Genomic DNA, 109,139 nt, shown 5'->3' on the forward strand with positions numbered 1-109,139 from the left:
CATGCTCAAGAGTATGCCAAACGTGCTCAATAACATGCCATGCCAAAATCTCATAATGATATGCAAGTGCTCAGGTATAATCATATCAATATCATGCAATCTGGCAGCCGGAGTCACCTAACGTGACCTGTACGGCTGCATCTAGAGCTCAAATCTCAAAATCAATAACTGAACCTGCCCACGAGTCGGAACCACCTAAAGTGGTCTGTACGACAGGCCTGGGTGTAACATATATATACGCTCTAGTGCTACGATCACGTGAAGACTGTGCGAATAATCGCGGGTCACCTACGAGTCGGAACCACCTAATGTGGTCTGTACAACAGGACTGTGCACCTAACTTGGATCCAAGCTGAGCGTGTGGTGCGGGAGGTGAACATCACGTGAAGGACTGTGCCCTACTTTGGGCGGGAGCACTAACACCGAGGGTGCAGGTTATGAGCTCTCTAAGCATCTCAAACTGCTACTGAATATAAACTTGAATACCACTTACCTGGCACTTACCTGTGCGTCCACAGCACTATATATGCATATGTATAAATATATGCAACTACTAACGTAACCAACGATGCACGAATAACGATAATGTAATGCATGGCATAACCAATAAACATTTAATTCAATTTCTGGGAAAATATAGTATATAGGTATATACGGAAAACCAAAAACCCACTCACTGGTATGTGGAAGGGTCGTAACCCCCCTGCCTCGAGTGCGCACGCTCGTCCTCGGGGTACGTGTCACCTATATGCGAAAAAACTATAAAAACGTTAACTTTAAAGCACCTAACCAACTTCTCGTAATAACTTCTCATACATTGCTCAAAATGGACAATTGAATATACCAACATGACCTACACAACCTCAGGATCACAACCATATTTTTAGAAAAATTTTCCACCGCCGCACGCGCCGGCCAAGGCACGGCCACACGCGCCGGCCACGCGCAAGCACGTGCCTGGCACGCTGACGGCGTCAACTGACGCCGTTAGGAATATTCCGTCAGTTTTGAAAAATTCCGTTAACGGCGTCAGGAATATTCCGTCAGACTTGACGGAATATTCCGTCATCTTCTCCGGCGAGGCTCCGGCGCCGTCGCCGGCACCGGAAAACTGGGAAAACTTCCAATCGTGTTTTCTCACTCGTTTTTCAACCATTTTTCACGATTTTTGCACCAAATTGAAGCCCTAGACTAGTAGAACAACAATATACCACTTTTAAAGCCTAAAATTCACGAGATCATACCTGTCTCAAAACTAAAAAAAACCGGCCAACTTCGAATATCCCGATTCTGACGTCCAAACTCATCCAACGAACCACTCCAATGCTCCTTGGGACCTCACTAAGACATCTATGAGCTTCAAAATCCCAAAAACGAGCTAGATTAATGTTTGCATGAATAGTGCTCAAAACGAACATCGTCGAATCGACGTGAAAACGACGGAGTTCTTACCTGAAAATGGTACGAATGGACTCCCACGAGCCTCACGAACTTGAAGGTGTACTTGGTTCCCTCGATCTGCAAGTGTTTAGGGTGTTTGTGGGTTTGTCCGTACGTGAACAGTGAAAGGGGAAGGGAAATGGGAACACGGGAGAGACAGGGAGGAAGGCAGAAAGAGAGAGAAGGAGAGTGACAGTGTGTGTGTGTGTGTGTGCAACACATGCCAACACCACACAACCAACCAAACAACATAACAAAACGAACTAGGGGTAAAATGGTCATTTCACACACACGTTTTAATAATCTCGGGACGGGATGTCACAGATAATTGGGAAGAAATTTGATTTTTATAATAAATCTTATCATTGAACAGATAATTATTGATAATTAAATAATTAAATATAACAAATTGGACTTATTTTAATAAACTGGACTATTCCTACTATTGGCTCAAAAAATTGGACTTATATCAAGTTTCCCCTTTCGTAATTTATAATCAATCATAATCAGTGGTGGATTTAACATTTGAACTTTGAGAGATTTTTGTGTTAAAGTACAAGTTTTTAATTGAAATAGAGCGCGAAGTGAGCAAAAAAAATTCAGTTTATTCATTAAGGCATTTCGTCAAACACTTGGTGAGTTTGTTGTCGCCAGCCAAATCATGTTGCACACATGTCAACATATACATAATAATGCCGAAGCAATCTGATGAGTGATATCGAAAGAATTTATCGAATGCAATTAAGGCAACCTACCGATATATGTCTAATAAACATTACATCAAATACCTGGTAGATAGAAAAAATCAGTACCAAATATTCTAAAGGTTCTTTAAAATACTTTAAAATGCATATTTTCGAGACTCAAGTTGTTCCGGACCACAATATACATCTGCCACTAATCACAATAACATATGTATAAAACAATAACTTTCAAATATATATTAAAAACTAAAAAGAAAAATAAAAAAATAAAAAACTATTTGCATGCAACTTGCAATTAGCCATCCAGTGTTGCTTCCAGCTATCAACATGCGTCATATGCTCCCCCACCTGCACAATTTGTTACCATTAAACATCTCCTCGTCTTCCAAAAATAATGAATATTGTACAATTATACTAGTCTAGTTGGGTCACCACTTCAATAATTCACAGCATAGAGATCCTTTCTCGATCTGTTTTACTAAGATCATCGAATTAAGTGATTCGAACTTTTAAAATTTCATTCAACAGTTCACCTTTTTTTACTTTTTAAAAATTATAATAATTTTTTATCATTAGATAAAATTTTAAAAGTTCAGATCACTTGATTCGGTGATCTTGGTGGAAGAGATAATATTTTTCCCCTTTATTTGGACCCCAAAATACAAAATCATGATTTTTTTTTAATTATGTAACCCACGTGATGACGTGACAATAGTGGCCACGTCAGCATGTTCCTACCATATTGTTCTTCTATAAAAACCAAGGCAAGGCCATAAGCAATTCTAATATCGTACCCTCTTGGCCAAGCAACAAACACATACACTACCTACAAAAATGAAGACCCAAAACATCTGTGGGGAGAGTTCTCTGTGTGAAGAACCGACGAGGGGTTTCCGGCAGACGCTCCGCCAGGCTTATCAGGCCGCCGTGGTGGTTATGTATAGGCATGGAGCTCAGAATAATGGTAGGGGTCTCTTGGTTCCCAAAACAATTGAGAGAAGGTGGAGCTACCCTGCAGAAGACCCCATTAGAACTCTCATATTCTTGGGGTCTTGGGGCCACACCTAGACTTTGAATACTTGTTATAAACCATGTCAAATATGATGTAGAATTTGGGGTGTGGATCAAAATTTCTTGAAATTTGAAAACATGTATGATATACTATTAGTGAAGTATAATTTACGTGTGATTAAATAATGATCATATGGATTTGACTCTTCTGCTTCAATAACACTTGTATAAAAATAAAAATAAAATTAAACTCGAAACTTCTCACAAGGTAAAAAAAACCAAAAATCACTAAACTAAAGCTCGATGGCACTAGATGACAAAAACAGTTGGATAAGATAAGAGAGGAGATGTGGATGGGCAACCAAAGGTCATGTGGTGCTATAAGGCCCTCGAATAAGGATCTGTGAGGATCCTGAAGATCTTCAAATCATGTATGTTCATCGTACATTGTACGATCAGTTTTCGTCAGGTACTGTTTATGTTTAATTTTAAATAAAAATATTTAAAATGATTTATGATTGCACGATGTACGATGAACGAACATGATTTGTTGATCTTCAGGATCCTCACAAATAGGATCCGGAGAGGATCCTCATTCTAAGGCCCTCCACTAGCGTATCAAGTGTGTTGTAGGTATTTGTGTAGAATGGTCATCTCCCCTTTAGGGAGGGCAGTTGCCTTGCACGTAATTATCACCGAAGAGTAAATCTCGTCTAATCATTTTTTATTTGAAAAAAAAAAAAAAAAATCATATTTAAGTTACCTAATTTCTATCGATAAGTATGACACGAAATTAAACTACTCTGTAAAATCAAAGAGTCAATTCACACTGAGCAGTAATGTGTCTTAGTTCGATAGCTCCCCATCAAAGTTTTGCTCATTTCGAATCTAAGTTTGTTAAAAAATGTATTCAGATTTGAAAGGGGCATATCTTTCAAATTCTTTGCACAATATAACTAGTTGAGGAGCATGTAACTCAAGTAGTTAAGCGTATTTATTCTTGAACCCGAGATTCTAAGTTTAACTCCCCTCCCAAACATCCGTTGTATGAAAAAACATAAGAATTGAACTCAAAACGGTTCTAACAAAACAGTGACCGAATATCACTAAATTAGGTCATGAAATGCCCCTCCCCTTCCCACTCATTTCTTTCCACCATTTCATCTTGTGAGTTGGAAGTGAACATACCAGCTATAAGTGGAATATCTTAACACAGTGAGTAAAGCATCTTCAGGTTGATAGCTTCCCATCAACATTTTGCTCCCTTTGATTTGAAACCTTTGGAATCTACGTATTCGGATGTGAAAGGGGCATCTTACAAATTTTTAGCACAACATAAGTTGGAATTCTATACGATATTCATTCAGTTTCTTTCACCGAAATCACTTGGTTTCTTACACGTACAGAGTTATTTTTATAGACAAATTACATTTAAACAAGTGTGCAAATATTGTTTTCGTAATTTATAGTCAATTAGACTATAACTTACAAATATAAAGAAAACTTCTTACATCCAGTGTTTAAAATATTTATGAAATTTTTGATATTTCGGTCCAAATATTTGAAAAATTAAGGATCGATATGGAAAGGAAGGAGGTGAAATATAAACTTCATCCTATATCGACAAGATATAAGAAGATCAATGAATATCGACGATATTTATCGATTCACTACAGAAATTTTGCTGCAACCATGTTGCAGATTTCAAACTTTTGAACTTTTTAAAGAATCTTTCTCTAATTTTGACTACATTTGAATGAGTTGACATATTCATCCCATTGTAAATTTCCATATTTCCGTTGAAGACAACAACCAATATCGATATCGGTATTTTCACCTATATCAATACTTTAAACATTGCGTACATGTAAGTAGCCAACTTTATTCGGTTCCAACTATCAACTAAGTAGCCAACCAACTATCAACATTGGCATACGACAAAAGCACAATGAGCACACATTCCTCTAGAACATGGCATTGGATTCAACACATGTCATATGATATGAGATCGAGATTCACTTTGAATTTATGTGTCTAAAGTTATGAACTGAGAGACATGAATCACTTAATTTCAACCATATGGCCTCCATTAGCCTATTTCATTAACCCACTTCACAAAAATTCAAAAACTAAAAAAACTAAGATCTCTCTCTCAAACGGTTTGAATCTCTTAATCCGGAGACTCAGAGACACAAAGATTTCGGAGTGGATTTCATGCCTATGATATGACCCCATGATCCACACCAGCACAATTTGTTCCTATTAAACATTTCCTCATGTCTTCAAAAAGAATCAATATTGTACAATTATACTGGTCTAGTTGGGTCACCACTTCAATAATTCACAGCATCTTTTATTTTCACCTCAAAAAGGAAAATCATCATTTTTTTAATTACCTAACCCCTTTGACAATAGTGGCCACGTCAGCATGTTCCTACCATTTTGTTCTTCTATAAAAACCAAGGCAAGGCCATAAGCAGTTCTAATATCCAACCCTCGTGGCCAAACAACAAACACAGAGACTACCTTCAAGAATGAAGCCCCAAAAAACCTGTGGGGAGAGTTCTCTGTGTGAAGAACCGACGAGGGGTTTCCGAGAGATGTTCTGGCAGGCTTATCAGGCCGCCGCGGTGGTCGTGGCCAAGCAAGGAGATCAAAGAAATGGTAGGGCTCTTTTTGTTTCCAAACCAGTTGAGAGGAGGAGGTGGAGCTGCTCTGCAGAAGACCCCATTAGAACTTTCATATTTTTGGGGTCTTGGAGCCACACCTAGGCTTTGAGTACCTGTTATAAACTATGTCAAATGCGATGTGGAATTTGGGAGATGGATCAAAATTCTTGAAATTTGAAAACATGTATGATAGATTATTGGTGAATTATAATTTATGTTTAATTAAATAACTATTATATGGAAGGTGAACATTCGGGCACCGGAAAAGTACATTTGTGATAGAAATGTCACATGTTCGAGTCGTGAAAACAATTTCTTTGCAAAGTAAGGGTAAAGATGCGTACGAAAGACGTTTTCTCGGACTCTTATAAAACGAAAGTTTTGTTGGCTTATAGTCGTCCTTTTTAAATAATTACCAAGATATCAACAACTGTCATGGTCATATGTGATATGTTTTGTATTTGACAAATAAATTATGACAATGGATTGAGTTAAGAGCCCTATGCTTTGTTTCAGTTTCATCGATTTTCTAAGAAGAACTCTAATGAAATATGTTAAGATAATTAATTTTTCAAAAATATTATAATTGGTACTGTTTGACTCCTTATATATAAGATATATTTATCTTATTTAGAGGATTGCATGCTTCTACTGCTATACGTTTTCAAGAATTGTAAACCGCTATATATTATGAATTCATATTTTCTTATGTCATTTTTGAAAATGCTATTAAAATAATTGAAAGTGTTTTTGATGGAATTGATTTTGGATTTCAAAAACATTTAAGTGTTTTTAGAAAGAAATATCATATATGTATTTCTCGTAAGAATCACTTAAAGTGCGAGAAGTGTTTTCAGTTATTTTAAATAACTTCGAAACGAATCCTTATTATAATTGGAAGAAGTGATTTTCAAACTTTTTTTCCTTCCTTACACGTAACAACACGTTTATTTATGACATTTGAATTAAATGAATCGTGAAATAATAAAAAAACACAAGTACACATACGTGTGCAAAGAAATAAATGAACGCGCGGAAATCGTTTCTAATAATTTATTAATTTGAACGAGGGTGAGAGTTTCTAGCAAGGTAGCCAACCCCTTTCCCCAAGTTTTTGGATTTTTGAGCAAGAAATGCAATTGGCCAACATTGATAAAAAAAACCAAAACCTACTTGCATAGATAATAGGGTGTATTCCACAAACTTATCTCAATTTTTATCCGTCAAATCGTATAAATTAAAGAAAATCAAATAAAAAAATTGACAAGAGGTATGTGAGCGATGTGTTAATAGTTCCAGATGATATTGCAATCCAGCCCACACAACCTTAAATTAGAAACTCAAGCAGAAAAACAAGACAAGCAAAACATCCAAGATCCAAACTTCTATTTGCTATAACTTCAATTAATTCTAAAAATAAAAAGAAAAATATATAACTTAATTTAATTATCTTCAGTTACTGTCCTCCTTCTTAGTTGCCTTGTTCATAAACTTGGCCATCTGAATTCGCACAGAACCAGCTGCAGAACCCTCATGGGAACTTCCCTGTCCAGAATCAGAAGCATCGTTTTCATTCGCAGCCTGCATTGCCTTCTTCTTCTTCACCTTCTGCGCCCAACCCACAAGCCCCACCTGCACATGGTCGTCGAAAATCGCCTTCTTGAAATGAGTCCCCATCTGCGTAACAATGGCGTAAAGCGGCAGCGTGCTGTAACTGCAGAGCACCTGTATGAACACCCCGATGATCAGCCTCGGCACAATGTACTTCACTTGCCCCATGATGCAGGAATCGAACCCGTACTGAAGCCAAATCCAGAAAAAGAAGGCGATTTCGAAAGCGTTCTGGAACAGTATAAAATGGATCAAGAACAGAACAATTCTGGGTTTTCCGAACCAGAAATGATCGTCTGACGGCTGCACAACGAGGTCCCCTTCGACTGCTATATGTTTCTCTGCAACTTCGTGTGCCAATTGGGTGATGATGTGCTCGAGCTTCGTCCCCACGGCGAGCAGAAGCAAGAAGGGGACGAAGGCGATCCAGAAGTAAGTGTGCCAGCCGTTGATGTTCATCAGCAGGAAGATCACCACAAAGATCCACAGATACCAACTGATGCCAACAACTTTCTTGAAATCGTCCTCCAAAGACCGCATCATGTACTTGTGGAAATTGAATTTGGGGTTTCCGCGGCAATGCGTGTTGATGAATCCGAGCCGAAGCGTGATGTAATCGGATTTAGTCACGGATGCGTAAAACTGCTTGATGAACGAATGAAACCAACCGAGAAAGACCGAATTTTTACCCATGCCCAGAAAATGGTCACGGATAAACGCGTGCTGGTGGACATGGGTAACTTTTGTAACTTTTTTCTTCTTGAGAAGTTGCTCCGCGTCGTAATTCTCCTTCGCGATCGCATCCTCCCACACTTTCCATCGGCGAATCTGAATCCCTCCGAAAACCACAGTCAAAACGCAGAAAGTGACGTGGACGATGGCGAGGACGAAGATGAAGATGTGCAGATGGTGCAGAGCTTCGAGCGACAGCAACGGCACCTTATGTTTTTTGGCGCAGTACCCGATCTGCGACGACTCCTCCTCAGCGAAGAGCCGCCGCATTCCGCCCAAATGGGATGTGGGTTCTGCCTTCTCAGCCTCGCCGGGGAGTTTGCACGGCAAGAGATGCGCCATCACGTCCTCCGAGACGCAGAACTTGGAGATGAGGTTCTGGAAGACGGTGAGGAGCAGAGAGATGAACCCCATAAGCATAAGCTCCTCCTTGATTTTCTGCAAGGCTTCGTAGAGCGACGTCTGGTTCTTCCTCTTCAGGTACTTGCCACCGTAGTGGAGGAAGCGCTCGGCGGCAAGAGAAAGGGCAACGATCACCGTGCACACCGCCGCGACCACCCATGTCGGCGTGAACTCTAGCGTCTTCCCCTCTTCACTTTCACCACCACTCATCTTTCTATCTTTTTGTCTTCAGTTCTGTGCCTCTTGATTTATTCAGTTCCCACTAAAATATGCAATCACTGTGCTTACTTTAATCGTAGTGCCCACAGAAATTGTTGACTAAATTGAAAAAGTTGCGCTACTTTTTTCTCACCAAAAGAAAATTAGGAAGAAAATGAGTTGATTTTTTGGAGTTTTTTATGCATTACTATTAGGGTGAAGATGAAGAAACAACGGTTACAATTTTGCCATATATATTTATCTTAATAATTTAATTCGTGATGGATCCGTCTATCAATTTTTTACATAATTTGTAAGAGTAAACTTTGTAATATATTCTAATAATTCGAATAGTTCATCTGTTAAAATTTTATATATAGATTATTCTTATAAAAAATTAAATAAATTTAAAATTATTAAAATATTTATTTGTAGTGAAAAAAATTAAGGAATACGATTTTACAAAGAAATCCTAAATTCTTAATTCAATCGTCATATAATTTTAAAATTAGGTGATTTTTAGTAGACATAATCTTAGACAGAAGATTTAAAAAATAAACAACTCGAATTGTTAAAATATATTATGAAATAGACTTCACAAAATATTTGTAAATAAATTATATAAAAAAGTAATGCTACTAATCCATCGGTTTAATTTTGGTTATTTATTTATCAGGTTTTTTATTATATATTTAAGTGTCGGTCCAAAGGACAACTCATAGCTTATCACTGTTAGCCCTTTGGGACCAGGGTTACTATTCAAAATATAAAAATAAAATTAAAAATTAAAAAACAATGTGGGGGCGAAAGTAAGGGCCAATTAAAAAATAAAAAATATGGGGGCCGAAGGTATGGGCCGGATTTATTACGACCAAACGGGACTCAACCGTTGCAAGTTGAGCGTCTTTTTCCAACGAGGATGCAAGGTGGGACATTTTGTTGAGAGTTGTCCTATATCAGCAAGGGACAATGTTTGTTATGTATTTATAAGGTTTTTGGATTACTTCTTATATAGTTAATTAGTTTTATGATAAAATTTTAATTTCATCATCGTATTAAAGCGCGTTGTTCTTGTGTAAAGCCAAACAGCCACACACGTTCCAGCTCACCCAATTGTGGTCCACGTGTAGGCTTGAAAATCCTCCATCACACGTGTGAGGGCATGTTGAGGGGAGGGACAAGGTTTGATATGTGTTTGTATGGTCTTGGGCTACTCTTCGTATAGTTAATTGATTTTATGATCAAACCTCAATTTCAACCCATTTTAGTCGCAAAATCTATATACCAGCCCAAAATTACTGTTCGATTCAGGTCATAGGCGAACCGCGAGGGAGGGAGTTGGTCGCTTTTTGGACATTGAACCAACCTGTCTTGTGTCGAACCGTGGATAAGGACTTGAAAACCGTCAACCAAACCGAACTAACCCGATCACCATAAAGTCTTCAATTACACGTTTAGTAATTGAAGTGAGCGCAGAACCTTACCAACTAACAACTATCCATCAGAATGATTCACGTGGCAGGCTAATGCAGAAGCTGACGTGGACGATGGCGAGGACGAAGATGAAGATGTGCAGATGGTGCAGAGCTTCGAGCGACAGCAATGGCACCTTGTGTTTTTTGGCGCAGTACCCGATCTGCGACGACCCCTCCTCCGCGAAGAGCCGCCGCATTCCGCCCAAATGGGAGGTGGGTTCTGCCTCCTCAGCCTCGCCGGGGAGTTTGCACGGCAAGAGATGCGCCATCACGTCCTCCGAGACGCAGAACTTGGAGATGAGGTTCTGGAAGACGGTGAGGAGCAGAGAGATGAACCCCATAAGCATAAGCTCGTCCTTGATTTTCTGCAACGCTTCGTAGAGCGACGTCTGGTTCTTCCTCTTCAGGAACTTGCCACCGTAGTGGAGGAAGCGCTCGGCGGCAAGAGAAAGGGCGACGATCACCATGCACACCGCCGCGACCCACCATGTCGGCGTGAACTCTAGCGTCTTCCCCTCTTCGCTTTCACCAGCACTCATCTTTCTCTCTGTTTGTCTTCAGTTCTGTGCCTCTTGATTTATCCAGTTCCCATTAAAATATGCAATCACTGTACTTACTTTAATCGTAGTGCCAACAAAAATTGTTGACTAAATTGAAAAAAGTTCCTGACCGAAAGAAAATTAGGAAGAAAATGAGTGGATTTTTTGGAGTTTTTTATGCATTACAAGATGAAGAAGCAACGGTTACAATTTTTCCATATATGTTTATCTTAATAATTTAATTCGTGATGGATCCGCGTATCAATTTCTTACATAATTTGTGAAAGCATATTTCGTAACATAGTTTAATATTTTGAATAGTTCATTTCTTTTAATTTTATTTATAAATGATTTTTACAAAAAATTAGACAAATTTAATATTATTAAAATATTCATTTGTAGTGAAGAAAATTGAGGAATATGATTTTACAAAGAAATCTTAAATTCTTAATTCAATCATCATATAGTTTCAAAATTAGGTGATTTTTTATGGACATAATCTTAGACGAAATTTAAAAAATAAATAGCTTGAATTGTTAAAACACATTATGAAATAGACTTCCCAAAATATTTGTAAAAAAATTATATAAAAAAGTAATGCTATGAATTCATCTGTTTAATTTTGGTTATTTATTTATCGGAATTTTGATTATATATTTAAGCGTCGGTCTAAAGGACAACTCATAGCTTATCACTGTCAACCATTTGGGACCAACATACGTGGGGGTTACTATTCAAAATATAAAAAAATTAAAAAAATTAAAAAACAATGAGGGGCGAAAGTAAGGTCCAATTAAAAGAAAAAAAAATATGGGGCCGAAGGTGAATTTTTTACGATGTTGAATCGTTTAATTGATACCAAACGGGACTCAACCGCTGCAAGTTAAGCGTCTTTTTCCAACAAGGATGTAGGGTAGGACATTTTAATCGCAAACTCAATATACCAGCCCAAAATTACTGTTCGATTCAGGTTATAGGTGAATTCATAAGGGAGGGAGTTGGTCGGTTTTTGGACATTTAACCAACCTATGTTGAGTCGAAGGTGGATAAGGACTTGAAAACCGTCAACCAAACTAAACTAACCCAATCACCATAAAGTCTTGTTTAGGCCCAAAATAATATTTTTGGGCCGAGCTTAGAGTCAATCTCGGCTCAGTAACATTCATTTAGAATTTTGTTATGGGCTATCCAGTCAAGGTCAGCTGAATCCTGTTGCGAGGAGGATTGGTTTAAGATAAGGGTGAGGTGGTCGAACCCTAGTGCAACAAGGAGTCTTAAAGCTGAAGATGCTTAGAATTAGGGAATGAATCTGGTTCGTTAAAGAGCTTGGTTCAAAGTTCTATAGGGTTAGGATTGGCTGAAACCTGATTAGATTGGGATGAAGAGTTCTAATCTAAGTGCATCTTTAGTTCAACCATGAGGGGGGTTCGATGCTATAAATAGAGAAGGGAGTGTATCATTCAAGCCCCCTTCAAATCAACACACAAAGTGCTCTGCGCCTCTCCCCATTTCTTCCTGCCAACACATCTTTAGTTTGGATAAATATCATTGTGAAGGCAACCGACGACATCTTCAGTTTGGATAGACAACACTGGAGCTGTAGAATTAGCCGACTGATGAGCACCTTCAGTTTGGATAGACAACACTGCTTCAAGACTGACTGGTTATTTATCTAAGTCTCGGTCAATAAGGATTTGCGAGTCCTTATTGGTAGAGGTCATCTTATCATCTTGCTCGACGAAGTAAGGTGTTACAGGTTACTAGGCTCGGCACATTGAACGCCGAGTTTTATTTTATGATTGGATATTCACAAGTACATTTTAGAGTTCGACATTCCGACGGTCGAACCACATTTACCATCAAGACATTTATCGATTTCGAGTATTTGTGTCCATATAGTTTGATATCAGTTTGGCGTACTTATACTCTCACAAATATAATTACCAAGACTGAACCTGGTGCCGACGATTTGTGAGCTTTGTAGAACTAGCAGTCTTGTCTTCAGGTTCTAGAACCCGAAGGCCGAGACATGTTCCTTCCTCGGCCACAGTCGTAAGATTGAGAAGTCAACAGTGCGCCCAACACAATTTCAACATATTTTACTCCCTGGGTGAACTCGACTGACTAGTTGGCACGCTTCGCACACAACCAAATGATGTAGTTAGCTTATTAATTACTCGGCATGCGCGTCACGTAGACTTGGTAGTTTTTAGGGTCAACAAGTCTTCAATTATACATTTAGTAATTGAATTGTGTTCAATTTTGCGATCCGAATCCAACACGTTTAGGTAACTGAAACATTCAATAGTCGTATCTCTTCCTATGGGTCCGATTCTCATGCGATGTTCAATTAGTTGGCGAAGTGAGTGCGTAATCTTACCAACTAACAACAGCTATCTATCATAATAATTCAAGTGGCAGGCTACTAGTGTGCATTCAGCTTGGAAAGATCACGTGTAAGAGCACGTTTAGTTGTTATAGCCTTTGGTTACTAACACCAAGGGTACAATGGAATGAATAAAAAGGTGAATCCTACATGAATTTCGATCTGAAATACTTAAATTCATGTAGAACCCAAAAGCTGAGACATGTTCCTTTCTCGATCGCAATCGCAAAATCGAGAAGTCAGCAGTGAATCCTACATGAATTTCGGTATGAAATACCTAAAAATTAAGGGTATCTCCTTAACATCCATACATACCATGCAGTAGTAGGGGTGCAAATTGAATTGGAAAGTTCCAATCCGAATCGAAAATTTCCATTCCGAATCCGAAAATTTTCGATCCTGAAAATTTTCCGAAAGTTTCCGTTCCTAAAGCCTAAAATGTACATAAAGTCCGTAAGCTACACAAAGCCCATAAAATGTTCGGGCTTTATGTTCCGTAAAATAAGGTTCATGGGACGACCCATATTTTTGTGGGCTTTATGAATTGATGTTCGGGCTTTGGGCTACGGAGTCCAACAATATAAGACAATTCTTTCTATTTTTTATATATATATTTATTTTTTTATCTATTCTTAGTACGACTCTCTGGTTAAAGAACAAGATAAAACTTCCAACAAAATAAATATTTATATAAACAATTTGACAAGAACATAGTAGTTAAAGGATTTTGCTAATTGGTTAATTTTTTTTAAATTTAATGAAAACAACAAAATATTATTTCCTATAGTCTTCGAAATCGCTTTTGTTGGGAAGCATTATGCTGGTTTTTGTAAGAAGTGATTACACCAAAAGCATGTCGAATTTTTTATTCAAAATTCAAGTGATTTTTCTAAAGGGCACTTATACTTGTTGGATTTTGTTTTTAAATAACTAAAAAGTAATTTAAATAGTGTTGAGAGAGGAGAAGAGGAAGACTCTAAATAACATGCAATGATAGACAATCTCCCACTTGTTTCTACTTGCGTTTCAAGACTAATAAAATTTTCAGCAAGTCATACGAAAATTGACCTTAATCATTAAAAAAAAAAAAATTTTAGCTATTTTAAAAGCAGTTTGAAAAAGACTCGTAAAAAAATAAATGTAGACATTATTATTAGAGTAATGCTAATAAGGTCATCTATTGAAACCATATTTTATAAATTATATGACGTAATTGTAAATTAAACTGTTACTTAAGTATTAAGTAACGTGACAAGTGCTGAAAAGGTGTTGAGGCTTTGCATGACGGGGTGAGTTCAAATCATGTTGGTGGTTAATCTAACCTCTAATCTAATCAAATATATCGTTTGACAAAAAAATAAAAAATTGAGTAATGTACTTATATCGTCTCGATGATGACTGACGCATTATTTAATTTACAAATATAGTCTTAAAAATTCCTACTATTTTCCCCAGAGCCTATTTTAGAATTTGGCTAACTATTTTCGTCCTGGCATTTTTTCTATATAAAAATGAAGAAAAGCCTGATTTCCGATCAGTCTCCTTCTCTCGTCCTCGTCCTCCCACTATTTTCCTCTCCGCGATTTCCAGGGATTGGATTTGTGGATTTTCCCTAGCTCTCCCCGCTCTCCGTCCGACGCCCTCTCTCTCTCTCTCTCTGCGATTTGGGTTTCCCGTCGTTTCGAATTCTTTGCGAAGGTACAATATTTCTTCCTCCGCAACTTCTTCCCATTGTTTCGAATATTGTAAGCCCGTACGCAGCGGCAGTCCTGTTGTTCTTCGTCTGCTTCGATTCTACGGTTTCCTTGTTGTTCTTCGCTGTGTAATATTGCTTTCGTGCTTGTTTGTGGTATAGGATTATGGGTTTTGTTTCTATTTTTTTTCAGCGATCTGTTTGTTCTTAGGGGTTTATTTGGTTGGCATTGTTTATATGTTCTGTGCGGGATAATGATTCCCAATTTTTGTTTGTTTATTATCTATCTAGGGGTTTCCCGTGTCATCACTTGTTCATCATCTATTTAGTGTTGTTTGTTAATGATTTAATCTGGGGTTGTTCTCCATGACTTTAATGGCATTGCTATACTGCTTTGGTTACCATGGTTTGTTCGTCGTTACTTATTGGCGCCATACATTTTTCGGTTGATGTTATGGAATATATGGTTGTTATATATTTGCCAATCATTTGGCATGACTATTGGGGGTTACTCTGTAATCATTTCCAAATTATAACACGAATGTACTTGCACATAAACAGTATGTGTGCTCAAATGTACAAGTGGGCTATATGGTTAACCTTTTGTTGTGTTTTTTTTTTTGCTTTCTATGTTGATAGAATTGTAGTGGGAGGGTAACGAACTTTTGTTTCAAACAAATGGAGCGCAAAGTTATTGAGTTGGATCAAGGATGGGACTATATGCAGAAAGGGATCTGGAAGCTGAAGATGATCCTAGAGGGGTTACCGGAGCCTCAGTTCAACTCAGAAGAATATATGATGCTTTACACGTATCCTTTGGTTGTTTTGTATATATTTTTTAAACGATTTGTGTTTCTTTTATTTGCTCCTTATTGGTGCGTTCTCCGAGGTGAACCTTTCCTTAACTTTAAGTACAGAACCATCTATAACATGTGTACTCAAAAGCCCCCCAATGATTACTCTCAGCAGCTATATGACAAATATCGGGAGGCATTTGAGGAATACATTACTTCAACGGTGAGGGTCGAGAAACATCCTGAGATGTTTGCTTATGGTTTCTTTCTCCTGATCATTAACTAAAGCGACATTCTTTCATTATTTTCTGAACGTCATATTCTTATTTGGTTGTTCATCTATTAGGTGCTGCCTGCTCTTAGAGAGAAGCATGATGAGTTTATGCTGCGGGAGCTTGTTAAAAGATGGGCAAACCATAAACTAATGGTTAGGTGGCTATCACGCTTCTTTCACTACCTTGATCGTTACTTCATTGCAAGAAGGTCACTTCCTGCACTAAAGGAAGTTGGACTAACCTGCTTTCGTGATTTGGTTAGTTATTGGATCATTTATATGTTTATACATACTTTATGCAAAAATACCTACTCGCCTTTATATGCTTTGTTGTTTTTCGAAAGGGGATTCAGTAATCTCAAATGTATTTAATATGTAACCTCAGGTTTATCGGGAGGTCAATGCTAATGCCAGAATTGCTGTTATTGGTCTTGTAAGTTTATTGCTTCTTGATCAAGTCTATGTTTATGTATATGTATCCTGGCCATGATGAATGTTGTATGACCAATCAGATTGATAAAGAACGTGAGGGAGAGCAGATTGATAGAGCACTATTGAAGAATGTGGTAGATATATTTGTTGAAATTGGAATGGGTCAAATGGAGTCTTATGAAGAGGACTTTGAAGCACACTTTCTAGTAGATAGTGGTGAATACTATTCTCGTAAAGCAGCAAATTGGATTTTGACAGATACTTGTCCGGAGTACATGTTGAAGGCAAGTTTTCATGTGTTCAAACAGCGTGTGGATTTTCAGTGTAGTTTTTGTCTAACCACTCTTGTGGAATTATACAGGCAGAGGAATGCTTGAAAAGGGAGAAAGAGAGAGTTAATAACTACCTTCATTCAAGCAGTGAACAAAAGCTTGTGGAGGTTAGTTAATGTGTAATACTACATTTTGTGAATCAAGTTAGTAAATAGTATGTGTGTATATTGGTAGCTGTGATATAGAAAGGGTTTGTGTGCGTTACTATTTGTGTGCCCCTGTATATTATAGGATCTTGCATGAATGTTGGAAATAAGTGAATTTTTCAGAGGAATCTTATGAAACCCGTGGGCCAATTGTTGATATTTGAATCATTTAGAGGTGTGTTAGCATTAATGCATTAGGAGTTTATAGGATGTACCATTCTAGAAAATCTATCAACATTGTGCAACATGGAATGTGGCAAGGAACATACTGATGCATTACATAATGCATAAAAGGTTTAAAAACAACCTGATACATTGGACGTGGTATGATTTGCCTAATGTTGTGACCCTGCTTCTATAATTGAAAAGGTGGTGTAAACAGTTTTGGTTTGATAATTTGTATTATTTTTAATCTCATTTGTCTTGTATCATGATGTTTTTTTCTTTCAAGTTCTTCTAAATTATAGTTGCACTCTTGCCTGTAGAAAGTGCAACATGAGTTGTTGGTGGTTTATGCAACTCAACTGCTTGAGAAGGAGGGTTCTGGATGTCGTGCTTTGCTGAGATTGGATAAGGTATCTTGTTGCCTGGCAGTTTATGATCCTGTTTGCAATCTATCTTCTATTGTATGTCTAAGACTATGTTTGCTTGTCTGTGTCTAGGCGGACGGTCTTTCTAGGATATTTAGACTTTACAACAAAATACCTAAAGGCTTGGACCCTGTTAGTCTTGTATTTAAACAGGTTAGTTTGTTTTTTGTTCGTGTTCTTCCTATCTCTTTCAGATGCTCATTTATTACAACAGTACCAACATACTTGATGGTTTGCAGCATATTACTGCTGAAGGTACAGCTTTGGTTCAACAGGCTGAAGATGCTGCTGCTAACCAGGTTCAGTATCTTCTTGTGTTTGGGGTTTGCTGCAAAAAAGTATCTCGTTGTGTTTATGCTTAAAGTGACGTATCACTAGTGTCTTGGTGTTATTGCTGCCATATATTTATCCTGAAAGATATATTGAACTTAAGTATAGGTGTAATTGCTGGATATGTTTTGTATTCTGTTTTGGATCTATTTACATTTATTCTGCTTACCGTTCTATGTATGCATTGCATGCTGGAGTGTAATTGCCAATCACTAAAATTCCTGCGTGTTGCCTCTATTTGATGCTTCTCGTAGATGTCTTTGAAGTCATTGGCCCCATATCTTGGCTACTTCAAAAAATTAGGTTGCAAGTGTGATGTGTAAACAATAACTAGGTGTTTGCATAGTATATGTATTTTATTACAGTCAAGGGTCCTAATTAAAAGTGATGTGGAGGCTTTTAATCAATAAATGACATGAATGGTGACGTAGATTATGATTAATAGTAAAACACTAATCTAAAAATTTTTATAAAATAAGACTGAAAATAAATGTGAAATCTGGAAGAGGGAATAATGTGAGAGGGAGGCACATAGGCTTGTTTCTCTGCATTTTTTAATTAGTACCCTTGGATGTTATAAATCTAAAGATTGAAAAAAGTGTAAAAATACTGGTCGAAATGTTTGTCCCTTGATCCTAACCCACATACAAACACATATATGAAACTTGCTCTTGTACTGACATGTTTTTTCATTGTATAATTACAACTTATGATTTGAGTAAGTGATGTTTGAATTGATGTTATTGCATGGTTGCTTGATGCACATTTAATTACTCATCTTGGAGCTTTGACTCAAATGCTTATTAAGTTCAAATGGATCATGGCATTATATGTGCTAAATCTATTGAGGCAGAAGAGAGTAAAATGTTGCAGGAATGGGATGATTGTTTTAAGTCGACTTTTTCTTTTTTGGGCTAGAAACTTAATGTCCTGACAGTAAGCTGTCCTTTCTTGAATGCTTGTTGACTATGTTGTGCCAAGGGCTCTTTATCAGTAGTATTATTTGATTCTGTATTATGTGTACATTGGTGAATCCAATTAAGCATCCGGGGAGTGAACTAAATACGTGTTCATCCTGCTTTTTATGACTATGGTGTTAATTTGTATCGAAATTGCTTCTGCAGGCTTCAGGTGGAGCTGGTACACAGGAACAGGTAACTAATTTAATCTCTATTATTTGATAATTTTGGCAGTGATTGGCAGTCCGTGGTTGACGTATCTTTTGTGGTTTTCAGGCTCTTATAAAAAACATAATTGAGCTGCATGACAAGTACATGAAATATGTTGATGAAAGCTTTCAGAACCACACACTCTTTCACAAGGTTAGTGTTGCAGAATTCGTGTTATTTACATTTGTCCTGTTACATTATCTAAAAGGCCCCTTTCTATTGTTTGTTTAATAGGCGTTGAAAGAGGCTTTTGAGGTATTTTGCAATAAATCCGTTTCTGGGAGTTCAAGTGCCGAATTACTTGCTGGATTCTGTGATAATATCCTCAAGAAGGGTGGCAGTGATAAATTGAGTGATGAGGCTATAGAAGAAACGCTTGAGAAGGTATTATTTTATGGAGGGTTTTTCATATTATGAATTTTCATTTATTGTTGGTGATGTGTTTGGTAATTCTTATTGAATTCATTTGGTCTTTTGATTAATTTTAAGATTGTCTTTTAACTTTCTTCAGGTTGTTAAGCTGCTTGCTTATATCAGTGACAAAGACCTTTATGCAGAATTCTACAGGTAAATCTATTATTTTCCCTCTCAGTTTATACCATATGTGGTTTTGTGTGTCTTACAATTTAAGTTCTTGTCAGATACTTTCCAGTTAGTGTTTTAACAAGGCATTTACCAGTTACTATGTGAAAACCCAATGGTTAGTAGTACAAAGTCTTGGGTCATATAAGTGATACGAGATCTTTTAGCCAGTGGGTCAGCAGACAACATGGTAAATGATCATGAAGAGCTAACAGTGTCTTTGTACTTCAACATATATGTGTGTGCGTGTCGGCTCAGTAGACAATAAGTAATTGCTTTCAATACACAGGAAAAAACTAGCCCGTCGGTTACTTTTTGATCGCAGTGCCAACGAGGACCACGAAAGAAGTATTCTGACAAAGCTGAAGCAGCAATGTGGTGGACAGTTTACGTCAAAAATGGAGGGAATGGTGAGTGGGCCTGTTTTCTTCACTGGGAATGTTTCTGACTGTTACTTCACCATTAATAGAGATAGCTCCCTACCTTTTTTTTTTTTTTTCCTGTCAAACTATGGTTAATTTCGTATGGAAATGTTTATATCTCGAGCAAGAGAGTTAAAAACCCAATTGGGGAACAACCGTTTCCAGTGTCTACAAAGTAAGCTACCGGTTACCGGGTCACTTCATTACAATTACGTGCAACATAAGAAAACATGATATACTCCAATTATCTAGCCATCTGATGCACATCCTGCAAGTACTCTCATTATCTTCCTCCGTTTCCAGAGATATTTGTCCTTGAGATCACAGGGTATTTTTAATACTAGGATTGACATAAGTTGGATCGGAAAATTATTTTTATTGATCATAGTTGAAGTAGAAAATTGTTTCTATTGACCTATGCTGAAATATGAACTTATCTATTGACCTAAATTAAATTTCCTAAATTATCTTTCAGGTCACAGATTTGACAATAGCTCGAGACAACCAGAAAGGGTTTGAGGAATATCTTCAAAGTAACCCTGCTGTAAATCCTGGGATGGACTTGACAGTCACTGTACTTACAACTGGCTACTGGCCAAGTTATAAATCGTTTGATCTTAACCTTCCTGAAGAGATGGTAATATTTAGTTTGTTGAAGATTAGCACATGTTCCCAATTGCGGAATACCTGATGCCCATATGTTTGTTATATATTTGTGTTCCAGGTTAAGTGTGTTGAAGTTTTCAAGTCATTCTATGAAACAAAAACAAAACACCGGAAACTTACATGGATTTACTCATTGGGCACGTGCAATGTTACTGGCAAGTTTGACACCAGACCCATTGAATTGGTCGTGTCAACCTATCAGGTTATTGCACTACTTTGCTTGATTTATTTTGGCCGTTGGCAGAATGTCACCTTTTCAAGATTGTATTCGAGTACGGGGACTATATTTTGTTGCCTTTTTTTTCCTTTCACAGGCTGCTCTGTTGCTCCTCTTCAACAGTGCTGATAAATTGAGCTATTCAGAAATACTGACTCAGTTGAACCTTACTCATGACGACTTGGTTAGATTGCTTCATTCGCTCTCGTGTGCCAAGTACAAGATTCTCACCAAGCAGCCAATTACAAAGACCATCTCAACGAATGACAGCTTTGAATTCAACAAGAAGTTCACAGATAAAATGAGAAGAATTAAGGTCTGAGATCCCTGTACTTTTTTCCACTTCATTCTTGTTCTGAGAGTTGAAGATTAATCAACGTGTGCTGTTTTGTTATCCTTAGATTCCTCTCCCACCCGTGGACGAAAGGAAGAAGGTGATTGAAGATGTTGACAAAGACCGGAGATATGCTATTGATGCTGCTATTGTTAGGATCATGAAGAGTCGAAAAGTTTTGGGTCATCAACAATTAGTCGTGGAGTGCGTTGAGCAGCTGGGAAAAATGTTCAAGGTACTACATTATGTTTGTCATTGAATGCAATTTTCAATTTACGTTCGTGTTCTCGTATCCATATCTATATATATTCTGCGTTTCTCTGTTCCCGTTGAATCTGTACTGACAACGGTTATGGGCGGACTTGAAATGCGCAGCCGGACATCAAAGCGATTAAGAAGCGGATTGAAGATCTCATCACTCGGGACTACCTGGAGAGGGACAAGGAAAACCCCAACATGTTCAAGTATCTTGCCTGATTCGGTTGCGTGGGTATATACTAGGGACTAGTCGAAAACCCTAATCAGAAAGCTCGAACCATAGTTTCTTCTTCTTCTTCGGACCTGAGAGCCGAGAGATCTGCTGTAAATTGTGTGCAGCTCTTTTAGAAATGCTAGGATTTTGGAAGGAGTGGAAGATTTTTGTGCAATCCGGTACCCCTACCATTATTACTACTATTTATTAATGGCAAATATTATTAAGATTTTTGTGTTCTGGTTGCTTAACGAGCTTTCCAAGTCTAAACCAGTGTATTGACAAAAAGTTAAACATTAAATTTAATAGTGAAAATCAATACAAGCGGTCTTATGAGCTTGTTCACTTTAAATTTATTTTGATCATTTCGTGAAAAAGTTAACATTCTTGGGAAGTGGAGGGTTTGGCTTGACAAAAATACCTTTAAAAAGATGGTCGTTCATGTGACAATGTAACGAGGATATTGATAGATTTTTCACGAAATGATCAAAATGATTTACGGTGGACATGGGGATCACTTTCATCAATTTTTATTGTCAGGGACCAAAATGAGATTAGCCAATCTCAGGGGACTCTTACGGCTAAAAAGTCTTCGGTTTATGCTTCGTGAGTTTTGTTCTTTTGGTTACCTAGTGACCAAGAATAAATGACAACTCATCACTTGATTTGATATTAAAATTTGTATATTTATTCTTTGATGTCAACGGTTGAGTTTGAGACATTAAAAGCATTCGTTGGTCACCAGGTGACCAAGGGACAGGTAATTTAAGGGTGAGGTTTGTTGATCACAAAATTTGTGAACCATAACTCACAATTTTATTGACATTTTAGCTAGTTTTTGTTCCCGCTAGAATTTTTCTTAATATAAAATTGCAAGACTTTTTTCCAAATGGCGTATGTCAATCTTCCTAAAAACTCAACAATTGCCATTTTCACAAAAAAATGATTTACACACTACTTTTTGGTTTCGTTAGAGTTTTTCTATTTAAACAAAGCTCTCTCGTTTTTTTTTTTTTTTTTTTTGGTTAAAATATAGATTTGTTAGATTAGGAAGCCGAAGAGATTCAAACCCCCGCAATGATGCAATGACTACACTCATTTCCACCATTCTAGTAGAGTACTATTTGCAACACAACTCTCTATCTAAATTCCTCTCCCCCCTTAAGATTTTTTTTTTTTTTAAATTTTTAATTCATGAAAAAACAAAAAAGTAAAGATTACTTGAAATTTTTATATAATCTCTCTCTACACAACATTTAACCGTAACACCCTTCAAATGCTCATCCATCCCCGGAGCATTGCTAACGGCTCCCCGTGCAATCAAAACTGCGATATTTGGAAGTCCCATCGACGCAAAGCCTCCAAAAGAACCCGATGACTCGAATCAGATCCAAGCTGGAAAACTCGTGAAATGGCGGGCGTGGCGTGGCGGCGTTCAAGGTCAAATTGGTAACAAACGTGGTCTTTTAAGAAAACTGTTAAAATTCAAATCTGTTATAAATAATGGACAAAAATGATTGACGATGAACAAACTCTTGGACCACTTCTTGATTTTAAATCTCATATACTAAAGTGAGAAGTTATGCCAATCTCAAAGGCTTGCTGCTCCCGGCGACATTTTGAGCAGCATTCAGTAGTTGAATATTTGAAAACGGTTGTAACACAGGTATCCACTTCCAGCTTCTGCCATGAATGTCATCCCTTCAAACTCAAAGCTTTATTGACAAAACCCGGATAAATTACTATCGCTGTCGCTACGGGTAATCAACGATTGAAATAATTCTAAACGTTATTGTGTAAACCTAAACAAACGTTTAGTGACTAGATATTCAGAAACTATACACTACCCACATCCGGCAAAACTCGAAACAAGAATATCACATCGAACTCAGTTGTCTACTAGATAGAGAACCGCCCCCGCCCGCTGCTCAACCTGCAAGCAGAGACCCCGTCCGCTTAGCGAAACATTATATGCTCCTATAAATGCAAGATTTGGACTAAGGGTAGTCCTTCGACTGAACTAATCCAAGGAGAATCAAGAGAAGAGACGGAAACAAATGCAAAAGGAGAAAACGGGAATGTGAAGATCACTACCCTAGAATAATTGGGTTCAAAATCGTCTCCTCTCACTCTCATGCATGCAAAAGTAATCATAATTATCTGAAGTCTGGAGAACAGATTTAACATTACAAAAGCATTAGAACCTTACCTGTTAGATCTCAAGGACCGACCTAATAATATCCAACCGATCCCCTTCTCTTTACAGACGGAAACACGTGCAGATGCTTCAATAATTTGTATATATACATTGTCGCCACTGAAGGAGAAAGTGAAAACAGAAAGCCGGTTGGAGACGAATGAACATAGAATGAATCATCAAACTTGCACAACAATAAAACAGCTAACAAACCTTTGAGGAAAGAAACTCAGGCAAGCGCAGCAGGTTGGAGCTAACATGCATGACTGTGACAATAATTCGCTGATAATGTATTTTTTTTCTTTTTCTGATTTCGTGTCTACTAACGCAAAGAGGATATCCTAACTACAACAAAAGTGAAGACAACCTGCACATGTATCAAAATCAAATTCAGACAAAAAAGTGCAAACAACTAAAATGGTAACTGAAAAGAAAAAAAGGTTTGATGGGGAAAATAAGAGAGAATCTATTAGAAAAACAGCATACCTACGGTTTCCATCGTTTTCACCCTTTTCTACAGTGTTGATGTGGTCTCAATCTGTTGAATCAGATCAGACAGTTTGCGCACATACTGGCAGCTGCCAGAGTCTTCTCCAGACAGTTCAAGATAACGGATTATCAAGATAAGTTAACAGTCTGAACAATAAAGGATCCCCAAAGCTTTAAGTTCTGGTTTTGAGAGTCAAAACAAATCCCCTATTGATTTTAGAACTCGTTTTCTTGTCCTTATATACAACTATAATATATCTCCTCCCATTCTTGATGAAGTAAATCCACCTTCAGAAGCTGCTCAGAACCTTTTCAGCAGAGCTGTACTTGACGATGGGTTCACAATACCTCAAAATAAATAATTGAGATCTGAATGACCTGTTTGGTCTCCGACAGCGCTTGCAAGCAGATTCAGGACCACAAAATAAAATGACGAGGAGTCGTCTACTTGAAACAAGAAGAGAAACAACCAGTTCCTCAACAGAAGTTCCAAGCAGTTCAGCAGAAGTATCAAGGACAGCCTCTTTTTCCTCCCTTCTTAAGGCATGAGACCAAGGATTCACCAATAAATAAACCTTCCTAGGGTTGAATCATCCCACAACGACTTGCCTCTTTTACCGGCTGATAGCATCCATTGCGAGCCGTACCAAATGTAGCAATCCCTCTACGTCTTGGAAGTGAAAGTCAAGAGCCCTTTTAATGGCAGAAATACCTTCTGAACGCTTAGCATCTCCAGTGTTTGTATTAGCAGCTGCAAATGCAAGCTGCGATTTCCTCGACGCTTCCATTGCAAAATTTACATCCTGAGTCTGCAAGTAATCATATTTACAAAATGTTCATTCGTTGTCCACACTTCTCTATTGTGAAAGGAGATTACCCATTCTTAAATAAATTGATAGTCCATTCTTGTTCATGCCCTTCTCTGACCACGTTATATGTACTAAATATCTAAAATAAATTAATTGTGATGAAAATTTGTGCAACAGTACAAGAGTAACAAATTGAAGTTTCAATATAGGATCTATATAAACTTACAAAATTGAGTATCCGGAGGAAATTGGGACGGTTTCGGGCAGCAATAACATGGCTTCCAGCAACTTGGGGAGAGCTAACACCCTTGGGTAAGGCAACCTTGTCAACCGTTGAGGGGTTGTTTAGGTTATCAACATCAGAGGCAGAGGAAGAAGGAGATTCACCTGATAGAAAAGCAGCAAGGATATCAAATTAGCAACAATTCAAAACAAGGCTATTAGAGCCTTGCATCTCCTCTAGAACCAAGTAACAGCTCACTTAGACACTGGTCAATTTACCAGGAGGAACCAATTGTAAAACTGTTTGCAACTCAAGACGATCTCTGCTTGCACTGGCATGCGAGCAGTATACCGCCCTCATATAAGCCACCTCCATGCATTTGTAGGCCAAAGCAGCAGCAGCCATATCCTTGGGTTTCTCATATTCATGAGCACAAAACCTACAGATAATTTAAATTAATAAGGAAAAGCAGAACAGGCATGAAAGCTCCAGAACCCATAAATATAAAAGCCTGCAAAGAACGCTTAAAAAAATGGGATGGCTCCTCCACGTGCTAGTACAGTACATGCCAATAACTATTCTAATGACCAAAGATGACAAAATCAATCATGAGAAGATAACCCCTACATCTTAAGAGCTAATGCTATGCAAAAGTACACTGTCTCTGTGACCCCTCCCAACCCAATCCAAAAAGGCTTTAGATGCAAGTCCAAATACATGAGGGTAAAAACCACAAAAATATAGTTGAAAGTACTACCTAAAATTGCGTACAACCATATTATGGGTCCCAACTCACACATGCAGGGTTCCGCGAAGGGTAGACAAGGACTCACAGCAAGGTTGCAAAAGTCAACACGACTCACCCAAAACCAGTGCATGTGCCATGAGAACAGAAGTATTAATACAGCTCAAACTTGACTTACTTGCATAGTTTTGCGGTGCTACTATACATTTGCATGCACTGAGTCATGTCATTATGCTTGGCACTATCAATATTCTCCAACAAAGATGCAGCATGAAGAAATTTGACAGCCGCTTGGAAGTAAAACCCCGTACTTTCGGAAGTTGACCCGGAGTTCTGCAAGGATTAGTATTACACATAATTATCGCAGAAAGGAGAACAGAAATATCTAATCATGAAAATATGATAGGTTAAAACCTTGACGCGATCAGCAAGATGTTTCAGATCTTTAGCTTCTTTCAGAGCACTAGTAACAGCCTGGCTGCCGGAGTCCCTTCTAACTGGACTAGGGGCATCAATATCCCTGGCCCTGTGCCCATTCTGTAAAAGATGCCTTGAACTGATATGCTGAGTTCCATTCTGATTATCAACCTTTCTGGTTTGTATTTGCTTCAGAGCATCATTACCTTCAGAGGCATCAACTTGTGAGCTATCTGCTCCATTACCTTTTTGAGAACCCACAGCTGGTCGGGGACAACGGGTTGTGGTCTCATTTTGAGCTCCACCAGAAGTTGGCAAGGGTAGTGACTTTCCCCTAACCGAGCCTGCATCCACTCGTTCAGTTTTTCCGGAAGGAATCTTTGATAACCTTTCACCATCACAATCTTGCAGTGAATTCTGCTTGGGCGTAGAAATTGCATCTTTTTTGCAAATGATTTCTGGCTTAACATCTGGGCCATCATGCCCCCCGAAATTCGACTGACCTTCCCTTTTACTGCTCTCAATGGAAGATTTCCCAGTAACATCTTTCTTGCTGACATATTTGTTCTCAGTTTGACCAGATTTAGACCCACACTTGTTTTTACCATCCCCGGGTTTTATTCCGTGGGAGGGTGAATGATCTTTCTGTTCACTGACAACTTTAGAATTCTTGGCCTCACCAATGTCCAAATCAGATTCAAAGCTCCCGTTCTTGTCCTTTAACCATGAAGAAGAGTATCCCTTCCCTGACTTTCTTGGGTGAGATCCATTAGAGTGATAATGCTTTCCATTCTCTCTGTATTCACCACCAAATTGATTAGAAGCCAATTGTTTAGGACACCCAGTATCTTGACCTGAATTACCCAAAGCACCATTCATAGAAAGACCATTCGTGATATCGGGCGATGGGGCGACCTGCCCTCTAACTTTACCACCAGATATGTGATTAGAATCTCTGTCCTGGAAATCAAGCACAGAAGACTCATGAGACCCATGATAAGCCACAGTGGAAACTTTGTCCTTCCTCGCTGTTGCAGATCGATCACTCCCACCATCATCTTCGCCATCTGAGCATCTTCTTGGGCTACCTATGGCAAAATGACCAGCATTTTGTGACTCATCCTTTCCAATGAGGTCCCTGCGTACTGATGTAAGCTTATCGGGATTCAAGATTCTCATAGGTGAAGATGAGACGGATTCTACGGGTGAACCTTTAACTTCCTGAAAACTGGATTTGGTTTTCTGGGAACCAGAGATTTTGGAGGAGCTTGAAGTTGCAGCCATAGGAACCTGTACAAATCCCAAATCCTTTTTCAAGGAATCCATACCATTCCTACTCCGGTGAGTTAAACTGCTACCTATATCTTTTCTATGTTGTTGGTTCTTTGTATGGCTGCTCTTTTTGTCTGTTCTACCACTTCCTTTGCTTGCACTAGACTCTTTTCCGTCAGATTTAGAAGTCCTTGCCTTCTTTTCTTTCCTGCGGTCATTCTCACTAAACTCCTCCTTCACAGTAACTGAATGATCCTCAACATAACACCCTGTAGCTGGAAGGGAACCCATGTCGGAGGATTCCTTCACTTTTCTCTTTTTTGATCTACCTTTAGAATCACAGTTTCCCACATCTAAGGATCGACTTTTTAAGAAAGCTTCATCCTTTGTTTTTGTAATAGAAGCAGCCTGTGACCTATTCTTAATTTGATCTTTCCCTACTGCAGCACCACTTGAGCTAGGACCTACCTCCCCAACTGCCCAATTGTAGTCTGATGTCCATCCTTCATCATTAATATGTTTAACTTCAGTCTTGATTTTCTTGGAAGCTCGAGAAGAATCTGGAACGGAGTCTCTTCTGCTCTTTATCTTTAAATTCTTGATGTCACCTGTTTGACATGCTTTATTAGTAAGTAAATAGCATTCAACATGATTAAGGATGGCTTAAAAAGCACAAAGAAAAAACACTGCTTCATATGCCATACCTCCCCCAGTAGAGGGCTCTAAATCTCTATGCTTCTCCCTGTACTTGTGTTTCCGTTTCTCCACTGCCATGTCACTGGACTTGCTTAGCTGCTGCAAATCAGGTTCACTTGGCAGTGGAGACTGATTCACATCATTCAAGCTTCTACTCTTCACTGATGCCTGCATGGTTTTCTTCATGGAGTTTGGAAACTGAATGGAACCATCTTTATTAGTTGCATTTGGCAATTCTTTTGCTCCATTTTTTTTCTTTGCACTACTAGGCATGCCAGGCAAACCAAAATTTTCAAGGTTTTGGTCAGGGTTCAGAGGCTTAGGCAATGCCACTCCTTCCATTAAACCAGGATTTCTGGGCAGATAACTTTGACTCTCAGGGGCAGAAACTTGGTACTGTGCAATTAGAGCTTTCGTCTTTTCTGTTGTTTCCTCCTCGTTTACATTACACCGATTCATCCCAGGCCTAAATTTGAATCAAGAGATCAAGCTTCAGAGAGAAAGAGAGAACAGAGAGGCAGAGATTGGAATGAACAGTCATTACACATTATAAAATGGCATATCAGGTTTTGTGGATATAGCGATATACCATGTAATATAATGAACGTAGTGATTGGTTAGAAAATGCCACTAGAAAGGAACTTACAGCCAATTAAGCATGCTACACAGCCACTTTTCAGGTAGGCTCTCCGGGTTTGTACCATATGGAAGAAGCCGCCATTTCTGACACTTGTCACAACACACCCAACTATCTTCTATCAGTGCAGGAGCCCCTGTAGCAGGAGGCCCAGCAGACATGGGCCCATTTCCAGAACGTGGGAGTATATTTGAAGCCGTCATAGGATGTGAGTCTGCAATTGATGACGGTTTATCAAATTTATTGCCATTTTGTCTCTCCCTTGATGTACTGTTAACTGCAGGTGTGCTTTTTGCAACAGCATCAGTGTCCTTAAGCTTCTCTTCAAAGGGAAGTTCAAATAAATTAATTTGGTTATTTTCATCTATATCCCCAAACAGATCTCTATATGTATCCCTACTTTGATCAGTATTAGAACTGTTCGCATGCGTGCCCTTCATCTTGGGCACTGAAGAAGAACAAACCCTTGAGCTTTCTTTTGGCATCTCAGCAACTGGGGTCCTCTGACTTTCCTTCGGTTTCTTTTTTTCCCCGGGTAGCGGATACTCCTTCCCAGAATATAGTCTTGTATCATCCAACTCATGCAATCCAGCCTTCTGATTGACTTTCTGCTTTGAATGGTCCATTATTTCAGTATTTAAAGCTTTCCTCCCCTTGGAAACATTTAAGTCACCTTTTACCAATTCATAAGTTTTCTCTCCCCTGCAACAGCCCTCTTTCTTTGGATGAGCCAAAACATCATCGCTTAAATTTACTTTTCTATCTTCCTGAACCTTTCCAGCCAAATTGGCTTTTCGCTTTTCAACCCAGCCATCCTCTTGGTTGGACATTCGCTCCATTGGTTCGTCTTCTGCAGGGAAGACCTTGTCCCTCACTAAACTTTTCTTATCAATTTCATTGCTCTTGATCACGTCATTGACAGTAGAAAATGAATTAGATAGAAGCGGGAGCTTCAAGGTTTTAGAAACAAACTCCTCACAAACAAACATGTCAATGTCGTGTTCCTTCTTTGACAGAAGCCCAGTTCCATCTTTATTTCTCCCACTTTTTGATTCTACTGACAAATCATTTCTTTCGACCGATTTTGTTTTCCTTGCTCTTGATACTTTCCCACCACCCTCCATGGTATGAGTTCCATTCGCTGTACCCTCTTTTAGGAGCTTTTCCTTTGCAATTAAGTAAATGAGGTCGTCATGAAGAGGTGACATCATATCCTCATGCACCGGAAAGGATGTCATAATCTGCTCCAGAGCGGTGCCAAAATAAATGTTTCAGTTTAAGCACACTATTTCTAAAGCAGAAAACATCTGAATATTAAAGGGAGATGATTCACCTGAAGAATACTGGTGGGAGATTCAAATGGGGCATCTCGAGGCTCATGAGATATCCCTTCACTCTCTGAAGGGCTATCATCTAGTGAGGAAGACGGTGTGGTATCAAGGCCAAGCCCACTGTAGATAGCATTTTTTCGTGTCGACAAGTTATCTGATCCCACTTTAATTCGCACCTTCAATGTTTTCTGGTCTGATGAATTGATAGCTTTCTTGTTTGCAGATTCATGCCGAGGAGCGTACTGGTCAGGTTGAACTAATGAGGGTGCCTTTGGTACAACAAGTGAAGTGGAACCGGTAGAAGCAGTTCCTACTCCCACTGACTGAGGTGTATTATAACAAACTGCATTGTTACGTTGACCAGACTGTGCGGAAAAATAATGAAAGATGCTCAAGTAAACTGAGAATTGTCAAAGAAACCAATAGAGACAAAGATTTATCTGTACAGAACTAGATATAAGTCGGAAATTATATGCTGATAAAGTTGACACCTCAAGTTTCAAATTGTTGGGAGATTTCAGTAAGCTGTAGTTGTGAACTTTTTGTGGAGTCTTCGGATGAGACCACACTGGAGACCGCTGATAGGAAGGTAAAAAAGAGCCATACCCACCCCACTTTGCCCCTGTTTCAATGTATTGATTGCCAACTCATTACTTAAAGAGAAGGAACTCCAAATTAATGCATCTCTCAAGCACAAGAGATAACGTAATTCCCTTCTATTGACTTACCCAAATTCTCTGCAGATACCTCACCTTCAAATTCTTTCTGGAAGTGTCCCAAAACATCCTGAATTCTATCATCCTAATACCAGAGAGAGCAATATGAATCATTGAAACGCAAAGCTCGACAAAGAGACGTAAAGTAATAGTAAGAGCTAGAAACAAGGCGGTTATACTTCAATAACACTTTTCATAGGATTCGGGCATCTTTAAGATTTAAGATACTACAATGTCGAGCTACCAAATATTAATTACCTAAAGCAATCACACTTCATGACCCTATAAAAATACTTAAAACAAATATCAAAACTGGGGTTTTGAGATTCTGAAGGTCACCCATTGCATTTGAAGTTAACATAGATAAATTCCACAAAACTTGATTTCTAACATTCAGATTTTACTATCCCGCATAAATCATAACTACACAGTAGACCAATATGGATCCAGAGACTCCAAAACTGAATCGTATGCAAGGGAAATTCTATGGCACATTAAACCGTTATCATAACCAGTAAGTTCAGCGCAAATACCAATTATCACATGGTCCAACCTCTCAAAACAGCATTTTCATGCCCGTCCATAAGTCAAAGAGGGATACATACTCACATTACAAAGTGGATGAATAAGATATGTTAGCAACGCAATTACATGACAAGAACATGAGCCAAGTAACGAAGTTCTAAACTTCCGCTCCCTCAAAGCAAATATAAAGCCTTTTAAACTTCTTAAACTCAAGTAAGAGATTTCTACACCAATTTAATTCAATAAAAAGTTCTCATTCCATTACGTGCCCTTCTTAACACAACCAAAGTAAAATTCAAATTCAATCAAACTCCATTAGCTCGGATCTAGCAAACCGATACAAGTCAACCCGAAAAGTTTCTAGCAATTCAAAACCAATAAGCAGCAAAAACACATGTACATACAAATCTACATGTATATATACATATATGTGTTTATTTATGTGCATACGCTTACGATGTAAGAGAGAGCATCGATGTTGGGATCGTATTCATTGATGTGGGAAGAGCAAGCTTCGCCTTCTTCAAGCTCAGTATCCTCCATCTCTCTCCGACCACCAAACCCTAATTCTACCCCCTTCCTTGCATCCCTAGTCCCCACAGAAATCATCCACAAATCTCTCCCTCTCTCTCAAAATCTACAACTACTAATCAAACCACGACCCATTCAACACAACCCAAAATCCCAAATCAATCAAATTCTCACCGATCACACAACCACCCTCAGAAATCAATAACCCTAAATCCCAAAATTCAAAATCTTCCAAATTTCCCAAATTAAAAACGAATTTACAAAATTAAACAAACCCAATTGGGTTTCTGAAAGCTTCGATTTCGCCAACAGCAACAATCTTATGCTTTTCAGAGACGCTTTCTGCGTGTAAATTCTATTCAGCTGAAAATTTGATCAGCAGCACTCTCTCTCTCTCTCTCTCTCTCTCTCTCTCTCTCTCTGGTTTTTGGTGTTTACAGCAACCGGTTTCTTAATTTCTGATTTTTCGTTTTTATAATTATTTTTATTTCTTTCTACCGGATGCAAAAAAAAAAAAAAAATCACTTATTTTATATATTTATTTTGGGAAATAATTTTATTTGTTTTATACTTTTGGGCGCCATGTGGAAAAAAAAAATTTAATCACTTATTTTACATATTTCCTTTTATTTGCGTTTTGGCCCCTCTATTTCCTGTTTTTTATGTAATGGCTCTGTCGTGAAAACCCGAGGATTTATAGTTTGAGATACAAGCATATGCGCGTGCAAGCACGCTTCCTCTTGTTTGGCCCTTGAGAAAAACAAGAAATTACCTTTATTAGGCGTCGATAAAATATATTTTATAGAAATTTATCTATATGGATTATTTTTCACATTGGAGTTTAGATCGACATTTTATAATTACTTGAACGAGAATTGTTAATGAAATCTTAAACCTAACGTTAATGAGTAAGAGCGTTACAAAGTTATTTAAAAAAAAAAAATTTATATTGTCTAAAATAGTACCTCATCAAGATTGTTAATTAGACAAATTTGTGGATAGCGTTTCGAGAAGAGTATATTCACTTTTTAATTAAAGGAAAACATATTATAAGTTTTTATTATTTTATTAGTAAAATCTTGTAAAAATTACTTCTTCTTTTTTTTTTTTTTGTCAAACTGTAAACACTGATCATTTATAGTAGAATCTCTTTTGTAAATTTAGATTATTAATTTATCAACTAAAATCTTGTAATTGGGACATTAATTAGGTAAACTAGATGTGAAAATTTGGCATGTAATACTAAATAATAGAATATTACAAACAACTAGTCGGCAAATTATGTCGACAAATTGTAATTTTAACAATTGATTTGATGATCTTTTTTAAACTATAAGACATATTGTGTTATTAAATTATATATTAAAATTATGTATAAACAAATTATTATATTCAACTTTCTAGCGTGTTATGTTGCAATACTGTAATTTTGACCTGCTAATATTTTTCCGCCGTCCTAGAATTCTGTTATGCAGCAACTTTATCATATGCACACTTGGAAGGTGTGTCTCAAGACCATTCGAAGGCGCGTGGGGGAAAACTCTCTAGCTATGAGCCACTTGTCACCTGGCGACTCCAGCATGTTCTTTTATATCTATCCCAACAGGTATTTTCCATACTGTAAAACAGTTGGAAGGTAAAAAGAACGACTTAAAAGAGGTAAAAAAGAAATTATTTTAAAAAAGCAAAAGAAACAAAATAAGAAAATACAAATTGGAATTTAAATAAAAACATTAATTATTTAAGGCTCGTCTAGAAGTTCTTCAAAGAAAAAATATTTTTAAAACCAATTATTAATAAATATGCTAAGTAAATCCTTAAGAGCACTTGAAATCCAAACATTTGTTTCCAAAAGTATTTTTAATCATTTTAAAAATAATTTTAAACAAACTTTTAATTACTGTTTCAAAAAAAATAAAAAAAAATAAATAAGGAGACTGAGGGGCACGGTTTGCTGAAAACAGCAAACATCAAATGGTTGACCATTTTATGCTTAAAATATGTGTTGGGACAAAAATGTCCCTCCCTGAATGTGGTTGTCATGTGTGGAGTTTTTATTTATTTTTTTTTAATTTCAATTTAGTTGTTGAAAACAATAATTAAGGCCACTCATGTGTGACAAATTGTCAGTTACTACAATATTGTTTATGGGTTTTGTATAATAACCGTTGGTTGAAATTATTACAAGATTATTGAAATTTTCAGGGACAAAATGGAAATTTGAGTTATGAGGATATTACATAGATTGAAATTTGTTCATCATATGATATGCTAGTCGATCAATCATTTTAATATGCATCCAATTAAAAAAAAAATATTTGAACAATCGATATAATACACTAAGAAGAGAGAGTAGGTTTAGCTTCACAACGAGCTAGCAATAATGTGGTTTAAATTTGTTTTTAGTGAAAATCGAACTTAAGACCTCTCATTTACAAAGGAAGATGAATACCACCAGACCGTAATATAAAGTGGCAATTAAAACTTATTATTTGTAACAGCCCGTTCCGAAAATTTTAAAACGTAAGCGTGAAAAGACGATTTTGCCCCTAGTGCGATTTCTTTACGTTTTGTGGTTGTTTTTGGGTTTTTGTTGGCATGTTTTGGGCCACACACACTCTCCCACACCCCACACCCTTTTCCCCTGCCCTGCACCCTGTCCCGAGTTCCCTTTCCCTCTCATTTCCATCCAAACGTACGGACACACACCCAAAACCATTCAAATCTTCACAGATCGAAGAAACAAAGTACATATCCATGCTCGTGAGGTCCATTGGAGTCTAACCATACCCATTTCAGGTAAGGATACCTTCGTTTTCACGTCGAACTCGGGATACCCGATTTTGGGTACTGTTCATGCACACGTAATTTCTTATGTTTTTGGAAATTTCAAGCTTGTAGGAAGCTTGGTGAGGTCCTTAGGAGGCTCGGGGTGGTTCGTTTGAAGGTTTTGGACGTCGGGATCACGAGTTTCGAGGTTGGCCGGAGTTGGGGGTATTTTCCAGGCGAGATTTCGTGGATTTTAGCACTTGAAAGTGGTATGATCTTGTTCCTCTTGTTGTAAGCTTCATTTTGTTACCAATTTTGTGAAATTTGGTTGAAAAACGAAGAAGATATCGCGATTTAAAGATTTCCCGATTTTCCAGCGCCGGCGACGGCGCCGGAGTCTCACTGGAGAAGACGATGGAATATTCCGTCAGTTTGGACGGAATATTCCTAACGCCGTTGACGGAATCCGTTAAAGATAACGGAATATTCCTGACGGCGTTAACTGACGCCGTCAGCGTGCCAGGCACGTGCCTGCGCGTGGGGGCGCGTGCGACGGTGAAAAATTATTTTAAAAATATAGGGATGTTCCTGAGGTTGAGTAGATCACGTTGGTGTATTCATACACCCCATTTGAGCATTGTATGAGAAGTTATTTCTTAAGTTTGGTTATGTGCTTTAAAATTTACGTTTTTATAGTTGTTTTGCATATAGGTGAATCCTATCCCGAGGACGAGCGTGGTCACTCGAGGTAGGGGGTTACGACCCTTCCACGTACCAGTGAGTGGGCTTTTGGTTTTCCGTATATACCTATATACCTATATTTTTCCCAGAAAGTGATTTAAAACGTTTATTCGTTACATGCCATATTTATATTGCCGGTTGTTATGCATGATTAGTTGCATTGTTAATTGTTTATATATATGTATGTTTGGTGTTGCGGACGCACAGGTAAGTGCCAGGTGAGTTGTGATTTATGTTTACATTCAGTAGTGATTTGAGATGCATAAAAAGCTCATAACCTGCACCCCCGGTGTTAGTGCTCCCGCCCAGAGTTGGGCACAGTCCTTCACGTGATGTTCACCTCCCCCACCACACGCTCAGCTTGGATCCAAGTTAGGTGCACAGTCCTGTCATACAGACCACTTTAGGTGGTTCTGACTCGTAGGTGACCCGTGATTATTCGCACAGCCTTCACGTGATCGTAGCACTTGAGCGTATACATATGTTACACCCAGGCCTGTCGTACAGACCACTTTAGGTGGTTCCGACTCGTGTGCAGGTCTAGTTAGTGAGATTGAGATTTGAGCTCTAGATTCAGCCGTACAGGTCACGTTAGGTGACTCCCGCTGACAGTTATATGATATTGATGTGATATTACCTGAGCACTTGCATTATATTTTGAGGTTTTGGCATAGCATATTCTTGAGCATGATTTATATATATACTCTATTTTCTGGGAAGTATACAGGTTTTACGGCGAAGGGTTAGAATTTATTTATTAAATGGTTTTCGAAAAGCTTTGTTTTTGCCCACTCACGCCTTTGTTTTGCGCCCCTCCAGGTTCTAGTTGGCTAGCACGTTTGGTGGTTTCCCTGAGGATTTTCCCGGCATATCTGACAGACGATCACCAGCGTAGGATCACCTTCGGGTGTACTTTTGTTGCGTCGTTTTCTCCTGGATTGCTTTAGGCTTTATGCTCTGAACTTAGCGTCGCACGTACGCTTGCACTTGTTGTTATTACTTTATGTAAAACTAGCTTTTATTTATTCGTATTATTATTTCTATTATTATTTTATTAGCTTCCGCACTGTGCACATAGTTACGTCACTCCCACGTGACGGCCAGCATGCCCTGATCTCGATCGGGGTGTGTCATTATTAGTTTTTAAATATAAGTGAAGGGTAGATACACGTAATTTGTAAATATAATTAGTGCAAAAAAAAAGTTAGAGAGTTGTTAGATCCCATCCCAGTGTCCTATTTTTCAACCCACATTATAATCTCAACAACCATAAAATGTTAAAAATTAAAATGCTATTGTCATTCGGTACTCTGGTCTAGTAGTATTCCTCTTCACTTAAAAATGAGAGGTCTTAGGTTCGAATCTCGTAGATGGCAAACTCGATACTAAATTAGGCTGCCCATTGTGTGGCTTAGCCGAACTCTCCCTTCTCTTAGTGTAAAAAAATGTCGATGTACTAAAAAAAAAAAAAATTATCATTTAAAACCTTTAATATGATATTCCCCACATGCTATTGTTCCTAAAAAATTAAAACACCAACTATTATTCATAAAGTTGGCTTTGCATAAGCGTGCAACAAGTAATTAAATTAAATTGTGAAAAAGAAAAACCAATGGGGATATGAAGTTAGAATGACATTAAAAGATATTTCTCTCTTGTTCTTAGTGTAAATATATCGTTATATAATATAAAACCATGCCACAAATATGAAAGGACCCACATAATGGGTTGGGAACATTTACATAAATTATCCACAAAATACCATCTTATGGTCTTCTTGTTATTTTCGTTATCACAAACGCAAGTTTTTTTTTATTCATACTTATGCATAGTGCTTGCTTTTAAAGTGAAGTTTTTAAATTTTATATATATAAAAAGCCATTATTTTAATTAGTTAACCTCATTGCTATAGGGAAAGCCCCATACACTATATATCAATTATCATTTTTTCACAAAAGCACTTCTAGCTGCGAGAAAGATTTAGATTAAACATGTTCACCGCTTTCATAAGCTCCTGAACTATTAATACAAAATGATGTGTAAATCATTTTTTGTATGAGTTTATATTAATGACGTGAAACGTCACAGTAAATAGAATTCTTTTTTAAAAGTCTTTCACTCAATAAATATTATTTTATTATTATTGAACAATATTTAAATAATAACGCTATTCTTAGCACATTATTATACCCCCCATCTTGTACCACCTTATATAAGAGAGACTTTTGACTCCTTTAAGTTTAATCTGATAGAAAACTTGTTTCTTTTGTGCCAAGAATTAGCACTAGACACGATAACTTGAATTTACAAGAGAATTTTTCATCCACGTAGCAAATTATGACACGTTATCACTTAACCAAAAATTTGACAGAAAACTTAACGGAAATATTAAAGTGTTAGAAAATTAAAATTTAGGTATAAAAATGAAACGAGAAAAATTAAAAGTAACAAAGTGCGAATTCACGATACTTAAAAATAATAAAATGAGAATTATTATAATAATAAAAAAATCAATTACTCATATCTAAAACCCAAGGTAGAAAACTCTCCAACAGGATCCTCTCTGGATTCTTTTTATGAGAATCTTGGAGATCTATAAATCGTATCTGTTCATCGTATATCGTATGGTTATTTTTTGTCAGCTACTGTTTGTATTTAATTTTTAATAAAAATATTTAAAATCATTTCTGATCACATAATGTACGATAAATGAATATAATTCATAAATTTTCGAAATACTCACAAATGGAATCCAGCGAAGATTCGGATTCAAAAACTCCACTGTGAAGAATGAAAGTCACGAAATACAGGAGGCAGTAGGCGTGAAGGGCCCACACTAAAGCAGCAGGCGTTCTTTTCTTCCTAGAGAATTTTGGTTCGACTTATCCAATTACCCGATGATTGCACTTTCAGTTTCAGATCACCAAAAACTCATCATCGTGTTTGGCATAAAAAAAAAAAAAAGAAAAAAAAAAGAAAAAAAGAAAAGAAAAGAAGAAAAAAAAAGCTAGAAGTGCTTCTAGATTGAACAAAACACTTGTATTTTTATTAAAAATTTCGATGTGATTTTAATAAAGTGCTTCTAAGCAAAAATACTTTTGAAGAAGCTGTAGTTTGATTGATCTGCATACAAGCTATTCTTTTTGTGATTCTATCATGTTGTTTTTGAAGATGTATCAAATTGTCATTTGCAAATATTGATACATGACTAGTTGCATGTAAAGAGTTGGATAATCTTACGTAACGTAAAGTAGTGGAGTTTAATGATAATAATCCAGTTCGAAACAAATATCAGCCAAAAGAAAACTACTAATTAACAGAAAATCCAAACGGAAATCAGTAAGCAGCAAGGGCATGTGATTTTGCAGATATTTTCGTCACAGTAACAGAATATTTGTGAGAATAAAGACTTGAGCTCCAGGACAATTTTTAGGGGCCCTTCAAGCTGTAGATATCCATATTATTTTTAACAGGTAATGAGATAAAGACCAGACTCATTAATAGATTGTGTTGTTTCATGTTGATCAATGAGTCATGCAAGAAATTACCATGCTTAATCTTTAGACTTGACAAACAAGTTATGTTCGTGTTATTTACGTGTCATACTCGTTATCTCACGGATAACCCGATAATAATCCGATTCGTTAACATGTTAACTCGCAGGTTGTGCAAGAAATTGTCAAGCCTCCTGCTAATGAGAAGCATGTCTTTCTCTTTCTTTTTTTGAACAAACGATATTATCTATATCAAGAGGAATGAGTGGGCTTAGCCTCATAATGGACTAGCAATAATGTGGTTCAAATTCATCTTTGGCGAGAGTTGAATCTAAAACCTCTCACTTACAAGTGAAGAAAAATATCACTAGACTGTAGTACTAGTGGCTTGAATCCCTTCTTAATCAACCTAGTTTTTTCTCTACTTCGATTTGTATGTCCAAATCAACCTCATTTTATGTAGACCTTATAATATCTTATGCTTGAAGACGACCTGAGGTTAACCAAGTTGGCTAGCCAGTATACTCGAATCCTTTTCTCTTCGTCTGGATTAATTTAGGATAGACTCCCGTTTTGTTTTGTTTTATTCAATACAACAATATTGTGGAGCAGAGACCTAAGTAAGCCACATAACTTACCAATTATAATTAGATATCGAACTTGTCATATATGAGTTGAACCTAAAATCTCTCTACAAAAATTACATGATCCAATGAAGAAAGTAGTCCTAAAGGTGACCAATTTGGTCCAGGCGAAAAATCTTCAGTGTGCGAGAATACAACCCAAGTGTCATAATATAAGTGGTTGAAAATTTTTATTTTCAAGTATCAACCACTTGTATTATGACATTTAGTCTACCAAACCGTATTTCCGGCACACTGAAAAATCTCTCGGTTCAGTTTCTACATATTTTTTTAATTAATGGTACATGCAGTGGTTTATTTCCTGTATGTACACACTGATATCATATACATTTGATTATATAACAAGAGAATAAAAATCTAAATTCCCCACAGATCATTTTAACCTGATGGGAACTCACTTGGGAGCTCCTTCGAACTGATCACGCAACAACTCGTCCTTCCTGAGCTCGGCCATGGAGAGGGACGGAGAAAGCTCCGGTAAGACCTAAGGCGGTAGGAGAAGGCGGTCAGGCAATAATTCAGAAACGGGCTTTAGAGCAGCACTTTGTTTAGTAAAACACAGAACTATTCACATTTCCCTCAATCACTGTGAAGAGCAATTGCCATACCTTGATAAAATCATCATATTCGACAATAACAGAGTCCGACTGGTCACCTGTGCAAGAAGAATCTGAATCCGAACTCAAAGCCTGCACGAAACATAATGTCAGCACCAGAAAGAAAGCATGAAATACCATCAATACAGGAGCATTCCTTTATCTAGCTAAGTTTATTGTCATAAAAGTTTACACCTGTATCGAGTGTCGATAAAAAATGTCCAAGATGTTTTTGACAATACAAGGTCCTACATCGAGCACTCGAAGCTTTTCTATCTTAGTATATGAAATCATGGGTCTCTCAACTCGTCTGTTAACTGGTTTGTGGGTGGATTCCAAATTTAACGGAAATGAAGCATAAACGCACTTGCGCTCTTAATTACCATTCAACACCCCAAATATCAGATAGCATTAACTTGTAGCAAGAATTTCAGTTTATCAGAACTAAATATCCAACGTTTGGTGCTGACTTGACTAACCTTGTGCTTTGCTGCATTAAACCAAGCATCTGCACACAAGGCATACATATCTGCACCAGTGAAGTTCAGGGGACATCTCTTTGCTATGGAGTAAAGTTGTACATCTTGTAACTTAAACTATCGGGTAAGTGCTTTGAGGACCCTAGAAGAGATGCCGTTAAGAAATGTGAAAAAAAAAAAAGCTTCAGCAACCCAAATGACATGCGCAATTTGATTATTCTCTTAAACGGAGTATGCATTATGAAGGCATGAAACCAAAATTGTAAGAATACTAACCGCTCTCTGTAAGATGCTTCAGAGTTTACTCCAACATAAAGCAGTTTATCAAATCGTCCAGGCCGTAGAAGTGCTGGATCAATCAAATCTGGTCTGTTGCTTGCTCCAATAATAAAAAGTCCTAAGACAAACCAAAAGAAGCATGAGGTATGGTTTCATTCTGATTATAAGAAAAGAAGATACCAGGGCAATAACCTGTGTTGAATCGTTTAGGCCGTCAATCTCTACAAGCATCTAGAAAATCAAAAAACTTATCACATCAGAAAATACCAACGGAACCACAGAAAAGATTCTACAGACGTCATAGGAAAAAAGGAGACCTCACCTGAGAAACCACTCTGTCCATAACATCCCCAGAATCCCCAGAGGCACCTTGGGGTGGAGCAAGAGAATCAAGTTCATCACAAAATATAACACACGGGCGTGCTGATCTGGCCTGCAAAGTATGTGCAATATCACTTAATTGTGAGTGGAAATGGATGTTCTGACCATAAGATTCTTTCACTGAAGGGATACTGATCATAGTGGTATTCTTTACCTTTTGGAAAATGTCTCTAACATTCTTTTCTGACTCTCCTATGTACATATTGGTTAGTTCAGGTCCTTTTACACTGAGAAAGTTCAGGGAACACTCAGTTGCAACGGCTTTTGCCAGTAGAGTCTGAGGTTTGAATAACAAAAATAAAGGTGGTCAAACAAATTGCTTAATGTGAGGAAGAGGGCAAATTGATAAGTCCTCAAAACAGTTAGAGAGAAACTTACCTTCCCAGTTCCGGGTGGACCATTTAGAAGAACACCAGACCGCTTTCGTAAACCAGATGAAAACAAGTCCTTGTGCAGAAGAGGTAGCTACAAATACAACAAAAGTGACTTGAGTACAGTGAAAGATTTTCCAATTTCTTAATACTATAATCTTGCTAATGAAGATACTAAGGCTTAGCGATACATAGAGGACCTGAGGACCTACCTTAACAGTATCCAGAATCGATTTCTTCACATCCTCAAGACCACCAACATTTTCCCATTTCACGTTAGGGACCTATAGGAAAATGATTTAAAACTTCCTTGATTACTACTTCACTGCTTGCTGATTCTAGCAGTAAAGCTCTTTATTACCTCCCACATAAAGGAGAAAACTCTAAGAAAGGATAAAATATTGAACCGAAGTTAGTCTTGTCGCTAAATTACCTTTGGTGTACCCAGGGCTGATGCATTCCTTTTCTTTGAACGCTCCAATGCCTTCGTCAAGTTTTCTTTCCCCAGAACCTGAGGTGCAACTTCAGAGGACTTACGATCAGATTCCACATAAGATCTGAGAGATCCATCTGATTCCTCCGACTTAACAGTGTTAATCGGAACATTACCTCCGGAAATCAAGTTAGCACCAACATCAGCAATCAAAGCACGAATATCTCTAGGCATGAAACCAGACGTCTGCGCAACTATATCCTTTATAAACTCCTCTGAACCAGTCTGCAAAACAACAATCCAATCCATCAAAGCCACCACTTATGATCCGGAAAAAAACTACAATCAATACCATGTGGGGTATCCTTATGTAGCAGATCTTATAACAACTTCCACAAAACCAAGATTACATCATAGTTATAACATACAAAATACTTGTTCAGCCACATCCTAGTGGCTTAAGTTTTCCGGAATAGCTTATGCTTAGTTATGTTTCTATAAATGAAACCACACACAAAAGGTACATAAACAACGCATTTGCTCACATACATTAGAAAAGAGTTCAGAAGCCTTCTGCAGAGACTGTGACACCATTTTCACCCTTTGTTCTTCAGTCAAAGGACCCATACTTATTTCATGGCTAAAGCAACATCTAATAGTTGGTGGTAGACCTTCGGAACTGTCAGCAGCTGCAATTAACAGCACCCGACGCCTTCCTATCTTCCAAGCTTCCTGCACATGCCCCAATATGATTAGGTTACTAAGATTAAAATAGATCAATGGACACGCACACAAAATAAATATCTAAAGAGTACTACATGTTCATTCTTCAACCACTGATCATTTGTGTAATCAATATTACTAGGTTTCTATAAGTATCCCTAAACCAAGATAAGTGGAACTACAATATTTGCATCTTACAATATCACCATTATGTTTTCCTTCGGAATCCATGTCTCCATCATCAGAAATTGGCTCAGTGAATTCCTTGATAAGTGAAGCCACTTCAGAAGTTATTCCAACTTGATCACTTGGCGAACCTTCTTGAGAGCCCAAATTCCCGAAAACATAAAAATGCCGGAGGATAAGTATTGCTGGCGAGTATCTGATAGCATAATTGGCATAAGTGGGGGAAAAAAAGAGGGTACAACAATATAAAGAAGGAAATAATCTACAATAACATTGATACACTGCTGACAAACAAGGAAAGAATAGCATGGACTGGTTTCTCATAAAAGTTTTAGTGAGACAGCAATTAACAATAACACTGGTAATATAGACATTTAAAAAGAATGGATATGACTGCCTGCCTTGCCTTGTCAAGTATATGTGACAGTAATAAAGCTAAGTAACTGGCAAATATTACGAGATCTAAACACTTTGCTACCTCACCCTTGAGCTGTATTCAAGGTTTGAGCTAGTGAAACAGACATCCTTTTTTCAGATGATGCCATTAGATTGTGACAGCTATATTCAACTACATGCAGGCCCAATCGACGAGCAATGTATCTAACAACTGTTCTCTTACCGCATCCTGCAGCAAGTGAATCAGTACTCAATAACTCAATAACACTACACTACTCAACGGTTAGTATCGGATACCTGTACCCCCATGATACATTCCGATACGTATTGGATACTCCATTTGGAGTATTGTTGACTTTAGGATACTTCTCAGATACTCCGAGAATACGGTCAAGATACTCCGAGAATACGGTCAAGTTAGGAATTTGGGTTGTTCTTGTGAGGTTGGTAAACTCACTAGGACATTTGGAGATGGATGTAGAGCCATTAGACAAGGATAATCATTTCGGTCCTGGGAGAGGCGGGAACCATTCTCCAGAACGAAAAAGACCGAGCAGTGTTTTATTTTGTTAGATACCTATCAACTCCAAAGTAGTTATGTAGTGCCAAATCTATCAGTTCTTGACGATCTTCGTATTCAACGAATGAATTGCCTTTAATAGAGTCAAGTGTTCCACATTACGGTATCTTCACGAAAGCAGCTCTCAAACGTGAAGTATATCTCGGCAACTGAGCCTGAGGCTCCAACTGTAGTCCAACTACAGAAGCCTCAACGTCCTTCCCACTCACTTCATCATCCACTTTCTCTCCAAAATAAGATGCCAGAATCTCTTCCCCTCTATGAACGAGTGATTTGAAGCACAATGTGTGCAAGTCAAGGTTAAATGCTAATAGAGGTGATACATAGGCAACTTCGCGCTTCAACGACATTCGATCATTTTCAGGAAATGCACAACAAGGCAAAACAAGCATTGCGTGAGAAAACTCGGACAAGGATTGTTCAATCTTTGCAGCGAAGTCACGGTTGTTCGGAGGATCCAGAACAATGGCCTGAGCTGTTCTTTGTATGTTTGTCTCCACATTTTTCACAATCACCTTGTGTATTCAAAAGCCAGCCAAACCAGAAAACAACAAGGAATACTGCTATAAATTACTAGCTCAAAAGAAATTTCTAGTATAATCTTAAACCCGAAAAATCTAACTATGAATTTCAATTCTTTCCAAAATCGAAGTTCGATAACTTTAGTTTTATCCGTGCAATTTAATTGGATTCAACATTCTATAAAATCACATTATGTATTCAAAATCAATAAATTTCTATTATAATTCATTCGAAAATCAAAATTTCGATAACTGCAGTCTTCAGCTGTGCAATTTGAGCTCGCATTCAAGTGTAAATTCTTGTACTTTCATCAATTTTCTCGCCAGCCAAACAGAAAGCAGCAAAATTTATATAAATCAACATTGAAATAATTACCAGCGAGCCGGAGGTGATGGAGAGCCGTTTGAGGGCAGGAGTGGAAAGCCCGACCAAAGCAGAGTCGTCTAGAGAGGCCAATTTCGGGCTGTCCTTGGACAGCCGGAGAATCCCCGGCGGCAACTGAAAGCTCGTCGACGCGTCACCATCGCCGCTGCCGTCGACGCGGTGGCCTTCACTCAGTACGGAATTGATGAGATTTTTGGTGGAAGTCAGCACCAGTGGGTTCCTCCTCCTCCTCCTCTCCACCATTGGAATGGAGCCTATAGATACGCATATAGATACATTCCAGGTGCAGACTGTATATAATTATATACAGAAATAGCGCGAAATCGATGAAGCTCTTCAGCTGCTTCTGCTCTGCGTCTTCGTTTGGTGACTTAGTAGTATAACCGTTTTAACGTCAGCTGTTTTTTTTTTTTTTTTTTTGGAACTGGAATTTGAATGGGCTTTGTTGCTAATTGGGCTTGTACCAAATTTTCAAAGCGCGATTTCGGTTTACGGATTAGGAAATAATAAACACACATCTTTTTAGATTTTAATATATCTATGTTTTATTTTGACCGTTGATTTTATTTGATTTATTCAATCTAATTATCATAAATAAAAAGTAATATGTAAGAAGTTAAAAAGAGTGTAAAAATCACTTCCCTTACAGAATTGACGAGTTGGTCAGGGCAAGTGTCAGTTTGCTTTGCAAAAGAGTGCGACATAACTGAATTTGGAAGAAGCAAGATGCCAGATATTTGATATGTTACACTTTTTCTTTTATAAGTGATACTGTGAAGGGAGTTTCAAATACATAATCTCGGTACATGAATAAACGCTCTTAACCATTTGAACTGATAGTTCGTTTAAAATTTGATTACTACTTTAACTCCATCTGCTGATGCTGAAGCAGGAATGAGAATAGATGCATATATAGTTAGAGTAGATGCATATATATGGTTAGAGTAGAATGTGTGTGTAACCACATCGGAAAAGCATGTACAAGCTTCATGCTTTATATAGCCAAATTTATGGGGGTTAGATTGCCGAGCTTAGTAATGCAAGCTTACAATCCAATGCGGAGGCAATAAAGGTGGGATGTGGAAGTTGTTAAGGCGGCCTAAGAAAAGAGGTGCAACCATAAGTACGACTAGTTTCCGTTTAGAACACATTAAAATTGTGGCTTACTATTTAAACTGAATATTTTACAATTTTTTTAGACTCATTTACAAGCAATGCATGAGTTCGTAATTATGACCATGTGTCCCATGTCGACGAAACTTATACAAGTTGCATACTTGATATATAAAATTGTTAGAAGTTGGTCCGCTGAGCTTAGTAATGTGAGCTTGTGACCCAATGCGGCGGTAATAAGTTGGAATTTGGAACGGCAATTGGCTTGTATCTCTGCTCAGGAGAGTTGGATCGCTTCAGAGCAAGCGCGTATAGCCTTCAAACAGTTTGCACTATTATGATTATGAACCCAAGTTTTAGGAGTACTTTGTCTTTTTTGAAAAAGAGACTAACTGGTGAGTCAACTATGATAGTCCCTTATTTTGAGGGTCGGAAGAACTCATAGAGGCATTTTAGTTTCCTTCTTACCATCATCGTGTGATTCATCAATACCAATAATAAAAGTACTTATATCCTTCTTGTTCTAAAAAATAAGTCCCACATCGACTAAGCATAGACATCAAGGTGGAACTTGGAACAGTGGTTGAGTCGCATAACCCATGGCTCGTGCTTGGTGGCTAGAGATGGTTGAGTTTGGGTTCAATAGGCCCTTTATGTTCGGCTCAGTCATTTTTAAAGCTCCATCAAACAAATCCAGAATTAAGTATCAAACTCACTATCTATAACATGATTCAAGTGGCAATAATTAATCTATCGTATAAACAAATTGCTTTAGTGAATTTCAATTAACTAATTTAAGCAATTTCGAAATTATCCTTATAACACAAAACACAATGATCAAATTGACAAAATTTAAAACCAAAACGATAAAGTTGAAATTGAAGAAAACCACCAAAATGAATTTTGTTTTCTTCATTCATCATTGAATCATGATACAAATTTCAATAAAAATCAACAAATCAATAAATCTTGGAAGTCCACTTTTCCTTGGTACACACGCAACAACTGAGGCACTTGCTCAACATATCTACCCACAAACCTCTCCAAGAACTGCTTCTCCGCCGGAAAAATCACACTCGCCAAGCTCAAATTCTCTTTTACCAACCCCTTCCCCGCCAGCACTTTGAAAACCGAACGCTCCAAACTCAGTCACATAACCGTCGCGCATTTCGTAATGGCGGCCGAGGACCACCCCATCTTGTTCACCAAAAAATCAATCGTCTCCGTTATCTTCTTCTCCGATTTCGTCATGCACAAGGGATTGGACTTGAAAGCAGAGATGATCTCATCCTCCGACCAACCACATTTCCTGTAGGCCTCTTGGTTTCATTCCAAGATCGACTTTTTACCGGACCTCATCCGCGCCTCCGGCACAAATCGCGGGCTCGAATCCGAAATCTTTCACCTCAGCAACAATCCCACTGAACGATTCTGGCTTTTTTTTAATCAAAATGTTGGGGTAATGCGCAAGCAACAGAGCAATGGAAGATTCCGGCATCCCAATATCTCTCAAAAGATCGATATTTGGCAGATTCCGGCATCCCAATATCTCTCAAAAGATCGATATTTGGCACCACATTTTTCGAGGAAGATCCACGGCTTCGTGTCACGGCTGCTCCACTCCGCCGCCATCCCATCAACCGAACTACGCTGCCTTCCCGCGCGCGAAGCGAATGGGTGCTGTGCTGTGCGTCAGTTTCGAGGCGGGAGGCAAATAGAAACCAGAAGAATGATTCATTTGGATTGACGAGCTTTTTCAGCGCCAAAACTAAGAATCAATAGAATGTCCATAACTTTTAATTTGGTTATTTCCTTTAATTTCGTTCGCGGAATTAATTTAATATTTTCACCGTCTTTTGATTGAGGAAGAGATTTTTGTTTCATGAAAGAAACAAGAAACAATGTATATATTTGTAGAACACAAATCAGCACAACTATTTCCCCAAAACTTTTATTCGTAACACACTATCGTCATATCGAACACGTCCGACATATATTCTATGTACTTTGCTTTTTGCACAACATATTTTCCAGACCATAAATACCTATTAGTCTCCAGCACGTACGACTCCATGTCTCTGCTGCATGCTCTACCCTGGACCGTTGCAAACGGGACGAATGTTGTACTCAATACATTGTTTCCTCCGTTGAAATTGTACTCCGTTTACAGTCACGCAGAAGGGGAGGGGGATGATCTTCTGGAGAGCAACGCCTCGAGGGATCCGGGGTCCGTCACAGGAGCACTGCAAGTGAAGTTTTGGCAGACAAGAGCGACCACTTTGTCCGCAGCAAAATGATCCTTTGCCATCAGAGCAATGTTGCTATTGTTGCTTTCCCAAAATTGCATTTCTTCTGAATTTGCTGGATCGACGTGAATAACCTGCCATTTCGGATATCACATAAGACTTGGGTCCAAAGCGGAAGGAAATGACGAAGCTGTGAACTCGAAATAAAAACCCCAAACTCACTGTTTTGTTTGTGTCGTATGATGCATGCGTGGCGGCAAGCATGTTTTCAAACTCTACAGAATGCTTCCGGCCAACCAAGACAACTTGCTTTCTGGAAGGAACAGTGAGCATGTCTGCTGCACAACACATCAAAGGTACCGCCATCGCCATGTCTTTTAATCTTGTCTCGAAAACAGCCTGTTGAAAAAGAGAACAAGAAAATTAGCAGTAGTTGAGACACACTCCGCAGATAAGATGTAAAAGCACATTTTGGGTTAAGAAACTCGTACAAGAACATGATCGGCATCCCTCCTGTAATGATCAGACTTGTTTCCAGCTATCATGGATGCCAATCTTACAAGATTGATCGCAGAAACCGAGTTTCCAGATGGCTCAGCCCCATCGTGATCTTCCTTCACACGAAGTAGAATATTGGGGTCTTCCCCTGGTGTATTAAAATAGCCGCCTCCCTCTCTATCAAGAAATAATTCATCCTGGAAAATCGCCAGTAAACTAGCATCAATACACAGAAGAAAGAGAATAGCTACTAAACGTCAAAATTCCATATATGAATTCTTGCCTGGGTGTCTTGCAGTTCAGTTGCCCAAATTAGCCAGGTGGTTTGACCACCAAATTCGTAAAGATCCAACAACCCCGATATGAGAAAAGCATAATCATCTAAAAATCCAGGTGCTTTAGATGGACCATTCCTAAAGCAGTGCTGTAGTCGATGAGTTTGCTCATCGTAAAGCTTTCTCCTGATAAAAGTTGCAGCCCTCTCTGCAACCTGCATGTACTCCTTTGGCTGATATTTTTGGAATGTAATAAAACATAATAGTCAGTAAAATGTGAGTAAGGAGAACAAAATTTATAAATTGTACAAATAAATAGATAGATAAATTATCAGTAAAATATAAGTTATGGGAAAAAAAAAAAATAATTTAACAAATTCTAAGCTACTGGTACCCACAGATGAACTCAAAGATGGTATAAACTTACATCAGAGCCGACCACGGGAAAGTTAAATTTGATCCCATCGGGTTCATTCTTGAGAATTTTAGAAGCCCTCGCAAAAGCTGAGATAGCCAGTCCATTCCATGACACAATTACCTACAAGGCACCTGATCTATCAATTTGTGCTCGAAAATATACGCCAAAACTTATTAGGTGGGTTCTACCGCAATTTTATGCATTGGGTTAAGAGCGAACACCTTATCATCTAAATGTGGTCTTGGTCGAGTAGATCGTGTTTCAAAAAGCTTTTTCCTGCTCTGGCCCAGAATATCAAGGTATTTCTCAACAGGCATGGCAAATTTTGGTGCCAATTCAGAAGGGCTTTTTCTCTCAATCAGCACATTCGTTCCCTTGAATTCATTGTGAGGATCACTCATTCTAGAAAGGTCACAGTTTCCCGAAGGTTTTATATAATAATGGTTCTTAAAAAGAGTAGCATCCTCTCCAAGTATGTCTTCAACCTAAATAGAAACAAAACATTAACTTTTGGAGGGAAAAAGAATATTGTAATCAATGAATACAAAAATGGTGTCGGATATCTTATATGAAATCGTAAGTTAGAATCAACAAATCTAAAGAGTAAACTTAAGGCTGAGACAATGAGTGAGAGACCTCTTTTTTAGTCCAAACATAGAAGGCTCCTTCCTTTTTTCTTGAAGCACCTTCAGATTCAGCACTGTCAGCATCTTCTGCTGAATAGATTTCGCCTTCCGGTCCAATCATTTCTCTCCTCAGATAATCAAGAACATCCCGTGCAACACATGAATAGAAGACATCTTTGGTAATAGAAAAAGCATCTAAATAGACATTGGCAATCTGCCCTTGATCATATAACATCTTCTCAAAGTGCGGGACTGCAATAAACAGAACTGGTTCAACAATCTGTTGCAGAAATAATCAATATATAGAAAGAACAGAGGAGTTGGGGGCAAAGCATGGTGACTATAAAGAACGGTATGAGACAGGCATTTGATTGAACATATAGTTCAGTATCTGAGCATGCCATAACAGTTAAGATACATGAATATCGATGGAAATGATTTCTTAAGAAAAACTGACCATGCCAGCACTCATCCACGCTATATCTGTGGAAGCCACCTCCAATATGATCATGGACGCCCCCTTTTGCCATGCATTGCAAGGTGAAGAAAACCATTTTCAGATTTTTATTTGCCTCACCCAACTTCCCAGTTTCCTCCAACTTCTTTGAGTAATAAAGCATGAGCTGAACCTCAACTGGTCTAGGAAACTTTGGGGCGGATCCAAACCCACCATACTTTTCATCATAGCTTCCGGAAAGCTATAAACAGATTAAACAAGAGGATGAGGAAAAAGAAGGAAATATTGTCCTGCCTTCTGATAAGTTTAATGAAAATCGATCATATCTATTTATGCACAGATATGTAATGAACTTGTTCTTCTTTTCTGAAATACCATTGCACAAAATAAAAAAGGGAAGGGAGGCCAAGTTTTCAGCAGATGGTATACTTGCAAATCCAAAACTCATAAACACAAAAAAGTTCTTAATGTAAACTGTAAAGACACCTACTTGCTCAGCACATAGACGCAATGCAATTTGTGGAAGCCCATCTGGCAATTTATTAGAACTCGCACTTGACGACAATGCTTCTGACAATTGTTCAATCGCAAATGCTCCACTTTTAACAAGCACATCCCTCTTACTATCCCAAGCATCTTTCACCTTTCTGAGACAAAAAAGGCATACACAATAAATGAGCAAGGGAAGCCAAAATAAAAAATAACAATAAGCATTCAGGTAATGTGCAGCGTTCAGCTCAACAAGCACTTGTAACTTCAAGTGTTTTCTCCAACCAAGAGAATCATTGGAATAGACAGGGTGAGAAGGCCGAAGGGGGATGGTGATAAGTTAATGTCTCAGAGATCACCGTCTCCTCACCTAAGTATAGTCTTAAATCCTGGTCTTCCAAACTTATCGTCTGGGGGAAAGTAAGTTCCACCCATCAAAGGTTTCAAATCAGGTGAAAGGAAGACACTCAGTGGCCAACCTCCACCACCATACATAGCCTGTACATAGGTCATGTATACCTGTAAAAGTGAAAAAAAAAAATCATCAGCACATCATGATGCCAAAATAACCAGTGGAAAATTGTTATTATTATTTTCTTAAAGTACATCCTTGCAGACTAGAACCATTTGGGCTGAAAATGTGAGCACTGGATTTAGAATTCAAATATATTTCCTTTTTTCTTTAGATTTGGGCTAGGAAGATCTCGACCTATAACAAAGTCTAAGCCTGAATGTTATCCGCCTTAAGAAAACGTACCCTTCCCCTGTAAATATATATAGAATTCAGAAGCACATTAAGATACTCAACCTCATGCCAGTAGCAACCTCTAATGTAGTTGAAAATAGAATAACTTGAGACGCACTGACGTGCGAAAGTAAAAAAGCATTCCAGACACATATTATAAAGCTTCAGTAACTTCACAGGTGTTTTACAATGTAAGGCTCACCTTATCAACATCTGGTCTTTCCTCCCGATCCACCTGCAGTAATGAATGATATGTTAGAAAAAATGGAACACAGCGAAAATACTTTAAAAAAGTAGAAAACAAGAAAGTTCTCTCATAAAATTTATGTAATTAGTCAATTTGGAAATGAGCAAACAAATTAGACTCACCTTGATACTAACAAACCAATCGTTCAGCAATTTCGCAACGCCTTCATCCTCGAAAGACTCGACCTCCATAACATGACACCTTATTCACAGTCCAACACAAACTAATTAGTCCTCATTCACTAGAACATTAAAATTAAACTTCCGAAAAATCGAACAAGAAATCTCACCAATGACACGTGCTGTATCCGACTTGAATACAAAACCAACGCAGTTGCAACGATCAAATGAATCACATATCAGCTGACTGCCAAATTCCGATACTTGCAAAGAGAAAACAAAACATGGGTAGAATAAAATTACTTGATAAGAAGATGGGAACGTCCCTCTTTCGAGCTTCGGCGAAAGCTTCTTCTCCCCAAGGATACCAATCCACCTGGTAAAACGCAGTCAAGTTTCAATCTTTTAGTTCGCAGAGCAATCCAAATAACAAAGAACAGAAAACCCAGTTCGGAAATTCAGACTTACCGGGTTGTGGGCGTGTTGCAGAAGGTAGGGGCTGTGCTCGGCGGCGAGGCGATTGGAGTGCTTGTGAGACGGGGCAGCCGGGTTGCTCGAAGTGTGATCGGCCATGGCGAGGAGCTTGGAGATGGAGAAGGTTCGGCGGGGAATCAGTGAGGAAAGGGCGGGAAAGTGAGTGGCGGGAGATTGGGGCGGTGGTGATGGAGGAGAGGAGAGCTGTTTGGTTGGATGAGAGAGGAAGCGGCGGAGAGAGAGGCGTTTGAGCATAGAATTGTGGAGAAGGAGAGAGGAGTGAGAGAGAGAAGAAGAGAAAAGTGCAGAAGTTGGTGCCATGTGTGGAGAGGGGGTGAAGAGGCAGGAGGAGCCATGTGGAGCTTGGGCTTGTTTGACGGCTGGAGGTTGACGGTGTGTAAACAGGTGGCCCAGTTTTGAGCTTTCAGCAAGGCTATCTACCGCCCTTCGTTTGTGGTATTTTGATTGTACGTGATTTTAAAATAACCGAAAATATTTTTAAAATAGCAGAAAATGTTTTTAAAATAACCGAAAATATTTTTAATACGTTTTGAAGTGCATATTAAAAAGGCACATCTTACAAGAAACACGTAAATTTTTCATAATTTACTTACATTTTATTTACCCTTGAGTTCGATAAGGCGGTTTCATCGCCTATTTATTTGTACTTCAAGTTCGATAAAGCAGTTTGTTCGCCTATTTATTTGTACTTGAGTACGATAAAGCAGTTAGCCTAATAGGCACCTGAGTTCGATAGGACAATGCGTCCACGTATTTGCACTCAAGTTCAATAAGGTAGCGTGCATGCAGATCCTCTCCGGATCTCTCCCACCAAATTCTAGAAATTCAGAGATCCGGACTCTCGAAATTTGATTCAACGGCTATAATTATTATAACTTTTAGAGGAGCCTAGGGCCCCTTGTTTGTAACCATTTGATCAAATTTCAAGAGTCCGGATCTCCTGATCCCTAGGATTTGGTGGGAGAGATCCGGAGAGGATCTCTTCCCCACCTTGAATTCCATACAACCTTCACATTTACTTTCGCCTTTGCTGGCATTTTTGTTGTTAAATGTGAAAAGTTAAAATATGGAGGTGTTTATGGCATCTTTTGCTGCACGATTCTCTCAACTTTACATGTATACAAAAATTACATAACTCGGCTACTTAACCTGTCGAGAACAAATTTAACAAAAAACTCATGTGCCTGTGATTGCGTCTCTACATATAACATACGAAAAGATTGCCCCGTTTTGAACAATTTGTTCCAGCAAAGGTTTCCTTACCACCTGATCCGGCTCTGTAAATCTTCGAACAAGATTGCCACAAAACAAGGCAGAAATTAGCCAGCCAGAGCTCCTACAGATTCAGCGAGTTCTTCCAGGAGTTCTTGCTGTTCTAAGGAAGCACAAGCCTGCAAGAAGAGTAGGAATATCAATTGCAAGGCATTCGTATTGGCGTATTCTTTTGACAAATATTTATTAAGAGAAAGGGAGGACATGTCTGTGGAAAAATACCTGAATTGCGTTATCTATATCACCACCAAGAAAAGAGGTGAGCTCATAGTTTGTCTTTAACCGATGGTCAGTCACTCTATTGTCCTAATTCAATAAACAAGAGAAGTGAACTTCCTGGAAACATAACCAATCGAATGAAAGAAATCTCAGAGACAAAAATGTTGAACACAAGTCCCACGTTGGTTACTGGTTAGCATAAATTCTTGTAGCTTTATATACGTATCAGGACCTCTACACCTAATAGGTATAGCTTTGGTATTGAATAGTTCAGTAAATCACTCATTACCAATACCTTAAAGTTGTATGTCCGAATCTTTTCTGCACGAGAACCAGTACCAACCTGCATTTTAAGAATACAAATGTCACATGGTTTAGTCCTGGGCCTAAAACCATAATCTAGCGTTCCCATTGCATAGCCTAATATCAAAGAACTGCATATATGTGATGGCAAACGTTTAAAACAGAGATGTTGCAATCTCACGTGCCTTGTTACTATTCTCAAAGCTAAAAGATACCTGCGATTTCCGCTGATTCCTAATCAACTCCTGCTGCTCTCTCAATTTTATCTTATACCTGTAACAATGCCATTGATCATCATGGACCAAAGAAAAAGTGTGCAAACAAGAGGTATTATGTGTGAATAGCGTTGATTACATGCATATGTCAAGCTATGTCGAAAATATTATGGAAAATCGAAAAATGTTTCATAAAAGGGAACAGTTAATGTGCCTAACAAAATAAGAATATCAGGAATTTAAAACAGTGAAATCAGTACTCACAATTTTGCTCGCAGCAACTGAAAAGCACGATGCTTGTTCTGAAGTTGAGACCTTTCTTCACTACAAAAGATGCGGATGCCCGTTGGTTTATGGACAAGATCAACAGCTGTCTCCACCTTGTTCACATTTTGCCCTGCACGATAATCATGCATTAGACTTAACTCACATAGGAAATCCTGTTCTGAAGAGTGAGACATGCAAAATAGTGTTAATTAAGAAAATAATATTCTTTGCAGATAAATACCTCCGGCTCCCCCAGACCTTGCTGTTGTCAGTTCAATATCTTTTGGGTCGATAACCACCTCAACTTCATCCGCCTATAGTAAGGCACAGAACAAGCACAATAAGTCAATGAATCAGAAATGTTTGATCATGAAGTACATAAAAGATTACAGTGACAAGTAAAATATAAGCTACCTCTGGCATGATCGCAACAGTCGCAGTGGAAGTATGCACGCGACCCTGTGTTTCTGTATGAGGAACACGTTGAACCCGATGAACACCAGATTCATATTTTAATTTGCTGTATACACGTTTTCCTTTGACTTCCATCACATAGGCCTTGTATCCTCCTCTTTCAGCCTAAAATAATGCAAGAGCTCTGTCAGTATGTCAACGGAAACAGGATATACGGCTAAAAATGTCAGTGAAGCATACCTCTGAGCTTGAGACTGTGCTGAACCTCCAATTATTCCTCTCACTGTACTTCTCATACATACGGACCTTGGTACGAAAAAATAGAAAAGCAAAAGAAAATGCAGAAGCATTAAGATATGCTTGGAAGCAACTTCAGAAGAAGGATTTCATAACACAAGAATAGTTGGTTTTGCCAATGAGGTCTATCATTGAAAAATAAAACATAAAGGAGAAGAAAGAGTACACAAGCACATCAATAACAAAGACTTTTGAAGTTTACGCTATGCACTATGTAACCTACCCCATGAATAATAGTATGAGTTTTTCTTTATTTTACGAACTTTTCTATTTATGCAAATAAAAAATAATGGTCACGTATCCTATAGATTTTAAACGACAAAAGAAACATATACCTACAAGATCACCTGCCCAAATTCCAGCTTCATCACCACCAGTACCAGCCCTTACTGCAGAAAAAGAGAATACATATGTATGAGGTACAGCTTCAGTCAAATCTGGTTTGGACATATGACGTTCCTAAAAAAGAGAGACTCAAGAGAGCATTTTACATGGTTAAACATCATATGTGGTTCTCAAGCAATCAATAGAACAGTTTATTTCAAGGGAAACTATGAGATTACCTTCAAGCATTATATTTCTTGCATCAAGAGGGTCACTAGGAAGGAGTAGCATCTGTTAATATAAAATGAAACATTATCCCAATTGATATTCGAACTATGGAAAGGAAAACATTAGAAAAAAGAAACAACAATATTCGGTTAAAGTAGTTAAGAATGCCAAATTGATCCATTGTGCATGTAATAATACCTTGAGCTTCGCTTCAAGTTCTTTGATTTGATTGGATAAAGATTCAAGTTCAAAAGATATCATCTCTGCCATATCCTCATCATTGCCAGCTTCTTTTGCTAAAGCTGAATTATCGATTATAAAGAGGGGTAAAATATCAAAATGAATGTTAGTAAATACCTCCAATTTTTCCGAAAGGATTGTTTAACACAGGCATATAGTTACATAAACCTTTAGTCTCTTCTAACTGCTTCTCGCAGTCTTTGAAATCCCTATAGATTGTCACGACCTGTCCATTGAAAACAAAGGCAAAATATTGTCAGTTAAATCTGAAATGAAATTCAAGCAGAAGTGCAGAACACACAACTAAAACCTGGCACGATAAGTAGCAAAGATAAACTGCAGCACCTCATCAAGCTCTGCCACAGACTGCGCAAGCTTCTGGTATTCACTGGGATTTGACACGACATCTGGATCAGCCAGCTTGACCTACAAAGTTCCCCTTCTTCATGAGCATACTCAAATCCAGAGAAACAACAGCAATAACTAACCACGAAACAGCACAGTACAAGAATCTATACTCTGGATAGGTAGACAACTAGATAGGCATGAAAAACAATTTAACCCAATTTACGCTGGTCTTTGAAAATCTTTCGTAATCACATGACCCAGAAATACCAAAATCATAACTACATATTAAATTCAAGGCATTCGAGAGAAAGTCCGGAGTTTTTGCCTATTGAATAAAAAATTTGTAGGATTACTTTGGTAAATTTCAATCTGTTTTCTTGTAGAATTAAAAATAATTTCGAATTCGGATAAGAGTATATGCAAGTCCAAAGTTGTATCTGAAAATAATCTCTGCAATGGGGTCTTCAATTGTAATCACAACCATCAAAATTTCAATCAAGAAAATTCTATATTCCCAATTTTCCCAAATCATTCAAATTCTATGCCATACAAAACCCTAGACCATTAAACTACACAGAAGCAGAGTACTAATCCTCAAAAACCTCACATCACATACACACACAGGGTGGGAAAATTAAAGTCATCAACCCAAACATTCAATCAGAGTATGAAGCGTACCGATAAATCCTTCCACGTCTTCTCTGCAGAATCAAGCTTTGTAATCAAATAAGGCTCCTGCAATTCCACAAAAACAACATCAGAAAATGAGAATCCCATCCCATAACAACTGTTTGTTTCTGGGGAAAACTTTTTCCTTCAAAAAATAACAAAAACCCAATTTCGAAAGCTGTAAACTTCCAATTTCAATGCTCCGAATTCGGAATTGTTATAATTTTTTGGGGTGGATGTACGAACCGCCATGCAAATGAGTCTGGGAGCTCTGGAAGGAGGTTTACTGATGACCACGGAGCGCGAAGACGAGTGGTCCCGGAAACGGCGTCGTATTGGAAATGCGAGTAACCGAGAAGGAGTGGAGCTCGTAGCGAGGCCACTCATTGCGGCCATGGAAGTTGCAGGTCGGAAGGAAAAACGCGCCTAAATGGATATGTGGCGTTCGGAAGAGATAAGGTCCCGCTTACGGGTCCTGTTTGGGAACTCAGATATCGTATACCACAACTGGAATAACCCAACCTTTTTTTTTTCTTCGAAATCTTAATGAAACACTGTTTACTTTTAACGTTTAGGACATTTTTACCTTGAATAGTCATTTTTTGTACTATTCACTTACACTTTTATTTTGTCATTTTGATTAAAACAAAAGTTTTTTAGGACTTTTCGTTAGTTTTTCTTTTTTATTTTGGTCAATAGGAATAACAAAAGGTTGCAAATGCAATGCAAGTAACTTTTGTATAAGGCACTTACGTTCATAATATTTTTGGCATTAGACTATCTTTACTTCTTGGATTAAAACTTAAAATTTGAGCAAAGTATGTGCGAAATAAAAGAAAAGAGACAAGAGTGTATTTCTTGTTATTGTTCTTTCAGGTTGTTTGTCAAGTCTTAACCTAGAGGTTTATCAAGATTATCTGTTGTACTCGTTATTGATATAGTGAGAGATTATTGTTGCTATCCCGTAAACGTAGGTACAAATAGCCGAACCACGTTAACTCTTGGTAATGTTCATGTTAATTACTTTGTTTTTCAATTTCTGAGTTTATTTTGTTTTTTTTTCTTCTCGTTTTTCAACATGATATTCACAATAACACCCATGTACAAAATGTTAGTTGACAAGGCAAATGTAATCCATTCACCACCTACCTAGCTAGAAGGAATAAAAATACGATTAGATTGAGAAATGAATTCCCTTTTATCTTCCTCTTTGTTTCCATCCACAACTTACACTTGAATACTTTTTTTTTTCGTGAACAAAAAGTTTATGGCAAGATTGGTTATTCTTATCACCAGCGTGAGAGTATACTCACAACCTCAAGCTGGAAGAACATACACATAACATCTAATTTCCAGTTGTCATCAGTATGAATTTACTTTGAAATTTATAGATCGCGCATTAACGAGAACTGCTAGCAACGGAACTCCAACCTTGATGGGGCGACACACAAAGTGAAGATCTTACCAACTGAACCAGCCATTTGAATACATTTTAATTGACAAACATATAGGGAACTTACATAGTTTCCTTGTAAGTAGCTAGTTAGCAGCAAAAGTGGGTGATGATTGCTATCACTATAAAGGCATGAACAAATATGGTAAGGTTCACTAAAGCACTAATTATATTTATCTATCAATGATGGGACCATGCCTTATTTAATTAAAGAATTAGTTCAACTTCATTTATATCAACAAACAAATTACAACATGAATGCAAAAATAATATGGTGAAATAAAATTGGTGCCGACATTTGTACCACAGCTTATAAGCACAATTAAAAGATTTTCTATTTTAATGCGACCAAATTATCTTCATTTTTGTTAACATTTAGTTTGATCATTGTAACACGCATGGTTTTAACTTAATTAAAAAAAAAAAAAAAAAACAATTGAACCGCCTGTCGACTACCTACCTACCACCACCCAGCCCTTATTCAAATTTTCTCCACATTTTTCAAAGTCGGTTTTGAGGGTGTGCAAAAGGTGTCATTGGATCCCCGATTCAAGTCCTTGTGAAACTATTTTGCTATTTTTAAGTTTTGCAAATTTATTAACTTAAAAAGTTGATAAGTTTTAGACAAAAAGCCGTATACGTATTTTGAACTAAAGACCTTTCAAGATAGGAAACACTCTTGTCCACTCAAAGTGGTGCTCTAATTTTTAGTATTTTAATTTTATGGATATAAATTGAAAAAAAAAAAACAAATAAAATACAGTATTAAAAAAAATGAAGGGTCTCCATCTAAATCTTGCACAGGCCCTAAATTCTCAGGGCCGACCTTGCACGTTCTGGCCTAAATTGTACATGTCCTTCACCATTCAATCAACATGTGCACTGCATGCACGCTCAGCCTTAATTGAGTTGATTATAAAAGTGTGTTTTTCTCTTTGCACTCTAGTTCGAGTTGATCTCTTTCGTAATGTAGATTAATTTAATGTAAATTATTTTATTGTTTATCAGTGTTCCCGATAAATTAGCCATGATTGATCGACGATCGAGTCATTAACCATCTCGACATTTTAATTTTTAGGTTACATTTCTAACACCAATTTGCCCTTTAATTTTTGGTAGCAAACGTTTAGAATATAAACTGCCCGACCACACGCCGTACATTGCACAGTGGCGTCCTTTGCGCGCGACTCCGAACATAAAGAACAAGCCAATCAGAAGCCTACTCCAAACTCCAGGGTTGCTTCGTAATTTCCAAAGTCCATCGTCGGTTGTTCCCAAACGAAACTTTCTCTTTCCATGTGCCCTTTATTTTGTCCGGTACGGAAAGAAACCTTGTCCAGGTGGCTAGTGAAATAGAAAATTTTGGATTAGCTTGTCTGACCGCGTGATATGTCCGCTCATTTAACAGTAACAAATGTATCGTCACTTTGTTGGCTATATGCATGTCATCTCTATTATTGGTCGTATTAATATTTTGATACAGCAATATGAGGATCAAATTCAATTAAATTACAAGATACGTCAGTCATAAATCATATGTAAAACTTGTTATCAATGAGTTTATAAGAGTTTAAACAAATGATGAAAGTTTAGGCAAGTTTCGTCTGACTGCATGATGTGTCCACTCATTTAATAGTAATAAATGTATCTTCGCTTTATCGACTATCTGCATGCCATCTCTATTATTGGTCGATATAACAATATGAGAATGAGAATCAACAATATGAGAATGAGAATCAACTAAGTTATATGATATGTCCATCATAATCAGACATAAAACTTGTTGTCAATGAAAGTATAAAGAAATATGAGACATCTCTCTTCAAAATGGATATAATTACCATTAATCTTACCAATACTTGAATTATACTACAATCAAGAGACTCGACTTTAAATCTGATGAAGTGACTTACATGCACCACTAAAAATATTATTTTAGCATTCCGATCTAATAATAAAATATTATGTATAAATCTTTTTTTTACAGTAAGTAACTTATAAACTATAACTCAATTAGTTAATAACATTTATTCATGTCTTCGAAGTTCCGTGTTCTAAAAGCACTTCCAACGTGCTCTTTTGCCCTGTGGACAGACTCCATTTGCAATCCAATCCTCTCCCAAAGTGGTGCCAGCCCATTCGGGCAATTGGGCTGAGGGGGAGCCCGTGGGAGAGCTCAGGCACAAGTCCAAAGCCTGAGCTCATGAGGGGGAGTGATGTAAGGCTAACGTTAACCACGTTATAAATTTTTTTTGCGTCAAGTGCGTGCATAACAAGTTCGCGTGGGGGCCGTGTTACTGACAAGATTTCAGGCGGTGGGACCCGTGTTGCAGCCCACTAAGTAGCAGTTGAATCTAGACAATTTGATTTCCAGATCAACGGTCCAGATTTTTCCGTTATAAAAATAAAAAAATAGAAATGTTTTGGGGGGACACGTGTCACAATATGAACTGTTGGATTTCAATTTTTTTTTGTAATCCGATGGTTCAGCTTAATTAAGTTATTAAAAAATTAATACCTTATCATTTTCTTCCACCTTACATCACATTTCAATATTTTCAACAATTCTAAACATGGAAGGACATGTCACACGACATAATTGGTTAAAAATCTTATCAAAATCTACCCACGAAAATTGTACTTTCAGATAATGACGTATGGACGTGACGAGATTGATTAAAAATCATATCTGAATTTAAAAATAAAATTATTTTTTATTATTTTAGAACATAAAAAGTATTAATATTTTATTACTTATTGCCATGACTATTCAGTTTAAAGATGAAAATGTAAAAAACAATTACTGTTACAGTAATTATTCACCGGAGGAGATTGAATTGCCTATTGCTAAGGGCAGCCTTTACACAGTGAAAGTGCTTTAATCCATCTCTCCATATTTGTGGTCCTTCCCCAAACAGACCCAAGATTTTTCCATAAATGAACCAAAAGAAAGAGAGAGAAAATGAGGAGAGAGAAAGAAAGAGTGTTTCAAACTTTCAGTGAGTGTGAAGCCAAAAAGGCCGATACCAGCAGACAGTACGAATACGTTCTCTTTAAGACGGGAAATAAGAGAGGCAGCAATAAAGCTTCTCCATCACTGTGAAGCAACCGTCTCCGTTCCTCTCTCTCTCTCTCCTCTTTCTCTCACACTCTCTTCCGCTCGATCGAGCTTCTCCGATCCTTCAAGGCCTCTCTAGAAGGGTGGTGGGAATCCTGTACAGCTCTCCCTTTCCCCCTTACTCTGCTCATCATAGTTGCTGCAGGTGTACAGCAAACCCAACACGCCGCCGTTTTTGTGATGGAGTTGTACGGACGAAGCCCCGCCAGAAACGGGTCGAACCAGGAATGGAGCCCCACAGCCGGAGAGACCGGCCTCGAAGGTACTCCTTTACTCGCTCGGCGTTTTAATTTCGCTTCGTTTGAGCTCGATTTGGGCTCATTTCGTTATCTGGGGTTTCTAGGGTTTTGTGTTTGGTTTGGTAATGTGGGGTTGTGATTGGGGTTTTGTTCTGGTTTGGGGGTGAATTGTAGAGCAAATGTGGCAATTGGGGCTGACGAGCAGCGAATCGTACCCGGAGAGACCCGGCGTGCCCAACTGTGTCTACTACATGCGAACCGGGTTCTGTGGATACGGTGGTCGGTGCCGGTACAGCCATCCTCGAGATCGTGCTGCGGTAAGTCCTTGTTCGTTGTAAGCTTGCTTTGCAATCAGTTAATGAGCTTTTTCGATACTGCTTAATTGCGGGTTTTGATATGTAAACTAGTACTCAAGCTTTCAGTGATAGGTGACTGCAACAGGATATATAGGTTGTTTTGAATTTTCGTAAGTTTGAGTGTTTTGTTGCGGGTAGTTTTTTGTCCCTTTACGTGAAACTAGATGATTGTTTGTTTGCTGAGAAAGCTGGGGAAAAGAAATGGGAACTTTTTTTGGAATTTATTCGACATAGTTAAACTAGTCTATATTTGATGAAAATATTAGGCCTAATATCTGTGTTTTGGGCTCGGTGCAGTGGGAAATGTCGTCTTAGTTACAACTGCTTGGTTTTTATTGGTAACTGAAATCGTCTTTGCTTGTGAATTTTGTTATCTTTTGTTTATGATTTCGGTTTGATGCTGCACGTAGGTTGTGGCAACTGTAAGAGCTACAGGGGATTACCCAGAGAGAGTTGGGGAACCTGTATGTCAGGTATGCAGTAGTTTTCTGATCTGTTGCAAAATGTGAATTTCCTGCCTGATAATGACAATGTAGATCTGGAAACTTTTTGGCAACTTTGTTATGTTGTCCATTTATTTGTTTGAGCTTTGAACTTCATATGTGATTGTGGCATATGTTTGTCTATTGTGCAGTATTATTTAAAGACTGGGACCTGTAAATTTGGTGCGTCCTGCAAGTTCCACCATCCAAAACATGGAGCTGGATCCTTAAATATTTATGGATACCCATTACGACCGGTTTGATTTCCTCTCTGACTCTGTCTCTCTGTTTCCCTCTCATCCACATATGGGTGTGTGTAGACTTTTGTGAAATTTGTGGAGCAAGTGGCTCACAGTTGTTTTTGTTTTTTTTTTTAATTATATATTTTTTTTTATAACAGGGCGAGAATGAATGCTCCTACTATTTGAAAACGGGGCAATGCAAATTTGGCATAACCTGTAAATTCCATCATCCACACCCTGCTGGAACAACAATACCGGCTTCTGCACCCCAATTTTATCCGTCGGTGCAGTCTCCTGTTCCTTTGGCAGAACAGTATGGGGGGGCATCCACCAGTTTGAGGGTGGCTAGGCCTCCACTATTAACTGGATCATATGTGCAAGGGACTTACGGTCCTGTCTTGATTCCTCCTGGAGTTGTTCCGATTCAGGGTTGGAGTCCGTATTCGGTATGATAAAGACATATTCAGGTTGATATATGATTGAAGTTCATTACTAATAGTAATATGTTATTACTTGGTGCAGGCACCTCTTAGTCCTGTACCATCTCCTGGAGCTCAACCCACAGTTGGAGCAACTTCTTTATACGGAGTAACACAGCTATCTTCTCCAACACACGGACTTGCAAGCCCTTATACCTCCATACCCTCTTCTGTTGGTCCTTCTAGCAGCAACCCGAGTGAACAAGTTTTCCCAGAGAGGCCTGGCGAACTTGAATGCCAGTACTATCTGAAAACTGGGGACTGTAAATATGGACCATCTTGTAGGTTTCATCATCCTCGGGATCGAACTGTACCAGGAATAACTTGTCTCCTTAGTCCGATGGGTCTCCCACTCCGTCCGGTATGCAAAGTTGTTTTATATTATTTTTGATGAATTTTTATTTTTATTTTTTTTAAATTCCGCTGTTAGAAGTTATCGAGTTCATCACTTGGTTATCCAATTTGGTAGACCCAAGAGTTGTTTTTCTTTTACTCGATTAAACAGTAATCTTTTTCCAAAGGGGGATTGTGGGATCCTACTATCATATCTAAGGGCATACCTGGTTGACCTCCTTTGTACAACCAAATGAAATACAAATTAGGTGGCAAAGAAAAGGCTGTCATGCTATGTTTATAGGTTGAGTAAACATGTGTTTCATTTTGATTGTTCTGCAGTATAGGTAGGTATGTTCGTTTACCTTGGTCTCGTTAGCAGTCTTCTTTTATTAAGGTTATATATTCTACAAGAATCTTTGCCATTGAGTTCTGAAGAAGTTAATGCTCAGTGTTGTACAAACCTGGTTGGTGATTGATGTAATTTAAGGAGACATTTTGATATTTAATGAGCATCAACCAACAGGGGCTCAGTAGGGTGGCTGAGGCACATGGGTTTGTCCTGTGCGGTCTCAGGTTTGAAACCCAAAGGTACCTATCCAGATTTGCTAGTGTTTCATGCCCCCAAATAATTTAGGATTGTACGGTGGGCCCCAGTTTAGAAGATGTGTCAATGAGCATAAGTAGTTGTATAGTTAATGTAGGAATAATGTTTATGTGTAATGTGCTCAATATAGGAATCAGATGATACGGCAACACATTATAAGTTGTAACTCGAAAAACAAATTTGCCTCTGGTTGCTGAAAAACCTTATGAAATAGTTATCTATCCAAAAGGTCCTTTAGAATAAAGGAGCAAGATGACAGAAGGTTCCTTGACTGGAAAACCTTTGCTGCAGTCCTGAAACAAAATAATCTATGCTGTGTATGCCCTTGCAATGATATATACGTATCTAGCTTGAGTTTTGTGCTTCAGCACTTGCATCATTCTCAGTGCTCACTTTAAGTTTTATATTTTTGCTTTCTCTATATTACAGTTACTTTTTATCAGTTTGTTCATCGTTGATAGAATTGCTATCGCCCTTGTTCTTTGAGATGTCTTTCCCCTCTAATGTAGGGTCGCTTTTCTTTATCTGGTCTTGCTGGTTCAGTCTTCTTCACATTTTTTGTTTTATTATTTAAATTTGGTTAGCTGCTTTGTAACAAAAGTATTATCGTGAAGCAACAGACGTTTTTAGATTTTTTAATGTTAGATCTCGTGCCTTTTTGTGCCCGTGTTGATTATTATGAGCATTATACCATATGTGTGGTGAATTGCGTATATTTCATTAATTTGTTAAACAATGTCATATTCTATGGAGAAAATTAACGTGCTTTTGTTTGGACAGGGAGAGCCACCGTGTAGATTCTACCTGCAAAATGGTCAGTGCAAGTTTGGATCTACATGCAAATTTGACCATCCAGTGCAGACCATGAGGTACAACCTCTCAGCTTCATCTCTCGTTGATATGCCTGTTGTTCAATATCCGGTTGGGTCTCTGCTGGCCACCCTGGCTCCATCATCCTCATCATCGAATCTCCGGCCCGATTTACTTTCTTCTTCCGGGAACACCTCAAGTAGTTCAGGTGGATTGATTTTTTCACAGAGCGGTTCTGTTTCACTATCTGATGTGCAACTTTCCAGTCAGACTTCATCTCCTTTAAGCAATAGCAGAAGGGCGAGACCAGGTGGCGAGTTTCGTCGATCGATTTAAAGTAACACCCAAAGCCGCTCGTTCATCATCTCCAGGAGCGCTGTTCATATAGATGTCGTCAGTAAATGTGTAACGAGTCAATTGTGCAAAGGGCGTCGTATTTCGGTCCATGAACCAAATCTGTTTATCCCACACAGTAGTAGGAAAGGCACACACACTGTTGATGCTTGTGTCGATTTGATATCACAGCAATCCAATACAAATTCCAAATAAAGCTGCAGTATTGAAATTTCCCGTATCTTCATTTCATCTCTTTCAAGTGATTACAAATGTATCGTTGAAGGTAAATTTTTTTAGTGTTCGTCTAACCATCGGTGGTCTCTTCAACATTGCAAGAGGGATCATTGAGAGGCTAGGCACCCTTGCTTTCCAAGAGATTGGATTGATTTGGGGCGTCAAAGATGAGGTCCGGAAGCTCAAGGAGATAGTTGCCGGATTCCAAGCCATTCTTCTGGACGCTGAGCAAAAGCAAGCCAGCAACAATGAAGTCGAAGTGTGGCTCGAAAGCATAGAAGATGCAGTTTATGAAGCAGATGACGTGCTGGACGAGTTTAATACTGAAGCTCAGCGCTTCTTCTTCTACTTCATCAACGGAAAATATATTGTTCCCATTGCCTTCTTGTCCGTCTTTCTAGTTTGACCATCATTCAATGTCCTAATCTAACTTCCATGCCTCTGTATCCAAATGTGCTTTCCATTGAAGATTGCCCAAATTTGGCATCACTACCATATCAAGGGATGGGCAACCTCGCATCCTTTCGCGAGCTTATGCTTAGGAAATGCTCCAATTTGACGTCAATGACACACAAGGGATCGCCAATCTCACATCACTTCAGAAGCTTACAATTGGAGATTGCTCTCAACTGACGTTACTGCCACAAGGGATCGTCAACCTCACATCACTCCAATCGCTTACGTTTGAATTTTGCCCAAATTTGGTAGCACTACCGGAAGAAATAAGCAATCTCACGTCACTGCACTGCAGCACCTTGCAATTCACTGTTGCTCTAATTTGGCATCACTGCCAGAAGAAGAAACAGATGGGATGAAGGAAGCCAATAACCATGCAGCTTTTGCTTATCCATGTGCCTCATTTCTGCGGATGAGATAAACGAAGAACGGGTTTGAGTTTCCACCATAAAACTAACTGACAATATGGAAGTAGCCATCCATGCAGCTCCCTCATCATATTTTTCTTTGTTGGTTTGCTTGCATTGTTACTTAGTGTGCTTGTTTTGTACCTCGTTTCTTCCAGCTCGAAATTCAGTTTTGAACTGTGTAGTTGGATGGTGGCATATTTTATACACAATGTTCCTTGTTGAGCAGAAAATTTTCATTATAACGGGAATACGGATGGTACACCGTATGTTTTTATATAAGTGGTGAGAAATTTTAGTTTTGAAGTTACTAACTTTTTAACACATATCCCACAATTTTTATAGTAACACGTGATGTACCTCCCCGTGTGCCCGTCACACTGAAAAATTTCTTGTGGTTGAGCTTCAACAACGGATCAAATGTCTCACTGTTGCATGGAAGCATGAGAGCCCTAGACCTTGTAACAACAAAAATACACTTGGCCTTCTGCCTTTGTGAATCGCGACAGGGGCAACCATAGCCTTTCTTCCAGATCAGCGCCCTTCCGTCGCAGCTTTCCTTATCGGCCTCGTAACCTTCGAAATCACGGCAGAAATCGCCCAAAACTCGACTGAGTTTTACAGAATCGGTTGCTGTCGTTCACCGCTGCAGTCCCTCTGTGCACAGCTCATTGAGCCTTCTGGGTATTCTTACTCCGAGCACACAGTAAGTAGTATACTAATATTTCACGCAAAATTGCCCATTATGTTCAATTGTTAAATTTGTGATTAAAGTGAGTATCTTTGAGATACCCAAATTATTAAATTTCACCGCTTCTTGTTTTCCAGATTCAGACGAAAGATGGCTACTTACTGGGTTTGAAATGTGAAGGACTAGTAGATGTCGTGTTTATTTGTTAGTGCAATTTGTGTTTCGTTTGAGATGTGGAGGACTAATGAGATTGCTTTGGTGGGGAGTGTTTCCTCATAAACTGATGTGTGAGTAAAATATTGAATCTCTCGACGCCTGATTAGTGAAAAGCCTTACTTTTATAGCTCCTTCCTATTATTTTCAACGTACCACTAAGTTGTTTATTTCAGAATTTTGTTGGTTGATAAGCATGGAAGCTGGATCACAGATGCATTGCTGCTGAAGAAAGGAAGAAGAAGAAGAAGGTCGAAATGTTCCAAGTCTTAGAGTAGTTGAATTTAAATACTTGTAATGAACGGACATGATTATAACATTTCAATGGTGTGTATCTTGCCATGTGTCTTGTTTGATAGTAGTTAATGAAAACATGTGAGCTGCATGTGATCATAGTCATGTTGCTTGTGTGGGTTTGCAACGACTATAAACCCCACCGTGTATTCGACTTTTGTGGATCGAATCCAACGTAGATTCGAGGAGCAATGTACTCCTTCTCTCTCTCTAAAGTTCATCTCTGATATTCAATCTTAAAAATTCATTTTCAATTACTTGTTGAATTGATTACACATGCATAGAGAAATTAAGCTCAAAAGTAGCTCAAACATTAACATAGCCTTAGAGCCAGGTTGGATTTGAATATGGGAGTGAATATGTGAGTGTTCATCTGGGTTTTCAATGAAGAACTCAGACGCACAAATATGGCTGGATCTAGCACCGATCTTCGTGCACCAGTATTCACTGGTATTAACTATGAATTTTGGTATATAAGAATGAAGACTATATTTAAGTCTCACAATCTATGGAGCTTTGTTGAAGCACATTGTCGAAGGAAAGGAAGAAGACGGATGAGAAGCAAATTCTTGCTGCTCAGGATCTCATCTCTAGAGATGCAAAGGCATTGGGATTGATACAAGGTGCTGTGAGTGATGAGATCTTTCCTAGGATCGCAAATCAAGAAACTGCAAAAGATGCTTGGGATGTTCTCAAGCAGGAATTTAAAGGTGATGCTTAAGTTATGGCTGAGAAATTACAAGGTATTTGCAGAGATTTTGAATATGCTAGAATGAAAAATAGTGAATATCTTTCTGATTATCTAGTTAGATTATCTGCTCTTGTGAATAAGATGAAGATGTTTGGTGAAACTTTGCCAAATAAGAGACTAGTTGAGAAAATGTTAATTAGTCTAACTCCTGAATATGATAACATTGTGTCTATCATTGAGGGAACTAAGAAATTGGATGAGATTGATCCAAATAAGGTTGCTGCAACTCTGAAAGGATTTGAGCAGAGGTTGAAAAGGCATAATGAAGATGAGGAAGTGAGTGATAAGGCATTTAACAGTCATAGTATTCAAAACAAAAGTGGATCATAGACCACTGGGTACAAGGGGAAGAAGCCTTTCAAATTTAGGGATAAGAAGGGTGATTTTAAGGCTAATGATAGGCCTCAATATGCTACCAAACCTTGGTTTAAGGGCTGGTAACTGTTTTTGCTGTATTGTGAGAATAAGCTCATTTTTGCTGCTGCACGTTTTTAGCTTTTTTTCACCCAAAACTGTGAAAATAAGCTGTTTTTAAGTGTTTACCAAACACCTTTTTGAGCTCAGCTTTTTTTTATACCCATTTTTTTTTTTTTTATAAAAGCACCTCAGTACCAAACCAATACTAACAAAGAGAACACAAGAGAGGCATGTAAAATCTGTGGGAATGTACACTATGGTGAATGCATGTTTAAGGGAAAGTCAAAGTGTCACAATTGTGGCTGATTTAATCACTTTGCCAGAGATTGCAGAAGTAAACCAGTTCAACAGGTTCAAGTAGCACAACAAATGGAGGAGGAAACCTCTATGTTCTTTGCTTGTAATTCTGCTGCAATTGTCAAAAGTGAGCATGTTTGGTATATTGACAATGGATGCAGCAATCACATGACTTCACATGAGTCTATGTTGATTAATTTGAACAGAAGTGTTTCAACAAGAATCAAAATGGGGAATGGACAAATTGTTTAAGCTAGTGCAAAAAGAACCTTGGTGATTGAAACCAAAAGAGGTACCAGACACATTAAAGAAGTAATGTTAGTGGCATGACTTGATGAAAATCTCCTAAGTGTGGGGCAAATGATGTAGCATGGTTATTTCTTATTATTTGGAGATGACCAGGTTGTAATCTTTAAAGATAGAAGCTTGGAGAGTCATGTTGTTACTGTACATATGACTGGCACTAGGTGATTTCCACTACTTATGGAGGATATGAATGGTTCTGCACTAAAAGCTAGTATTGAGGGTGATGCTTAGGAATGGCATAAAAGGCTAGGGCATTTGAATTTTAACAACTTGCAATTATTGTCTGATAAAGAAATGGTGCTGGGTCTACCCAAGCTCAATAAATCAACTGGTGTCTGTGAAATGTGTATTGCTAAAAAACAACATAGAGATGCATTCAGTAATGAGTTGACTTGGAGAGAAGCAAGCCTTTGGAACTTGTTCACTCAGATGTGTGTGGATCAATGCAAGTCACAACATTTGAAGGGAACATATATTTCTTGACATTCATTGGTGATGCCACCAGAATGTGTTGCGTTTATCTCCTAAATCACGAATAAGAAGTTTTCAAAGCGTTCAAGAAATTCAAAGCCATTGTTGAATTGCAGAGTGGCTACAAAATTCTAAAATTAAGAAGTGACAGAGGTGGATAGTACAACTCTCATGAGTTTATTCAATTCTGTGAAGATTTAGGGCTTGAGAGACAGTTGATTGTGGCATATTCCCCACAGCAAAATGGTGTTGCTGAGAGGAAGAACAGAACCATTGTTGAAATGGCTAAAAGTGTGCTTCATGACAAGCATTTACCCTATGAGTTATGGGGAAAAGCTGTTAACATAGTAGTGTATTTACTTAACAGATGTCCAACAAAGGTTGTGGAGCACAAAACTTCATTTGAAGCTTTCAGTGGAAGAAAACCTGGTATTCAACACTTATGGATGTATCTGTTATAGTCACATACCTGGACAATTAAGACAGAAACTTGATGAATCCTCTATGAAAGGTATCTTTGTTAGGTATGGAAATATGGAGATGGGATACATGATTTACAACTTGAGTACCAAAAAGATATTTCTATCGAGAAGTGTTGTATTTGATAAGAAGGGTACTAGAAGTTGGAATGCAAAAAGTGGTGAGAAACTATAATTTCATGCTAATTTGAATTTACCTGAGATTGATCCATTACCACCGAGAGAAGAAATTCAACTAGAAGGGAGTGATTATGTAACTCAAGGGGTCACTAATACTTAAACTGAGAGTGGTGAGTCTAGTCCGGCTAAAACCACACCAGTTAAAGAAAAGTCACTAAGTGAAATATATGCTAGATGCAATGTTAGCATGATTGAACCAGAATGCTTCACTGATGCAGTCACTGATATAGCTTGGAAGAAGGTTATGAATGCAAAAATTGATATGATTGAGAAAAACAAGACCCGAGAATTGGTTGATAGACCATCATGCAAACCTATTGTTGGAGTGAAGTGAATATACAAGACTAAATTGAATCTGGATGGAACAATTTAGAAGCACAAGGCAAGACTTGTTGCCAAGGGATATACATAGAAGCCTGGTATTGATTTCAATGAAACTTTTGCTCTTGTTGCAAGATTAGATACAATTAGGACACTCATTGCATTAGCAGCTCAAAAAAGTGGAAGCTGTTTCTACTTGATGTGAAATTAGCTTTCCTTAATAGTGTATTGCAAGAGGAAGTTTACATTGATCAACCAAAGGGATTTATTATGCAAGGTGCAGAAGACAAGGTTTACAAGTTGAAGAAGGCTTTGTATGCGTTAAAACAAGCCCCAAGGACATAGTATGAAGAAATTGATACTCATTTACACAACTGTGGATTCACCAGAAATCCAAGTGAGGCAACCTTGTACATTAAGTCAAGGGGAGAAAGTGAAAGCATTATTGTCTCTATCTATGTAGATAATATTATCTACGCTGGTAGCAACACTAAGTTATTAGAAGAGTTCAAATTTGACATAATGAACAAATATGAAATAACAGATTTAGGACTGTTATATCGCTTTCTTGGCATGTGAATACTACAATATGAATTTGGGATCTTCATTAATCATAGAAAATATGCAATTAGTTTGCTACGGAAATTTGGATTGAAGGACTGCAAGCCTATTAGCACTCCATTGGTTGTGAGTGACAAGCTTAAGAAAGATGATGAATATGAGAAAACATATGAGAATGTATATAGGCAATTGGTTGTGAGCCTTTTGTACTTGACTGCAACAAAGCCAGACCTTATGTTTGCAGCTAGCCTACTTGCTAGATTCATGCATAGACCATCAAAGAAGCATTTGGGAGCAGCAAAAAGGGTTCTCATATATATACAAGGCATATTAGACTATGGGATTGAATATGAGAAAGGCAAAGAATCAATTCTCATAGGTTATTGTGACAGTGATTGGAGTAGGGATGAAACTAATATGAAAAGCATATTTGGTTATGCATTATCATTTGGAAGTGGGGTTTTCTCTTGGGCCTCAGTTAAACAACATAGTGTTGCCTTGTTAACAGCTGAAGCTGAGTACATGAGTGCTACTAAAGCAACCACACAAGCTGTTTGGTTGAGGTTTGTACTTTAAGATTTTGGGGAAGAACAAACATAAGCTACTCATCTCTACTGTGATAATACTTCTGCCATTGCTATGACAAGAAATCCTGTGTCATCAAAGAACTAAACACATTGGAAGAAGATATTATTACATTCGAGAAGCCTTGTAGTCAAACATCATCAATCTAATCTATTGTAAATCAGAAGATCAACTTGCTAATATTTTCACCAAGGCTCTGCCAAATGATTGATTTTGCTCACTCAAAGAGAAGCTTGAAGTTAAACCAGCTTCCAGCTTAGAAAGGAGTGTTGGTTGATAAGCATGGAAGCTGGATCACAGATGCATTGTTGCTGAAGAAATGAAGAAGAATAAGAAGGTCGAAATGTTCTAACTGTTAGAATAGTTGAATTTAAATACTTGTAATGAACGGACAAGATTATAACATCTCAATGGTGTGTATCGTGCCACGTGTCTTGTTTGATAGTAGTTAAATGAAAAAATGTGAGTTGCACGTGATCATAGTAACGTTACTTGTGTGGTTTTGCAACGGCTATAAACTCACCGTGTATCCGACTTTTGTGGATCGAATCCAACGTAGATTCGAGGAGCAATGTACTTATTCTCTCTCTCTCTAAAGTTCATCTCTGATATTCAATCTTAAAAATTCATTTTCAATTACTTGTTGAATTGATTACAAATACATAGAGAAATTTAGCTCAAAAGTAGCTCAAACACTAACAAATTTGAATGTATAGCTCACTATGTGGTGCTCCCTAATCTTAAGTTTTCAGGTTTTTTTTGAAATTTCTTTTCTTGAAACTAACTATTGAGTAAAGCGATGAACATCCATATGATACATTTTAAATTAGGCTCTAATGTGCTTGACACGTGGCGTCTAGTCATTGTCCATGTGGGTGCCATGTCATCAGTTAACGGGTGCCACGTCATCAGTTAACGGAAGACTTAAGAGTTTGACTAACGGATGTATGAGACTGTCCCAAAATTTACATATGACTCTGAGACGAAAAAAACTTGATGTACCAAATGTTGAAAACCATGAAACTTGAGGATAATAAATTGAGATTTACCCATAAAATTTTCACTCCATCTTCATTTTATCTCTATTTTATCATTTTACCTACAAGTGGCATTTTGATAAAGTTTTGGCTTTCATCGATGATATATTTCTAAATACATGCAAGAATTTGACCGGCTGTATGCAAGAATCTCACTGTTCCTTTCACTTGGTCACTCATAATTTGATACATTGTCTGTGCCCAATAAGAAAAACAAATTAAAGCAAGAACTTGGCTGGAATCAATAAGTGCACCCAGCAGAGTAGGGCACTCCAATTTCTTCGCTTTGCCCTGCCAGCTTACTCTGTAACAATGTTGAAGCAACATGTGGATTGGACCACCTGCCAGTTCACAAAGAAAAAGAAGTTAACCTACTCTATTATTTTTTTTTCACAAATATACTGTTATCGTAACGTTTTATATTAATAAAATAAAACTATGTGTAAGTTTTTATTTTGTAACGTGGAGTTTTTGACACGAAATACTACGGCAAGAGTGTACCTGTGCCGTAAGTTTGCACATTGCCCCAATATTAAAATGTTGTTCATCACCAACCGATCATCCAGCAAACAAAAAAGAAAAAGAATTGATGAGGTTATCATTGCCACCTGATTGACTCAATCCCACGCCATCATGAGTCCAACACTGTCACTCTGAGAGCACTGAGTACCACAAATGTACAACCAAATTTAATACAAGCATGTGTAGCCAAGGTAATTATGTTAAAACGAGTCATTAAGAGTAGATAGGAATCCTTAGAGATATTGTAGGAGTTCTTTATTAGGAAAGAATTATATTGTGTTATAGCCTTGCTTGTAAAACAAGATTCTGATGTTGCTGATGTGGGATTTTTCAACACACCTCCTCACGTGGGATCCAATTAGTGGGTCATATGTGGGAGATCCACACATTGGCAACCATGTGGAGCCAAGGAGACTCATCCTACACGTGGGACCAAAGGACCCAACATCATTGCACATGGTCAAGGGGACCCACCCATCACGTGGTAGTACAATACGAGTCCGCTCCCTGACTCTGATACTATGTCGAATTATCAGAGAGATGGGTGAAATGCCCATTTCCAACAACACCAATAGTGTTCACAACTTGATAATTACTACTTACACAATCCGTCAAATGTGGAGTTTGATAATAAAAGGTCTCGGTATTAGTTGGAGTGGGGTTAAGATATTCATAATCAAATACAGGCCTGGCAGATCAAGTGACAGATACAAAGCAAGGTTGGTGGCGAAGGGTTATACTTAAACGTATGGTGTGGATTACCAAGAAACCTTTTCACCAGTAGCTAGGATGAATAATGTACGTGTTTTAATCTCTTTACCTGCAAATATGGATTGGCCACTAAAACAATTTGATGTGAAGAATGCTTTCCTTCATGGTGGAATCTAGAAGAAGAAGAAGTATGTATTGGTTTTCCTCCCGGATATGATGTGAATGGGAAGACTGGGGTGTGTATATTGCGTAAGTCTCTATATGGGCTTAAGCAATCACCTTGTGCATGGTTCGATAGGTTCACTCAGACAATGAAGAAAAATGGGTATCATTAGAGTCATTCAGACTATACATTATTTATGAAGCATAGATTAAACAGAGTAATTGCACTGATTATCTATGTAGATGACATGATTATTATAGGGGATGACTTAGATGAGATAATTAGATTGCAGGAGAATCTTGCATTAGAGTTTGAGATGAAAAACTTGGGAGATTTGAAGTACTTCCTTGGAGTTGAGGTTGCTAGCTCGTCCAAATGTATTTCTCATCTCAACGGAAAATATTTATTGGATTTGTTAAAAGAAACTGGTATGCTAGGGTGTAAACCTATGGACACCCCTATTGTAGAAAAACATCATCTAGGTGTTTATCCGTGTTATAATATGAATAGGTGACTCGCATATGTTTAGGGCAAACTGTTAGCATTTTGAAGCTTGTGTGAGCCGATTAAGAGGCTATACTAGATGTATTGCCTATGTTTCTTAGATTGACTAACCTATGTGCAAACTGATATTCACAAAATGTTTCTCTTGTCTCTCATGATTGATTAATTGTTGAGAGTATGAATCCTATATTGGGAAAGAAAGGAAATTGCATGTGCTTATAAGTAACTGGGCTACTCCTCATATTGCCAATTGATTTTATGGTGGAATCAAATTTCTTTATGGAATCAGAGCAGGTTGTCCCTCGTGTAAAGTCAAAGGGCCACATGTGCTCCGAGTCACCTAATTTGTGTTTCTACGTCCTCGGTTTGAAAATTTGTCACACGGGAGGTGGTGCGTTGAGAGCGTATGAATCCCGCATTCGGAAAAGAAGGGACCTTGCATGTGCTTATAAGTAATTTAGCTACTTCTTATATTGCCAATTGATTTATGGTGGAATCATAACTTTCTTCACTAATCTATGTGCAAGTGCCGTTCACACAACCTTTCCCCTCATCTTCTCTTAAGATTTTCACTAACTGCCACTCCTTGCTACACATTGGGTATACCCGGCAATTCATACCTGAATTGGTAGGTTTGTTGTACAATGTTTCAGTATCACATAATAATTTCTCGTCATTGAGCCGTACAAGGCCTCCAGATGTCGAAACCGTAGTGGCTGAAAGTATGTAACACGGGTATACATCCCTTATGGAATATATGATGGAAATGCATGTTTGGTTCTAGAAGACTAAGGAATATAGTTTAAGTGGATGCATTGTGGTTCTAATTATATCAGGTACCGACTCATCCTTTAAATTTCTACTTTAATTAGCTTTACACATAATTAGCGACTTAATTTAAGCAAAAGCTTTAAGCGAATGGCTTTCACTAGCCATGATTACAACCCCCAAAAGCACTGCAGCCCTCTCAGAAATCCTGCAAAATTCCCTCACCAACATTAACCATGTAAAAGCAACTCACTCACTCACTCCCTGTCACTACCTTTCACCGAAAAGTGCTTTTGCAGCTGCAATTCCTTGACTTTTAGATTAAAAACCTCATCATAGACACTCATTAAAGTAATTAAATTGTTTCAAAGTCCCTTCCTTTGTTCTTGCACGGTTTCATGTGACTTTCTCCTCACTTTAGCAGCATTTTTCTTTGTCTCTCTTTCCTCAAACCATTTCTCAGACAAATGTTGCAATGTGCAACTGGAAACTGAGAAATCTGAGATGGGGTTTTAGTGGAAAGTGCTTATGTTGCTGAAAGTTTGAGGCTTTTGAACTTTTTGTAGTGGGATTTGGAGGTGCAGGATTTTGAGTGGGAATTTATGAACATAAGGTGTTTGAAAAATTGAGAAATCTGAGACGGGTTTTTAGTAAAAGTGCTTATATTGTTGAAAGTTTGAGGCTTTTGAAAATTTTGTAGTGGGATTGGAGCTGCAGGATTTTGATCATAAAGTGTTCGAGGAAAGATGGGGGCCGTCACCATTGGTGAACTGAAGCCTAGCATTTCCGGGAAGCGGTCATTTCGTCCGAGTTCCAGCACAAGGCATGCCACTGAATGGTAACGTTCCCCCTCATCTTCTGTTTTCTTTATATTCGAGCAATAATCTAATCTAATGTAAAATAGTAAAATGCGTGAGCAGGAATTGAACTTGGGTACACATTGCAATAGCCAACTTGGTTACACCCAGTTCTACATTCCTCCCATCTCTTATTGCTTTTGATTGATTACCTACATTTAATTCGCTAGTTTTTGAATTTTAGCCTTATTTTCTTTAGCTTTGAGTCACATGATAGTCTCTACTTACTAGTAACTCTATGTTACACGGATACGGGTAACGCAATATAACCCGAAACACGAAAGGACACGAAAAAGGAGTTCATTTTTTTGCATCTTTTTGGGATGTGAGTGTCAAAACAGAGCCTGTGTTTTTCAAACAGTCCATGAGCTTCTGAGGCTCCCCTGAATTTAAGGAAGATAGTAATATTTCATGGTCACACAAAAATCCTGTGAGCTTCTTCCCGACAGTACGGAATCGAAAAAACAATAGCACGAGGACCACCTCGCTGATTGCTTTCCAGATGCAGCCATATTTTACTGTCAACATTCTTGAAATGCCAACTGCCAACCCAAGTTAATGTTTTGAGGATCAATTATTTGTGTGTTTACCCTCTGTAGGCCCTGAACACATGTACGGACCAGTTGTACAAAATTACAAATTGTTCCTTGTTTGTGACAGACCCTTTTCGCTTTATTTAGCGTGACTGTTACACCGTTATGTGATGTTATTAGCCTTAGTTTGGTACTGAGGTGATTCTGAAAAAAGTGGCTATAAGAAAAAGCTGTGAGCTTTTTTTTATGTTTGGTAAACATTCAGCTTCAGCTTTTTTTCACTGTTTTAGATGAAAAAAAGCTAAAAACACAAAGCTACAAAACCCAATTTTTTTTCACATCTGTTTTACATAAAAGTTTATCGAACACTATAATACTACTTTTTTTTTTTTTTTTTAAAAGCACTTTTACAAAAAAGTTTACCAAACACTTTACTGCTTTATTTCACAGCTGTTTATTCTCACAGCACAGTAAAAACAGTTTTTTTTCCAAAGCATATCAATACCAAACCAGCCCTAGTCCACTCAACAAGCTTAGCTAATCAGCTTTCTTATCCTTTACCATAATCCAACATTACTCTTCGTGTGCAAACTCCAATCCACCACTCATTTCGCAATTATTGAGCCATCCGCCTGTAGCGAACCATTAATATCTAGGGAGAATCACGCTGTCCATATGTTTCAATTGAACTAGAACATGCGTGTTGTGTACTTCCATGGAAACAAAAAGAAAAAGTTCCGGCAGGGTTTTTGATATGTTGGTACCTATGAGAATGTATGCATTTGGTTCTTGATTGTAACCTAGATACTGATTTTCTTGCCTTGCTTCGTTTCCATTTTTCAATGAATTTATTCTATTACGCAGGCCAATATCTGATGTTTCTAGCGATATTACTGTGGAAATAGGAGCATCAAGCCTTGCACTTCACAAGGTGAGTGAAACCGGTTCAGAACTAGTCTATTGTTCAATTTGTTGCGGTTACAAGATAGTTATTCATTAGCTTGCGATAAAATAACTTTCTGTCACGATTAAACGAAGACTTGTCGAATTAGTAATGTGACGATGACTGTGTTGCAGTTCCCCCTAGTTTCTAAGGGTGGAAGGATTCGGAAACTGTTGCTTGAAGCAAAAGATGCAAAAGTTTGGCGCATAATTCTTGCTTCTGTTCCGGGTGGACCAGAGGGATTTGAGCTAGCTGCAAAGTTCATGTTGAAATTGCAGAGTCAAATGTTGCCAAACTTCGTTGCGTAGCGCACTTCCTGGAAATGACGGAAGAGTATGCTGAGAAAAATATGGAAACGAGAACCGAAGCTTGTCTGAAGGAGACGGTGCTTCCAAACTATCAAAGTCGATATCAGTTCTTCATCGCTGTGAAACCCTCTTGCCTGCAGCAGAAGAAACCAACCTTGTAAGCAGGCTTATCAACGCAATTGCAAACACTGCATGCAAAGAGCAGCTCACCTCTGGCTTATTGAAACTTGACCACAACTTCACTGCAAAAGAAGCTCCAAATATGGAACCTGAAACGCCCGCAGACTGGTGGGGAAAAGCGCTTACAGTTCTTAGCCTCGACTTCTTACAACGCGTTCTATCAAGGGTGTTAAACAGGATATATATGATCAGCAAAATCTGAAGATGTCTACAGGACAAAATGCAAGAGGTCCAAATTGGAAGAAGAAAATATGAAGCTTTACGTGAGGCTTGGTGTTGCAATTTCTCAAATGAAAATTTATTGTTGTCTGGTGATTGTTTAGGTAGTTTTAACAGGTGGATATTGAAGTTTGGTTGGCTAGTTTGTATATTGAAGTTTGATTGGTGTATGTATTGAAGTTTGTTTGATTGATGTGATTCGTTCGTTTTTAGAAATTTTGTCCGAATATAAATCTTCTTTAGATTAAAACTTTTGTAAAATTAAGAGTAATGTAGGTAGGCTAAATATGCAAACTAAATAATGTATTACCAATAAAAAAAATAAGCACGTTAATCAATATTTAAGTAATAATTCAATTATCAACTTCCATGTTATTTAGTTTACAAAGATTGGTTTATGAATTTAGTCTTCCTAACATTACCCTAAAAGTAAATTTAGATAACGTAATTCAAAGATACAAAAATATCCTTACCCCAAAAAAAATTAGGATTAAAACCATTTCATAACAATTAATACATTTTAGGTCCTAAAATTAAATTTTGTCTTTTAATGAACCTAAATATTTGAGTTTGAGTCCAAGGGTTGGAGGTGGTCTTAAACTAATTGTTTTTTACAACCAAAAGTGCTTTGTTTAGCGGAAAACTTCAAAGTACTTTCAAGAGTTTTCCATGAAACACATAGATTGTCAATACAAATTTCAATTAAGTACTTATGAGTTATGAGCTTTTAGATGAGCAATCCTACTACCTAATGACCCAACTCTTTGGAACGATGCATTCTCAGAAATTACTAGATAGAAGATTGTGGTAAGCGGGAGGAAGGTGAGGGTGATGTCAAGTCATTATGCGCCCTTGCCCCTTTATGCCTTGGGCAATACACATGCTACAGTGGCCGGAACCGCTAGTAATTATCATTTAGCCATACAACAATGAATTTGTTCTCGGGCCTTGTCACACTATGGGAGTTGGCCATGCTCGAAGTCAGAAGATAAGACACAACACTAAGTTGTCGGGTGGTGCTATTTACACACCAATTTTTACTTTCTACACATCCTCTCAATTTCCAAAATTAACAAAGGTGTGCGAGCAATAAAAAAGAGTGTGAATAACATTGCCTAAGTTGTAAGTCATTGAATCTCTCCAAGCACGGGATGGGGATCATTTTCCCTCCCTTTTTTCCTCCCTTCCCTTCCCTCCTCTCCTCTCTCCTCCTCTTACAAATTGTTTTTCTTGCTTCTCTCTCTATTTTTTTTTTCTCTCTCTACAAAAATAAAATCTTGAGCATTTAAACAGGAGCGGCAGGAAACGAAAGGAAGAAAAAAAAAAAGAGTGGAGAGAATCTTTGTTCCCACGCGCGGCTACCTCCGCCTTTTGCTTTCCTTCCCCTCCTTCCTTACTGTAAAGTTTACTCGAAAATATTTCAAGCTATGTCATAATTAACATTAGAGTAATACTGTAAAACCCAGGTTATAGAACTTGAGCTGGTTTACCACTTTAAGCAAAAGTAGCAAATAATGATGGGTCATATCACCTTCTATGTTGGTTTCTTTTCAAATTTGTTTCATTGTATTGAAGAGAATCCAACACTGAAGGTAACTTGATTCTTTCTGACACATTATCCTAAACATCTGTGCGTTCTTACTTTAACTTAGATTAAAATGATTATTAACCCGAGCTACATTATGATCCACCCACCCACATGTTGGATCACTACATTGCAATGCTTTGCTTTCGCATGTGTTTAAAATAAAGAACTGAGATTCTCTTCAAATCACTGTGTTTGGAACCAGTAGACTTATAAATCGGACTATTCGTGTAAAGCTTTACGACCTTATTTATCTGTCCCACTGTCCTACCTCACACAAATCATGGGCCCATATCTCTTTCTTCCCTCCTTAAATGACCAAAAAATTTTAATCCGTTGGCTTGGAACTTGGAGATCCGGAGAGGATCCCGATTCCAAAATAAGCTTGCTTAGATTTTGTTTATAATTCTTTTTTACTGTAAATAATTACTGCCACACACTTCTACTCATCACCTGCACTAATGAATACTGATTCAAACTCCTTTTCACCCTCGTGGGTAACCACAGAAGGACTCAGACATCCTTTTGCCAATGCTGTCCTTGCTTTATTTTATTTTTCTAAATTTTTTTTTTCCCATCTGATTTAAAATATATTTCTTTGAATTACATGGTTCACAAATTTCGAAAAATAGATTAAAAAAAATGAATGAGTCCCAACGCAATAGCTTATTACCAAATGATGAAATTTGATTTGATGAGGCAGCTCTGTAGACTGCAGTGTGACACTGTCCAGCTTCAGAATTCTGCAAAAGTATAATTTTTTGAGTAAATATATATATTTTAATATATTCATATATATATATATATATATATATGTGTGTGTATATATATTGTAATTGAGTAAGAGTAGTAATAACGTTTGTAATAAAAGAAAATGTTGTGACTTACGCGCTTAATGAAGTTTGGGTTTAATTTTGATAAATAGTTTCTGTTACCCTTCATTATATATAAAATTTTCACTCCAGTGAAGGAAAATCCTTCATTTTATCATTTTACCTACAAGTGGCATTTTGATAAAGTTTTGGCTTTCATCGACGATATATTTCTAAATGTATGCAAGAATTTCACCAGTCGTATGCAAGAATCTCACTATTCCTTTCACTTGGTCACCCATAACTTGATACATTGTTTGTGCCCAATAAGAAAAACAAATTAAAGCAAGAACTTGGCTGGAATCAATAATTGCACCCAGCAGAGCAGGGCACTCCAGTTTCTTCTCTTTGCCCTGCCAGCTTACTCTGTAACAGTGTTGAAGCAACATATGGATTGGACCACCTGCCAACTGTTCACAAAGAAAAAGAAGTTAACCTACTCGATTATTTTTTTTACACGAGTATGTTGTTATCGTAGCGTTTCATATTAATAAAATAAAAATATGTGTAAATTTTTATTCTGTAATGAGGAGTTTTTGACATGAAATACTACAGCAAGAGTGTACCTGTGCCGTAAGTTTGCACATTGCCCCAATATTAAAATGTTGTTCATCACCAACCGATCCTCCAGCAAACAAAAAAGAAAAAGAATTGATGAGGTTATCATTGCCACCTGATCAACTCAATCCCACGCCATCATGAGTCCAACATTGTCACACTGAGAGCACTGAGTACCACAAATGTACAACCAAATTTAATACAAGCATGTGTTGCCGAGGTAATTATGTTAAAACGAGTCATTAAGAGTAGATATTGTAGGAATCCTTAGAGATATTGTAGGAGTTCTTTATTAGGAAAGAATTAGGGTTATTGTGTTATAGCCTTCCTTGTAAAACATGACTATGATGTTGCCAATTTGGGATTTTTCATCATGCCTCCTCACGTGGGATCCAATTAGTCGGTAACATGTGAATGATCCACATATCGGCAACGATGTGGAGCCAGGGCCAAAGGACCCAACATCATTGTGCGGGGTCAAAGGGACCCACACATCACGTGACAGTACAGTACGGGTGCACTCCCTTGCTCTAATACCATGTCGAATTATCAGAGAGACGGGTGAAAGGCCACTTCCAACAACACCGATATTGTCTCCAACTTAGTAATTACCACCTGCACAATCCGTTAGGTGTGGGGTTTTATCACAAAAGGCATCGGTATTAGTTGGGGTGGGGTTAATCAAATACAAGGCTGGCAAATCAAGTGACAGGTACAAAGCAAGGTTAGTGACGAAGGGTTATACTCAAACGTATAGTGTGGATTACCAAGAAACCTTTTCACCAGTAGCTAGGATGAATACGGTATGTATTTTAATCTCTGTAGCTGCAAACATGGATTGGCCATTAAAACAATTTGATGTGAAGAATGCTTTCCTTCATGATGGAATCTATAAGAAGTATATATGGTTTTTCCTGCCGGATATGATGCGAATAGGAAGACTGGGGTGTGTAGATTGCATAAGTCTTAATATGGGCTTAAGCAATCACCTCGTGTGTGGTTCGACAATTTCACTCAGGCAATGAAGAAAAATGGGTATCATCAAAGTCATTCAGACCATACATTATTTATGAAGCATAAACTAAACAGAGTAACTACACTATTTATCTATGTAGATGACATGATTATTACAGGGGATGACTTAGATGAGATAATTAGATTGCGGGAGAATCTTGCATCAGAGTTTGAGATGCAAAACTTGGGAGATTTGAAGTACTTACTTGGAGTTGAGGTTGCCCACTCTTCCAAATGTATTTTCTTATCTCAACGGGAATATTTATTGGATTTGTTAAAAGAGACTGGTATGTTAGGGTGTAAACCTGTGAACACCCCCAATTGCTTGATATGATTTCTATCACCTGAAAAAGTAGGGATAAAAACACTTCAAAATACTTGCAATAGTACAAAGTTACGGTAGTAGAGTAGCTCAAGTAAGGTCGTTCTCCATAAGGATTGATTGAATAATTTGTACTTAAACTTATTCTTAATTAACTATTCAAAACAAAGTTTCAAAAAGGTTGATTTTATAACCTAGAATATTAAAAATGAATTTTAAATTAAAACAATTATAAAAACCAATTTGAAAGGGAACAATCTTAGAAAATAATGATAAAAGGACACTGGGGTTCCACCGTCACCTTAACAATCCTATGTAGTTTTACCAATTACTTATGAATTACACATGCAACTTTGAAAGTTAGGTTTTCTTGATGCATATTCTACTTATGGCATTCAAGTTATAACGTCTATCAAACGTGCAATCCGTCTATGGCATTCAGATCAAATATAAACATGCATGACTCATTACACTTTGTAAAAATCTATTGAAAAACCATGCAACCTCTAAGACGTGGCATTCGCCATGGGTGAAATTACAACTATCAATCACAAAAGAAGCAATATTCAATTCTCCGGTGGTATTCCGACCGAATTACATCGATTATTTATCTAAACATCCTAATGGTCACAAATCATTAAGACACAAAGACAGTTTAAACATAGTGATTAATAATTCAAATTAAAGTAATAATTCAAAGTATGCATGTATAATATCATAAGCAATTAAATAAATACTACATATTCATACTAAGGCTTAAGGCATCACCCTAGAAAACGAAAATTAGTCACGAATAACCATTAAACAAAAGGAATTTTATTGAAATAGAAAAATGATAGAAAACACCTTGAAATACAAATCGTCAAAGCCTAGCTAAGTTCTCCAAATTGATGCGTTTTTCACCCTAATGGCTAAATAACCTTATTTATACCACTAGAAAATAAAATCCTTCCTAGAAAAGGTCTTCTAAAAACTAGAAAACATAATAGAATAAGATAATTAGGAAATAAAAGGTTTCCTATTTAACTGAAATTCTGACTTCTCAAAAAATCAGACTTTTGACTGACCAAATCAACTCCGATTTGGTCCCAAAAGTCTCTTTTGAAAGCTTAAGTCGTCCAATCTTCCTTAAAATATGCCCATCTTGACCTCCAAAATACTCAAAACATCCAAAAACGTCAATCTGGGAAAGCTGCGTGTTGGGCCTTCTTTTCTTCGCCATGGTCAAACGGTTTGATAGAAAAATCTGGAATTTTGACAAAATCATCACGAAGATCCTCCAATTGGAATCACTCCAAAATTCATCCATTTGATCATTTTTTGCTCAAGAGGAAGTTTAATGTCCTAAATTGAAAATGCATAATAAAGTATCAAAATTCTATCAAAATAACCAATAAACTATAACTAATATTAGGGTAAAATATATGGTATAATATGACCTCATCACACCCCTATTGTAGAAAAACATCATCTGGGTGTTTATCTGTGTTCTAATATGAATAGGTCACTGGCGTATGCTTTAGGGCAAACTGTTAGCATTTCGAAGCTTGTGTGAGAGCCGATTAAGAGGCTATACTAGATGTATTGCCTCCATTTCTTAGACTTGACTAACCTATGTGCAAACTGACATTCATGCAATTTTTCTCTTATCTCGCAAGATTGATTAATTGTTGAGAGTATGAATCCTATATCGGGAAAGAATGGACATTGCATGTGCTTATAAGTAATTAGGCTACTCCCCATATTGCCAATTGGTTTTATGGTGGAACCAAATTTCTTTTTGGAATCAGAGCAGGTTGTCCCTCGTGTAAAGCCCAACGGCTACACGTGCTCCGCGTCACCCAATTTGTGTTTCCACGTCTGAGGTTTGAAAATTCGTCACATGTGAGGGGGTGTGTTGAGAGTATGAATCCTGCATCCGGCAAAGAAGGGACCTTGCATGTGCTTATAAGTAATTGAGCTACTTCTTATATTGCCAATTGATTTACGGTGGAATCCCAACTTTCTTCACTAATCTATGTGCAAGTGCCGTTCACACAACCTTTCCCCTCATCTTCTCTTAAGATTTTCACCAACTGCTGCTCCTTGCTACACCTTGGGTATAGGTCACCCCAATCCATACCTGAATTGGTAAGTTTGATGTACAATGTTTCAGTATCACATAATAATTTCTTGTAATTGAGCCGTACAAGACCTCCAGATGTCGAAATCGTAGTGTCTGAAAGTATGTAACACGGGTATACATCCCTTATGGAATATATGATGGAAATGCATGTTTGGTTCTAGAAGACTATGGAATATAGTTTAAGTGGATGCATTGTGGTTCTAATTATATCAGGTAAACCCACTCATCCTTTAAATTTCTACTTTAATTAGCTTTACACATAATTAGCGACTTAATTTAAGCAAAAGTTTCAAGCGAGTAGCTTTCACTAGCCATGATTACAACCCCCAAAAGCACTGCAGCCCTCGCAGAAATCCTGCAAAATTCCTCACAAACATTAACCATGTAAAAGCAACTCACTCGCTCACTCCCTCACACTACCTTTCACCGAAAAGTGCTTTTGCAGCTGCAATTCCTTGACTTTTAGATTAAAAACCTCATCATAGACACTCATTAAAGTAATTAAATTGTTTCAAAGTCCCCTCCTTTGTTCTTGCACGGTTTCATGTGACTTTCTCCTCACTTTAGCAGCATTTTTCTTTTTCTCTCTTTCCTCATACCATTTCTCAGACAAATGTTGCAATGTGCAACTGGAAACTGAGAAATCTGAGATGGGGTTTTAGTGGAAAGTGCTTATGTTGCTGAAAGTTTGAGGCTTTTGAACTTTTTGTAGTGGGATTTGGAGGTGCAGTATTTTGAGTGGGAATTTATGAATATAAGGTGTTTGAAAAATTGAGAAATCTGAGACGGGTTTTTAGTAAAAGTGCTTATATTGTTGAAAGTTTGAGGCTTTTGAAAATTTTGTAGTGGGATTGGAGCTGGGGGATTTTGATCATAAGGTGTTTTGAGGAAAGATGGGGGCCGTCACCATTGGTGAACTGAAGCCTAGCATTTCCGGGAAGCGGTCGTTTCGTCCGAGTTCTAGCATAAGGCATGCCACTGAATGGTAATGTTCCCCCTCATCTTCTGTTTTCTTTATATTCGAGCGATATCTAATCTTATGTAAAATAGTAAAATGCGAGAGCGGGAAATGAACTTGGGCACACATTGCAATAGCCAACTTTATTACACCTAGTTCTACGTTCCTCCATCTCTTTTATTAATTACCTACATTTAATTTTAGCCTTATTTTCTCTAGTTTTGAGTCACATGGTAGTCTCTACTTACTAGTAACTCTATGTTGCATGGTAATACAACCCGAAACATGAAAGGACCCGAAAATAGAGTTCATTTTTTTTCATCTTTTTTGGGATTTGAGTGTCAAAACAGAGCCTAGGTTTTTCAAACAGTCTATGAGCTTCTGAGCCCCCCCCTTCTGAAATTAAGATAATAACATTTCATGGTCACACAATAAATCCTGTGAGCTTCTTCCCGACAGTACGGAATCGAAACAACAATAGCACGAGGACCACCTGGCTGATTGCTGTCCTCCAGATGCAGCCATATTTCACTGTCAACATTCTTGAAATGCCAACTGCCAACCCAAGTTAATGTTTTGAGGATCAATTATTTGTGTGTATTTACCCTCTGTAGGCCCTGAACACATGTACGGACCAGTTGTACAAAATTACAAATTGTTCCTTGTTTGTGACAGACCCTTCCTTGTTTGTGTTTGTGACAGACCCTTCCTTGTTTGTGTTTGTGACAGACCCTTCCTTGTTTTTGTTTGTGACAGACCCTTCCCCTGACTGTTACACCATTATATGGTATTATTAGTCCACTCAACAAGCTTAGCTAATCAGCTTTCTTATCCTTTACCATAATCTAACATTACTCTTCGTGTGCAAACTCCAATCCACCACTCATTTCGCAATTATTGAGCCATCCGCTTGTAGCGAACCATTAATATCTAGGGAGAATCACACTGTCCATATGTTTCGATTGAACTTGAACGTGTGTGTTGTGTACTTCCATGGAAAACAAATAGAAGAAGTTCCTGCAGGGTTTTTGATATGTTGGTACCTATGAGAATGTATGCATTTGGTTCTTGATTGTAACCTAGATACTGATTTTCTTGCCTTGCTTCGTTTCCATTTTTCAATGAATTTATTCTTTTACGCAGGCCAATATCTGATGTTTCTAGCGATCTTACTGTGGAAATAGGAGCATCAAGCTTTGCACTTCACAAGGTGAGTGAAACCGGTTCAGAACTAGTCTATTGTTCAATTTGTTGCGGTTACAAGATAGTTATTCATTAGCTTGCGATAAAATAACTTTCTGTCACGATTAAACGAAGACTTGTCGAAATAATGATGTGACGATGACTGTGTTGCAGTTCCCCCTAGTTTCTAAGAGTGGAAGGATTCGGAAATTGTTGCTTGAAGCAAAAGATGCAAAAGTTTCGCGCATAATTCTCAATTCTGTTCCGGGTGGACCAGAGGGATTTGAGCTAGCTGCAAAGTTCTGTTACGGAGTTCATGTTGAAATTACAGAGTCAAATGTTGCCATGCTTCGTTGCGTAGCGCACTTCCTGGAAATGACGGAAGAGTATGCTGAGAAAAATATGGAAACGAGAACCGAAGCTTGTCTGAAGGAGACGGTGCTTCCAAACATATCAAAGTCGATATCAGTTCTTCATCGCTGTGAAACCCTCTTGCCTGCAGCAGAAGAAACCAACCTTGTAAGCAGGCTTATCAACGCAATTGCAAACAATGCATGCAAAGAGCAGCTCACCTCTGGCTTATTGAAACTTGACCACAACTTCACTGCAAAAGGAGCTCCAAATATGGAACCTGAAACGCCCGCAGACTGGTGGGGAAAAGCGCTCACAGTTCTTAGCCTCGACTTCTTCCAACGCGTTCTATCCGCGGTGAAAACCAAGGGTCTTAAACAGGATATGATCAGCAAAATTTTAATTAACTATGCTCATAATTCTCTTCAAGTACTTGTCGTCCGAGATAACCAATTGGTGAAAGGAAGCCTCTTGGATTTAGAATTGCAAAAGAAACAAAGGATCATTGTTGAAGCTATAGTTAGTTTGCTTCCAACACAATCAAGGAAGAGTCCAGTTCCAATGGCGTTTCTTTCGAGCTTGTTGAAAACTGCGATTGCAGCATCGGCGTCTACTTCTTGCAGATCCGATTTAGAAAGGCGGATTGGTCTGCAGCTGGATCAGGCAATTCTCGAAGACATCCTGATTCCGGCAAATTCACATGGAAACAACCACAGCACAATCTATGATACAGATGCTGTATTGAGGATCTTTTCGATATTTTTGAACTTGGATGAAGATGATGATGATGAAGATAATCACTTGAGGGACGAAAGCGAAATGGTTTATGATTTCGACAGCCCTGGATCTCCTAAACAAAGTTCAATCCTGAAGGTATCAAAGTTGCTAGACAATTATCTTGCAGAAGTAGCACTCGACTCGAACTTGATGCCGTCAAAGTTCATAGCACTAGCAGAGCTACTTCCGGACCATGCTCGAATATTAAGTGATGGACTCTACCGAGCTGTGGATATCTTCCTCAAAGTGAGTAATATATATCTCGCTCTCGCTTCTCTCTGTCACTGTGTGCAAGTCCTAAGCAAATCTGAACTTTTTCTTACAATGACAGAAGATTTCGCACTCTTGTTTTCTTCTTCTGTAATCCTCCTTTTGTTTTTGTTCCTCAATGCTCTTGATACTTAGTCAATCCAATGGCAAGGAGAGATGCGTGCAGGGGACAAAAATGGAGAGCGGAAATCATTTCCCTTTAAATTTTGTGAATGCATTTTTCTTTTCAAGATGTTGATCAATACCAATCTGCATTGTGTTTCTGTCTATAGGTGCATCCTAACCTCAAGGACTCTGAACGCTACCGCCTCTGCAAAACCATCGACTGCCAGAAACTATCCCAAGAAGCCTGCAGTCACGCAGCGCAGAACGAAAGGCTACCAGTACAGATGGCAGTTCAAGTGCTCTACTTTGAGCAAATCAGGCTCAGAAATGCAATGAACGGTGGCCACAACCAGTTCTTCTTCGGGGCAATAAACGGTACACAATTCCCTCAGCGATCAGGCAGTGGTGCAGGCAGTGGAGCCATTTCGCCAAGGGACAACTATGCGTCAGTCAGAAGAGAGAATCGAGAGCTGAAGCTTGAAGTTGCGAGAATGAGAATGAGGCTGACAGACTTGGAAAAAGATCATGTTTCTATGAAACAAGAGCTTGTGAAGTCACATCCTGCAAACAAGCTGTTCAAATCATTCACCAAAAAGTTGGGGAAGCTCAATGCATTGTTCAAGATCAATAGTATCAAGCCTTTAGGGGGGAAGGCGCATTCGGAGTCAAGATTTCCGTTCCAGAAGCGAAGGCGCCATTCGGTTTCATGACAAACTAGGAGTGTGAATATGTACACAAGTGTTACGAGAGTGTATAGTATATATAATTGTTGTATTAGTATCTTTATAAGTTAGTGTGGTGCCTTTTTCTAAATTCTAATCTAAGTTTGATAGTTTTTTGAGTGTACTTTGAGATTCTATTTGTTATATGTATGTATAACTTGTATTCATGAAATCACAGCTCCCTTGAACGTTTGGTGAAATCTTTTCCGTTCATGTTATAATATGTGAATTAGTAACATCACGTGATTATGTGACAGCTATACCTAAAAACTTTCTACGTTTGAGACAAACGATAAGATTATGTCATGTTCGATGTCAGAGATCTAAATGCGGTAGGCACACACCAAACCAAAATTTGGCCTTAACTAGTGAGTTTGGTTTGGGGAGGGGGGGTGGTATTTCTAAAGGATGTCGTTTCAACTAGATTAAGAGCAATGAGCTCAATAACGAATGAAGCTTTTTTTTTTACCAAGATCCATTACGATATGTGTCAACGTGATCGCCATAAAAACAACATGTGCCAATGTTATCAGTATATTTTTAACAACCTCAATGTGATATATATGACATTCTGTAGAGAATTTTAATTGGGGCTTAGTGGCTTACTCATCAACTCAAACGTAACACTTATGCTTAAAGACTTATTTATAAATATAATACTGATCGGGATATTAACAGTTCGACTCTGTGGCCCAATGGATAAGGCGCTGGTCTACGAAACCAGAGATTCTGGGTTCGATCCCCAGCAGAGTCGATTGTTTTATTTTTCAATTTCCCTTTTTTTTTGTCATTAGTTGCCGCTTGGCGCCTTTTCAAGGGAAGCTTGAAAACGACGACGTTTCAGCATCTCGAGCAGAAGATCTCTCTGCGTGCAACCGTTTTAGAACAAAAAAGAGACGGCGGCGCATCATCGATCGAGAGATATGAGCAGGTCGTTGTTGCCCTTCTCCAGAATCTTCAGGTACCTCCTCGTAAAACCCTAATTGAAAATTTTAATATTTTTTTTTTCATTTTTTTCTTCGTTTCAGTTTTAGGGTTTTCAAATGATTCCGTGAAGATTGCTGATAATTAGTAGTTGATGATTTGGGTTTTCTGTAGTTTGATTTGTGTGTAATTAGCCCTAATTTTTCTTAAAAGTTTAAAGCTTTGAGTTTAAACTTGTCTGTTTGGTTTCGGTTCATCTATTTCCCAGATTGATTAAATTGATTTAGGGCACATGGGTATTGGCATTAGCCATAGTTGTTTGGTAAAATTAATTTACTTTCTGCTGTAAAATTCTCAGTGAGAGTTGCAAGCTGGGATCTTTATATGAATGATAAAAGAAAGAAATTTGCAGTATTTGAAATGGTAGCATGTTTTGTAAGGTGGGTGAACTGATTAATCAAAGATTAACCCGCTGGCCCGCCCCTGATCATGCCGTGTTCCCAAGTTGAAATTGCTTGCTGCCCTGTGGAAAGGAGGCCATTTCCCCCTTTTGTCTCCCTTTGAAAGCACATGGGGGAATTTGAAGGGTTTCGTTAAAACCTCCAGGATTGTTTTTAATTGTAGGTTTTTTGTATGTTGGGGTCATGAATTAAACGAAAACTGTGTTCTATGCCATTTGTAATAGTAGGGGCTGAATTTTATGTGTCTCTCTGATGCCCTGTGTATCGAATTCTTGCTATTAACTAGTTCTGATGGCCCTAAAAGTTATGTATCTGAGAGAACGGAGTGATGTTTCTGCTGAATGTCAGTTGTGTGCTTGACGTCTTTCTTTCTATGTTTATTATATTTTGCGAGTTTTTTCTTAGTATATTATCTTATTTTTCATTTGCGTTTAATTGGGATTATATCATGCTTCGTGTTGCATAGGAAGCTGGAGCGAGAGATGGAAACTGTGGTGAAAGTACTGCAGCCTGGACCTTTAGGAATCATAGAGCACAAATTCTCTGCTGAAGAGATACGCAAGGCAAATGCTACAGTTCAGAGGGCGGTGGAAAACTGGAGACGGAATGCAATCCTAGAGCAGATGAGTCCATTCTTAAAAGTTTATATTCAGAAGTGAAGCATCTGCTCAAACCATTTTTCATGGGTAATCGAACAATCAAACTTTTTTTAATACATAAACTTCTCTCTTCCTCAGCAGAGCTTTTTACCAAATTTGAAGAAAGGCTCTCTTAGTTTCTTCACCCTCTCGTTCTTTGCGAGAAGTGAGAAGCTATCACAAATGTGCAGCGCTTGTATTTCTTTCCTAGTTTTGTTTGTTATGTTATTTGATGAAGATAGAAATGCTTTATTTGGTTTAGTTTAAATAATTACCCGTTAGTGAAGTATCCGTATATCCCATCTTTCACAGATGTAAAATTATGGATTCACTGTGTAACGTTGACATTGATAAGGTAATAAGAGTCTGCATTTGTATATGTCGGCTGTAGTTATGTTCCATTTAAAGCTCATCGTATTTTTTCTTATTGTCTGCATGGTATTTTACGGAAATCAATTTCTATCCATATATTGTGAACAAGAAGGAAATTGAGAGATGTGCTACAGCTTGTGGGCGAATGTCAACTTTAGTGGATAGTTTTTTCAGAACCAGAATAAAGTAAAGCAAAATGCAAGACCTATTCATGGCATCCTAACCACGAATTAGAGAACTTAAGGTCCCATTTTCTTGTTCGATGGATTTCCTTTGAGCATGAGGTAAGTTCAGCATCAGTAAGTTTTCATATTTTTGTGGCTCGTAAATCTCGGTTGACGCTATATGCTGAGCAGTTGTAGAACTATTGCAGTTAAGTATATGAGTGCTCTCTGCTTTTATTAAACATGCATATAATATAGTTAAGGGAGATTACAGGAACTAAAAACATACAGGTTCATCCTCTTCGACAAGAGGAAATCAAGGGTAGTACTAGTACAAGATAAAGAAGGTGAAAAAAGCTTAGCTTTATAGAGTATATATCGACCTCGTACTGACTCCCGTTCATGATACCAACCGAAACAAGAAATGCTACGAGGGAATAGAAAAACTGTTATTTGAGCTTTGTTAAGTAGTGTAGGTCTGGATTTTATAGTATAATATATGTTATAAATATATGAGGATGTCATTCAGGTTCTATTCCAAACCCAAATAGCATTGGACCTTATGAGCATTGGGACAAGCTGGTTTCTGACTTGGAGGCTCATGACCCTGTCAGCTCCGCCGACAAACTGTTGCCCTATGAAAACGGCCGGCACACTTGGTTCGCACCTCAGCTCCTGAACTAGTGTCCTTTCAATAGCCTGCCCATTTGATATTTCATCTAGCTCATACACAGTTGGGTTTGCCCCGTAGCTCGATATGAGTGTCTTGATGGTGTGGCTCATGCAACAAGTGCTCTTGCTGAAGATCACTACCGGCTTTTCGGCCACCATGCTTGTTATCGTGTCCATTGCGAGTCAGAGCCCGGAAACAAACGATTAAAAGAGTAGGGAAATGGGGGGTTGTGAAGACTGAAGTGAACTAGACGAGCTTGCTAGCTTCTTGCTGTGAGGAACTTAGAACACTCGAGCGGTCTATTTTATAGTGCATTGCATTGCTTTGCACGTGGGGCAGATAGAATAATTAGTTGATAAAGACCCCCTTTTGCCTTTCTTCAAGCCCAGTGTTGTCCTTTGGAAATGTCCTTGTGGAATAACAACTTGCAAAAGAAGTGTATGACGGAGGCATATTCATGGCCTAATCATCAGTGTAACGTAAAGATAATTTGGTAGTGTTTTTGAAATGGCTAAAAACATTTTTAGATAGCGAAAAATATTTTTGGCCGCTTTTTGCAAAGAAAATTATGAGTGCTACGAACAAACTCAGAATTAGCTAGGCCGCAGATTCTTCTAGAAATAGTTACTGTATTGTATCCTTGTAAATTGAACTGAGTACATGTATTGTATCTTTATACATTGAACTGTATTAATATACCTATTTAAATTAGGTCTCTTGTATTGTAACCTTTGATATCAATCAAAAAATTCAGTCGATTATCTCAAGTCTTATTATTTCTTTACAGTTGCATTTGTTTTCATTTGGAAAGAAGAGTGGGTGGTATTTTTGTCTCAAAGACACTGAGACTCGGTTGGAACAATTTATTGTAGGCATATCTAAAAAAAATTGTAGAAAAATAGTTAAAATTATCTTTATAGCAATCTGCAAGGGCTTAATGTGCTTTCTAACAGCCAAAAGTGATTCTCGCTAGGTTTGTAGATTAATTTAATTTAGAAGTTATTCTAGGTCATAGAAGCGTTTCTTATAGATTCTTTGTCAATAGCTATTTTGTAAGTATTTTCAAGTGTTTTTTTTATCTAGAAAGCACATGAATTTCTCAAACAGATTTGTTATAAAAATGCTTCTAACAAAAACACTTATAAGCAAAAGTGATTTTTGAAGAAGACGTCCCAAAGGGCTCTAATATGATTGAATAAAGATAGGGTTTCATTGGAGGATGTCACTGTAGACCCAAAGGCCATTGGCATATTCACACTCACCAGTAGGTGAAAATAGTGGAATTTATGGTAATAAAGCTTTTGGACATGTATTGGAAGGGTAGTGTTATTTACCCACTTTTTTTTTTTACTTTTTACACTCTTATTAATTTTTCTTTATTGATCTTCTTCAATTCATTCGATCTAACAGCCGAACAAGAACGATATGTGAGAAGTAAAAATAAATGTATAGATAGCACTACCCATATCGAAATAAAGGACACCATCTTTCTACTCTATCTGTTTTGGAGCATCTGCCCTATATTCTGCTGAGGTGGAGACAGCTGAAGTGGGTTTATCCGAAGGGGCAAAAGATTCCCATCCATTTCAGTTGAAGCACCAAAAGCGATTTTGTGAGGGACAAAAAATGCTTAAGATAAAGGCTAATCTTCCTTTTTAATAAATCCACGTGATTACCGTACAAGAAGGAGAAGATACCATAACATGTGTTTTTTTAATTTATTTTTATTTTTATTTTATATATATATATATATATATTTATTAATTTAAGAGATGCTAAACATCTTTCTCCAAAAAAAAAAAAAAAAAAAAAAAAAAAAAAACGATGTAAAACATGAGCTATATATATTTAGGAATCCAATATTATGTTTATGTGGTCTGTTAGCAAGTATGACTAAAGCTTGCTATTTTCTTGACAACCAATATGTTTACAAAGAAAACTCATCGTTATAATGGATAATTAGATGTTCAGAAAGATAAAAAGTTTAAACTGATACGCTGCAACGGGAGAATATTGGAACCCCATAGCTCATTTTGCTATTTATGCACACACATTTGACAATTGAATGACCAAACATGGTTGTTGTTAGAGTAATTATTGTCAAAAGCGTGATAAAAAGTTAAAAAACGTGCCTAAAAGTAAAAAATTGTAACAATACTATAACGTTTTCCGATTGTTGTCACGCTTTTAGCAATAGTTACTCCAGCAACAACCATGCTTTTTCCGTAATTATCGTCCATTTTTCTTGTAGTGAGCATTGTTGTCAACAAGGATCTTTAACCCCAATAATCAAATTCGAGTCATGATCTCGTCGATAAAGAATCATAACTTAAGGATGTAATATAAGCTACCGGTTAAGAATTTTGTACGTACCTTTTGCAGAGTAGTCCAATCAAAAGAAACTAAATCAAGATTTGAATAAAGAACTTTCACGTGGGTAGGTAGCAAACACTAACGTCAAAAAAAGAAACAAAACCTTCACGTACGATCGGTTCTTATTGCAAATGCCACTTATTAGTTAGTACAAATATATATATATATATATATATGAACCAGTCGCATTCGTAGGTATATATAGCTTTTCCGGACGATCATAGAACTGATTTTGTCTGATTTTTATTCTGAGATTAGGGTTTCAAGAGCATAATGTTCATGCAATCAGGCCATCTGGATAATATTTTTCAAAAAGTTAGATTTCTCTGGAGCTACGATAAACATTTTATTAACAAAATCAGGATGAAATTGATAATATATGAACCTGATACCTGAGCTTATTAATTTAAAGTGACTATATGTAATCAAATCATATATATTCTTACTTTAAATCTCGTAAATATCCTTTTGATTTCATCCTTGAATATTGTGATTTTTTTCGATAAAATTAAATCTAATGACAACTTTTGTATATACTTATAGGTTTATGTTGCATGCCCATCGATCTACATTGATTTATAACTTATTAGAAAAAGTTCCCGCAAATTTTCTTAAATTTTTAGAAAGCTTTTGCATGCAAGATGTTGAAGCATATGTATCACATTAGAAATCTAATGAAGCTCAGTAATGATTTCGTAACCAATTGGATTGCATATAATTAAGTTAAAACAATATAAATGTTGATCAATGGTGGGCTACATTTTTGCTCACGACTCTCAAGTGGTGGTATTACTCATCATTTTATTTATCACCGTTAGATGAGTTTAAGTTTTGAGATTTGTGTCTATATCCACTACACAGATTTCAAAATTTAAAATAATCTAATAGTGATAAATAAGGTGGTAAGTGGACAACTACGTATAGACCAATTCCGATTTTTTTTTTTTTTTTTTTTTTTTTTTGCTACACAAACGATATTATCTACATTAAGAGAGTAGGAAAGTTGGTTAAGCCTCACAATGGGTTATCAGTAATGTGATTCAAATTCCTTTTTGACGAAAATCAAAGTTAAGATCTCTCACTTACAAATGAAGATAAATACTATTATACGATAGTACTAAGTGGCAAACCAATTCAAAAATTTGACAGAGGAAAATAACTATATAAGCACCTAGTTCAATAGTTTGCATTAATTTTTCAAATTCATGATACGTGGTTTTGTTATTTCAATAGTCTGCATGCATAAGAATAATTGGTGGGACGTCACTTTTGATTTTTACTTTTTTTCTGGATAAGTGGGGAATGTATTTTTGTGGATAACATATGCGTAACAAGAATATATAAAAGATATTTGCAATGCAAGGACGGTCCGTGGCATCACAAAACGTTATTTTCGAGTTTGCTTGTTTTGGTTTAAAAATATCTACCAGATAGAAATCTGCGTACGTTAGTTTGCAGCACAGCTAAAACCCTAGACAAAATGAAGTTTATCAACGTCAGAAAATTCCCAATATGGTATTTTTTGTACGTGTAAAGCTCTGATAAGTTGTTCTTTTATTCTTTTCCTTGTCATCACGTGGTTTCCTATTCCATGTTTTCTTGTCATTTTTGCAGGACATATGTGAGCATCCAGCTGGGACCTCTCATGCAACACGTGATTATTCATCGTATGATGTCATTGGATCATCAACTCCGCGGGAGAGATTTGCATGGAATGGATACACTGGTGCCGTAGTGCTTCGAGTAAAAAGCCAATGTTAGAGCATCCCCAATGAGGGGTTCTATATGGCTCTACGGGGTTGGAAAAGTGGTGGATATAGTCCATTTTAGAACTTCGAGGAATCTTTGGGGCTTTATAAAAGAATCTCTCACAATGAGGGGCTATATACCTTTAGGGCTCTATATAGGGCTATATATTTATATATGTAGTAATTTGATTACACATTAAATTTATTTTAGTCTTAATTTTTCTTAAATTGATTTTTAGACATGTTATCTTAATTTTTTTTATTGAAGTTTTGAACCTAAAAAAATTCCAATTCTGACAAAGTTAGATTTCATCACTTATGTATCATCGGATTAGGTTGTTTTATCTCAATCTCATCCGTTAGTTTATTCTATGAAATCAGATAAGATAAGATTTCACTTCATGACAACCACTGCATTAAATTATCTTATCTCAATCTCATCTGTTGGTTTATATGATTGGCACATTCTCCGAAATCAGATAAGATAAGATTTCATCTTCCACTAATCGTTAGATCAGATTTCGCATCTCAAGCTAACTCGTTGGATCGTCATCTCGAATCTCATTCACTTTTTATAAATGATATCACACTAATATCATAATACATAAGCTTCCAATCCCTTTACTCCCTCCTCGTCAGATGAGGATAATGCTACTTTTGCAATGGTAGGGGCTATGTATCAACACTTCCAGAGACGTTTAGAGGCTACGCAAGTGCAAAATGAGCCGAAACACGGTGGCACCTCGTCACGCCGACAAAGAGTTATTCGAGATCGGGAAAAGAGTCATGTTCGACTTATGCATGATTACTTCTCTAACCCTCCATTGTATCCACCACGCTTCTTCCGAGCCAGGTTCCGCATTAGGCGTGAGTTGTTTGACAAGATCATGGAGGGAGTCGTCAATTTCAACAATTATTTCACTTAAAGATGTGACGCAATCGGAAAGCGTGGATTCTCATCATATGTCAAGATAACAGCAGCATTCCGAATGCTTGCATACGAAGCAGTGGCCGACTCCGTTGACGAATATTTAAGGGTATGAGAGACAACAACTTTAGAGTCTTGCAAGAAGTTCTGTCGTGCCATCAACGCCGTCTATGGACCAGAATATCTTCGTAAACTGACGAAGGGTGACTTGCTGGTATTCTTGGGAGCCTAGATTGCATGCACTGGTATCGAAACAATTGTCCTCGAATCGATTGCATCATATGATACATGGATCTGGCATGCATTCTTTGGACCCCTAGGTTGGTGTAACGATCTTAATATACTTTACAGATCACCTCTTTTTAATGATGTTTATGAAAGACTTGCTCCACTTGTTCGATATTCCCTTAATGGTACCGAACACAAACAAGGATATTATCTTGCAGATGGTATATATCCAAAATTGGCGACTATTGTCCAAACAACAACAGATCCTCAAACAAAGGATAAAAAATTATTCTGGAGTATGCATAAGGCATATCAAAAGGATGTCGAAAGAGCTTTCGGTATACTACAAGTAAGGTTTGGAGTTGTTAAGAACCTAAGCCGACAATGGTATCAAGAAGATATTGCTAGAGATGTAGCCTTTTTGAGTTGAATTAAAAATAACAACAACAAAAAAAAGGTTTGGGCTACCTTTTTGATATGGATCCCATTAATTTTTGAGGCTAGATATAGCTTAATATTTTGCTATCCAAGAAATGAAGTTGCTAGCCCTTGTTGTGGATGTAGTCCTATTTTCTGGTCCATTGGGGATGAAATTTCTCACTAAGGCTTCAAATATGGTAGTCTCATGGAGGATAGAGCCCCCATTGGGGATGCTCTTATGTGAAGAAAAACATATACATAGCCAGTGGCGGATGCAGGATTCCAACCTCGGGTGGTCCTAGTATAAAAGATTTAAAGATTCTGTAGACAAAAATAGTGTGTAACGGTTAAAAAAATTTCTCTATTTTTTAAATGAACACTTCGTTGAGCACTTTGTGTGTATATGGGCAACCTTGTTTTATCTTGTAAAGATTAAAAGCCTTACTACAGTATTTAGTGTCAATTTTCTTGAGAACTAGTAAATTGAAAAGTTTTTTTTTTTTTTTTTTTTAAGAATACTAGTAAATTAAAAGGTTTTATTTCTTATAAGATATTAATAATTATGAGGTGAAGGCTATTAATTTAAAAGGTTACAACTATGTTTAGCTTTCAATATATTGCAGGCAGTGGTGGATCCACAGAGAGACCTGGGAGGTCCCAGGACCCTTCGGCGACCCTAAATCACTGCTAGAAATTTTCCGGGGACCCCTCGTGCAGTGCAGGTTGCAGGTACGACATCTTCTTGTCGAAGAAGATGACCGGAGAAGAAAGAAAATAATTGGCCCAAAACGACAGTGTTTTGGCCAATTGTTTTAAATTGTTTTTTAAATCCACCCAAAGTGTTTGTCCATTATTTTAAATCCCACCCCCAACCCACATCATTCCCCACTGTCCCACCCTTCCCCCGTTTCCCGCTTTTCTGCTTCCCCCAATGCCCAGCTTTAACATATTCATCTAATTTCCAATCCCCAACTCCTCAAATTTCAAAACCCTAAAATTCTAAATCTCACACTTAATCCCATATTATAATTTTATTACTCTAATATCATACCTCCCCAAATCTCTAGGCCACCATATTTGGTTCACAATTCAAGTAAGTTTTTTGGTATTCTAATCTAATCTCAATTAAATTATATTAGGTATTGATGAAGATTTTTAGTCTATTATTGATATGTTTTATGTTTATACTCATTTGATCATTAGAATTTAGATGGAATTTTTGTTTATTGGGTAATTGGTATATGTTTTGTATTTTTTGTTAAATGTGTTGTTTAGAAATAAGAAATATGGAATTTTTGTTTATTGGTTAATTGGTATATGTTTTGTAATTTTTGTTAAATATGTAGTTTAGAAATAAGAAATATGGCAAAAAAGTTCAAGCCAAAGCCAATAGGACCATCTATTTGTTCAGGTAGTTCAAGCTCAAGACAAAAGGACCATATTTTCAATGTTATTTTTGTCTATAAATTTTTTGACCTTTATTAATAGGACCCCCCCAGTTTAAAATCCTGGATTCGCCACTGATTGTAAGGATATAAAAAAGGGCCAAACGGAAAAATGAGATAAAAAAAATATTTAGAGAGAAGATAGTGGGTTCAACTAGAAAAGGAGATAAGAAGGTGAAAAAAGAAAAAAAAAAAAAAAAAAAAAAAAAAAAAAAAAAAAAGGGAAGAAGCAAAACGGCACCGTTTCCATAAAAGACAGACATATGGACAATCGATCTTCTTCATTCACTTTACCCAGCCGGTTCTACAACTACATATTCAAACTCCGGCGAAGAAAACCCAGTTCAGCTGTGGATCTTATACCTACTGGGATACTAATTTTTATTTTTCACAATGATTTATACCACCCAGTCCTTCATAGAGCTCCATCTAAAGTTTAGGGTGGCCCTCCATGGTACTTCACAAGCATTTCTCCCGATCTTCGGAGGGTCCTAGGACCACCTCAGTCCCTATATAGATCCGTCCCTATACATAGCATCGCATTATTGCTTTGAAACGCTACAATATGTTGTTGTGCACTCATTCGACCATTCCATCAAATCCTTCTCAAGCTCTTCTAAATAATGAGATTGTCATAATTATAGGGGCATTTCAAATAAATACGAAATACACATGACATACAGTTTAACTTTCTCCAATGATAATACGTGAGTGACAATGTTTATAATACTGCCACAATAACATCTTCATTGCATAAAACCCTTCTATTATAGCTAATATACAAATTTTATCACATGGTACATGCAGGTAGCTTAAAATCTTCAGAGCTCAACAGAATCTAATTTCTCAAACGTACCAGCAAGTTGGACCATATAACTCTATCACTGCCATTATTTATCACGTTATTATATGTGCAGTTTTGTCTTGAGACCAAAGGGCCGGTGGCTCACTGGTAAAGGAAACGTAAGAAGAGTTGTAATCCAAATCATCAATTAACAAGTGTACCCAGAGTTTCCCCTTAATTAGCTAGATTTATATTTGATAAGAAGGTTTCAGTACGTAATCTATAGTTCAGAAAACAAAATCCAAGGGCCTCTTAATTAATGTATCCTTCTCGAACTTAATTAAGGTTGAGATAAAAAGTGGGTGGGTTGCTTGTAATGTTGTAAGTGGTTTGCTCTGGTAGATAGAGAGTTATTCTTCAACCCAATGCATTCTGTATCAAATACAATACATAAGTAATCTCCAACAAAAATGAAAATTAGGGAAAGAAAGAGCTAGAAGTATATGCAATTACAGTATTCATAAACGTCGTGACAGAAGTTCTCAATTTGGTACTCATATACCTAGATCAAAGTACAAAAAGATCGAAGCGGCCCCTTCGTAGGGCCGGTGGTTTAGAATTTAGGGTTCAGTACGTATCTGAATACTAAATCTATACACACACACACACACTACTTTTCGTTCCAAATCCAAATAGCTTTGGCTCTCATGAGGAGAGGGACAAGCTTATTCTGTACATGGAGACCCATGACTGTATTATTACCGCCGACGAACTGCTGCCCTATGAACACAGCAGGTACACTTGGCCGACAACCGAGCTGCAGCAGTGCTCTTTCGATCTGCTGCCCGTTCGGCATTTGATCCAGCTCGTAAATTGTAGGGTTTGCTCCAAAACCACGTAGGAATGACTTTGTAGAGTGACTCATGCAACAAGAACTCTTGCTGAAGATCACCAATGGCTTCTCATCCACCAATCTCGCTACTATGTCCATTGCTAGATATTAATTGCTTAGTGTATGTGTTAAAATTGTAGAAATTTTTTGTTGATGAGTAACTTGAGGTGCATTATAGGTCTATTTATACTGGTTACTTATTCAATGTGCATGGTAGGATTTGCAATATTTTAGTTTGATCCACAGAATAAAAGCTTAAAGTTAGCAAGGGATAGTAGGATAAATTGATATTGTAATCCGATTCCCAAATTACCCTTATGCATGCATGGTCAGTTACTTGACGGTAACCCTAGCTAGGATCACTGGTTCTGTGTAGGACATGATTGACCAATGGGAGCGTGAATTCCAGGTCGAAAAAAATTAAGGGACACTATGTATGCTTTATAACAAAGTTGAGTTACTCTTTATGTTGTTGATTAATTTTATTGCATAACCCCAACTGCTTTTATTTGGCATGCTTACATATATGAATGATATTGGTATATATCTGTTCATGCATGTGCCAGACTAGCATTCTGGATAAGGACGTTGAGGCGAAACTTGTCATTTCAAATTTTAGTATATATATGTGTTCCTGTATGTATCGCGATATGAAGGATATGGAACAAACAAGTGGCATAACATATATATTGCATGAAAATTGTGGCAGCGTTAAATTTCTGAGTTACCCTTATCATACAAGAAAACAATATATATAGACATGAATTATCATCTTTTGCATATACTTATTACTAAATTAATAATAAGGGATCTTTTGATATAGACGCCTCAATTTTGAATTTTTTAGATCAAACATTTATGTCTTTTAGTGATTTGATTAAACTTTTTTTTGTCATAATTTTGGTGCTATATGCACAATGTATTGTAACAAATTTGCTATAATATAGCCTTTTGATTACACTCTCCTTTGTTAGAGATAATTGTCAAAAAAAAAAAAGGGTTAAATTCAAAATTATTTTCACAATAATGCTACAATTTAGCAATAATTATCTACGATTTAAGATATTTTCTTTCCAAAATAGTTTAAAATATTTTAAAATCCCCCAAAATCAAACGTAAGTTTTTCTTTTAGTACGTTAAGAGAAAATAGGATTGTGAATAGTATAAATGTACCAATACACAATGTGTACAAAATAAAACGTACCAAAATAAAAATAATGTAAATATTAACAATATGTATCAAATCAAACGTAACAAAATTGCAAATAAACGTACCAATTAATGATTTTGTAAGTTCAAACGTACCCACAGATAATATATACGTAATGTATTGTATCTAATAATAATTCGTCAACAACTATACTTAAAAAAAAACAGCAAAAAATAATAATAATAATTTCACAAAAAAAATTGAAAAAAATTACAAGGAGCTTTTATATTGATTACCAACTATTTGAAAAAGAAAAAAAACCATTTGGAAAAAGAAATAATATTAAATGTTTGCATAAAAAAAATGTGATCGAAAAAACATATTTGGAAGAAGAGAAAATATAGTTTAATTAATAATAGCTCCACTAAGTAAGGAAAAATGCATCAATCAAATAAAATGATAAATTCAAAAATTATTTTAATTTTAAAAAATAGAGGTGACTATTGGTCGAAGGACTTTAATAAAATTTTAAAAAGGCACACATGTTTAATCTAAATGATACAGAAAAACTCTAGGGGATTCTAATTTTCCCTAATAATTAAGTGAGCAGATTTGACAATCCGCTCTATCTTTTTCACTCAAATTTAAATCTCTGTATAATTTTAATGAATTTAGTGTAAATATTCACGTATCAACAATTAATAATTAAGTGAATGAAAATCATAAGATTAGGGTATTTTGGTATTTATCCGTTATTGCCTATAGCTGATCTTATTCGGAAGAATCTAGGTAAGTGGAGAAATAAGTTGGGTTTATCTAATGAGTAGGATAACAAGATTCGCGTCCCATTCAACTGATGAAGAGAACCGAAAAGAACCGAAAAGCTTGTATATAAAGTCAATAGAAGGAAAATTTTGGATATATGAGATTTTAATTAAAGGTGATCAACTAGCAGGTTGGATCTGAGATTTTAGAAATCCTGTGCGAAACATAAATTGAAACTTCAAAATTATCTCGCTTGAAAGTACCAAAAGAAGTAATTCGTCATAAATAAATGTGAAAAAGTAGGATTATCACTTGCTGTGACACCACCCGCACTCCCTCAGAACCAGCCCTGTCAACTCGTTAGTTAGTCTGCCCCTTGGGGCCTTCGCAGCATGAAAATATAAGGAAGAAAGGAAGAGAAAGAAGAATTAATTGCAAACCAATAAATAACTCTTATTTCATTTCATATCCAACTTGCTAGCCTATCAAAGATTTAAATGGTTTATTTCTTTTGGAAATTGGCTGAATAATGAAAATACAAATTTTAATTGCTATTTGTTTTTTTTTTTTTTTGAGATTTTGTTAGTATGTTATTAATATTTAATCAATAATGTCATTAAGTTGTTGTTATTTGATTTTATTAATTTAACAATTAAAATTTTTAAAATCCTCGTTTCTGTCAATTTCTTTTACTCTTTACAACAAAAACATGTATTTAATAGAATTCAAGTTTGTCAAATCCATGTATTTGAGATTTTTTTTCTCCCTTACCTACCTTAAAGCTGCCTTAGATGCTCATGTTGGATCCAATGCAGAAGAACTTGGTATGGATTTTGATCTCGATCAGGTCAATTGTGCAACATTCCCTTAATCAACTCACAGTAGTGCTATTGATGTCAGTGCTGGACCGAGAACGACTGCTGAACCAAGTTAATCGACAAAATCTACCCCTCCAAATGGAATATTGGTATGAATGCTCGTTCAAATGGAATCTCATGCCGATTATGTAAATATGATTTCAATCTCCTTGGGACCGTTTGATTAGCACGCATGAGTTTCCAAATGAGATTGCTTTCTCAAAAGCTCTCTCACTATATGTGGATTATTTTTGCAAGTAGTTGCACCGATTTGGTACGGTTGACAAAACCCTAAAAAGGATTTGGTGTATATTCCCCACATCACGAAAATGATCTCAGCTCATACTGTCATCAAATGTGGAAATGTAAGTGGGCAGACAATATTCTTTAGCCCTTGGTTAAGTCATGATATAAACATAGATATTTCGAGTTTTTATACAATAAAAGGAGTGAATGCATTGCATGGGGATGTCTATAATTTAACAAGAGTAATGCTAGGCAAATTAATTTTTTAGACCAAAATTGCAAACTATATAACGTATTACCAATATGAAATAAATACATTAATCAACTTAAGTAATAATTCAATCGTTAACAACCATGTCCTAAAATTTATAAAATTTAATTTAAAAAGTTAATCTTCCCATTACTCATTTAATAAATGCGGGCGCCGGTGGTATAGCATCCCCGAAGGATTAAAGAAATATTAAAGAGTGCTACTTGTTTAGAGTAGTATTCTGCCTTTGCAAATTGCAACTCGATCTACTTTCTTTAAAGAGGATATTTACTAATCCAAAAAGGAATGATCTTTCCATATAAGGCCTCTCGCATCAAGGTTTGGACTTTTAAGGAGTTTTTTTTTTTTTTTTTTTTTTCTTTTTGGAGGGGGGTGTTGGGGTGTTTTAACTTTGCATATGCTATATCTAGATTGGGAGATAATTTCTTTGACATTATTTTTCTCGTTCTGCACATTTTTATTCATTTATGTCTATTAAATTTTTTATTTATTTAAAGGTTAGAAATAAAGAAAACATGCATGGAAGGGAAAATAATGTGTGAAAATTATTTCCTATGAAATATTGTGTGTTTTCTTCTTTCCCTATTAGCTTATAATAGGAGGAAGGAGATTTTGAGCTTGATGTGGCTGTACTTGCTAGCAAATTTATTGGTATAAAGAAACAAATGTTGGAATTGCTTCTTAAGAGATAAAAGGGTTTTATGACGAAAGATTACACTTCCAACTACTTTTGACAAAAAAACTTAAAAACATAAATGGGTCATAGAATTGCTATCTGGAGAAGCACTTGCTATGTGTTTATTCAAGATGCACTTTCAAGAGCTTTCTAGAAAGCACTTAGATTTTTTAATGAAGAGTTCTACATACAGTAGGTTATTACTTAATAGAGGTGTACTTAAAAAATTTACTTCTTAACTTAGTTATACTTAATGAAAGTTCTATGAATACAAAGTGCTACATTTATAGCGGAGCATTTTAATTTTCAAGAGGTAACAATAGGACAAAAGAAACACCTAGTCTCAAATAGCAAGTGCATGTATATAGTGGCTTGGAAGATAGGTAAATGAGTCACGTTAAAGGTCTTTGTTGACAATTCATTTTGATTCCTTTATGAGTGGTTTTAGGAGATTAGGGTCCCCTCTTATATTCTCCCTCCATTTGCCAAGATCGGTTGTCGACGTCTTTGCTGGGATATCCAGATCGTAAGACATTACTACCTTCGCGTTACTGGAGTATAGTTTCGTCATTTCCAGAGAGTGGACGAACAACCACCCTTTCCCCTTTGCACAATATTCGCGATGTAGCTCCCGAATCAAAGTGTGAATGTAGAATAGGGATGGGTAAAGGTAATGGCGGGTGGGTAACCGTGGTTATTTACCCATAACCGTTTATGTTCATACCTGCACAATTGTTTACCCGTTGGGTAATTACATAAACGGTTATATTCATACCCATATTTGTTTATAAACGGTTAACCATACACATAACCGTGTATTCATTTAACCATAACTGTTTTCTCATTTAACCATAACCATTTACCAGTTTTTTAACCCGTTTATCCTTTTTTAGCCATTTACCCCTTTTTCACATGTCTACATGTATTTTTTTGTTTTTAACAACTTGAAAATTACAAAAGAAAATTTTGTCATAATTTTCGTTTTCTGACAATTAAATACCGTTATAGGTACATTTTAGCATGCATTTCCCTATTTTAATCATTTAAGTCCTCATACAATTCCAATAATTGAAATAATAGTTTACGAACAATATTTTTTTACTACACCCAAGCAAGTATTTAATTATAATCCATACGACTACAAAGTAAAGCTTCTAAAAATAAAAAGTCGTCATTATCTTGAATACTAGATGATTCCAAGCTCCAAAATATTCCAAAACTAAACACTTTCAAACACTAATGTTTTAGCACTTTCAATCACAAAGTCTCATCGACTCGTTGTCACCAAAAGAGGCCTACAAAAGAAATGTATAAATTGAATTAGTATCCCATTTAGGAACACCGACACCAATTAGCATGAATCCAATAGAGGTAAGTGGTCGCAGAAGATTTACATTGTACACTCAGTTATCCGAAAAAAAAAAAAAAAAAAAAAAAAAAGGCAAACAAAAGTGATCCTTAGTCCTTCTCCTCTCTCATATATATATATATATATATCTTAGCACCTGCAAAGGGAAGGTCTTGATCGTCAACGTCGCATCGCAGTGGTACACAATATCTTTCTTGATCGTCAACGTTGCATCGCAATGGTACACAATATCTTCTATTTTCTTTATGAGATCTTAGCAACTACAAAGGAAAGGTCTTGATGATTGTCAATGTTGCATCGCAATGGTACACAATATCTTCTATTTTCTTTCCGAGTGTACAATATATATATGAAATGGGTAAATAGATACCCGTTATAACCACGGATAATACCCATAACTGATGGATACTCGTCATAACCGAGGGTAATACCCATAACCGCCCATTTAAATTTCACGGATAAACGGTTATACCCATAACCGTTTGTTCGTCTAAACGGTTACCCATAACCGTAACCGTGAACTTTAAATGGACGGGTAACCACGGTTATCCAAACCCATGGATATTTTGCCCATCCCATTGTAGAAACACCTAGTCTCAAATAGCAAGTGCATGTATATAGTGGCTTGGAAGATAGGTAAAGGAGTCATGTTAAAGGTCTTTGTTGACAATTAATTTTGATTTATTACTAACGTGGAGGCAAGTTTATTAAAACGAGACCTAATTAATAACGTTAATTTTATTTTTAAGGAAAATTGTAATTTTATTAAAATGTAGAGTTTATTTCTATTTACGATTGGCTCAAGCTTACATGAAGGCTATTTCTATATAATAGAGGTAAGTGGTCGCAGAATCCAATAGACTTGACACTTTAGGAAGGCTATTTCTATATAATAGAGGTAAACTTGACACTTTAGGAACACCGACACCAATTAGCATGAATCCAATAGAGGTAAGTGGTCGCAGAAGATTTACATTGTACACTCAATTATCAGAAAAGAAAAAAGAAAAAAAAAAAAAAAAAAAAGGGCAAACAAAAGCGGTCCTTAGTCCTTCTCCTCTCTAATATATATATCTTAGCACCTGCGAAGGGAAGGTCTTGATCGTCAACGTCGCATCGCAATGGTACACAATATCTTCTATTTTCTTTCTGAGATCTTAGCACCTACAAAGGAAAGGTCCTGATGATTGTCAATGTCGCATCGCAATGGTACACAATATCTTCTATTTTCTTTCCGAGTGTACAATATATATATATATATATATATTAAATGGGTAAATAGATACCCTTTATAACCACGGATAATACTCATAACCGATGGATACTCGTTATAACCTTGGG

At 37.4% G+C, this 109,139-nt stretch overlaps 9 protein-coding genes, 1 non-coding gene and 3 pseudogenes across 18 annotated transcripts; 5 read left to right on the top strand and 8 right to left on the bottom strand.

Annotated features, from left to right (window-relative positions):
* Positions 1-7,104: 7,104 nt before the first annotated feature.
* On the bottom strand, positions 7,105-8,979 carry LOC137714930 (MLO-like protein 1). The gene has a single exon (XM_068454091.2). It carries the CDS (start codon positions 8,777-8,779, stop codon positions 7,277-7,279), a length of 1,503 nt encoding a protein of 500 aa, XP_068310192.2. The 5' UTR covers positions 8,780-8,979; the 3' UTR covers positions 7,105-7,276.
* Positions 8,980-10,268: 1,289 nt separating this feature from the next.
* On the bottom strand, positions 10,269-10,781 carry LOC137714658 (MLO-like protein 1 pseudogene; annotated as a pseudogene).
* Positions 10,782-14,616: 3,835 nt separating this feature from the next.
* On the top strand, positions 14,617-21,849 carry LOC137715622 (cullin-1). 2 transcript variants are annotated; one of them, XM_088690502.1, is made up of 20 exons: positions 14,617-14,865; positions 15,500-15,669; positions 15,778-15,877; positions 16,001-16,186; positions 16,314-16,361; positions 16,441-16,644; positions 16,722-16,799; positions 17,324-17,413; positions 17,501-17,581; positions 17,668-17,727; positions 18,883-18,912; positions 18,994-19,080; positions 19,162-19,311; positions 19,439-19,494; positions 19,799-19,919; positions 20,407-20,568; positions 20,656-20,799; positions 20,912-21,130; positions 21,216-21,383; positions 21,524-21,849. In XM_088690502.1, exons 2-20 carry the CDS (start codon positions 15,539-15,541, stop codon positions 21,623-21,625), a joined length of 2,217 nt encoding a protein of 738 aa, XP_088546628.1. In that variant the 5' UTR covers positions 14,617-14,865; positions 15,500-15,538; the 3' UTR covers positions 21,626-21,849. The 2 variants fall into 2 exon arrangements, with proteins under 2 accessions (XP_088546628.1, XP_068311068.2); XM_068454967.2 differs by having other exon boundaries at positions 14,681-14,865; positions 16,441-16,648; positions 16,726-16,799.
* A 1,235-nt stretch (positions 21,850-23,084) lies between these two features.
* LOC137714910 (cysteine-tryptophan domain-containing zinc finger protein 3) lies at positions 23,085-32,661 on the bottom strand. Of its 2 annotated transcripts, none has more exons than XM_068454071.2 (14): positions 32,134-32,661; positions 31,165-31,237; positions 30,928-31,058; positions 30,439-30,801; positions 29,115-30,346; positions 28,477-28,934; positions 26,498-28,380; positions 26,262-26,416; positions 25,617-25,777; positions 25,342-25,502; positions 24,304-25,115; positions 24,031-24,184; positions 23,830-23,937; positions 23,085-23,553 (listed from the first exon to the last, which is right to left on the bottom strand). In XM_068454071.2, the coding sequence occupies exons 1-11, from the start codon at positions 32,284-32,286 to the stop codon at positions 24,921-24,923; spliced, it is 4,965 nt and encodes a 1,654-aa protein (XP_068310172.2). In that variant the 5' UTR covers positions 32,287-32,661; the 3' UTR covers positions 23,085-23,553; positions 23,830-23,937; positions 24,031-24,184; positions 24,304-24,920. The 2 variants fall into 2 exon arrangements, with proteins under 2 accessions (XP_068310172.2, XP_088546626.1); XM_088690500.1 differs by having other exon boundaries at positions 32,128-32,650.
* A 7,152-nt stretch (positions 32,662-39,813) lies between these two features.
* Positions 39,814-45,569, bottom strand: LOC137714693 (peroxisomal ATPase PEX6-like; annotated as a pseudogene). The gene is made up of 15 exons (XR_015960424.1): positions 45,178-45,569; positions 43,998-44,795; positions 43,788-43,929; positions 43,317-43,500; positions 42,945-43,127; positions 42,396-42,680; positions 42,175-42,246; positions 41,970-42,056; positions 41,746-41,868; positions 41,533-41,643; positions 41,404-41,441; positions 41,208-41,330; positions 40,932-41,073; positions 40,465-40,545; positions 39,814-40,340 (listed from the first exon to the last, which is right to left on the bottom strand). The product of XR_015960424.1 is annotated as a peroxisomal ATPase PEX6-like (transcript).
* Positions 45,570-48,209: 2,640 nt separating this feature from the next.
* LOC137715047 (catalytics) lies at positions 48,210-53,229 on the bottom strand. The gene is made up of 15 exons (XM_068454263.2): positions 52,888-53,229; positions 52,723-52,795; positions 52,590-52,611; positions 52,423-52,501; positions 52,256-52,288; positions 51,679-51,827; positions 51,310-51,466; positions 50,820-51,060; positions 50,373-50,614; positions 49,958-50,221; positions 49,746-49,856; positions 49,327-49,551; positions 49,037-49,240; positions 48,768-48,944; positions 48,210-48,679 (listed from the first exon to the last, which is right to left on the bottom strand). The coding sequence occupies exons 1-15, from the start codon at positions 53,212-53,214 to the stop codon at positions 48,470-48,472; spliced, it is 2,514 nt and encodes an 837-aa protein (XP_068310364.2). The 5' UTR covers positions 53,215-53,229; the 3' UTR covers positions 48,210-48,469.
* A 744-nt stretch (positions 53,230-53,973) lies between these two features.
* LOC137715048 (peptide chain release factor APG3, chloroplastic) lies at positions 53,974-58,233 on the bottom strand. 2 transcript variants are annotated; one of them, XR_015960425.1, is made up of 15 exons: positions 57,957-58,233; positions 57,720-57,776; positions 57,039-57,119; positions 56,862-56,919; positions 56,652-56,755; positions 56,465-56,516; positions 56,241-56,290; positions 55,845-55,910; positions 55,605-55,769; positions 55,432-55,504; positions 55,188-55,320; positions 54,924-54,981; positions 54,701-54,748; positions 54,409-54,522; positions 53,974-54,305 (listed from the first exon to the last, which is right to left on the bottom strand). XR_015960425.1 is itself a non-coding variant. In XM_068454264.2 (15 exons), the coding sequence occupies exons 1-15, from the start codon at positions 58,104-58,106 to the stop codon at positions 54,234-54,236; spliced, it is 1,251 nt and encodes a 416-aa protein (XP_068310365.2). In that variant the 5' UTR covers positions 58,107-58,233; the 3' UTR covers positions 53,974-54,233. The 2 variants fall into 2 exon arrangements, 1 of the variants encoding a protein (XP_068310365.2); XM_068454264.2 differs by having other exon boundaries at positions 54,409-54,492.
* Positions 58,234-62,032: 3,799 nt separating this feature from the next.
* LOC137716105 (zinc finger CCCH domain-containing protein 32-like) lies at positions 62,033-66,403 on the top strand. 2 transcript variants are annotated; one of them, XM_088690503.1, is made up of 7 exons: positions 62,033-62,543; positions 62,695-62,837; positions 63,287-63,349; positions 63,511-63,615; positions 63,759-64,046; positions 64,123-64,440; positions 65,800-66,403. In XM_088690503.1, exons 1-7 carry the CDS (start codon positions 62,462-62,464, stop codon positions 66,163-66,165), a joined length of 1,365 nt encoding a protein of 454 aa, XP_088546629.1. In that variant the 5' UTR covers positions 62,033-62,461; the 3' UTR covers positions 66,166-66,403. The 2 variants fall into 2 exon arrangements, with proteins under 2 accessions (XP_088546629.1, XP_088546630.1); XM_088690504.1 differs by having other exon boundaries at positions 62,407-62,543; positions 62,625-62,837.
* Positions 66,404-76,732: 10,329 nt separating this feature from the next.
* LOC137715551 (BTB/POZ domain-containing protein At1g03010) lies at positions 76,733-90,614 on the top strand. 4 transcript variants are annotated; one of them, XM_088690506.1, is made up of 5 exons: positions 76,733-77,146; positions 77,234-77,371; positions 78,788-78,854; positions 88,364-89,563; positions 89,860-90,614. In XM_088690506.1, the coding sequence occupies exons 2-5, from the start codon at positions 77,280-77,282 to the stop codon at positions 90,400-90,402; spliced, it is 1,902 nt and encodes a 633-aa protein (XP_088546632.1). In that variant the 5' UTR covers positions 76,733-77,146; positions 77,234-77,279; the 3' UTR covers positions 90,403-90,614. The 4 variants fall into 4 exon arrangements, with proteins under 4 accessions (XP_088546632.1, XP_088546633.1, XP_088546631.1 ...); XM_088690507.1 differs by lacking the exons at positions 76,733-77,146; positions 77,234-77,371 and adding an exon at positions 78,397-78,697; XM_088690505.1 differs by lacking the exons at positions 76,733-77,146; positions 77,234-77,371; positions 78,788-78,854 and adding exons at positions 86,401-87,034; positions 88,151-88,217.
* A 481-nt stretch (positions 90,615-91,095) lies between these two features.
* TRNAR-ACG (transfer RNA arginine (anticodon ACG)) lies at positions 91,096-91,168 on the top strand. Its single transcript has one exon. It is a non-coding gene; the product is annotated as a tRNA-Arg (tRNA).
* A 43-nt stretch (positions 91,169-91,211) lies between these two features.
* Positions 91,212-92,596, top strand: LOC148697713 (uncharacterized). Its single transcript, XM_088690508.1, has 2 exons — positions 91,212-91,375; positions 92,266-92,596. Exons 1-2 carry the CDS (start codon positions 91,338-91,340, stop codon positions 92,456-92,458), a joined length of 231 nt encoding a protein of 76 aa, XP_088546634.1. The 5' UTR covers positions 91,212-91,337; the 3' UTR covers positions 92,459-92,596.
* A 716-nt stretch (positions 92,597-93,312) lies between these two features.
* Positions 93,313-93,962, bottom strand: LOC137715817 (monothiol glutaredoxin-S6-like). The gene has a single exon (XM_068455165.2). The coding sequence runs from the start codon at positions 93,820-93,822 to the stop codon at positions 93,499-93,501; it is 324 nt and encodes a 107-aa protein (XP_068311266.2). The 5' UTR covers positions 93,823-93,962; the 3' UTR covers positions 93,313-93,498.
* An 8,101-nt stretch (positions 93,963-102,063) lies between these two features.
* On the bottom strand, positions 102,064-102,603 carry LOC137714229 (monothiol glutaredoxin-S6 pseudogene; annotated as a pseudogene).
* Between the last annotated feature and the right edge of the window lie 6,536 nt (positions 102,604-109,139).

The sequence above is a fragment of the Pyrus communis genome, chromosome 3, assembly GCF_041283825.1.
Source record: "Pyrus communis isolate YQ-2024b chromosome 3, ASM4128382v1, whole genome shotgun sequence".
Classification (NCBI taxonomy): Eukaryota; Viridiplantae; Streptophyta; class Magnoliopsida; order Rosales; family Rosaceae; genus Pyrus; species Pyrus communis.

Coding starts and splice junctions, on each gene's coding strand:
- LOC137714930 (XM_068454091.2), bottom strand. CDS start 8,779: ATGAGTGGTGGTGAAAGTGAAGAGGGGAAGACGCTAGAGTTCACGCCG.
- LOC137715622 (XM_088690502.1), top strand. CDS start 15,539: ATGGAGCGCAAAGTTATTGAGTTGGATCAAGGATGGGACTATATGCAG. Junction 17,728..18,882: donor AAGATGCTGCTGCTAACCAG/GTTCAGTATCTT, acceptor TTGCTTCTGCAG/GCTTCAGGTGGAGCTGGTAC. Junction 18,913..18,993: donor GAGCTGGTACACAGGAACAG/GTAACTAATTTA, acceptor TGTGGTTTTCAG/GCTCTTATAAAAAACATAAT.
- LOC137714910 (XM_088690500.1), bottom strand. CDS start 32,286: ATGATTTCTGTGGGGACTAGGGATGCAAGGAAGGGGGTAGAATTAGGG. Junction 31,059..31,164: donor GGTATCTGCAGAGAATTTGG/GTAAGTCAATAG, acceptor ACATTGAAACAG/GGGCAAAGTGGGGTGGGTAT. Junction 28,381..28,476: donor AGAGCCCTCTACTGGGGGAG/GTATGGCATATG, acceptor CATGTCAAACAG/GTGACATCAAGAATTTAAAG.
- LOC137715047 (XM_068454263.2), bottom strand. CDS start 53,214: ATGGCACCAACTTCTGCACTTTTCTCTTCTTCTCTCTCTCACTCCTCT. Junction 52,612..52,722: donor CGTTCCCATCTTCTTATCAA/GTAATTTTATTC, acceptor TTTGTATTCAAG/TCGGATACAGCACGTGTCAT. Junction 48,680..48,767: donor CATACGACACAAACAAAACA/GTGAGTTTGGGG, acceptor CCGAAATGGCAG/GTTATTCACGTCGATCCAGC.
- LOC137715048 (XM_068454264.2), bottom strand. CDS start 58,106: ATGGCCGCAATGAGTGGCCTCGCTACGAGCTCCACTCCTTCTCGGTTA. Junction 57,777..57,956: donor CCAGACTCATTTGCATGGCG/GTTCGTACATCC, acceptor GTGGAATTGCAG/GAGCCTTATTTGATTACAAA. Junction 57,120..57,719: donor AGACGTGGAAGGATTTATCG/GTACGCTTCATA, acceptor GGAACTTTGTAG/GTCAAGCTGGCTGATCCAGA.
- LOC137716105 (XM_088690503.1), top strand. CDS start 62,462: ATGGAGTTGTACGGACGAAGCCCCGCCAGAAACGGGTCGAACCAGGAA. Junction 62,544..62,694: donor CGGAGAGACCGGCCTCGAAG/GTACTCCTTTAC, acceptor GGTGAATTGTAG/AGCAAATGTGGCAATTGGGG. Junction 64,047..64,122: donor AGGGTTGGAGTCCGTATTCG/GTATGATAAAGA, acceptor TACTTGGTGCAG/GCACCTCTTAGTCCTGTACC.
- LOC137715551 (XM_088690506.1), top strand. CDS start 77,280: ATGGGGGCCGTCACCATTGGTGAACTGAAGCCTAGCATTTCCGGGAAG. Junction 77,372..78,787: donor ACAAGGCATGCCACTGAATG/GTAACGTTCCCC, acceptor TCTATTACGCAG/GCCAATATCTGATGTTTCTA. Junction 89,564..89,859: donor CTGTGGATATCTTCCTCAAA/GTGAGTAATATA, acceptor TTCTGTCTATAG/GTGCATCCTAACCTCAAGGA.
- LOC148697713 (XM_088690508.1), top strand. CDS start 91,338: ATGAGCAGGTCGTTGTTGCCCTTCTCCAGAATCTTCAG. Junction 91,376..92,265: donor CCCTTCTCCAGAATCTTCAG/GTACCTCCTCGT, acceptor CGTGTTGCATAG/GAAGCTGGAGCGAGAGATGG.
- LOC137715817 (XM_068455165.2), bottom strand. CDS start 93,822: ATGGACACGATAACAAGCATGGTGGCCGAAAAGCCGGTAGTGATCTTC.